We start from the raw sequence: 144179 nt of genomic DNA, 5'->3' as shown, positions 1-144179 counted from the left end.
AAATACATCGTCAGATTGTGTGATGTCATAGCGATATATTGATGCTTCCAATCAAAGCTACTGTGTTTGTAGAACAGCACTACAAAATATGCCTCTGGAGAGGTGAGCAGTATCTGCAACAAACCTACCTAATGAACAGCACATCACCTGCAGGATGGTCCTCCACTCAGAGACCCAAGGAAACTGAGTTTTGTCATTTAATACTAACATGGCATTCTGAGTCATATGTTTCGTCATTTCAAGTATTTCCAGGTGGATCATCCTTTTGATATTCTTTACAGAATGTAAAATCTTACAATCAACATAATTTGAGCGATTAGTTTTCTGTTATCAGATAATTAGCAAAGGTTTAACTTTTCTTTCTTAATCTGTAGTTTCTCTCATGTTCAGATAACCTAAGTTATTGGTCTGCCGCTGTGGTTGCCCCGGTTGCCGCCCGCAGTGGCGCTGAGCCCTCGCCTGTGGTTGATTGGGAGGTCGTTCCAAGGCCTGGCAGGCAGCGAAAGGCGTCCCCGGAGGCTGATCAGAAAGCCTCCCCGGTGTGTCTGACAAACCGGTTTCAGGCACTGTCTCTGGCTGAGCCAGATGCAGCTGCCTGCCCTATTTCAGAGGATCATTGTCAGCCTTCAAGGTCCGGGCAATCGCAGAGGGTAGGCTTACTGGTAGTTGGGAGATCCAATGTTAGGCGCGTAATGGGGCCCCATAGGGATACGGCGGCTGAGGAGGGGAAGAAATCCAGTGTGCACTCCGTGTGCATTCCGGGAGGAGTCATTCCTGATGTGGAAAGGGTCCTTCCGGATGCCATGAAGAGCACAGGGTGCAGCCAGCTGCAGGTGGTGGCACATGTCGGCACTAATGACGTGTGTCGTTTTGGATCTGAGGAAATTCTCTCTGGATTCCAGCGGCTATCTGATTTGGTGAAGGCTGCCGGTCTTGCTTACGAGATGAAGGCAGAGCTCACCATCTGCAGCATCGTTGACAGAACCGACTGCGGACCTTTGGTGCAGAGCCGGGTGGAGGGTCTGAATCAAAGGCTCAGACGGTTTGGCGACCGTATTGGCTGCAGATTCCTTGACTTGCGCCATAGGTTGGTGGGGTTTCGGGTTCCGCTGAATAGGTCAGGAGTTCACTACACTCATCTGGCGGCTACATGGGTAGCAGAGGCTGTGTGGCGTGGACTGGGCGGTTTTTTAGGTTAGATGGCCTCGGGAAAGTGCGGGATGGGCTGCAATGCCAAAGGGTGCTTGGCAAATACAGAACGTGCTTGGATCAAGGAACAGTCGGAATTATAGTTGTAAATTGTTGTAGTTGCGCTGGAAAAGTCCCTGAGCTTCAAGCGCTAATAGAAAGCAGAGAAGCTGATATCGTTATAGGTACAGAAAGCTGGCTAAAGCCTGAAATAAGTTCCGCAGAAATTTTTACGAAGTCTCAGACGGTATTCAGGAAAGATAGATCAGGCAGAATTGGTGGTGGAGTGTTTGTGTCTGTCAGTTGTGGTTTATCTTGTAGTGAAGTCGAAGTAGATACTCCGTGCGAATTGGTGTCTGTGGAGGTTATACTTAACAGCCGAATTAAGTTAATAACTGGCTCCTTCTACCGACCCCAAGACTCCGATGATACAGTTGCAGAACAGTTCAGAGAAAGTTTGAGTCTCGTAACAAATAAATACCCCAGTCATACGGTTATAGTTGGTATGTTGGCAAAAATACTTGTTCAAAACCGGTGGTAGGCAGAAAACGTCTGCGGAGATTGTCCTAAATGCTTTCTCCGAAAATTATTTCGAGCAGTTAGTCCACGAACCCACGCGAATTGTAAATGGTTGCGAAAACATACTTGACCTCTTAGCCACAAACAATCCAGAGCTGATAGAGAACATCATGACTGATACAGGGATTAGTGATCACAAGGTCATTGTAGCTAGGCTCAATACCATTTCTTCCAAATCCATCAGAAACAAACGCAAAATAATTTTATTTAAAAAAGCGGATAAAGTGCCACTAGAAGCCTTCCTAACAGACAATTTCCATTCCTTCCGAACTGACTATGCGAATGTAGACGAGATGTGGCTCAAATTCAAAGATATAGTAGCAACAGCAATTGAGATATTTATACCTCATAAATTGGTAAGAGATGGAACGGATCCCCTTTGGTACACAAAAAAGGTCCGAACGCTGTTGCAGAGGCAACGGAAAAATCATGCGAAGTTCAGAAGAACGCGAAATCCCGAAGGTGGTCTAATATTTACAGACGCGCGAAATTTGGCACGTACTTCGATGCGAGATGCCTTTAATAGTTTCCACAACGAAACTTTGTCTCGAAATTTGGTAGAAAATCCGAAGAAATTCTGGTCGATGTAAAGTACACAAGCCGCAAGACGCAGTCAATACCTTCGCTGCGCAGTGCCGATGGTACTGTTATCGACGACTGTGCCGCTAAAGCGGAGTTATTGAACGCAGTTTTCCGAAATTCCTTCACCAAGGAAGACGAATGGGATATTCCAGAATTTGAAACACGAACATCTGCTAGCATGAGTCTCTTAGAAGTAGATACCTTAGGGGTTGCAAAGCAACTCTAATCGCTTGATACGGGCAAGTCTTCAGGTCCAGATTGTATACCGATTAGGTTCCTTTCAGATTACGCTGATACTATAGCTCCCTACTTAGCACTCATATACAACCGCTCGCTCACCGATAGATCTGTACCTACAGATTGGAAAATTGCGCAGGTCGCACCAGTGTTCAAGAAGGGTAGTAGGAGTAATCCATTTAACTACAGATCTATATCATTGACGTCGGTTTGCAGTAGGGTTTTGGAGCATATACTGTATTCAAACATTATGAATCACCTCGAAGGGAACGATCTATTGACACGTAATCAGCATGGCTTCAGAAAACATCGCTCTTGTGCAACGCAGCTAGCTCTTTATTCGCACGAAGTAATGGCCGCTATCGACAGGGGATCTCAAGTTGATTCCGTATTTCTAGATTTATGGAAAGCTTTTGACACCGTTCCTCAAAAGCGACTTCTAATCAAGCTGCGGAGCTATGGGGTATCGTCTCAGTTGTGCGACTGGATTCGTGATTTCCTGTCAGGAAGGTCGCAGTTCGTAGTAATAGACGGCAAATCATCGAGTAAAACTGAAGTGATATCAGGTGTTCCCCAGGGAAGCGTCCTGGGACCTCTACTGTTCCTGATCTATATAAATGACCTGGGTGACAATCTGAGCAGTCCTCTTAGACTGTTCGCAGATGATGCTGTAATTTACCGTCTAGTAAGGTCATCCGAAGACCAGTATCAGTTGCAAAGCGATTTAGAAAAGATTGCTGTATGGTATGTAAGGTGGCAGTTGACGCTAAATAACGAAAAGTGTGAGATGATCCACATGAGTTCCAAAAGAAATCCGTTGGAATTCGATTACTCGATAAATAGTACAATTCTCAAGGCTGTCAATTCAACTAAGTACCTGGGTGTTAAAATTACGAACAACTTCAGTTGGAAGGACCACATAGATAATATTGTCGGGAAGGCGAGCCAAAGGTTGCGTTTCATTGGCAGGACACTTAGAAGATGCAACAAGTCCACTAAAGAGACAGCTTACACTACACTCGTTCGTCCTCTGTTAGAATATTGCTGCGCGGTGTGGGATCCTTACCAGGTGGGATTGACGGAGGACATCGAAAGGGTGCAAAAAAGGGCAGCTCGTTTTGTATTATCACGTTATAGGGGAGAGAGTGTGGCAGATATGATACACGAGTTGGGATGGAAGTCATTACAGCACAGACGTTTTTCGTCGCGGCGAGACCTTTTTACGAAATTTCAGTCAACAACTTTCTCTTCCGAATGCGAAAATATTTTGTTGAGCCCAACCTACATAGGTAGGAATGATCATCAAAATAAAATAAGAGAAATCAGAGCTCGAACAGAAAGGTTTAGGTGTTCGTTTTTCCCGCTCGCTGTTCGCGAGTGGAACAGTAGAGAGATAGTATGATTGTGGTTCGATGAACCCTCTGCCAAGCACTTAAATGTGAATTGCAGAGTAGTCATGTAGATGTAGATGTACCACAGATCTACCTGACTCACAAGCAGTACTGTGGAGAAGTATAAGTTAGTCACTCTATACACAACACTCATTGCCAGTATTTCTCGGTGACATAAGCAAAGTGATACTTTCCTATGTAAACAATCTACATCTCATTATCTTTGGATCTTATGCATTTATAACATCCACGAACTCAGTTTGAATTACCTTTGGCAATAAGACCGGAGCTCATTAAGGCGATTAAAGGGCAATCACCACGCAGCATTGCAAGAGAAGATCTTAATGAATTCTCGGTTCCACAAAACCAATTACAGCAAAATAAGCATCTCCGGTTTAAAGACTATGAGACTAGCCGACAGAGATTTTCCAAGCCCTTTATAGCTCCTAGGTCTCCGTGAGACACCCTATTGTAGTGCAGAAATGAAGCAGTTGCTGAAGTGAAGCACATCCTGTTCATCAAAGAGAACTACTGACGGATGTGTTATGGAAAAATGTTCTTCTCCCCGTGTCCAGTGCAACTCTGTTGCGATCATGAGTAGTTGCCATCTACGATCACTGTTTGTAGGTAATGTCTAGTAAAGTCATTAGAAGATCGAAATCGGTTGCAAAACGATTTAGTAAAGATATCTGTATGGTTCGAAAGTTGGCAGTTGGCAATTAGCGCAAAGTTAAGAAAAGTGTGGGGTTATCCGCAAGAGTGCTAATAGAAATCCGTTAAACATCGGCTACACGATAAATCAAATCTAAAAGCCGTAATTTTAAATTAATACCTAAGAATTACAGTTACGAACTACTTAAGTGGAAAGAAGAGAGAGAAAATGATGCGGAGAAGACAAACCAAAGACTGCGTTTTTTTGGCGGAACAGTTAGAATATGTAACAGATCTACTGATGAGTCTAGCTACACTGTGCTTGTCCGTCTCCTTTCGAAGTACTGCTGCGCGGTGTGGGATTGTTACCAGATGGAATTAACGGAGTACATCGAGAAACTTCAAAGAAGCGCTGGTCGTTTTGTATTAATATGGAATAGGGGAGAGAGTGTCACTGCATGATACACAGTTAGGGGAGGACGTCATCAAAACGAAGGCGTTTTTCGTTGCGGCGGAATCTTCTCACGGAATTTCAGTCATTAACTTTCTTCTCCGAACGTGAAAATATTTTGTTAACGCTGACCTACATAGGGAGAAACGATCATCATAATAAAATAAGGGAAATAAGAGCACGCACTGACAGATATACGTGTTAGTTATCCCACCACGCTGTTCGAGATTGGAATAATAGAGAATTATTGTGAAGGTGGTTCGATAAACCCTCTGCCAGGCACTTAAGTGTGATTTGCAGTCTACCCATGTAGATATAGATGTAGACAGTGGACGCTCATATCAATAAAAGTACCCCGTAACTCCACAGGAGAAAACGCAAAAATCACTGCATGAAGGATAATAATTAGTGTGTTTATGATATGTTGAAATGTCTGTGTAGAGTCGCTTCATAAGACTGTTGCCCTGTTTGATTCTGTTTGTCTGCAGTTGGTTCTACTAACCCTCCCAGAAGGACTGAGAAGTTTCAGTGATAATCTGACGTTAAGTCAGACCAGGTCTTTTTATGTGTCTTTTCAGGTTTGTCTTGGGTTTGGTACTTGAGCTGCTTTTCGTCTGCTAGAAGCACAGGATAACCAATTTTGTACCTCTTACGTGGGCAAAGAGGTCTATCGGTGCTGTTCGACAGCTTCGTGGTTGTCAAGTTGGTATTGTCCGTTTCCCGTGTGGGCTTTCCATGCGCTCCGAGCCGAGCGGTGGCTGTCGGTGGATGTATGGCTCTGAGCGCTATGGGACGTAACATCTGAGGTCATCAGTCCCCAAGAACTTAGAACTACTTAAACCTAACTAACCTAAGGACATCACACACATCCATGTCCGAGGCAGGATTCGAACCTGCAACCGTAGCAGTCGCGCGGTACCGTACTGAACTCGGTGGATGTAGCTGTGCTCTTAAGTGAGCCCTCTCCTGCCAGTGATGAGATAGGTCGTAGCTTCAAACGCGGTCTTCATGCGTGGAGCCGTTCGGAAAAGCTCTTGGCCTGAATGAAGTGTTTCGATTACTTCTTGCTTTATATTGCTCTTGATAGGCAATGCTTGAGTCTATGATTTTGTCAGTGTCCGGAGTTTGCTTTGTTCCTTTCTACTATTGTGGTGTCAATGCGCTCTACGGGATATGGTTAGCCTGAGTTAATGTGCTTTAAAGCTTTGTGAATATGACAGAACTTGTGTTTTCGTGTATGTGCGATATTTCTTTTTATGTATTGTAGTTTATCACATGTTCTATTTTCTGCTGTGATCTCGAGTTGTCTTTATTCTGTGAGCGTTGCGCTCTATTACTGAATCTCAATAGTTGGTCCGTGTTATTTTAACTGATAAGTGATGGGTGAATATTTGCGTTACTGCATTTCCGTGTTTTGTGGGAACGTGTAGCAGCTGCCTTTGTTTAATGGGGGCCATATGTTTCTCGAATCATTGGGGCCTTCCGCCTTGATGGTTTTATTATGAATTCGGTGTGATTCATGATCTATTCGTTCTTACAGTGGTGTACTCTCATTGATTTATACATTTAGCGATTTTCACTCACATCTGTTTGAAACAGATGGATGTGCAACTCAGGTGACTTCTTTCCATGATGCTTGCGTGAATTCTCAGGTGGTGTATTTGCTGTAACAAGATGTTTCAATCGGTGTAAACCCCTTTGATGTTAGTGCATGCACGCAATGCAGGTAATGTTCCTCTGAATTTCGTCGTTTTCGTGTGAAGCTTGATTGGATAACTGAAGTCATATGTTTCTGTTCCCTTTCCTCTCTTTTCCCTCACGTATGCATAGTTAAATTGCGCTATGTAATTTCTTCTTGCCAGATCAGATTAGTTTATTTCGTGTTCAGGCACAACTTAAGTATATATACAGAATGTCCACCCATAATTCTTTGTGGCTATTTTTGAATAAATGTGTTTCATGAAAACTCAAATCGTGTGTCCTCTAACTACTTCAGAACGCACCAAATAGCTGCCAGACTTTCAACTCGATGCTCTTAACGGCTTCTTTCTTTGATATATTAGCCTGATTTTTATATGCTGCACAAAAAGACAGTGATAACGAAGTACCCAGAGAGAGGAATGAGTAGAACTAATGTGCCAAATTCACAATCCATTGATTAATTATACAGGTTCATTTAACGATGTTATGTACTATGGTTAGATTTAGTATTGCATTAACTGCATGCAAATTTTTTTTCCACTATGCTCAAACAACCTCTGTGCCGGTTGGTGAACTCACGAAGGGACTGAAGAGAAATTTAATGAGCCGAGGAAAGTGAATGAAAAGCTATTTGATGACTTAGAAGCTGCGAATCTTAAGCTCGAACGGAACGTGGAAAGTAAAGCGAATGACTTTAGAAGATGCTACGGGATGAAATAGTGATCGAGTTAGCGAAAACGTCGAGGGTCGTCGAGAAGCGTCTGTGAAGCTGAAAGCGAGCAGTTGCCGCTAAACAGAGTGCTCGAAGAACAGGAGAGCAAGGTTATGGCGACGTTCGTGGCTGTCCCAAAGTGAACGCGTAGAGCTACTGTTCCGAGCTGAGAGAGCGGCTGCCGGGCGTTTGGAAGCCACGAAGGGTCAGGCAGAGCAGAGAATCAGCGCGATACGTACTCTGTCTTTTGCTGCGCCCGAGTTCCTGTTCCTAAGAGCTGCCGAGAGCCGGGAGTTAACGTCGCAGAGACAGCGAGCACCAGTTCGGCCGCAGGCGGTGGCGATAAAGCAACAGACTGCCGGCTACTGTGAGCAACACCCAGGTTTGGTCCAGAGGGGACGATACGTAGCTCGTGACTTGAAGAAACGTGTGGCTCACCTCAAAGCAGGTTGTCCCGAAATTGAAGTAGACAGTTCCTGCGAATTAGTATGCACAGAGGACATTCTTGGCAACCGGAATCAAATAATAACTGGATCCTTTTACCGACCTCCCAATTCAGATGATACAGTAGGTGAAAGGTTCAAAGACGAGTTGAGTTTAATTTCAAACGCGTACCCGACTCATACAAATATAGTTCGTGGTGCCTTTAATCTATCCTCGATATGTTAGTGAAAATACATGTTTAATTCCGGAGGTACGCATAAAACATCATCCGAAATTTTGCTAAACGCTTTCTCCGACAACTATTTCGAGCAGTTACTTCATGAATAGTAAAAGGTTGTGAAAACCGCGCTTTACCTGTTAACAAGGAATAATCCTGAACTAGTAACGAGGATTAAAACGCGTCAAAACACTGTTGCAGAAACAACGAAACAAACCTGCCAAATTTAAACGGAAACAAAATCTCCAACATTGGCGATCTTTTAAAGAGACTGGAAATTTAGCGCTGACTTCAATGCGACATGCTTATAATAGTTTCTACAACGAAACTTTATCTCCAAACCTGGCAGAAAATTCAGAGAGATTCTGTTCGTATGTGAAGTATGCTAGCGGCAAGACACAATCAATGCCTTCTCTGCGCGATAGCAATGGAGATACTATCGAAGACAGTGCTGCCAAAACAGAGCAACTAAACACAGTTATCCGAAATGCCTTCACAAAGGAACACGAAGTAAATATTCAAGAATTCGAAACAAGATCAGGTGTCAACATGAGTAACGTCGAAGTAGATATCCTTGGAGTAGAGAAGCAACTTGAATTACTTAATAAACGCATGTCTTCTGGCCCAGAGTGTATACCAATTAGTTTCCTATCAGAGTTTGGAGGTGCAAGTCATCGAGTAAAACAGAAGTGATTCCTGGCGTTCTCCAGGGTCCTTTGCTGTTCCTCATCTCTATAAACGATTTGGGAGACAATCTGAGCATCCGTCTTTGATTGTTTGCAGATGACCCTGTCGTTTATCGGCTAATAAAGTCATCAGAAGATCAAAACAAATTGCAAAGCCATTTAGAGAAGGTATCTGGATGGTGCGAAAATTGGCAATTGACCCTAAATAACGGAAAGTGTGAGGTCATCCACATGAGTGCTAAACGTAATCCGTTAAACTTCGGTTACACAAAAAATCAGAAAAATCTAAAGGTCGTAAATACCTAGGAATTATTATTACGAACAACTTAAATTGTAAGTCACACACAGAGTATGTTCTGGGGAAGGCTAACCCAAGACTGCATTTTACTGGCAGGAGACTTAGGAAGTGTAATACATCTGCTAAGGAGACTGCTTACACTATGCTTGTCCGTTATCTTTTAGAATACTGCTGTGCGGTGTGGGATCCTTACCACATAGGACTGACGGGGTGCATCGAAAAAGTGTATTATCACGATATAGGGGAGAGAGTGTGACTGAAATGTTGGAGGCTTTGGGATGGAGATCATTAAAACAAAGGCGTTTTTCGTTGCAGAGGAAGCTTCCTACGAAATTTCAATCACCAACGTTCTCCTCCGAATGCTAAAACATTCTGCTGACGGAGACCAACATAGGAAGAAACGACCAGCATAATAAAATAAGGGAAACCAGACCTAGCATTGAAAGATATATATGTTCGTTTCTTCTGCGCTCTATACGAGATTGGAATAATAGGGAATTGTGAAGGTTGTTCGATGAAATGGCTCAAACGGCTCTGAGCACTATGGGACTCAACATCTGAGGTCATCAGTCCCCTAGAACTTAGAACTACTTAAACCTAACTAACCTAAGGACATCGCACACATCCATGCCCGAGGCAGGATTCGAACCTGCAACCGTAACGGTCGCGCGGTGTTCGATGAACCCTCTGCCAGCCACTTAAATATAATTTGCAGAGTATCCATGTAAATGTAGATGTATAGGGGCTGATGGAGTTGGAGCCTCAGGGAATAAAGTGCAAAGAGGGTCTCGGAAAGAGAGGATAAGTGCGATTACAGGGAAAGCAATGTTGCGGGAGGTTCTCGCGGCGGAGGACAGACCTTCGCGAGAGAAAAGCAAAGCTTCTGTTTTAAGCATTTCCTTTCACTACGTGAGTTTGAGTTGTTCCTGAACTCGGTTAACTGAATTCACCCTATGCCTGGTCGGAACTGTTCGAATTTGTGCTTTCCCCAGTGTGGCCCAGCACACACTACTGGATTCGTGCGTTGTTTCTTAGCAGGGGAACCTGCCATGCCAATGAGGACCAGATCGCGGCGTTGTGCGACAGTAAGGGAATTTCGGCAGGCTTTCCTTTCAGCGCCGGTCGGAGTAGACACGAGGTTTGAGGCGCATTTCACGGATTGAGAGTCCTTCCTGCCGGAGATTCGAGTCCTGTCTCTTGCATGGGTTGTGTGTTGTTCTTAGTTGGGGTTAGTGTAAGTGATGATCTCAGCAGTTTGGTACTTTAGGAATTCACTCACACGCATTCCTTTCAGCCTACTGGTCGGAGGCTGCACGAGCCCACACAACACTATCGTAATACTCTTCCTTAAATATTCTGGATTTACGAGCGCCGCCCGTTTGCTCGAACACATGGTACAGGCTAATCAATTTTTATTTTATACGTTCGGAGCAGCAGAGCTGATCAGTATTTGCCTGACTATAATGCCAACCCACATGTGTCACATCATCCCAGCTGCCAAATGCAGCCGGCCGGTGTGGCCATGAGGTTCTAGGCGCTTCAGTGTGATGTCATTTGGTTAGTTAGGTTTAAGTAGTTCTAAGTTATAGGGGACTGATACCTCATCGTTTTGCAAAATGAAAGGATGATGTGGAAGCATTTAAAGCGGTGCAATAAGAGTTCGAGTACGATTTGGGGGAGTATCTGTCTAAGTATACGATCTAGTCACGCGGTGCGCAAACGCACGATTCCAGTTGCGGGCGCAGTCGAAAACCTAGACCAGAGTGACTGACTGTACGCGGCCACCCTAGTTCCTTTGGGAACAACTGGGGAATAGAAAAACGTAGGGTAAATCAGTACACGAATGAAGGGGCACACGTACGCGGTCACGAGAACCCTGGAAGCAGTGGGATCAAAAACCATTTATATGCATTTCTGTCTGTAAAATATCGGAGTGTGCGTGCGGAACGATTTGAAGTGGAATGATCATATAAAATTAATTTTTGGTAAGGCGGTCACCAGGTTGAGATTCATTGGGAGAGTCCTTAGAAAATGTAGTCCATCAACAAAGGAGGTGGCTTACAAAACACTCGTTCGACCTATACTTGAGTATTGCTCATCAGTGTGGGATCCGTACCAGATTGGGTTGACGGAGGAGATAGAGAAGATCCGAAGAAGAGCGTCGCGTTTCGTCACAGGGTTATTAAGCGTGATAGCGTTACGGAGATGTTTAGCAAACTCAAGTGGCAGAGTCTGCAAGAGAGGCGCTGTGCATCACGGTGTAGCTTGCTGTCCAGGTTTTGAGAGGGTGCGTTTCTGGATGAGGTATCGAATATATTGCTTCCCCCCGCTTATACCTCCCGAGGAGATCACGAATGTAAAATTAGAGAGATTCGAGCGCGCACGGAGGCTTTCCGGCAGTCGTTCTTCCTGCGAACCATACGCGACTGGAACAGAAAAGGGAGGTAATGAGAGTGGCACGTAAAGTGCCCTCCGCCACACACCGTTGGGTGGCTTGATCAGTATAAATGTAGATGTAGTAGCGACAACAACGGGCGGTCGTAGTGAGTTCGATTACGGGGCTGGAATCAGCTGAGTGGTGATAGCAATAACGGGTGGCGGTGATTTGGGAACATCTGGGGAATAGAAAAAGATAGGGCAAATCAGTACAGGAATGAAGAGACACGCGAACGCAATCACAAAACCCTGGAAGCAGTGGGATCAGAAACCACTTTAATGCCTTTCTGTCTGTTTTAATTATTCGGGAGCTGACCGTTTGGTTTTAAACTTTGTTTTCTGGGTTTAATTTGATTGGGAAACCGTTGAGATTAAACTTAACATATACGTGGATGGACATGAGAAATGAAAGGTGTAAGTAGGCTGTTTAGGTTTTTATGTTGGTAACGCCACATAGCGCTCTGTATGAAAATCACTGATTGTGCTATGTGCAGTCTGTGGCTGGTTGGCATTGTTGAAATATTCGCTATTGTAGTGTTGGGCAGTTGGATGTGAACAGCGCTTAGCGTAGCGCAGTTGGAGGTGAGCCGCCAGCAGTGTTGGATGTGGGGAGAGAGATGACAGAGTTTTGAGAGCGGATGATCTGGACGTGTGTCCATCAGAGTAAATTTGTAGGACTGGATTTCTACTTAGTGCCTTCAATAGTTAGAATCTTTTATGTAGCTGGCAGTACTGGCGCTCGCTATATTGCAGTAGTTCGAGTAACGAAGATTTTTATGAGGTTAGTGATTCGTGAAAGGTATAGGTTATTGTTAGTCGGGGACATTCTTTTGTGGGGATTATATAAGTCAGATTGCGTTGCGCTAAAATATTGTGAGTCCGTTTAGTGATGATCAGAGTAAGTGAAGAGAAATGTCTGAGTACGTTGAGTTTTGCTCAGCTGTTTGAAAATCAAATAACGTAAAGGAGATTATCAGCACAATCATTAATAAATTTTTCTAAAGGGAGGTTTCAAAGGTTGCAATAAATTTTTCATCTATGATTATTACTTTACATATGAAATATTCTTTTGCAGATTAATAAAAACGAATTTCTTTGAATGTTCCCAAAATAATGTTCAAGTTTTATTTTTATTCAAGGACTACAGCTGTTTGTACAAGAATGAAAATATTATTTTCCATCGAACTTAGCAAAGATTTTCACGTTGCACTGGATTTTTGTTTACTGGATATAGCCCGACTAGCTTTGAAGCATAAGACTATCTTTACTTTATGAATTCTTTTTTATATTTCTAAGCTCTCCTGAAGAATTATCCACTTTTAAATACACTTCACGTTATGTTCAGAATTTATCACTTTTTGAATGAAAATTTAAAAGAGCTGCAGCTTGTATCCACCTGTGAATGCACAAGATAAAATCTACTATCTCTTTGTATTCTGCCTATGGAATGCTGTGAAAAGAAACACGTTTTTATTTTCGTTCACCTCTACCTGTACCCTTTTTAGGATGTGGTCGTTATTGCGATGGTATATTTTAATCTGCCGCTGTTCCAGAACGCTCGCTCACGGTGCAGCTCCGTACTGCCAGCGATATCCAATAAAATGCTGGAAATTCTAAAATAAAATGGGTAATGTCCGGTGCGAACTTTGCAGTAATTGTGACAAACAGATTTTACTAGATAAATATATTTTAACAGAAACAATTAAAATCTTTACACACCGTTTACAATCCCAGCTACAAATGGCGTCGATCATCGACTTACGACAAATGAAGACTACGTAAGAGCCTAATGCAACGTTACGGGTTCCTCTCCCATTCAGTCTGTGCAGAAGGCAAGCGATTCTACTACAATATATTGCCAATTTATATCTTACCTAATTTTTGTACAGTCTTTGTCGTTTCTGATAACATATCCTTTCTTCTGTAGCGGTTTTCACATCCTCCGCCACAGATAGTATTTAACAGTCTTTGAATAATCATTTATAATAGCAAAATTCATAATTATCTTTTAAATGTCCTTTTGAAATACAATTAACAGAAATACATATAAATTATTTGTTGCAATGAACATTATACATCGAAATGTTCTTTTAACTTTCACTTTGGATGCATGCTGCCAGAGAACGTTACACCACGAAAGCAGAGACTGCTCATGAGGGGACCGTGAGCAGAATAGGAATGCCTTGGCGGGACCACCACAGTTGGAGAAAATCGAACCCGCTGATCCACAACATAATCCACTTAACGACAATGAGTAGCTGGAACTCTCGCGACAGAATGGTGCGGAACAGGACGGATCTCTGAGCAAGGTAAGTGCGAATGTTCTACACGTGGAAAAATCCAGCACACGGGACGATTTGTTACAGGAGGCTGCAGGCAGTAAGGTTTCAGCTTTTATGCCAGATATCACCACCTCTATTAGAGTATCAGTACCCAGAACGCACTTGAGCTGCATCTGCCTGTGTTCTATTACAGGTGAGGCAGTGTTTCGTAACTATGTGTGGCTACAGAGGCAGCGTGCAATATTTCTGCAAGGGACTTCTATCGACTTTTTGAGTACACGCCACACGGAGATGATGCTCTGTACTGGGTGAAACGAGGTCCGACACGATGCTACGACGTGCTCCGTGACTTTTGCTACTTCAGTGTATAAATGTACCGGATGTCTCTCTTAAAAGTCTTCAGGCACATTTCTTCTGGTTTTTCAGTAGATATTTTAAATGTGTAGATGCAGTCAGTCCAAACGTGTACTGGTCATCACGTCGACGGAAAGCTTCGGTTTGTTTCCGTTACACGCGAAATGCTGTTTGAAGCGGAATTTTACATTCTCATTCGTTAGAGCGGCCCGAGATTAGTCCAGCTTGGTATTCGTTTTAGCGATACGTATTAGCAGGAAAACTGGAAAACGGAGAGTGGCGGTAGCTATCAATTTGGGCCAGGGCCTTGTTGTCGCTGTTAGAGTATCGGTTATTCTTAGAGTTTTCCCGCTCCTGTTAATACAAATGGATGAAGCGAATGACGTAGACTAGTTTGTGGCCCGTCCATCCGAATGGGTACGTGAAATTCCGCTTTGAAAATAAATTATTTTTTTTTAACGGGGAACAAACCGACGCTTTGCGGCGACAGTGGCACATCATTACAGGCGTAATGAACAGTATTAATTTCGACTGACTCCACCTACACATTCCAAACACGAAAATTGAAAATATCTGTCGGAACACCAGAGCAAATGCGCCTGAAGACTCTTGGGTGGAATACCTACACAGGATATTGGAGAAATAGTGGCAAATATTTTGATAGGTGATACCAACCACAAGAACAAGAAAAAAAATACCTTGAACGTGGGTCTGGAAATGCATACTTTGTGAGATCTCTACACTTGTCCATAGTGGCTGAAGACGTTCGGGTGTGAATATGTCCGCCTGACACACAAGGTAGATATTAAATAAACAAGTGATGTATGGCCACAGGTGCTGCCCCCATGATCCGTGAACCGAGCGAGGTGACGCAGTGGCTTGCACACTGGACTCGCATTCGGGAGGACGACGGTTCAATCCCGCGTCCGTCCATCCTGATTTAGGTTTTCCGTGGTTTCCCTAAATCACTCCAGGCAAATGCCGGGATGGTTCCTTTGAAAGGGCACGGCCGACTTTCTTCCCCGTTCTTCCCTAATCCGATGAGACCGATGACCTCACTGTCAGCTCTCCTTCCCCAAACAACCGAACCCCAACCCATGATCCGTCAATAGCGTTCACTACTGTACGTGTCTTTCCGTATTGACGTACTCCAGTGTACACAAGTCTGAGCACTGGGTAATCTACAGGCAGTTGTGTTGCATGTACTATAGTTTTAGCGTTGTTAGTGTGTGTTATTTTGTAGTAAATTGCTTGCAACTATGGGTATGTATCGCATTTATTTATTCGGAGTATGGCATTTAAGTACATTTCAGAATTGCATCACGTTATTCTATATTACATGCTTTCACAGACAAACATCTAGTCCCTGTAAGTCATATCGCAATGTTTACTGTCACTGTGATATTTGTACTGCACTGTGTACGAATAGGTTGGTAAATTTTCCATTTCTCTTCTGCTTGTTAACAATGGAAGCGTACTACTCCTAAAGTGACATGACGGATATAATTATCTCCAATGGGTTAGCAATTGGAAATAGGCCGTAAGCACGTTCCCACTACGCAGAAAAATACCCACGTTGCAGAGTACCATGCGATAAGTTGTTGACCCAAAGTTTTCGGCTTCTTAAGGACACGGATTTTCTAGCTTCCAAAAGACGAATGGTGGACCGAATGAGTCAGTTCACACACCTCAGATGCAGGAGGACATACCAGATTTGCTGGACGAAAGACGTGCAACAGCAGTGTGGGGATTTGGCGATTGACACCAACAGAAGGCATAAGTCATCCTGTTGTTCGGCTGGTACTGCTTGAGCTATTGCTGTATCCGTAACACCTTCAACACATCGAGGCACTAATGCCAGAGGACCACGATAGCCTATCATAGTTGTGTCATTGGCCCATACAGAAGCGTGCTGCAGGTCCACTGTTTTCGACGAAGAATTTATTTCTCTGATCCTTTGCGGTTCACAAAGGGTCGTGCTGTGAACTTCCATACTCAGCACGTGTGGGCTTATGAAAACCCGTATGCTGGTGTACAAAGAGTACATCAACCTCATTTCTCCGTCAACTAATGGATAGACATTCTTGGTGATAAGTTACTAGGGCCATATATCCTACTCCAAACATTTAATGGAGCTCATTATCGTCAACTTCTTGTTAACATTTTGCTTACCTTGTCTGAGGAGGTACCACATCAGTAAAGACTACCGATGTGGTTTATGCATTATGTCACATTTCATCTGCAATGTGTGTGAATATCGGATGCTGACGCTTCATGTCTTTTGGAATGGTTGGGGCGGAGGGGGCACACCTTGGTCCCCTGTTCCCTCGACTTCAGTCCCCTGTAGTTTTGGTTATGGGAACAGTTCAAGGCGTTAGTCTTGCAGTATCACATGTATGTGAAATTAGAAATCGTTACCAGAGTCGGAGACTATTTAGACTCTGACAAATCCCTTTAGATACAGTTTTGATATACATAATACAATGGAAATATGCTACTTGATATTTGGCCCTTACATGAGGTCCTAGGGTGAACAATTTGTATAAAATTACTTAATAACTGTATTTTAAAAACAATTAATAATGCAAATCGAATGAAAGGAACACTAAATTCTTTAAATGAAATTCAAGTAAAAAATGAACTGGTGATTTATTGCAAAAAGTCTTCTTCATACACAAGAAAACCAATAGACTAACTGTCTATCATGTTAGACTAATACTGACAATCAGCAAAAGCATAATGTCCAGGGAAGGATAATGTGTTCATGCTGCACATTCCCTCCACGATGTTGAGGCGAAATAAATAAAAAAAATTAAATTTCTTGGTTTTTTGTAAACAGGAAAAATTGTGGACATGGAATTGTAACTTCAGAATTTTTGAAAGGCGTTTGTTTTTTTACGGGCTGTATTAACCAGCTTGAATGTGGACAAATTCAGTGCTGCGTGAAATATGCCTGTAATATAATTTACCATTCCGATTAATTACATTTTTGAATTCTACGTCACTGTTGATTTAATCAGAGTTCTCACCTTAGACGTAGAATTAGTCCTTCTGCCACAATATTAATTCTTTAGTCGCCCTCGATGTTCTTCTCTTTGTTGACCGTGTGTACCTTCCTAAGTCGGCATCGGTTCACTTCACGTAGACGGTGGAAACCAAGGAAATACAATGCTACGTCACTTTAAAAAATAGTGAGAAGTATCGAAGTGTTACGAAAATTATTTATTCACAAGACAATAAGACTTGCTCTGCTCGTCGCACAAATCATGATTACTAACAACATGGCTGCCTTTCCGCACAGTCCGAAATTACGTCCGTCCTCCACAAGGCAACAATCGAAAGTGTCTCTCAGCTCCTTCTTGGAGTATGAAACAAAAGGGAATCCAATTTGAACATTACAGAGATTATATCCTACATCCCTCTCAATTTGATCTTTGGCGCAGCCTTTAAGGTGTTGTATGTCTCGGCGTCGGAATGTGTCATTACAATGTGAATAAACCCTACGAATCTGAATTTTACTATGTAGTGATTCCTTGTCGGGACTAAAATGAAAAGAACCTCTCTTCGTATCCGTAATCTTACGGTACTGCGGTGGTGTACAACTACAAAATGGTAATCTCCCAGACAAATTGGTGCCGCTACAATGTGCTCACCAATTACTAGCCATCTCGATCTACATCCACATCTACATCGATACTCTGCTAATTACGTTGAAGTGCCTTGCAGAGGGTTCTTCGAACCACCTTCAAAATTCTCTATTCTCCAAATGTCGTATAGCGCGCGGAAATAACAAACACCTACATCTTTTTCGTACGACCTCTTCAAATGGTTCAAATGGCTCTAAGCTCTATGGGACTTAACATCTGAGGTCATCATTCCTCTGGACTTAGAATTACTTAAACATTAACGAACCTAACCACACACACATCCATGCCCGCGGCAGGATTCGAACCTGCGACCGTAGCAGAAGCGCCGTTCCAGACCGAAGCGCCTAGAACCGGTTGGCCACAGAGACCGGCTGTACGAGCTCTGACTTCCCTTATTTTATCATAGTGATCGTTTCTTCCTATCTAGATCGGCGTCAACAAAATATTTTCGCATTCAGAGGAGAAAGCTGGTGACTGGAATTTCGTGAGAAGATTGCTCCGCAACGAAAAATGCCTTTGTTTTAATAATCTCCATCACAAATCCTCCATCATTTCAGTGACACTCTCCCCCCTATTTCGCGTTGATGCAAAACATGCTACCATCTTTGCACTTTTTCGATGTACCTGCTAAAAACGCAGTGTTGGGTTAGCCTTCCCCACATGATTTTCTGTGTGTTCCTTACAATTTAAGTTGTTCAGAATTGTAATTACTAGGTATTTAGTTGAACGTATGGCCTTTAGATTTGACTGATTTATCGTGTGACGGGAGTTGAACGGATTACTTTTAGCACTCATGTGGATGACCTCACACGTTTCGTTACTTATGGTCGTTGCAATTTGTTTGCCGGCCGGTGTGGCCGAGCAGTTCTAGGCGCTGCAGTCTGGAACCACGTGACCGCTACGATCTCAGGTTCGAATCCTGCCTCGGGCATGGATATGTGTGATGTCCCTAAGATAGTTAGGTTTAAGTAGTTCTAAGTTCTAGGGGACTGATGACCACAGATGTTAAGTCCAATAGTGCTCAGAGCCACTTATCTATTTCTTTGCAATGTGTTTTGATCTTCTGATGACTTTATTAGTCGATAACCGACAGCGTCATCAGCAAACAACCTAAGCGACTGCTCAGATTGTCTCACAAATCGTTTATACGGATAAGGAACAGCAAAGGGCCTGCAACACTAAGATGTGTGCGTCAACACGAGATCTGCGCCCCCATGGAACTTGTGGACCGAGCTAAGTTGTCGGGACGACTTCCTAGTGCAGAACACCAGAATGTTCGCCCCCCCTCAGCGATCGAGCACGAGAAGTCTTCTCTACGACGATCGACCCAAGAGTGTTCGATCATCCACATTCAACTCCTCAGTTTGGGCCGTCATGGCAACAAGCATGTCATTTAAAACGTTATGTACTTCTGTCCAATGACAGCAGACGAATCAGAGCCTTGTATAAACAACTCAGAATTTCCAACAAGCCAAGCAAACGCCGCTGGAACCCCACCAGGTCAGGTTCACACAGCAGCAGGCCGCTCCTCGTCAAGAACTGGTCAGTTCTCTCCAGATGTTACCGGGTAAGACACTCAGCGTCAAATTCTGAGCTTCCTGGTGTCGTGACTCGTGACGTCACTATGTGTGCCACTGGATGTCAGACTCGGAAAAACTTTCTTCTTCAAGGCGTGAAAATGACTGTAATGCGTGAGTTATTGCCGGATTTGTTATGCGCTCTGTATGTGCTTTCACCCTGCTCAGACAGCAGCTGGTATAGATTTTACGCTTGTGAGCGTATATATACGTTGTTATGTGGCTAGAGGAGCTTGTGGACTGGCCGTTCGATTTCCTTTACGTACATTTATGTAATTCGAAAATCTGTGCCCAGACATCAGTTTACTAAAACAACGTGACAATTTTGTAAAACTCAAAATTGTTAATTCTAAAAAAGGGAGATATTTTTCCGGCTCACTTAAATACAAATCTATTCGTAAGTATTTGAGTTTCATATTGAAACAGTCTCGAGGTTAGAACCTCATTTTCAGCAGTTTCTTTAATTGTATTAATATTGTATTTTTTTGTCAACTGGAAATACTGAATTATAATATTCTAATGAAAATACGATTTTATTTGAGTCAAATCAAATAAATTAAAATTTGATTCAGACATGTGAAATGACTTGTCTATACTAATAAAACTCCCAGAAAGAATATCACTCTGCAGCAGAGAGTGCGCTGCGATGAGACGTCCTCTCAGAACTAGAATAATCTGCCAGAAGGTTCCATCAGTAATACTGGTGCGCTTTATATGTTCGTTTCTCCATGTAATGGAGAAAAAAGAATTACTCGACATTCACAGTGACTAGAGTATGTACAAAAAGGGCAATCAATACACATTTGCAGTTGACCAGCAGATCGTTCTGCAGATACAGTCTATCCTTTTGAATTTTTAAGTACTATAATCTATTTCTGTGAAGGATGCTTATCACGATATTTATTTGCTCTTTCACTTTAATCACATGAACTCTGAGAGTTTTATGTGACTATATTATTTTGTTTCTGCAAACATAATTCGTTCCACCAAAATAGCTGGAAATCCCACAGCAGATCAGTTCCAGTCATTCCACGAGTAAGGAGGTACACGGCTCGTCTTATCTGTAATTCAACCATGCCTAGACGGTCAATACCGTATTCTATCGCGTCCGCACTGTTACTTTGTGCCAACAAGGTCTCTCAACAAGGGAGGGGTCAGGCGTCTCGGAGTGAACCAAAGCTATGTTGTTCGGGTATGGAGGAGATACACACAGAGAGAGGAAATGTCGATGACATGCCTCGTTCAGACCGTCCAAGGACTACTACTGCAGTGGATGACCGTATCCTACGGATTATGGCTCGGAGGAACTCTGACAGCAACGCCACCATGTTGAATAATGCTTTTCGTGCAGCCACAGGACGTCTTGTTACGACTCAAACTTTGCGCTACAGGCTGCATGATGCGCAACTTCACTTCCGACGTCCATGGCGAAGTCGATCTTTGCAACCACGACATTTTGCAGCTCGGTACAGGTGGGCCCAACAACACGCAGAATGGACCGCTGAGGATTGGCATCACGTTCTATCCACCGATGAGTGTCGCATATGCCTTCAACCAGACAATCGTCGGAGACGTGTTTGGAGGCAACCCGGTCAGGATGAACGCCTCAAGATACACTGTCCAGCGAGTGCAGCAAGGTGGAGGTTCCCTTCTCTTTTGGGATGGCATTATGGAGGGCGGACGTACGCCGCTGGTGGTCATGGAAGGCGCCGTAACGGCTGTACGATACGTGAATACCACCTTCCGACCGATAGTACAACCATGTCGGCAGCATATTGGCGAGGCATTCGTCTTCATGGACGACAGTTCGCACCCCCATCGTGCACATCCTTTGAATGACTTCCTTCAGGATAACGACATCGCTCGACTAGGGTGGCCAGCATCTTCTCCTGACATGAACGCTATAGAACATGTCTGGGATAGATTGAAAAGGGCTGTTTATGGAAGACGTGACGCACCAACCCTCTCAGGGATCTACGCCCAATCGCCGTTGAGAAGTGGGACAATCTCGACCAACAGTGCCTTGATGAACTTATGGCTAAAATGCCACTACGAATACAGGCACGAATCAATGCAATAGGACGTGCTACTGGCTATTAGAGGGAGAGGTGTGTACAGCAATGTTGACCACCACCTCCGAAGGTGTCCCTGTATGGTGGTACAAGATGCAATGCCTGACTTTCATTAGCAATAAAAAGGGTGCAAAGGATATTCATGTTGATCTCAATTCCAATCTTGTGTACAGGTTCCGGAGCTCTTGGAGCCGAGGTGATGCGAAACTTTTTTGATGTATGTACATTTTTACTTTGTCTGTACAGAACTGTATACACTGTTAGCGTAAATAGCGCTAGGGAGGTGCATTATAGATTCAGTAAGCGTACAATACTTCAAAACTCGTTTACTACCTCATTTTCCGCAATTTGATCTTACGTTCTTGCCTCAGTGTCAGAGGTACAACAACAGAGTTTGCGCTTGAATGTCATCCATTCGTATGTTCCGCTACATTTTTGGAGAGAAACCCGGTTGCCGCACAGTCGCGGCGTTGGCCTCTCTCTCTCTCTCTCTCTCTCTCTCTCTCTCTCTCTGTCTCTCTCTCTCCGTCTCTGGTGCCGACTCGCTGAGTGTGACACCTAGCGGCAGCACTGGGTACCTTTGGCGCGACGTCGCGAGTCACAATCCCAGAAAGCTAAGGAATTAACGCCGGGTCTTGAGACTCAGACTTGCTAGCCGCCAGTAGCGCACGCAACACCAAAGATCCCACCCTCCTCCAAACGGCGCGTGACCCCTGCGGGCCCCAATGTAGCTGCCCTGCCGGACTTATAACCGGGGACTCAATGCTCTGAGCGGTGAGCAGGCTGTCCCTCCCTTATTCCCATTGTTGTGTGCCTCTGACGTTCTACAACTCTTGGGGAAACGAACTCCGAGGTTCCCACGAATTCTCTCAGCTGAAGTGATGTAAGTTAAGACACACAACCTCTGGAATTTTTATCAGGCACAATAGTGAAAATCAAGTATATTAATGAGAGTTTAATAAAGTGATGAGAATCGTCTTCCAGCATTTCTCCGTCATAAGGAGTGGGTGGTGTTAGTTTATCAATGGATGGAGCAACCCAGATTGCTTGTAACATTTCAGCCGACGCCACGCCGGTCAATGATACCCAGACACTACAGGATCGCGTCTTCGACGCAACTACGAGCAAGCGTATTTCGGAGAGTGCGTGATCTCTTAAGCTGAGGATCAGAGCGATACATTTCCATTGGAGGAACGTCACGTTGAGCACCTCATATGAGAAATGTCATTAACGGATATCAGGATGGACGGCTCGTATGGACAAGTGTACAGATCACAGAAAGTATGCATTTCCCGATCCACGTTATAACATCCCAGCTTCCTCAACCAAATTATAACGTCCCAGGACTTTCTGCACCAAATTATAACATTTCAGCTCCTCAACACCAAGTTAAAACGTTGCATTAGGAGGTGTCTGCTTCGTGCAAAAGGTCTTGAGTTCATATTGACGACAACAAGTAATTCTTCATTACAGACGTTTATTTACAAACAGAACTGACAGACTTCACACATTCAATAACTGGATCTCCGAGCTAACCGCACTGCATATCCGAACTGGCAACTGACAACTCCTAGGTGTATTAATATCTTTCCAAACAATGAGAGTCTTTGACAATGTTTTGTTTACAATACGATAGCAATTCACGACTTAAAACTAAATTAGACATTACAGAATTTTAGTACAGATTAAAGTAAGTAAAAGGATCAGTACATATAAATTCTTACAAGCATAATTTCCAAATAGATTTTATAACATTTTTCTACCAGCTTCTGGATAACCTTCACCAGATTTGTACCGGTGTTTCCAGAAATATCTTGACATTTGATTCTGGATATTTCTTGAGTGATTTAGAACAACTATTTATATGTAAAATGATTTAAATCGTGTTTCAGAACGTAAATAAATCTTTTTAGCAATATTTCTTGATACAAATCGTCTTTCGAAATCAGGTTATGAAACAGTTTTCACAAGTTTTCGTATTTTTGCGATCATAATATAGAATTTCTCTTTAGCTGGTGAGTTTTTAAATGTATCTTGTCCATATTATACGAAATAATTTAGCTCAAAACTGATAATTTATACAATTAATCAGAGCTACAGCAAACAGTGAGTCTTTCTTTTACAAAATGAAATATAATTACAAAATTGAATGAAAATAGGTTACTAACACTAATATATATTTACATTAATTCTATTTTTGTTCTTTCTGTGCAAAATGTCCTAATATTGACACAGTACAATATTTAAACATCACCAAGGTTTCCCTTTACATATTGCATATCTGTATCGACATCCCCTAAAAGTCTACAGTATCGAATACTTCAATATGTCCCAATATGTCCTGTAATGTTACACAACCCCCCCATCAGCACTTCCACGTGAAACACGGAAGGGTTGATGTCCTTACATTACAAAACAGAAAAGTTTTACACATATCTTTGGTGTCTTCTTTCTTGAAGACCGGTGATCTTCTTTCTTGAAGGTCAGTGATCTTCTTCGTTAAAGGTCGGTATACCTCAATGCCGCACACTGTATTTCAGTCTCATCTTCACAGTCCGTATGGTTTCCATATACACTGCATGCAATCACAGGCTGCAATAGCACAGTCCGCTATGAATATACAGCACACAGTGGTCAAACCCAGTTAAACATTAGCAAAAGCATTTAATAGTCGGTGCACCGGTTTTTAAGGACACAGAAATTTGAATTCTCTAAAGTCTAATTACTCAAGAAAATTTACTCTAAATAATTTCTTAAAGCTAAGAGAGGATAGACTGACAGGTGGAGAAAATTGATTATACAGGATCACAGAATAAGTGTAAGATGCAATGCCAGAATACTAACATGAAATATGACAATTGCATAGCTAGGGGACCTAGTGCTCGCCAAACACTTAGCACACAAAGAATGTATGCTCCCCTGAGGAATCAGATAAATACAACATAACAAAGTATACAAAAATATCCTGGTAAGATTACATATAAAAGTCTATAAACATCTATTATCTAAAACACTTTTTTACATTTTTTTATACAATTTCAGTTCGGTCACGTTTTGTAGGTCAAACAGTCTCCAAGAATTTGGGTAGACTAGATGGTAAGCATTTGGATGAGGATTGTCCTGAATCTTGAAAGGTCCAATGTATATGTCAAAAAACTTTTTTAATTCACCACTGATGGCTTTAGACTTCTCTTGTGTTTTAACAAGGACCAAGTCTTCAATTTTAAATTGAGTAGGCTCCAATCTTTTGTCACGTCTACATTTCCTCTTATCACCTTGAGATTTCATGGTCTTTCTCACTATTTCCTCTCTCTCTCTTGAGTACTTAATGGTTTGCAGACTGGAAAATCAATGAAATCACTAATTGGATGTGGTGGTTTGCTATTATACTGTATTTCATACGGCGAAAACACTAATGCTGTAGGCTGTTCACAACATCTTCGAATTTCTCAACATAGTCAATCCAACTAGCATGATCAGTATTGCAGTAGGTTCTAAAGAATCGCCCAATTTCCCTCATGTATCTCTCCGAAGGGTTTCCTGACAGATGATAAGCTGAAATAAGAATGTGACTTATATTTTCATCTTCAACAAAAGCTTTCCATACTCCAGAAGTAAATTGAGTCCCATTGTCTGATAATATTTTCTGAGGTTTTCCAACCCTGCCAAAATAGTCTCCTCTGATTTTTGAAATAATGCTCTTACTGTTTGCCTTGCGAAGAGGGTATGACTTAATGAATTTTGAAAAAACATCAACCATAACAAAAATGTTGCAATAGCCTCCTCTGGTCTTCGGTAATGGTCCATATAATTTGACAGCGTCAAACTCGTGTTGTTCTTTCGGTAAGATGTTTTGCATCAATCCTCGACAAGTTTGGTTGGATACTTTTACTCTTTGGCACCTGTCACAACCCGTTAAAATTTTTCTAACCCTCCTGGCTATGTTGTTAAAGTACACATTTTCTTGGATTTTCTGGATACACTTTTGAATCCCACAATGACCAAAACTTTCATGAATGTACTTGATGAGTACATTGATGTACTGTTCAGACCAACATAATTTCCATACATCGCTATCTACACTGTTTCTCTTGAATAGAATCCCTTTGTAGATTTTGTAATAATCTCCCACTTTTTCATGTCCCTATTTCCCTAAATAACTTTTGACCAGTTTACAGTTCTCATCGTGGTTCTGATTCCGTCGGATGTCATTACAAATGTCTCTGATTTCTTGTTCATTGTCCACCCCTCTTAAATACATAATTTTGAATTCTTTTTCACATTCCCCACTGTCATCTTCAAAGTCACCCCCCACAGGTAGTCTATATAAAGCATCAGCAACTACATTATCGGGTCCTCTAAGATATTTTATTGAGTAATTAATTTGTTGTAACAAGAGTGCCCACCTGGTAATCCTTCCATGATGCAACCTACATTCTTGAATATAAATTAATGCCTTATGGTGTGTGTAGACAACTACCTGGTTTCCCAATAAACAATTTCTGAATTTAGAAAATGCCCAGTAAATGGCCAAAAGCTCTTTCTCAGTAACAGTGTATTGCCTCTCATGTTTTTTCAAGGTTTGACTAGCAAAAGCAATAGACCTGTGTTCTATTTTCCCATTTATATTTACTTCTTGGAAAAGGTGAGCACCTAGGCCATAATCACTACTATCTGCCATAATGCAAAAAGGTAAACTTAAATCAGGATGGTACAAAATTTTACTGTTACATAACTGTGTTTTTATTTCTTCAAAAGCAGCTTCACATTCCTGATCCCAAACCCACATTGCGTTTTCTTCAGCAATCTGTTAAGACTTGGAGCAATTAGAGCTTGGGTACTAATGAACTTTCTGTAGTAACCGCACATCCCGAAAATTGACTTGAGTTGTTTCTTGGTTTTTGGAATTGGGAATTTTGCAATTGCCTTGAGTTTTTCAGGATCTGGCAAAATACCATCCTCAGAAATACTGTGCCCCAGAAACTTCAATTTTTTCATACCAAACTTACATTTAGATAATTTAAGTGACATTCCCCCTTTCCTTAATCTATTGCAAACCTCCCTCAAAGTATTAACATGTTCTTCCCAAGTTTCTCCAGTGATCAAAATGTCATCTACATACACAGTTAATTTTGATAAAAGATCTTTTCCCAAAACAAAGTCAAGTGCTCTAATGAATTCGGCTACTGAGACATTCAGCCCAAATGGTACCACACAATACTGGTAACATCTTCCCCCATACAAAAAGGCAGTATACTTTTTGGAATCATTTTCTAATTGTACTTGGTGAAATCCTGGTGTGAGATCTAAACTGGTCATGTATTTCATTCTTTCAAATTTATGAAGTAGTTCGTCCATATTCTCGAGATTATCGGTCTCTCTTTCCACATACTTATTTAGGTGTCTTGAATCTAGTACAAGCCTGACACTGCCATCACGTTTTGCAACCACTACCAAAGGATTATTGTATTGGCTCTTACTTCTCTCAATGATGCCCAACTCTTCCATCTTTTGAAGTTCCTTTTCTACATCTTTTCTCTTTGCAATGGGTACACTATAAGGTTTTATAAAGAATGCCTCATGTGGTTTTAACCTGAGTTTACATTGGTAATTCTTTACTCTGCCAGGTCTATCATCAAAAACATCACAGTAATTCCACAATAATCTTTATAACTCTACCTTCTGTTCTTGGTTCAAATTATCTGATTCCCGTAATTTTTCTTGAACTATATCCCCATATTCTCCATCATCATACTCCTCAGTAATTTCCTCTACACAATAACAACTGTCTTTAGAAAATGTAACGTCCCTAATTTCAATTCCCTTATGAGCACAGTTTTGAACCGACATGTCAGTACTGGAACATACTCTCGTCTTAGGATCAATAAAGGTAAACAAACTCTTTTCCCAATCAAATGCTGCATTAGCTTTTAATATCCAGTCCATACCCAACAGTACATTCTCATTTAGGTCACTTATTACAGGACATCCTTGAGTAAACTGTACATCATTTATACTGAAGGACAACAACATCTGTCTATTAACAACTTTGCTCAGTTTGCCAGTAATGCCTCTAATTTTTATTCCAACAACAGGTAATTCAACAAAGTCAGGATCATGGTTAATTATATCTCTTAATTTGCTTGAAATGGCACTAATTGGACTCCATGTGTCAATCAAACAATACCCTTCCCAACCTGCAGCTTTAATTTTTATGTATGGACAACCCATAGTGGTGTTTTCCCTTTCTTCCTGTTCTTCATACAAAAGATCTTCTGCTATCTCATCATACCTCTGTTCCATATTAAGGTTTCCTTTATTAGGCAATACTTTCTTCAAACTTCTAGGTCTACTGGAATTTACTGGAATGTCTGGATTACTATTTACCTCACTCACATCCTGACTAGTACCCCGTTTGATGATTTCATTAGGCTTAAAAGCAGAAACTGGTTCACAAATTTCCCTTAATTTGATCTTAACATCATTGTCATCACTGTAATCTTTAAATTTGTCCCAAACAGATTTCAAAATAATCACAGATGCATCAGCACAATCAACCCCCCTGTCTCCTGATGTATTACTAAGCTGAACTGGCACAATCTGATTCTCATGTGGAATGTAGTTAGAGTTCCTGGCACAACTATGCTCAACACTATTGCTTATAACATCCTCCTTAACCTCAACATAAACTATTCCATCCAATTCACCATCAAAATCTTCTAGTACATAATCACCATTAGCCTTAACATCAACATTATCATCATCATTGCCTGAGCTTACACTACAAACACTACTAGTATCACCAACATTACTCACAACACCATCTTCACCAACCACATCCACATGAATATCAGACTTTCCAGAAACTTCAGTACGAACATCATTATGACAACTTACATCTAAAACATCACCACACATAAGTTTGTACAATCCAAAATTATCAAAGTTATCCTTACCTCTCATTTCAGCATTAGGTGCTTCTTCTTGATTATATAAATTTGCAATTATATCATCTTCTAGGCCTACTTCATAAACGGTAGCCTGGTTCCTATTACAGTTGTTTCTAGTATTTTCTCTGATGACATTCCAAAATTTCCTGTCAAATTTAATTTTTTCATTACCTCTATCTACAGATCGATCATAGCATACTGTCTATACCGGTTAGGTCTCTGATTATAGTGCTGTCTGTTCCGGGTGAAATTAGCCTGATTTTGAAAATTCCTTGCCCCAAACTGACAGACTCCCAGTGGAGCATTTAGTCGTTTAAAGGCCTATGTCTGTCGTTTCCCTGCCTCGGGTTACCTTCTCTCATGTCATTACCCCAGGACCTGTTTCGATTTTCCCATTCTCTGTTTGAATTAAAGTGCTGATCATTCCTACCAAAATTTCTTCTGTCATTGCTATTATAATTATCCCTGTTGTTGTTAAAGTTTCTTCGTTCACTATTACTGTTATTATTTGCACGGTTCGGTTCCCACCCTCTGTGTGATGAACTTACAAAGTCGTTGAATGTGTTGTTTTGTTCAAAGGCTCTATCAAGTTTGTCCACATATTTCAAGAATTGTTCTATGGACTCATCTGGACCATATACTAAACCCCATTGTACTCTTTTCGGAAGTCTCCGGTTTAGAGCATCAATTTGAGTTAGCTCATCAAATGGCTTATCCAGATGCACTAATTTTTGCAACTGTTTCTCACAATAGGCTTTCATTGACCCATCAGATTCTCTGTAACTAGGACCATTCAAGAATTCACTTTTGATTCGAGCTTGCTCAGTTTCAGACCAAAATTTGGTTAGAAAACATTTTTCGAAATCTTCAAAGGACATTTCCGTATAACAATTCTGATTGGCCCACGAAAGCGCCTCACCATCAAGTAATTTCTTTACAAATTTTATCTTAACACTATCTGTCATTATGGACGTGAACTGCTCCTTGCAGAATTGCATGAAGTCTTTTGGGTGTATATTCTTGTCACCGGGATAAGTTTTAATTGGAAAATTTCCCCATATCCCATTACAACTATTACTAAAACCTTTTTGAAACATAGTTTCTTGTATTTCTACAAATTTTCCGTCTACAGTTTTTTCGACATTACCTACTCTACTACAAATTTCTGTGACCTTTTTGTCCGTATCAGATTCCGTATCAGATTTGAAAGATTCAATTTCGTTTTCAAAAAATCGTTTTGTCTGGTCAAATTCATTTCTCAATTGAGAATTTTCCTCATTTACAAAATCAACAACTTTTTTAAGTTTTGACTGGTTATTTGAAATTTCGTAACTTAAATCAGTTTCAAGGACAGGAATTTTGCTCTCAACCGTGTCCACACGACAACTAAGTTCTTTTTGGTTTGACTCAAAAGTAATTCGCCATTCTTCGAGAACCTGATTAGTGTGAGCAATCTGTTCTGTATTTGAGTTTATTTCTGATTTTAAATCACACACAGCCTTCGAAATCGACCTGTCCATCTGTTGTTGTGTCTGTTCAATTTGTTGACGTAATTCGGCACGAGAATCGTCCATCTTCGAGTTTAACTCTGAAAACATTTGTTTTAACATTTCCAACATTCCTACACTGTCAGAAGCACTTTCCCTAATAGGTGTACTCGCTACACCGCTGTCAATACTGAAATCTGCGTCTTTTTCCATTATTTTAGGAAGCAGTTACTTATCTTAGTGTCTGTCGGCGGTCGTTGGTGTCCGTGTTTTGCGAAATTTCTTCAATTCCAGGATGGTTTCACTCGGTTGATTCACTTCTCTTCTTGTGACCCCAGAATCGACGTATTTACTTCTTGTGATCCGAGAAGAGACGTATTTTATTTTGAAGAATCACTGGGTGGTCGTCAAATCGTCTGCTTCCTCCACCAAATTAAAATATCCCAGCTCCAGCGCCTCCACCAAATTATGACATCCCAGCTTCCTCAACAAATTATAACGTCCCAGGACTTTCTGCACCAAATTATAACATTTCAGCTCCTCAACACCAAGTTAAAACGTTGCATTAGGAGGTGTCTGCTTCGTGCAAAAGGTCTTGAGTTCATACTGACGACAACAAGTAATTCTTCGTTACAGACGTTTATATACAAACAGAACTGACAGACTTCACAGACTCAACAACTGACTCTCCGAGCTAACCGCACTGCATATCCGAACTGGCAACTGACAACTCCTAGGTGTATTAATATCTTTCCAAACAATGAGAGTCTTTGACAATGTTTTGTTTACAATACGATAGCAATTCACGACTTAAAACTAAATTAGACATCACAGAATTTTAGTACAGATTAAAGTAAGTAAGAGGATCAGTACATATAAATTCTTACAAGCATAATTTCCAAATAGATTTTATAACATTTTTCTACCAGCTTCTGGATAACCTTCACCAGATTTGTAACGGTGTTTCCAGAAATATCTTGACATTTGATTCTGGATATTTCTTGAGTGATTTAGAACAACTATTTATATGTAAAATGATTTAAATCGTGTTTCAAAACGTAAATAAATCTTTTTAGCAATAGTTCTTGATACAAATCGTCTCTCGAAATTAGGTTATGAAACAGTTTTCACAAGTTTTCCTATTTTTGCGATCATAATATACAATTTCTCCATTGAAAGTTCCAGAAGTGTGCATTAAACGTTCATTTCCAGACTTTCTCTTTAGCTGGTGAGTTTTTAAAAGTATCTTGTCCATATTATACGAAATAATTTAGCTCAAAACTGATAATTTATACAATTAATCAGAGCTACAGCAAACAGTGAGTCTTTCTTTTACAAAATGAAATATAATTACAAAATTGAATGAAAATAGGTTACTAACACTAATATATATTTACATTAATTCTATTTTTGTTCTTTCTGTGCAAAAGTCCTAATATTGACACAGTACAATATTTAAACATCACCAAAGTTTCCCTTTACATTTTGCATATCTGTATCGACATCCCCTAAAAGCCTACAGTATCGAATACTTCAATATGTCCCAATATGTCCTGTAATGTTACAACGTGTAATGGATTTTTTTTCTTGTTTTGGGGGACAGTCCCACCTCTCGAAATATTCGACACTTTGCACTACAGGTTAAAAGAAGAGTGACGAACATAAGATGCCTTCAATATTTATTAACGTTGTGGGTGGTTCTCTTGATTTATGCTAACTTTTTTCCACCCTACGTCTAGATCTGGTTTTGTTCCCTGCATATAAAATTATATGCAAGCGTTTCTATCGCACCAGAAAGGATGGAGGGGGTTTGATGTAAGATCTATTCGTGGTTTCTCCCTTATCGAAATCGTTTCCCATATGAATCCAAGCTACATCGTTAGCCTCGTGGCTATTGAGGTTGATCCTCAAAAAAACGTAGTACTAATAGTTCAATCCAGAACGGTTTAGGTAGCCTTTACGGTACTTGGGTATAGCTGTGTGGTTGGTATCCGAACAGACATCCGAAGTAGTGTGGCGGTAATGCTTCAATCTGTCCGAAGAACAGTTCCAGCTTTATAAATGTAGCCAGAAGTGTATCGTGGCTAATGGAGTTGATCATGAAGACCGATTAAAGTATTTTCCTAATATATTTTGTTGCCCTTATTTTATAAAACCATTCGGTGGCTTTCTAAGAGGTACTTTGTGTTAGGAGTACGAAACGTAAATAAAATTACATTTTCACACGTTTTACTTCAGGCAGAATGAGGTAATAAAGCCAGTCGATACCTATCGTATAGTGCAACGACATAGTTGCTTACTGGCTGAGTATTTTTCAAGAGATCCTCTCACACAGACTGGTAATTTACACTGTTTTTAAGAGACACTCCGAGTGCGCCGTATCAGTCACTCTTTAACCTGTTACGTAAGGCGATTCGTTCCTGCTGTTATCTTTTGCGTGTATTCAGTCCCGCAACCTATAACCGTGCATTCGGGCGGTAATCAGTTATCGGTGCGTTATTGTAGTCTAAAAACTGAATCCGTTATAGTAACTCTTTTGTTTACTCACTCGGGGTCCCACCGTTTTGTACACAACTGAGGTGAGAAGTAGTTGTGACGTTCTCTACGGCGACATCAAAAACCCATTCTGAGGTGGTGCCGTCGAAAGCGTAAACCGAAGCAATCGGTCTGGATTCGAATACATCTTTCGAAAGCGAGTACAAAAGAATATTATCACAGGACTTTACAAACAGGTTTTTCAGAAATTCCTACCAGTTCACTTACTTAAATTATTTAATATTGCAACGCGTTTCGAGCTATCACCTCTTTATCAGGCAAAATGTGACAAAACAAAAAACATTCAAACAGAATGGACATAGACCTTAATGCAAGTATTTTTTCAGTCTTGTCGTTTGTTGTGGCTTTCCTGCAGAGAAAGTCAAATAGAAGCCGTATGAGAGAGCGTTTACTTCGTTTTCTTGTCTGTAGATGAATACTGGAGCACTCCGTTCATCAGAAAAGGCTGCCGTCTTGTGGCCACTGTGGCTTTAAATTGTAAGCACACCACGTAGCTCACTCGGAAAACATGAATAACTGATCTGGCTACTTCAGTATTATGGGCTTAATTTGTATTATTAGTTCACTTTTCTCGGACATGAGCAGACATCCACAAGTAGCAAATAATGTGACCGTGGCTTCCAAGTTAAGGTTCTTCGGTTAATCACAAGGCGTCTACTTCGGTAATAATCTTGCTGGCATTTCGATGATCTTTCTTGGGATTTCTTCATGATTCATTACATTCTTGCACGTGCTACCTTTTTATAGTTTTATGCACTGTGAGATATAATATCTAGCGATTTTAAAAAGCGAGTGAATCAAGCTGCGTCGGATAGAGGTGGAGGGGATAGCTTCAGTTACGTTTGACGCGAAATAGCATTTAGTCATAATGGAGCGTATACTGTCAAAGCATTTTATCAAAACGGTAGTTCGTACCAGCTAGCACGACGTGCAATCCGCAACCACTTCAGCGTTAATCGAAATTGGCCGCTGCACCTGCCTGGGCGATTAAAATGTGGCTGGGGAACATTGAGGAGACGGCGCCAACTGGGAGACCAAAAACTGTGCGCTCGCCTGAAAAACATCGAACGTGTACGCCAAATGAAACGCGTATAGCACGTGTGATTTGACACGACACTACAGCGCGACACGCACGTGCCGCACGAGTCGCGCGGCTGCAGTGCATATTGCGACACGTACACCGTACTTAGCACGCGCCGACTGGCGACGCTCTGCGCTGACAGAACCGTAGGGCGCGCACCTTTTTATCTTTCTCTAATAATTTACAGAAACTATTCACTGAAAATATTTGATTTTTTTCCGTACTTGTGGCTTTACGTGTGAACTTCTTGGCCAAGTGCCTATCATCTGGCTAATAGTCATGCTTACTGTGATCTACACATTTTAGTAAGTCACTACGCAAAACTCAAAAAGTTTGCAATGAAAAATAGGGGGCGCTATGATTTTGCGTTTGGTGAGTATTACACCATATGTTTATGAGTATGAAATTCAGCTAACATATTAAATTTTTGTTTAGACTTAGGAGGAGGTCTCCATCTGTCTTCGATTTCGAGAAAATGGATCCCATGTAGAGCATTCACTCCCAATCTTACGCCACGGGAATGAAATATTCCTACATCACTGGTATTTCCTAAACCACTCGAGACATCGAAACAAGATTTTGGTGAATGATGACACAAGGAAGAGAGTACTTTGCCACGCCGGCCGGTGTGGCCAAGTGGTTCTAGGCGCTTCAGTCTGGAACCGCGCGACCGCTACGATCGCAGGTTCGAATCCTGCCTCGGGAATGGATGTGTGTCATGCCCCTAGGTTAGTTAGGTTTAAGTAGTTCTAAGTTCTATGGGACTGATGACCTCAGATTTTAAGTCCCATAGTGTTCAGAGCCATTTGAACCATACTTTGCCACGTCGTAAACACACTGAGCTTTCTTATCTATCACGGTATATCAGTAGTTACACTTCCCTATTTATTTTTTTTTCATTCCACTGTCTATTTTTTTTAGAGTTATCGACAGCTAGTGAGACAAGAGTGTCCTAATAAGAAAGTAAACATGAAATTTCTTCTCTTATGTTGCCACAAACCGTCACAATGAGTTTTTTGGTAAGATATTCGGCTCTCTGGTCGCCAATTACTTGTTTAATGAGACAGATTTCTAAAACAGTGTGTCACAATAACTGCTGCAAAAATGAGTTTATGCAAATCATATTGTGTTTTGGCAAAAGAAGTGCTCTCAAACCCTTCAACAAGAGAAGTGTGGCCGTTACTCGCAAATGGTATTGCATCTTCGAATGAGACGAGGTTAACAACTCACACGAAAATAAATCGCTAATTCTGTTGGAATTTTTGTTGAATCTCACAACCCATTTTATTTTTAACACCGAGCGACTGAAATGGAAACTTACCAAAGAGTTTTATTCCTTTCCTTCATCTGAGCAATAGCAAAGTAATGAAGAGCGTGGTCTTCAGGCGGGATACCACGCACACTACTGATGCCGGTTCCTCACCAACGCCTTGCCAAACTGACAGACCGTGGTTCGCGAATAAAATAGTTGTTACTGAGAAAAGTAAACAACTGATACGTGGCACAACACAATGGCCAGTGTATCGTCAGCAGCTGCGAATAAATCGCGCGACAGGAATGCGGAAGCCAGCAAGTGTGCTTTGTGAGAGGAAGAGTTCACATCGTTCCGAAAACATTGTCACCATTACATTTCTACATATCACCACACTCTTTCAGGATATTCCTACTTTTATAATAGTACCGACCACTAATTCCTTTGTGTAGCCTGTTGTGTAATTAGTTTATTAATGCTGATAGCGTGTATGCAACCACTGAAATACTTTTCCTCGTCACGAAGAGCCGATTAAAACATCGTTATTTACGAGGGCTTCTCGACTATTTCGGGCTTGCAATGGAAATGTCACGTCCACATGTACGAAGTATAACGTCTCTTATTAGACCCATATCCACATGATGATATGAAGTACTTAAGTTTTACTATCTCGGACGCTTTTTACCAGGAGCGCAAAGGGGTCATACCTGTGGAAATTATGCCTTTCCGACTTTTTGTAATGGATCGCAGAGATACTTCAGCATAAGAGGCAGCAAGTAGGTAACCTTGTTTTACTTTCCTGTCTTGCTTCTAGATGACACGATTTTATAATATTCCTTACTTCCTTATTCACTACCCTCACGGTAAATCGTCTGTCCCTTCTTACGTTCTGAAATAATTGTGGAGGCAGACGATATACTTTCAGTGGCTAATGGCTCACCGGTTATTGAACTGTGCATTGGGTTTTTTGACAAAGAATATACAAAACAAAAGAACTGTACATATGTATGTAAATGAAAACTATTACGTGCTAACGAAAATGGACGGAGCGCTTAAACAGCGAAAAAAAGAACACTGCTCAGTGATAGAAAACTTCAGTTTACATTACAGGCCGTACTCTTCGGATGGACAATACTTCCACTGCCCGTATGCGCCATGCCGAAGTGAGTATATGGCAGAACTGCCCTCCCGCTCCCCGCCTCACACATCCGTCAGTACCCGCGTGACGCGCGGCGCGAGAAACTGCGCCGCTACCACAAAGCCGCGCGACCTGGCGCAGGCGCGTGTCGCGTCCCAGTCGCGTCGCGTCGCAGTTTGCGCTGTCCCATTTGAACCTGTGAAGTTGCAAAAACGCGCGCTGCGCTGCGCCTAGCCTTTAGAGTTGCCATTGAGAGACACACACGTCGCTCAGTTCGCCGGCACAGCGCTACACTTGGGATTTCAAAGAGAACGGTAGGAAGGATTTTACCCCAGGATTTGCACTTTCACCCCTACAAAATCTAAACGGTACAGGTCCTTAAGGGAATAGATTATGTGATCCGCAGCCGCTTCTAATTAAAAGTTTTGGTCATGATTATTCGGGACCAGGACATTGTAAACCGTTTGTGGATGAGGGATGAAGCTCACTTCCGTCTCTCCAGTTATGTGAACAAGCAGAACTTTCGATTTTGCAGTGACGTTAATACTAGAGAACTGCATCAGCAACCACTGCACTGGGCAAAAGTTACTGTGTGGTTCGTAATGTCTTCAATTAGGGATCATAAGGCCAAACGATTTTTAAGTTGTAACAGTGACTTCGCAGAGATACGCTAGTAAGCATGAATATTGTCAGTCGTTTGTTTCCAAAGATATGGCCTCCCGAAATGGGTACATTGCATGGCCCTCTTGTTCACTGGACGTCACATGTTTGTGACTTTTTCTTTGGGGTTATCTGAAGCGGAAAGTTTAGCAAGATAACCCACCTCGAACAACTGAAGCCCTGAAAGAGTGGACGCGACAGGAAGTGTGATGAGTCAGTACAAGGTCTGGCTGGAGGAATGCGTGCTTCTAAGCGGACGCCATAATAAGACAGTTATCTTGAAAAAGTAACTGAGGAGGAGGAGGAGGACATTAGTGTTTAACGTCCGGTCGACAACGAGGTCATTAGAGACGGAGCGCCAGCTCGGGTGAGGGAAGGATGGAGAAGGAAATCGGCCGTGCCCTTCAAAGGAACCATCCCGACATTTGCCTGAAGCGATTTAGGGAAATCAGGGAAAACCTAAATCAGGACGGCCGGAGAGGGGATTGAACCGTCGTCCTCCCGAATGCGAGTCCAGTGTGCTAACCACTGCGCCACCTCACTCGGTGAAAAAGTAACTGACGTTTTACTGTTACAGAAAACACTTTTTCGTATATTATAAGATTATGAAATAGAAAAAGTGTCTTTATTTAACAGCTTTTCAAAAATCGCTCTTTATTATGCCTCACCCTGTAGTTCAAACTCTCTTCTTCATTTAGCTCATGAGGCCCTCAGCTTTAAAAGAATTTATAGTGTCGTAAACACAGTTCAATATGCTATACGAGCTTATTTTAGGAAAGACACACGGGAAATATATAGTGGTAAATGCGAAAAACAAATACAGAACTAGTTCTCTCACAAATGTTATGACTACTCTTATTTTTTATTTGGGGGACTTATGAAATCTGAATATTTTCGTAGTCTCCATGAAATAGCTGTGTTAATCTTAGATAACGGTGGGTGTGATTAACGTCTCTGACTGGTGGTGTGGGACTGTCTCAAGTGAAGGACAGCAGTAATTGGGTTATTCAGATACACACAGTAGACGATTGTAACTGCACTGTTTACGTGGAAAGAACCCACACATATTACAAAAAATTGATGTATGTACGTATGTGGCACATCTCCCCCTAGACCACTGGACTGATATGGACCAAAGTTTGTGCACATACCACTTACTGACAGGTAACAATCATATTTCAGGAGGTGCGGCATCATAAACGATGAGATGCATGAAAATCAGCCGCACCATGCCTGATGTTGAAATTTGCTTCTGTACTACTAACTCTATTCGTAACAAATTTCGCAGACATTCGCAGCGAAAGGCACATACAAAACTATATCATGATGCCACACATGATTCGGGAGATCTGACGTCATGAACACCAAGATGTGTGAAGAACTGCCGGAGTGTGCCTAGTGTTTATATTTATCCTTGCTGCTCACTCTGTTAGCAACATATTTTGCTGACGGTATCGACATACGCCGCTGAATGCGCCTACATGAATGCATCGTTGTAGGACTCTTTACTGCCGAGCCACTCGTGCAGTCGAGTGAAGTGACTCCAGGCAGCGCTTTTGGCAGCTTTCAACTATGAGGCGCAAACGGTTGTAGGCCTCGCCACAGAGGCGTGCAGATACTCGAAGCAGCTGTGCCAAGCGCATCATCCCACGCCGAGCCTACTGGCAGGTGTGCGTGCAAGGTTCCTCGTTGTGGAAAACTAGCAAAGTGAACACCCCGACCGACAGTGCCGGCTGTCAGCTAGTGTACAATAAAAACATTATGACAGGTGACAGACTTACGTCATTCAACAGTCTCTGGTCAATGAATTAGTTCTTTCTTATGATCTTAATGAATTATTGTCAATGTAAACAACAAGACACCAACAGAGATAGTGATAAATGGTTCAAATGGCTCTGAGTACTATGGGACTTAACATCTGAGGTCATCAGTCCCCTATACCTAGGGTAGTTAGGTTTAAGTAGTTATAAGGACAGCACACACATCCATGCCCGAGGCAGGATTCGAACCTGCAACCGTAGCAGCAGCGCGGTTCCGGACTGAAGCGCCTAGAAACGATCGGCCACAACGGCCGGCAAAAGCGATAAATGAGGTATTAGTGAAAGATACTGGCTTATTAACATGGCTTGCTTCAAATTTTCAGAAAATGTAACTGATTCGAATATTTGACTAACGTAAAGCCTACCAAAATCGGCTGTATAGTTACGTTCACAGTCTGCACATAACTTTGCGGTGCACGGCCGTTGCCCCTGATAACAAAGTGCGAGTGCACCGCCCTCGTGGATAACATTGCGCCCCCTAGAGTGTGCAGCTGGAACACTGATAGAGGCAGAACATTCCCAATTCGTCTGGTGCGCTATCAAGTGTCATTGATACCTTCTCTGACAATGATCTCTTACCTTCGCCATCAAAATGGCCTACCTCACTGGGAACGCATTTCTGGCCATATGTCCGCATGACCTTTTTTGCTCCTTTTGCTGCGGAAGCTGTGATCTCTGTATCTTGAAACAATACAAACCAAGGGAAAATCGAAATCACTATCTCTCGCCAATAAATAAACGATCTATATAATCATACAACACGAGCGAATTGTGTTAAGTAACTGATCGTTCATTTTGGCCGCTGTGCACAACGAAAATACCGTCTCCTTGCGATGAACAGCTTACGAATAGAAGAGGTTATAGTTATTATTTGCGGGTCGTCTTGCCCCTCAAAAACTGGAGGGCAGTAAGTGATCTTGAAATTCGGCGACGTTCCTGGGTGCATTACGTGCTCCCACTTCTGGCCATATGAGGGTACGACGAGAATTGTCCATACAATCGTTCCGATGCGCTCACGTGTTATGTTTTGGAGAGGCATACCGTTGGTTGGGCAAATTGATCATGGTACACTCGCAGGTCAGCGGCATTGTGACACTGCATTCGTTTCCCATGCGTATCTTTTCAGGCTGTATGCGACCCTCACTGTACTTTTAAGGACGACAATGCGTGATCGCATCGAAAGCACTGGTGTAGGAGGTCTTTGAATGAGTGGATGTTCGGCAAACTTAAACACCGTGGGCCACGTCGTTATGCATTGGGGATGCATACCGCAGCTCGCCTACATGTTCCAGCGACCATCCAGAGTTCTCAGTCAAACTTGTTGAGGAATGAAACGCTCTACCACATTTCCTTACCAACCTCGTGCCCAGCTTGGGAGCTGGTTACAGAGCACGCACAGCTGTGTTTGGTGATCACATGCTTTATGGAGAACACGTTCCGCCTTTTGCAATGTGACTACTGTCTTTGAACAAAAACGTCAGTTATGTTCGTATCATTGCATGTTTCTTTGTTACCATCTGTACCATGCAGCAGCAATTATTTCTATTTTGCTTGACAGTGACACAACATGTGAAAGTTACTTTGGCCCGGAGTTTCGCAAAGCACTATAATCGAAAACGAAAAAGGTCTGACGGGGTCTATTGGGGTGAAGTGAGACCACGGGGGCTGATTCCATACCACTGTGGCGGCTCCTTTATTGTATGAAGGACTGAATTTAGTTGAAAGTACTTGATCTTCATTTGTCGAGTATATGCTGAAGATTAAAGTTAATCGCATGTGAACCGGTACTTTCAGAGACTAAAATAAAGAGCTCCTGCAAACGCTATTTACTATTCTAAAGAAATGTGACTGGGATCCTAGAATACGAAACTGACTACAACTGTATGTAAGCAATATCGGTTTCTGGTGCTCCATTTATGACAATATGAGAATAGGGGGGGGGGGGGGGGGCATAGGATAGTGTACCTACAAACACATCTTCTTTCTTGGTCGGTGTTTCAGTTAGTCACCGATTTTAGAACTATATGAAGCAACGCGTACTATAGGACGCGGTAAGTAGTTCCTGGCATTTTCGACTGCTGCTGTTGTGGGGCCTGAGGTTTTGTTTTCTGCAGGGTTTGCAAATATAACGAGTTCTACATATTTAGTGTTGTGTAATATATTAAAGATATTTGGAGGATACTGTCTGTTCTATGGTTAAAGAATTTTGTGGTGAATAAAATATTGTTTAATTTTGACTAGTTACATAACGTGTGGATGAATAAGTTATAGTTCGTGGGTCACAAACCATCTCGTACCTTCAAACGGAAGACCTTGCACCATGGAGTATATGAGATTTGCAAAAGAAGTATGTTTATGTAATGTATTAACGAAGTTACCAGTCTCGAAAAGGGAAATTTGTGATAGCTGCAACAGCTTCTATTTCAGATCGTTGTTAACTTCTAACTGGTTTTTGATAAAACGATTGATTTCGCTTGCTGATTATTCTTGTGTAGTAGAGTAATAACGTAAGACATTTCTCATAGAGAAATAGACTACTGACAAAATTTTTTCTCGATTGCAACGATTTGAACTGATATTTGTACCTAGGTACACGACCATGTTGTATCTTGGAACAGTCTCTCATTTGTCAAAAATCTTACTTTTCCGGAGTAATTGTAATTTCAGAAAGAAAGTGCACCACTCCTAAAGTGAATGCTGTCATTTCAAAATAGAATAACAAAATGGAGTAAAGGTCTATTAAAGTGTGAAAGTCTGAAGTGTGTTCCACGGTAAAACACTTTTCGCTAATAATTGTCAAAACTAAGAACAAACACAAAACGCTGTCCAAGCATATAAACGATCGATAGTCGAACTAAAAATCTGAATGCCGGGTGTTCGGACAAACTTCTAGGACTTGTAGAAGGGAGACAGGAAAGAATATTTTTAGTACAAACCCATGCCCAGGAATGTACCGTTTCAGTTCTACAATGGTTTCAACTTCGATTTTTAACTCATCCACTTCTGTTTGAGGGATTAAATTACGCATAAGGCAATACAAAACAATTCGAAATGAAACATAACGGAACACCTGTTTATCACTTAAGCACATTTGTTTGTGTTAAGACTCCTCGCCCTGTCCATCTGTCACCATATCGTTTGTTCAGATGTCTGCGAACTGTACGATACAAGGGAATTGGTGCATCATCATGCTGAAACCACATTTCCTGATGGGCAATCAGTGGCACAGCTTTCAAGAACGGCCCCAATATCTTTTGTAGAGACATAAGAGATGCAAGACCAGTTAGAGTGGAAGGAGGTACGGCCCAGTTACACGACAGTCTGGAATGCCTGCCAACAAACAAATATCCAACAGGCACCGAAGCCTCGGAATGTGCTTTGCATGGGGCTTTTTGGCTGCCAGACATGGCTGTTTAGCGAATTCAGAACACAATCCCTCCCCAGTGAACTCACATTTGTCTGTGAACAGGAGTAGTTGGGTAAGGAAAGGATCAGCACATTTTGTTAGCGCAGGTTGCCTACATCAGGAGCAAGCATACATTCAGTGGAAAACCTATTGGTCTCTTTTGATTGACAAGTCCTTAACTTACTATTTTGCTAAGTGGATTATGTCCACCTGAGGATAATCCGTCATTCCAAGAAACCCTCCACACTCCTCCCTTCCCTCTCCTTCTCCCCACTTCTCCTCCTTCTCCACCACCCCTCTGGAAATTGTCTCGCAATACAAGCACACTTATGATATGGACCCATTTGACTAATTAATTAAATCGACCAATTAATTAACCCCTCCCTATTTGGGACACCCCCAGCAGTTCCCCTCCCCTCCCCTCCCCTCCCCCTCCAGGAATTTGTCAGGAAAAGACCCAATTGATTGGCTAGCAGGTGGAAAATTGATTGCAGTGTATGGAATATTGTTTAACCCTTTATTTGGCAGTGTTGCTTTCAAGCAACATCACATTTACCTTGGCCTTATGGGACAACAAACTCTTCCCAGTGCATTTTACTGGCATTACTGCCTCCAGGCAACATTCCTTTACACACTGCTAACGCCAGTTTTTGTAATAGCTTAAGGTTTTCCACACGAGATAGCAGTTTGTGCAGTGGTGTTACAGAGATCTCCTCGTGTGAGCAACAGAGGTGTCTTATTTTGGTTCTAAAAGAGTGGATTTAAATAGATTGAAGAAAAACTGCTAAGATTACTGGCAAGATATACCCAGAGGTAAGTTTACAGCAGAAATATTTCAATCTTTGTTTGGAAATACGTAAGTAGTATAAAACTTTTATGTTGCCTGTGAGCAACATTGCCTATAGTTGGGACATGTGCCATTAGTATATTACACATGTTTACGGTGTGACAGAGAAGATATTTTTATTTTTAGGGGCTTTTTAGCAATGGATTCCAGAATATTTTATGGAATTGAAAAAGCGAGAGGAATAGTAGTTCCACTAGAAAATCCGGCTTTGTCTGATCTAAGTGAATCTGATGACACTGAACTCGAAGCTTTGGCAGGCTGTAGTGATTCCAGAGCGTCAATCTCAGTTCCATAACCAAGTTATACCAGACACTGATTCTGATTTAGGAAGTGAAATCTCAGAAGCTGAACATGTGCAAGGACCTTCTGCAGTGAATCCTTCTAGTGCAAGTGGCAGTCAAGTGAAAAAGTAAATTACAAAAGCAGTCACTTACATGTGGGTAAAGGAAGATACAACTGCTAGGGCAGAAAGTCTCTCTCCTGTGTTTTCTGATGAAGGCAATACACCACTGGGTTATTTCAGAAGATTCTTTGATTCAGAACTAATTGACAAAATTGTGCATGAAACGAACTTAAACTCTGACCAACGAAGTACACGTCAGTAAACAGCAATATAAATTAAATAGAACAATTTTTCGGTGTTCTGATATACATGGGTCTTGTTTCTATGTCTTAGTAGACTGACTATTGGTCTCAGTCAATGAACTGTGAAAAATTCACCAGCATTTTCAGTTTGAAGCGCTTTCAGAAACTCCGCCGATACCTGCATTTTACGAGCAATGAGAATGCTGTGAACTGTTCTGAAAGACTTTTGAAAATAAGACCTGTTCTTGAGTCAATTGTATAGAACTGCCGTGAGCAGAAACAAGAGTCGGCATTTTCTACAGATGAGAAGATGGTTGCATATAAAGGTACAAGAGCAGGTAATTTGCGCCAATATATTCAAATAAGCCACACAAGTGGCGTTTTAAGATTTTTGTTCGTGCTGGTGTGTCTAGAGTTGTCTATGATTTTCTTCCCTATACTGGCAAGGGGATGATAACTGATCTTGCTGATGACATGAAAATAATGGAATTGGAATACTTTTATTTTGACAATTTATTTTGCAGCCTTGAACTTAAAACATACTTAAAAAACATCAAAACATTGAGTCCATGGGCACCATAAGGAAGAACTGAATAAAGAACTGTCCTCTACATGACGAGAAGCGGTTACTGAATGACGAGTCAGCTATGACTACAGGAAGGACAGTCACTCCGACCTCATTTTAGTAAGGTGGGCAGGCTATAAAATCGTGACACTTGCAAGCTCGTTTTTTGGTGTCCAACCACTCTCAACAGGAAAACGATGGGACAGCAATCAAAAAAGAATTGATGTGCCCTGTCCCAGTAATGTACGTCAGTACAACAAGCACATGGAAGGAGTTGATCTTGCTGGTATGCTGACAGAGCTCTACAGAGTACCAATGAAAACTAGGCGATGGTACATGAGATGGTTTGGATTTATTCTAGATCTGAGTGTTTTAAATGCTTTCCTGCATTTTTCGAAGAGAATCTCTGGACAAGACGACCTCATCAAAGTCATTTAGGGCAGATACTGCCAATGGTTTGATATTTTCAGGTAAAAGTAAAGTAGGAAGACCTTCAACAGACAAACCACCACCATAAAAGAAGAGGAGGAAGGCAACAGCTCCGACTGTTACACAAGATGTCCGATTTGATAATATGGAGCATTGGCCTGTATACGGTCCCAAAGGTCGTTGTCGTTATTGTCCGTCTGAATATTCTACAGTCATGTGTTCCAATTGCAATCTAGTATTGTACTTCGATCCAAAGAGGAACTGTTTCCTAAAATTCCATTGCAAGAAGAACAAGAAGGGAAAATGAAACAGTTCTATTACACAGCAGGAATGCATAAATGTGTTTATAAATTAAATTATTCACGTACGGCAAACATTTTGCTTGAGGTTATCGGCAAACTCCTTTTTCCTATAATATGTATAAGTGTGATCTACTGCTGGCAATGTTGCTTGTAAGCAACGTTTCATAATTTTCATAATTTTTGTCAAAAATTTCTAAAACTGACTGAATTGTATTTCTTTAAGTATAATAAATAGATATAAGCACTTATTTTTTTTTTATTTTCACCATTTGCCAAATAAAGGGTTAAAAAGTTTCTCATACACAAGACAATGTGTGAAAGATTCTTTATTTAAACAATTTAAGGGATACAAGGCAGTGTATATCATATAGTTCATTTATTTACTTTAAATATTTAAATACACAAAATTCCATTCCCTACAAATTCTTTGAGGGTGAGAAGATACTTGGTATATTAAACAACTTCGAAATTTTTTTTTAGCCCACACGCCCAAACACTTCACTGGGCTTGTCATTCCACGTATTACTATATGTGGAGGCCACGCTACCCCTGCTCAGGTCCGTGACTGGCCACTATGAGAGCAGACGTTGCAGTAATCCCCAAACAAAAGAGCTTCTGATGGTGGCTGTCCTTTATTATTTGATTGCTGAGAAATTCCTGTTCAAGCACATGCGCTCTCTCTCTTTCCCCTATCACCCTCTCTGTCCCTCCACCCCCCCTCCTCACAACCGGTCATGTCCTGTAGTGTAACCCTGCTAGGACTGCATTCACCATTGGCCATGGTCGGATCGAATCACACACAAAGCAGCATTTACCTAGTAAACCCCACCTGTGCATTTCTTAGAGTGAGGTAATATCTCCATCAGATTGATTGTCTAATTAATTAAATCGATGCCCTTCGTGTGGGACAGTTTTCCGTTGCTTTCTATTGGTGGATTACTAGGATTATAATATTTGATGGGATTCGATCCTACAGCTTCCCAATTTCCGAACCCTACTGTTATTTTTTCCCGTTGCCTCCTATTGGTGTATACTGATACAGTTAAGTCATTTATAGAAAGTCCATTAACCTGGAGGTAGCTGAAAATTTCAAATTTCAGCTCAGCTGCATGCTGTGTCCATAGAAATTCTGTGGAGATTTCGGACTGGTATGTGTGCTCGCAATAAAGCAACAACAATAAATTGATTAAACGGGGATTGGATATTGCGATTGGATTTTTAAATCTTTGTAGAATTCCTAAATTGGTTCTCTCCACTACATTCGGAAGGAGGAGGAGGAGGAGGAGGAGAAAGGGTGTGTTAGGGGGTAGGACAAAGACACAGAAAATACCACAATCCAGGCCGTAGCAGTAGTTGTCATGGCCAGATGTTGGATATCGCTGAAATACATCCTGAATGCACATGCCCAGTGTCCACACGTCACTCGCCAATCTCCTCATGAGCAACCAGCGCCAACGCTCAGAGGTCGGACGGCCGTAGCCAGTTTGGTGGACGCGTGTGTCCGCCAGAGTGCACCACCCTGACGTGGAGGGCGTCTGGAAGTGATTGGAGTGGTAGGAATTAGGATGTTATCAACACGTTCATTGCCAACACTTGGCAGTTATCGATGACTCAATTTTCCAAGGGGAATACATGCAACACATGCGATCACAGAGACAGCCCAATGCACACTGTGTATTAGTTTGCTGTTTAGCTATCGAAAGGGCACTGTGGCTGGGACTTACTCCTGTAGCTGTGTGCAATAACCGACTAGCTGGCCTACTGGAACTTTTCGTTGTAACCACGGATTGCCAGAAAAGCACATTTGTTCTGGCCACATGCCTCCTCTGGCACACGCCTCACATTCGAAACCGCGTCGTCCTAGGAAACCAGCAAAATTTGTTTATCGCTGTAATTAGAATTAAATATTACACTTGCAGCCCTAATCTCATAACATTGGACACCGACTCTGGAAATATCGCCCTTATAATTGGGTACAGTTTAACACATAAAATGCTTCATCCTCCTTGGGGGTATTGGTGCATTAGTACAATGGACATCCAGCTCACAAAATAGTTTGATTGGGGTGATCATGTGCAATCACTGTGGGTTTTTCAGTGTATAAAAGGAGGTGTGATTTGAGCAATCGTACACCTTGCATGTTTATTATTACTAGAGAATCTAGACAATATTGGTTGTTGTTTTGGTCTTCAGTCCTGAGACTGGTCTGATGCAGCTCTCTTTGCTACTCTATCCTGTGCAAGCTTCATCATCTGCCAGTACCTACTGCAACCTACATCCTTCTGAATTTGCTTAGTGTATTCATCTATTGGTCTCCCTCGCCGTTTTTTACCCTCAAAGCTGCCCTCCGATACTAAATTGGTGATCCCTCGGTGTCTCAGAACATGTCCTACCAACCGATCCCTTCTTCTAGTCAAGTTGTGCCACAAGCTCCTCTTCTCCCCAATTCTATTCAATACCTCCTCATTAAGTATGTGATCTACCCATCTAATCTTCAGCACTCTTCTGTAGAACCACATTTCGAAAGCTTCTATTCTCTTCTTGTCTAAGCTATTTATCGTCCATGTTTCACTTCCATACATGGCTACACTCCAATACAAATATTTTCAGAAACCACTTCCTGACATTTAAATCTATACTCGATGTTAACAAAATTTTCTTCTTCACAAACGCTTTCCTTGCCATTGCCATTCTATATTTTATATCCTCTCTACTTCGGCCATCATCAGTTATTTTGCTCCCCAAATAGCAAAACTCCTTTACAACTTTAAGTGTCTCATTTCCTAATCAAAATCCCTCAGCATCAGCCTCGTTTTGCTTTTGTTGATGTTCATCTTATACCCTCCTTTCAAGACACTGTCCATTTTGTTCAACTGCTATTCCAAGTCCTTTGCTGTCTCTGACGTTCGCCGATGACATTGTAATTCTGTCAGAGTTTTTATTTCTTCTCCATGGATTTTAATACCTACTCCGAACTTTTCTTTTGTTTCCTTCATTGCTTGCTCAATATACAGATTGAATAACAACGGGGACAGGCTACAACCTTGTCTCACTCCCTTCCCAACCACTGCATGCCTTTCATACCCCCCGACTCTTATAACTGCCATCTGCTTTCTGTACAGATTGTAAATAGCCTTTCGCTCCCTGTATTTTACCCCTGCCACCTTCAGAATTTGAAAGATAGTATTACAACCAACATTGTCAAAACCTTTCTCTAAGTCTACAAATGCTAGAATCGTAGATTTGCCTTTCCTTAATCTTTCTTCTAAGATACGTCTTAGGGTAGGTATTGCCTCACGTGTTCCAACATTACTATGGAATCCAAGGTGATCTTCCCCGAGGACGGCTTCTATAAGTTTTTCCATTCGTCTGTAAAGAATGCACGTTAGTATTTTACAGCTGTGACTTATTAAACTGATAGGTAATTTTCACATCTGTCCACGCCTGCTTTCTTTGTGATTGGAATTATTATATTCTTCTTGAAGTATGAGGGTATTTCACCTGTCTCATACCAAATGGTAGAATTTTGTCAGAACTGACTCTCCCAAGGCTGTCAGTAGTTCTAATGGAATCTTGTCTACTCCCGGGGCCTTGTTTCGACTCAGGTCTTTCAGTGCTCTGTCAAGCTCTACACGCAGTATCATATCTCCTATTTCATCTTCACCTACATCCTCTTCGATTTCGATAATATTATCCTCAAGTACATTGTCCTTGTATAGACCCTCTATATACTCCTTCCACCTTTCTGCTTTCCCTTCTATGCTTAGAACTGGGTTTCCATCTGAGCTCTTGATATCCATGCAAATGGTTCTCCTTTCTCCAAAGGTCTCTTTAATCTTCCTGTAGGCAGTATCTATCATACCCCTTGTGTGATAAGCCTCTATATCCTTACATTTATAGTCTAGCCATCCCTGCTTAGTCATTTTCCACTTGCTGTCGATCTCATTTTTGAGACGTTTGTATTCCTTTTTGCCTGTTTCATTTATTGCATTTTTATATTTTCTCCTTTCATCAGTTAAATTGAGTATTTCTTCTGTTACCCAAGGATTTCTACTAGCCCTCGTGTTTTAACCTACTTGATCCTCTGCTGCCTTGACTATTTCATCCCTCAAAGCTACCCATTCTTCTTCGACTGTATTTCATTCCCCCATTCCTGTCAATTGTTCTGTTATGCTCTCCCTGAAACTCTGTACAACCTCTGGTTCTTTCAGTTTATCCAGGTCTCATGTCCTTAAATTCCCTCCTTTTTGCAATTTCTTCAGCTTTAATCTTCATTTCATAACCAATAGATTGTGGCCAGAGTCCAAATCTGCCCCTGGAAATGTCTTGCACAAATATTGGTAATATAAGTTATATCGAAATAGGTATGATCTTTAGCAGCACGAATTTAAATGTTGTGGTGTCCTAACAGAGGATGGAGGGAAGACAGGGGTTTAAGGTCAGTCTACAAGTTCTGAATGGTGAGAAGTAAATGCCGGCAGACAAATATCCAGTGAAGGGAGGTTGATGATTTGGATCAGCGTCAAACGGTGTCACAGGGCATCTACAAGAGATGCAGATGTTGAGACTCGATACTTGCAGCAGGGGTCTGATTAGCACATTTGATTTGTGTTCAGACTATCTATTACACTGAATGCTAATTCTAAACATTAGAAAAAGCAAAGGAGGCGATTTGTTGCACAACACAAGTCAATATCTAAAGCCACGGGAGCTGCACTACATGAGTCTGCAGACAGCCTCTCTCATGGATCATATCAGCACATGGAATTGTTTTTCAACGGCTGGCGCGGATGATGGATGTAGTGGAGTCTCATACAGGTACTAATCGACTGCTACTATATTTTTAATGATCGGCCTATCCAAAATTCATGCATGTGGACCATAAGGGAAAGGGCAAGTCTTGGGATTTTTAATAGTTTGGTGTACAATAAACGCAAATATTCTTGTAGAATATCAGACAGTACATGGGATGTCAGCATTACGACCACACCTATGGGAAACTTTGACGAAAAATTGAATAACACATTATACGAGGTTTTTCTCGAATTTTACCGATTTCATCACGAAATACTGATGTGAAATACGTTGAAATTGAGGGAAATGCGATAAAATATGTAAAATCACGAAAAACTAGTTAAATATACAAAATTAGAGAAGAATGCCATGAGATATGAAGCTAGCGAAATGAATAGGACTGCATATTCTGGAGGAGGGTGGTAGAATGGCGCTACATAAAGACACCTTAATAGCGGAGATGGCAATATTATCGTGCACATGAGCAATACAACCTAAAATCGAACCATGACATCTGTGTGCAAGAGGAAGGTTACAAGGGGCTATGGTAAACTGTAGGACTGTTACACATTCTCTGGCACTGCCTGTAGTGCTTATTTCCTTGTAAGCTGTCGCTGTTCCTTCGTATGCATTTTTGCCTGCTGACGACCATTTTATGGGACTGTTGTGAAAAGATCACAATTTCTGAACTGTAATTGGCCTTCATACTTTTAGAGAGGTGTATGACACCAGGTGTTTACAAAGTTGGAGTGTTTGTTTTACAAAGAATTAATGCCTTCTTTGGCGTGATAAGTAGTAGTTTTATCACCTTACAGTGCGTCACCATAGTTCACCATAAAGAAACTCACAGGAAGAATGTATATCATGCGCTTTATTGCACTGGAATATTAACAGCGTTATATTCCACACGACTCAGAAGTCACAAGCAGCACAGCTCTAGCAATATAGCGTGTTTAGTGCAGGACCATGTAGCCCTTGGAATGTGTTTATGTTCCACGATCATTTCTCTCTTTCTGATACCTTACTTGTATGGGCGCCAAACACAGGACCAATAATTTGGAATATTTTATATGAATCTACTGTGCTACCAGTTCTAAACTACATTCGTCTGGAGCTCAATCATGCACAAATTTCTTCTTTACGATCATCTGTTATATCATCACAACACTTTCATATCTACCATACACCGATAAGGGGTGCTAACCTCTTCCACATGTCTGCATCTGGAGATGCGCTGTGAGTACGATTGGTGTAGAATAGTCTCCCTGAACACCTGTTACGGATTCAGCTCTCTCTGTTCCTTCACGAGACCTGGGGTTTAATGGGTATAATAACCTCCTACTTCTAGTCAGTTGAAAATTAAATAGGAGCCAGTTTTTAGGGAGGGTTGGTTAAAGACAGTGCAAGGAGACCTTTCAATATCCAACTTTATCTAATCAATGCAAGAATAGTCTGTGACCCACATCCACGAAGGGAAAGATGGGCAATCGTAATACTAAATTACGCAGTATGATCAAACTGCTAGAAATATGTAGGTAACCTAACTTCATGAGTAGAGATGCTGTCTGGTCTACTTTGTGCAGTACATCCATTCATCGATAATTCTTGTACATATGCACCAGTCATCTATCTACATTCGCAATGGTACTCGAAAAGTAGAGGGGGGGCAGTTTAGTGATGATGCAGAACCTGGGAAACATGCTACCATGTCACTGGTCCGCGTTGACATTATGGAAAAACTGATAATATTGCTGAAATTGATAGCACCACCAACTGTGGTGCTTATTACAGTGCATCGGTGGCATCTTTTCCATCTACTGGTACATGGTTGATTACCACATAATGATTGACCGACTCCACCTGTTTGAGGGGGAGAGAGTCTTTATGAGAGCAACACGTTCCAGGGATGACCAGCACTGATTCCTTATATTGCAGCTATGTACGTGATATCTGTTTCAATCATAATGGAACACCAAGACGTCTGCTACCCCCATCACTATTGAAGATGAGATTAAATGTACAGGTCATCACCTCTGTATAGCTGTTTGGAAACGCTCCACAATGCCGCACACTCTTCCAGTTTCCACATGTTGTGATGTTTTCCACATTTTTGTCAGTAAGAAACACCGCCTCTCTCTTATTTCAACCATCCTGTGTGCTGTGAGAACAGCATCATAGTTTACACCATGCAATGTCCAGCTTTCTGTGAGAGCCAATGGATCGAAATGTGTTTATGTCGGTTTAACACCTGACACAGACCTTGAAGTCATGGTGGATAAAAAAAAAAAAAAAATGTATGGCGGTGTACAAAGCTGCAGACATATACTACTTCGATGTGTTACAGCGGAAAGCAACATATCAAACAAAGGCCCAATGACACTCTATTTTAATTGATAATCTGTGGGATATGGTGGTCCTACAGTGCAGGTCCTGAAGCGACTTCGATCACTGGTTACCTGCTCCAGTCGAGCAGTACCTGTATATTTTCAGTAGGATCTCCACATAGCACACAGACGGTACTTGTTTTGACATATCGGAAGAGAGGAACACAGTAACACCTTATCAAATTCTCTATTGGGTGAGAGTGAAGATTTTATAGCTCATAGTTTCTTTCTATTGGATGGTACAAAATAACGAAGATAGAGATAATGTTTTGGTGACAGATAGAAATGCACCCTGAGGGATACTGTGCGCTAAGTCCGCCGCTGGCGGCCGGAGTGGCCGTGCGGTTCTAGGCGCTACAGTCTGGAGCCGAGAGACCGCTACGGTCGCAAGTTAGAATCCTGTCTCGGGCATGGATGTGTGTGTGATGTCCTTAGAACTAATTAAACCTAACTAACCTAAGTTCTAGGCGACTGATGAGCTCAGAAGTTAAGTCGCATAGTGCTCAGAGCCATTTGAACCATTTGTAGTTTGAAAACATCCCTCAAAGCTGTAGCAAAATCATTGTCCATCTTCTAGTTGACATATTATGTGGAGTCTACCTAACTTTCCTCATAAACACTACTGTAAATGCTGGTACTGTCTTTCCTACTAGCTTGTGTCGCAGGAGAAAGCTTTGTTTGGCACTGGCTTTACACATTGCACCCGGTTAGCAGAGCTACGACAAAATGTTCCCATTTCCACCAGACGGTAAAAAGATGGTCCCGTTGCATTAACTCAGCTCTCCGTGTTTCTCTCTCCAACTTCGGCTCAGTTACGACTCAAACTGTGATGACCACATGGACAAGGCTGCAGTGAGATCGTGGCAGAGACCGAGGGAGAGTTACAAGGTGCAGAGGGACTGATTAAAATCACGATGGAGTTTTGCCGTACAGGGTCCTTAGCAGACAGGATCGAAAGAGGTAACTAGTTTTGAGATAGGAGAGTGCCGTGAATATAATCTACCAGTGGCTGTAATCATGAAAATGTGAATCTCGTGTCACTATGGCCTCCCGTCGGGTAGAGTGTTCGCCGGGTGGAAGTCTTTCTACATCTACATTCATACTCCGCAAGCCACCTGACGGTGTGTGGAGGAGGGTACCCTGAGTACCTCTATCGGTTCTCCCTTCTACTCCAGTCTTGTATTGTTCGTAGAAAGAAGGGTTGTCGGTATGCTTCTGTGGGGGTTCTAATCTCTCTGATTTTATCCTCATGGTCTCTTCGCGAGATATACGTAGGAGGGAGCAATATACTGCTTGACACTTCGGTGAAGGTATGTTCTCGAAACTTTAACAAAAGCCCGTACCGAGCTACTGAGCGTCTCTCCTGCAGAGTCTTCCACTGGAGTTTATCTTTCATCCCGTAACGCTTTCGCGATTACTAAATGATCCTGTAACGAAGCGCGCTGCTCTCCGTTGGATCTTCTCTGTCTCTTCTATCAAACCTATCTGGTGCGGATCCCACACTGCTGAGCAGTATTCAAGCAGTGGGCGAAAAAGCGTACTGCAGCCTACTTCCTTTTTTTTCGGATTGCATTTCCTTGGGATTCTTCCAACGTATCTCAGTCTGGCATCTGCTTTACCGACGATCAACTTTATATGATCATTCCATTTTAAATCACTCCTAATGCGTACTCCCAGATAATTTATGCAATTAACTGCTTCCAGTCGCTGACCTATTTTGTAGATAAATAAGGGATCTATCTTTCTATGTATTCGCAGCACATTACACTTGTCTACATTGAGATTCAATTGCCATTCCTTGCACCATGCGTCAATTCGCTGCAGATCCTCCTGCATTTCAGTACAATTTTCCATTGTTGCAACCTCTCGATACACCACAGTATCACCTGCAAAAAGCCTCAGTGAACTTCCGATGTCATCCACCAGGTCATTTATTGTGAAAAGCAACGGTCCTATGACACTCCCCAGCGGCACACCTGAAATCACTCTTACTTCGGAACACTTCTCTCCATTGAGAATGACATGTTGCGTTCTGTTATCTAGGAACTCCTAAATCCAATCACACAATTGGTCTGATAGTCCGTATGCTCTTACTTTGTTCGTTAAACGACTGTGGGGAACTGTGTCAAACGCCTTGCGGAAGTCAAGAAACAGGGCATCTGCCTGTGAACCAGTGTCTGTGGCCCTCTGAGTCTCGTGGACGAATAGCGCGAGCTGGGTTTCAAACGACCGTCTTTTTCGAAACCATTGCTGATTCCCACAGAGTAGATTTCTAGTCTCCAGAAAATACATTGTACTCGAACATAATACGTGTTTCAATATTCTACAACTGATCGACGTTAGAGATATAGGTCTATAGTTCTGCACATCTGTTTGATGTCCCTTCTTGAAAACGGGGAGGACCTGTGCCCTTTTCCAATCCTTTGGAACGCTTCGCTCTTCTAGAGACCTACGGTACACTGCTGCAAGAAGGGGGGCAAGTTCCTTCGCGTACTCTGTGTAAAATCAAACTGGTATCCCATCAGGTCCAGCGGCCTTTCCCCTTTTGAGCAATTTTAATTGTTTCTCTATCCCTCTGTCGTCTATTTCGATATCTACCATTTTGTCAACTGTGCGACAATCTAGAGAAGGAAGTACAGTGCAGTCTTCCTCTGTGAAACAGCTTTGGAAGAAGACATTTAGTATTTCGGCCTTTAGTCTGTCATCCTCTGTTTCAGTACCATTTTGATCACAGAGTGGACATTTTGTTTTGATCCACCTACCGCTTTGACATAGGACCAACATTTCTTAGGATTTCTGCCAAGTCAGTACATAGAACTTTACTTTCGAATTCATTGAACGCCTCTCGCATAGCCCTCCTCACACTACCTTTCGCTTCGCGTAATTTTTGTTTGTCTGCAAGGCTTTGGCTATGTTTATGTTTGCTGTGAAGTTCCCTTTGCTTCCGCAGCAGTTTTCTAACTCGGTTGTTGTACCACGGTGGCTCTTTTCCATCGCTTACGATCTTGCTTGGCACATACTCATCTAACGCATAGTGTACGATGGTTTTGAACTTTGTCCACTGATTCTCAACACTATCTGTATTTGAGACAAAACTTTTATGTTGAGCCATCAGGTACTTTGTAATCTGCTTTTCGTCACTTTTGCTAAACAGAAAAATCTTCCTACCTTTTTTTAATATTTCTATTTACGGCTGAAATCATCGATGCAGTAACCGCTTTATGATCGCTGATTCCCTGTTCTGCATTAACTGATTCAAATAGTTCGGGTCTGTTTGTCACCAGAAGGTCTAATATGTTATCGCCACGAGTCGGTTCTCTGTTTAACTGCTCAAGGTAGTTTTCAGATAAAGCACTTAAAAAAATTTCACTGGATTCTTTGTCCCTGCCACCCGTTATGAACGTTTGAGTCACCCAGTCTGTATCCGGCAAATTAAAATCTCCACCCAGAACTCTAACATGGTGGGGAAATGTACTCGAAATGTTTTCCAAATTATTCTTCATGTGCTGAGCCCGGGGTCCTATAGAGACATCCAATTACGATGTCTGAGCCTGCTTTATCCTTGACCCTCACCCAAATCATTTGACAATTCGGATCTCCGTCAATTTCCTTCGATACTATTGCACTTCTTATCGCTATAAACACGCCTCCCCGTTCACTGTCCAGCCTGTCTCTGCGGTATACATTCCAGTCTGAGTTTAGGATTTCATTACTGTTTACGTCTGGTTTCAGCCAACTTTCTGTCCCTAGTACTATATGGGCGCTGTGACCGTTTATTAATGAGAGCAGTTCTGGGACCTTTCTATAGACGCTCTTGCAGTTTACTATTAGCACATTAATATTGTTATTCCCTGTTGCATTTTGCCTACTCCTACCTTGCCGCGTCTCAGGAGGCGTCTTGTCGGGCCTAGGGAGGGAATTCTCTAACCTAAAAACCCCCATGTGCACTCCACACGTACTCCGCTACCATTGTAGCCGCTTCCGGCCTGTAGTGCACGCCTGACCTATTCAGGGGGACCCTACATTTCTGCATCCGATAGCGGAGGTCAAGAAATTTGCACCCCAGCTCTCCGCAGAATCGTCTGAGCCTCTGGTTTAAGCCTTCCACTCGGCTCCAAACCAGAGGACCGCGATCGGTTCTGGGAACGATACTACAAATAGTTAGCTCAGATTCCACCCCGCGAGCGAGGCTTTCCGCCTTCACCAATTCCGCCAACCGCCTGTACGAACTGAGGATGACCTCTCAACCCAGACGGCAGGAGTCATTCGTGCCGACATGAGCAACAATTTGCAGTCAGGTGCACCCAGTGCTCTCTATCGCCGCCGGTAGGGCCTCCTTCACATCTCGGATGAGACCCCCCGGCAAGCAGACAGAGTGAACACTGGCCTTCTTCCCTGACCTTTCCGCTATTTTCCTAAGGGGCTCCATCACCCTCCTAACGTTGGAGCTCCCAATAACTAATAAACCCCTCCCCCCGTGTGCCTGCTCGGACCTTGCTGAAGGAGCAGCCACATGTCCACTCACAGACAGAGCGGGTGATGCCACACGGCCAGCCTCCACATTCACCCTCCGCCTCGTGCGCCGCGAACGCCACTGAACCCGCCACTCCCCTTGCGGAGAGGGTGGCCCAACCGCGCCCGGTACCCGAGAAGATATCTTGACAGCAGGGACAGTGGGTGAAGCATGTAACACCTGGGGTGTACCTTGAGACGCTCCAGACTCCCCACTGCCGCTACACTCCGAGGTAGCAGCCTGAAGTCGGATGACCGCGGCCATCAACACGCTCAGCTGTTCGCGAAGAGTGGCCAGCTCCTCGTGCGTCCGTACACAGCAGTCACACATCCTATCCATCCTAAGGAATTAATTTACTGAAGAGACTTAATAAACTTTAAACTAGACTGCTAATTCACTAAAGGCGGCTGATTATTGACTAAACTGTGATTGCTAGCCACTTCTTGTAGAAAACAATGAAAATAGCACTACCCGTCTCTGGACTGTATTGAAAACAAACACTAGCACTACTGGCACTATGGCTCACTAAAGGGACTCTCTCTGACTGTATTCAAAACTAACACGAAATCTATGGAACACTATTAATAGCAGTCGACTATTAAAGCTTCCTAAAAGAAAAAACACACGGTAAAAGAAGTGACAAGTAAGAAAAATACAGTTAATACTTAAATAACGTAACTCGCTGCACAGCAGACGTGAAGCAGACGGCGGTTAGGACGACATTTTCGGTTTGACGCCACTTCGACGAGTTGCGCGTCGATGGGGGATGAAATGATGATGGTTAGAACAACACAACATCCAGTCACTGAGCGGAAAAAATCTCCAGTCCAGCCGGGAATCGAACCCTGTCGCTTAGGATTGACATTCTGTCGAGCTGACCACTCAGCTACCGGGACTGGACGGTGTAATCATTAAGACAACGCGATAGGATGCACCCAAAATATGTGGCTGAATGGTACTAAATTCCAGACAGCATTTCTGGCTGAAAGCTTGACACTAAAGACCTGAGAAGTCATGGGATTTTATACATATTTTATGAGGTCCATCTAGTGATGCATTTTTAAGTGATTGCTCATATAACATACCATCCACTGTATGTGATCATTCTCAATCAACCATCAACCTCCCCTATAACCACGTGGATATATCGCAGAACCTCTGTTACACTGTCTACATACTATCGATATAGAAGACGCTACAAATACTGTTTGTTAGTGTGACAAATACGTAGCAGCTGCAAGAAGCAGTTGCAAATATTGGACTAGTACCATGTTTCTTAGCTGCATCACTTTCTAAATTCGGTGATAGTGTTGATTTTATTACGGGCTTACATCGCTAGCAATGTGCACCTACACTTTCGGTCTGTTAATACAGAAACCGCAATCACTATCCACGTTCAATATCTTGGTATTTGTGCGGAAGACTACTTTATTCAGAAGCACTAGCATACCTCGATTTATAAGGAAGGTATACTTTTCAGCATGGATATCGTTGTTGATACTTGGGTGTCTGTAGAACGAAGACCGATTTTTATGCGGGGTTACAATAACACGATCTTTGCAATCGTGTTTTTAATATCTGGTAGCTCATAGGACGATTATGCCTCTCTTCCTAAGACACACATGCAAGGTAAACAAATGAGGCATGTCGATCCATCGCGGTTTTCCACTGAATATTGCTTGGAGCCAACAGCATTCAGTTACTGGCGAAGTATTGTACTTAGTAGGCGGTGTGAATGGCAGGTTTATAAAGCTAGTTTTGGGGGTGTGAAGTGACTGTGGTTATTGTTTCAACATGTACAAAGAAAACGGCTGTGTCCAGTCATAAGGGAGATATGGGTTTGACATGGGGGATTGCAGTTTCAAGGCATCGATAGCCATAAGGAGGTGCCCAGTCATAAGAGGGTTATTGATATTTCCAGAGCCACAGTCTTCAGGAGGAGGTGTTTCTGTTACTTCGATCTCTTTTTAATGTTATCAGGTTGGGGCTGCAATCGAACTATGTGATTGTAATTACAGTGATAAATACGTCGCTGGTTTCCTAGGACGACAAAGTTCGTCATGAGGAGCACGTGGCAGAGGTAGACTGTGGCCAGAACAAATGGGTTTGCTGGCTAAAAGCTCTTGCGAGTGGTAGAGACAAGGAAAAGTTCAGGCCAGCGGACTAGTCGTTTTTTGCGCACAGCTGCAGGACAACTCCCGGCGATTATGCCCTCTGGATAGCTGAATAGCGAACTGATACTCAGTACGAGTTGAGCTGTCTTTTCGATCGCGTGTGTTGCATGTATTCTCCATGGACAATTGAACAATTCAGTATTGATCACTGCCAAGTGTTGGTCCTGAACGCATTGATGAAATCCGAAGTCCTACCACTCCAATTATCCCTGGACGCCGCCCATGGCTTGGATGGTGCATTCTGGTATACACGCACATCCATGGCTGCTACAGTTTTCTCTGGCCTCTGAGCGTTGGCAATGGCGGTGTACGAGGGGACAGGTGCGCTGTGTGTGGACGATCAGGAGGTGGTTTAAGTGTGTCAGGTTTAGTGCTTCTCAATACATCACAGTGATCTCTGTCTTTCAGTGGTATTTGCTGTTGTCTCTATCATATCAGGCAGTAGACCCTTCCTTCTCGTTCTCCTCCATCTCCATCTCATTGTAGCACCAGTACAAACCCTCCACAGATTGTTTATAGACATAGCGTGCAACTGAACTGAACTTCGAAATTTTCAGTTACCTTCAACTTCATGGACTTTCTACCAAATGACGTAACTGTACTAGTCTCGACCGATAGGAGGCAAGTGAAAAAAAATAACAGTAGGGTTTGCATACTGGGAGGTTGTAAAAATGGCTGTGAGCACTATGGGACTTAACAGCTCAGGACATCAGTCCCCTAGAACTTAGAACTACTTAAACCTAACTAACCTAAGGACATCACACACATCCATGCTCGAGGCCGGATTCGAACCTGCGGCCGTAGCAGTCGCGCGGTTCCAGACTGAAGCGCCTAGAAACGCTCGGTCACTCCGGCCGGCTGGGAGGTTGTAGGATAACATCCCATCAAATATTCCAGTTCTATTATCCACCAATAGGAAGCAAGGAAAAACTGTCCACAAAAAGGGTATCGATGTAATTAATTACTCAATCAGTCAGATAGAGTGCGGGAATATTTCCAAGACATCCACACCTGGGGTTTACCAGGTAAATGCTGCTTTGTTTGTGGTTTAAACCAACAATGACCAACGGTGCGTACAGTCCTGGCAGTGGCACACTACATGACGTGAGTGCTTGAGAGAGAGAGAGAGAGAGAGAGAGAGAGAGAGAGAGAGAGAGAGAGAGAGAGAGCATGTGCTTCAACAGGAATTTCTCAGGTATCAAATATCGAAACTTTGCCACCAGCTGAAGCTTTTGTTTAGGGATTAGTGCAACTTCCGCTCTGCCAGTAGCCAGTCATGGACCTGAGTGGGAGTAGTGCAGCCTCCGTATGAAGAAATAGGCGAAATGGCCAGCCTCGCGAAGTGGTAGGAGGTGTGGTCGCACAGTGCTATGAGGTTGATGAAAAGGATTTTCAACAGTGTAATAACGCTTGGTGAGTTATGTTGATGGAATTCCTTGCACAATTGGGATAATAAAGCGCCACAATTGTTTAAATATTCCGAACTACATTGTCACCATCAAAATTTTCCAAGCTCTCGTAAACGACCGCGAGAACTATTTACAGAAAATCTAAATAATTCTAATCATTCTAATATTTCAAATATTTCCCCCTATGAGTGAATATAAATTGGTTCAAGAATCATGAAAGAAGGTTGTATACATGGAAGAAGCTTAGAGATACTAGAAGGTATCAGATAGATTATATAATGGTAAGACAGAGATTTAGGAACCAGGTTTTAAATTTTAATGACAAAAAAAAAAGTTCAAATGGCTCTGAGCACAATGGGACTTAAAATCTGAGGTCATCAGTCCCCTAGAAATCCGAAATAAATAAACCTAACTAACCTAAGGACATCACACACATCCATGCCCGAGCCAAAATTCGAAACTGCGACAGTAGCGGTCGCGCGGTTCCAGACTGTAGCACCTAGAACCGCTCGGCCACTCAGGCCGACAAATTGTAAGGCATTTTCAGGGGTAGATGTGGACTCTGACCACAATCTATTGGTTATGAATTGCAGATTAAAACTGAAGAAACTGCGAAAAGGGGAGAATTTAAGGAGATGGGACCGTGGATAAACTGACTAAACCAGAGATTGTACAGAGTTTTAGGGAGAGCATAGGGGCACAATTGACAAGAATGGGGGAAAAGAAATACAGCAGAAGAATAATGGGTAGCTCTGAGGGATGAAGTAGTCAAGGCAGCAGAGGATCAGGTAGGTAAAAAGACGAGAGATGCTAGAAATCTTTGGGTAACAGAAGAAATATTGAATTTAATTGATGAAAGGAGAAAATATAAAAATGCAGTAAATGAAGCGGGCAAAAAGGAATAGAAACGTCTCAAAAATGAGATCGGCAGGAAGTGCAAAATGGCTAAGCAGGGATGGCTAGACGACAAATGTAAGAATGTAGAGGGCTCATCTCACTAGGGGTAAGATAGATACTGCCTACAGGAAGAAAGGAGAAAGGAGAACCACTTGCATGGATATCAAGAGCTCAGATGGAAACCCAGTTCTAAGCAAAGAAGGGAAAGCAGAAAGGTGGAAGGAGTATATAGAGAGTCTATACAAGGGCAATGTAATTGAGGACAATGTTATGGAAATGAAAGAGGATGTAGATGAAGGTGAAATGGGAGATATGATACTGCATGAAGAGTTTGAAAGAGCACTGAAAGACCTGAGTCGAAACAAAGACCCGAGAGTGGACAACATTCCATTAGAACTACTGACAGCCTTGGGAGAGCCAGTCCTGACAAAACTCTACCATCTGGTCAGTAAGATATATGAGACAGGCGAAATACCCTCATACTTCAAGAAGAATATAATAATTCCAATTCCAAAGGAAGCAAGTGTTGACAGATGTGAAAATTACCGAACTATCAGTTTAATAAGTCACGGCTGTAAAATACTAGCACGAATTCTTAACAGAAGAATTGAAATACTGGTAGAAGTCGAACTCAAGAAAGATCAGTTTGGATTCCGTAGAAATGCTGGAACACGTGAGGCAATACTGACCCTACGGCTTATCTTAGAAGAAAGATTAAGGAAAGGCAAACCTACATTCCTAGCATTTGTAGACTTAGAGAAAGCTTTTGACAGTGTTGGCTGGAATACTCTCTTTCAAATTCTGAAGGGGGCAGGGGTAAAATACAGGGAGCGAAAGTCTATTTTCAATTTTAACAGAAACCAGATGGCAGTTATAAGAGTCAAGGGGCACGAAAGAGAAGCAGTGGTTGGAAAGGGATTGAGACGGGATTGTAGCCTCTCCCCGATGCTGTTGAATCTGTATATTGAGCAAGTAGTAAAGAAAACCAAATATAAATTCGGAGTAGGTATTAAAATTCATGGAGAAGAAATAAAAACTTTGACAGAGTTACAATGTCATTCGCGAACCTCAGAGACAGCAAAGGACTTGGAAGAGCAGTTGAACGGAATGGACAGTGTCTTGAAAGGAGGATATAAGATGAACATCAACAAAAGCAAAACGAGGATAATGGATGTAGTCGAATTAAGGCCTGTGATGCTGAGGGAATTGGATTAGGAAATGAGACGTTTAATGTAGTAAAGGAGTTTTGCTACTTGGGGAAAAAAATAACTGATGATGTTCTAATTAGAGAGGATATAAAATGTAGACCGAGAATGGCAAGGAAAGCGTTTCTGAAGAAGAGAAATTTGTTAAAACCGAGTATAGATTTAGAAGTATTTGTATGGAGTACGTGGACGATAAATAGTTTGGACAAGAAGAGAATAGAAGCTTTCGCAATGTGGTGCTATACAAAGATGCTGAAGATTAGTTGGGTGGATCACATAACTAATGAGAAGGTATTGAATAGAATTGGGGAGAAGAGGAGTTTGTGGCACAACTTGACTAGAAGTAGGAATCGGTTGGTAGGACATGTTCTGAGGCATCAAGGAATCACCAATTTAGTACTGGAGGGCAGTGTGGAGGGTAAAAATCGTAGAGGGAGACCAAGAGATGACTACACTAAGCAGATTCAGAAGGATGTAGGTTGGGGTAGGTGCTGGGAGATGAAGCAGCTTGCACAGGATAGAGTAGCATGGAGAGCTGCATCAAACCAGTCTCAGGACTGAAGACCAAAACAACAACAACAATGACTACTGTTAACCCGCTGCCCCACACTTTGTATAGACCCTCTACATACTCCTTCGACCTCCCACCTTTCCCATCTTTGCTGAAGACTGGTTCTCCATCTGAGATCTTTATATTCGTACAGCTGCTTCTCTTTGTTTCCCGAATACCTCCTTAACTTTCCTGTAGCCTAATTCACAGAACAATTTCGGTCGAGTGGTAAAAAGTGAAACAAATGCCTGAAATGGCATCGGCTTTTATTGAAATGGAAAAAGACAGTAAAACTGGGCAACAGACGGGCAACTTTGCAAACTGTCAGCGTGGCGGGTGCGAGGTAGGTCGATGTTACTAAATCGCATCGTCCCATGTCTGGCTAATAAACACTCTCCGAAAGGTACGACTTTTATCCAGGACGGCGCCCCACTCCGCACTGCTACACGTGTGCAAGATGTCTCGCGCACATTATTTAGTGAGGATCACGAGCTGAGCAGCCACTCCCGGCTCCCCAGACCTCAGTACGTGTGATTATTGGCTGTGGGCTTAGCTGAAGTCTCAAGTCACCCGCGATCGTCCGATCGCATTAACGATGCTAAAAGACAACACTCGACGGCAGTTTTTCACCATACCTACTGGTGAGTTGTACAGAGCATTTCACAACGTTGTCGCCTGACTACAGGCACTGTGGGTGAATGACGGCCGACATACTGAGCATTTGTTATAAGTAACATCTTCAAAACTCCATTGCTATGCTAAATATTGCTTTTGTATCATATAAAGAGCCATCTGTTGGTGTACATCTACATCTACATCTACATGGATACTCTGCAAATTACATTTAAGTGCCTGGCAGAGGGTTCATAGAAACACCTTCACAATTCTCTATTATTCCAATTTCGTATAGCGCGGGGAAAGAATGGAAACCTGTATCTTTCCGTACGAGCTCTGATTTCCCTTATTTTATGGTGGTGATCGTGCCTCCCTATATAGTTCGGTGTCAACAAAACATTTTCGCACCCGGAGGAGAAAGTTGGTGATTGGAATTTCGTGAGAAGATTCCGTCACTACGAAAAACGCCTTAAATGATGGCTAACCCACATCCGGTATCATTTCGGTGACACTCTCTCCCATATTTCGCGATAAAACAAAATGTGCTGCCTTTCTTTGAACTTTTTCGATGTACTCCGTCAGTCCTATCTGGTAGGTATCCCATACCGCGCAGCAGTATTCTAAAAGAGGACGGACAAGTGTAGTGTAGGCAGTCTCCTTAGAAAATATAACCGACCTACTAAGTGTCCTGAAAATAAAACGCAGCCTTTGGTGAGCCTTTCCCACAACATTTTCTATGTGTTCTGTCCAATTTAACTTGTTCGTAATTGTAATACCTAGATATATAGTTGAATTTACGGCTTTTCGATTATACCTATTTATCGTGTAACCGAAGTTTAAAGAGTTCCTTTCAGTACTCTTGTGGATGATCTCACACTTTTCGTTATTTTGGGTCAGCAGCCACTTTTCGCACAATCAGATATCTTTTCTAAATCATTTTGCAGTTTATTTTGATCTTTTGATCTAGGCGCGCAGTCCGGAACCGTGCGACTGCTACTGTCGCAGGTTCTAATCCTGTGTGTGATGTCCTTAGGTTAGTTAGGTTTAAGTAGTTCTAAGTTCTAGGGGACTAGTGACCGCAGCAGTTGATTCCCATAGTGCTCAGAGTAATTTAAATTTGATCTTTTGATGACTTTATTAGTCGATAAACGGAAGCGTCATCTGCAAACAACCGAAGACAGCTGCTCAGATTGTCTCCCAAATCGTTTATATGGATAAGGAACAGAAAAGGGCCTATAGCACTACCTTGGGGAACGCCGGAAATCACTTCTGCTTTACTCGATGACGTTCCGTCAATTACTAAGAATTGTGACCTCCGTGACAGGAAATGGCCAATCCAGTCACAAAACTGAGACGATATTCCATAATCACGCATTTTCACTACGAGCCGCTTGTGCAGTACAGTGTCAAAGGCCTTCCGGAAATACGGAATCGATCTCAAATCCCTTGTCAATAGCACTCAACAAGAGCTAGTTGTGTTTCACAGGAACAATCATTACTAAACCCATGTTGACTGCGTGTCAGTGTTATAGCGCAGAGGAGGCATTGATTGTAAATTGCCACTAGCATACTTCATATACGACCAGAATATCTTGGATTTGTCTGCCAGGTTTCAAGACAAAGTTTCGTCGTGGAAACTGTTATAGGCATCTCGCATTGAACTCTGGCTATCCTTTAGAGAAGCCCGGAATTTAAGCAATCTTAGGGATTTTGCGTCTGTTTAAATTTGGCATGTTTGTTTCGTTGTTTCTGCAACAGTGTTCTAACCCGTTTTGTGTACCACGGAGGATCAGCTCCGCCGTTTGTTAGTTTATTTCGTATAAATCTCTCAATTGCTGCCGATACTATTTTTTGAATGCAAACCACTTCTGGTCTACACTTATATTATTAATTTGGAATGAGTCGAGATTGTCTCTCAGGAAGGCGTCAAGTGAATTTTTATCAACATTTTTGAATAGGTATAATTTTTATTTGTTTTTCGAGGATTTCGGGATTACAATATACAGTCTCGCTACGACAACCCTGTGTTCACTAATCCCTATAACGGTTTTGATGCTCGTTATTAACTCAGGATTATTTGTCATTTGCACTTTCTTTAGTTTCAGTAAAAACCTAAATTTGGGAAATTTGTGGTAAGTTCCTATGGGACCAAACAGCTGAGACCATCGGTCCCTAACTTAAACTGACTTACATTACGGACAAAACACACACCCGTGCCCGAGGAAGGGCTCGAACCTCCGAGGGGAGCCGTGCGAACCGTGGCAAGGCGCCCAAGACAACTCGGCTACCGCGTGCGGCTATCTCTACCTGCATTATTCCGTGAAATATTGACTTTTGAAATAATATGGACTTTAGCATATCCCTGCACAATATCAACAGCAAGGCTTCCAAGACACTTCCCTCGGGCACAATCTAAGTTACTTTGATACTTAATGATGACTCTTCATCCAAGATTACAAGCTACATTCTCCTTATCAAATATCCTCAACTGACGCAAATTTTCATTGATTCCTCATAGTGCCTTACTATTGATAATAGTATAGCATTGGTACTGAATCAAATACTTTTCGAAAATCGAAAAATACTGCATTTATCTGCCTTCGTCCATTACCTTTAGCAGTCATCTGATAAAATAGCGATTTGGGTTTCACGTGATCATTGTTTTCGGAAACCATACAGGTTGCCATAGGGAGGTCATTCTGTCAGACATACCTCGTTATTTTTTTAATTTAGAATATATTCTAAGATTCTATAACAAATCGATATCAAGGATACCGGACGGAAGTTTTGAGGATCACGTGTACTGCCCTTCTTGTAAACGGGTGCGATCTGTGACTTCTTCCAACTACTGGGCAGGGCTTTTTGTTCGTGCGATGGACGATGGATTATAGTTCACAGAACTGCTAACGCAGCCGCAAATACCATGCACCGTGTTAAGGGATCGGCCGAGCCATGGAGCTTCATTCAATTTGAGAGATTTCAGCTGTTCTCAATGTTCGATGATCTATTGGAATTTGCCGGACGCTGTGGCCGAGCGGTTCTAGGCCCTTCAGTCCGGGAATGCACTGCTGCTACGGTCGCAGGTTCGAATCCTGCCTCGGGCATGGATGTGTGTGATGTCGTTAGGTTAGTTAGGCTTAAGTAGTTCCAGGTCTAGGGGACTGATGACTTCAGATGTTAAGTCCCATAGAGCTCAGAGCAATTTGAACCATCTATTGAAACTGATTAAAGGTAAACACACTATATGAGCAGAAGCGTTCTCTTCTGCAAATGCTTTGCAAAAAAGGGATGACAGTCCTTTTTGAACAGCAATCTGTTGTAGACTAATTATTATTGGTTTTCCCATTTTAAGGATACTGCAAATACACTCCTGGAAATGGAAAAAAGAACACATTGACAAGGGTGTGTCAGACCCACCATACTTGCTCCGGACACTGCGAGAGGGCTGTGCAAGCAATGATCACACGCACGGCACAGCGGACACACTAGGAACCGCGGTGTTGCCCGTCGAATGGCGCTGGCTGCGCAGCATTTGTGCACCGCCGCCGTCAGTGTCAGCCAGTTTGACGTGGCATACGGAGCTCCATCGCAGTCTTCAACACTGGTAGCATGCCGCGACAGCGTGGACGTGAAACGTATGTGCAGTTGACGGACTTTGAGCGAGGGCGTATAGTGGGCATGCGGGAGGTCGGGTGGACGTACCGCCGAATTGCTCAACACGTGGGGCGTGAGGTCTCCACAGAACATCGATGTTGTCGCCAGTGGTCGGCGGAAGGTACACGTGCCCGTCGAACTGGGACTGGACCGCAGCGACGCACGGATGCACGCCAAGACCGTAGGATCCTACGCAGTGCCGTAGGGGACCGCCCCGCGAATTTCCATCAAATTAGGGACACTGTTGCTCCTGGGGTATCGGCGAGGACCATTCGCAACCGTCTCCATGAAGCTGGGCTACGGTCCCGCACACCGTCTTCCGCTCACGCCCCAACATCGTGCAGCCCGCCTCCAGTGGTGTCGCGACAGGCGTGAATGGAGGGACGAATGGAGACGTGTCGTCTTCAGCGATGACAGTCGCTTCTGCCTTGGTGCCAATGATGGTCGTATGCGTGTTTGGCGCCGTGCAGGTGAGCTCCACAATCAGGACTGCATACGACCGAGGCACACAGGGCCAACACCCGGCATCATGGTGTGGGGAGCGATCTCCTACACTGGCCGTATACCTCTGGTGATCGTCGAGGGGACACTGAACAGTGCATGGTACATCCAAACCGTCATCGAACCCATCGTTCTACCATTCCTAGAACGGCAAGGGAACTTGCTGTTCCAACAGGACAATGCACGTCCGCATGTATCCCGTGCCACCCAACGTGCTCTAGAAGGTGTAAGTCAACTACCCTGGCCAGCAAGATCTCCGGATCTGTCCCCCATTGAGCATGTTTGGGACTGGATGAAGCGTCGTCTCACGCGGTCTGCACGTCCAGCACGAAGGCTGGTCCAACTGAGGCGCCAGGTGGAAATGGCATGGCAAGCCGTTCCTCAGGACTTCATCCAGCATCTCTACGATCGTCTCCATGGGAGAATAGCAGCCTGCATTGCTGCGAAAGGTGGATATACACTGTACTAGTGCCGACATTGTGCATGCTCTGTTGCCTGTGTCTATGTGCCTGTGGTTCTGTCAGTGTGATCATGTGATGTATCTGAGCCCAGGAATGTGTCAATAAAGTTTCCCCTTCCTGGGACAATGAATTCGCGGAGTTCTTATTTCAATTTCCAGGAGTGTATTTCATACCTGCCACAGAAAATTTGTGTACGTGGGGTTTGTATTCTAATTCGAACGTTTGATTTACGCTATACGTATTCGTTTCGGAATATCGTTTCTACGTCTTCCGTTAACTATACTTGGTTAACATTATGAAGACAATTAATAACATTAATGAAATACAGCTTTGTTTTCGGAAAACATAATGATGTTCGAAGTTGCCAGTTTTTCCACGACAAACTACTTTCAACAACTTATTATATGCATAATTGTTGCAACTGATTGCTGGGAATTATATATATATATATATATATATATATATATATATATATATATATATATATATATATATATATTGTGTGTATGTACACAAATTTGAATTACAAAAAACAAATACTAAAAAAAAATGGTTGCATGGCGCGAGATTCGATCCGGCGAACTTCGGAATTACCAACCCGAACCCGAGAGTTTACCGCTGCGCCACGACGCTGTAGAATAATATCAATCGTAGTGAGTATTTCACCGCAACGGTTTCTTTTAACTGTCAATTTTCTCGACAACGGCTGAGAAGTACATCTTGGTGCTTTCCCACATAGCACCTCTGGCCATGAGCTTTTATTATGCGCAGTATGAATTGAATCTGAATTTCACAATTGGCGGCCTCCCCTTGTAAGAGTGCTTCGAATTCCTCACGAGGGATCACAGACAGCCAACCGCGCGACGCTTGTTTACAGCGAGGCACGGGACAGAATGCACGCGGGGAGAGTTATGTTGTCCCGGTTGCCTCTTCGTCATATCATAGTTTTGAATCTGGAAGAGAGAAGGTGTCCAGCACGAGCCTTATAGACGTAAATCGGAAAGAGTTGTTTTCCGTCATTAGGCTGCCGCGATCATGGCGGATACAGTAGTGATTTTTCCATCATTAATGTGCCGAATGAAATAAGTTTCGTGAATGAATACAGTGTTATTCTGTAAGTAACATATGACGAGTGCTGTCTGTAGTTTGTAGAAATTAGCTCGTCTGTTTATGCCGTAGTAACTAGTTATTATTTGTTGTCATATCTTTCAGGTGCATAATCTGAGTAACGGAGGATGTACACCCTTCGACTAGCGTTGTAATATATAGTTGGGAGCCTGTCACAGACGATGGCAAGCGGGAAGTTACTGTCACTGTGTTTTGGTTTGCAAAATACAGATGCATTATCAACGCACTACCGGAAGCAGCCAGGTCTGTTTCTCGGCGTTCCAGGTTGATAGGAACGGCTATGGTCGAGAGATTTTTGGTGGTGACAAACGAAATGACTTTTCTTGATACTGAGGTACTATACCATGAAGACGAAGCAGAAGGTGATTCAGTGGAAGATATCCCGACTAGTGAATCGCTAAATTGTCATAACACTTCAGAAATCTCCACATCACTGGGAATATGTGCTTCATCTGTTCCCGATAAGTATCACGAACCGGTTACTAAACGACTTAACTACAGCTCTATACCCCTTGAAGTAAAAGTTAAGGCGGTAGCGCTAGCCAGGAATCATCCAAATTTGAACTTACAAACACTGCAAAGGAATGGAGCAACAACAGCCCTGGAACAGAAGAAGGACTTGAAATTGTGTGAAAGTGATATCGTTAAAGGAGGGACAAGATACGACAAATACCAGGCGATAAATATGTGGACATACGACCGATTTGTCGAATCTTGTTGACGTAACTAGAATGTAACAGCGAGAATACTTCAGGAGTGGGCTGCAGGTGCAGCGCTTCAATATACGGCCATAAGGATTCTACGTCTGCTGCATCATTATCTTGGGCAAAAAATTTCAGATCGGGGTATAAAATTCGTCAACGGCGCGTCACTAAATACGTCTCTCATAAGGAGGTACAAAATATAGAAGATATACAGGAAGTGGGAGCTCTTTTCAACAGGCAAACGGCGTCACTTATGACCGGTTTTAATAGTGATTACGTGATCAACACCGGCATACAGGATGCGAGTATTGGGTGAACATTCGACGCACGTTATCGCATAAGGGAGAAAAAAGGAATCCTTGTCGCAGTTGGTAGTAAAAACCTACTAACACATTCGTACACGGCGCAACATGCCACTACAGCCTCTGGAAAACTGTTACGTAAGGTTTTCCTATGTTTACAAGAAACGAATGTTACATTTGGTCCTCAGGTTATAGAAGAGGTCAACCGTTTAACCGACTCGTTGAAAAATGTTTACATTACCTTCTCCAAACTGACGAATGTGATTTACAGAACATTTCTTGAGAATGTTTTAAGACCATACGTTTCTGATAGCAAGTTTTTTCTAGTAGTGGATTCCTGGAGTGGACAAAGTAATGCTATATTATATGACACAATGATTATAGATGGCGAGGGTCAGCCGACGTACACGGTAAAAGTAATACCGCCCAACTGTACACCTGTGTACCAGCCGTGTGATGTTGATTTCTGTCGCCAGGTTAAAAACTTTATTTCCAGGCTTCAGGATTGCAGTGTGCTTCTGGAAGCCCAGCGGGAATTGGACGACCGCACGGATACAATAACTATTTACAACATAATTCATAACCAACTTTCAGCACCGATTTTTCACGCAATGATATCGTATGCGTGGTACGCATCAAAATTAATTCCCGAAAAAGACATTTTTAAATGTAAACCAAGTTTGTTTTCCGCCTACTCTTGGGAAGGAACAGTGTAGCTATCGAAAGATTGCATTCATTAGATGTTCTTGGTGCCGTGAGTATATTTGCTTCAAATTTTTATGTGACAAGTACCAGCCATCTCGTTGTTCGACGAAAAATGAGGACACGTAACAGTGACTGGAAGAGCCATTCTAAAGTGACCTGGAGTAACATTTTAGTTGTTTACTACCCCAAGAAGTTTCAGAAATTTATTTGCCTACCTTATTTTTATCGTTCCTTATAGATTTACTTACCTTATTAACCCTCCTATTCCTATGAATTGAGATATGGAAAAATACAAACGAAAATAATAACATCCACTGGGTTTCCTCGCGATTCGAACCCGGGTTCTTAGATTCCCAGCCAGTTACCTTGGCTGTTGCGCTATCAGTGCTGTCGGCAAAAACCGTTTAAAAAGTAGGAACAGAAGCGACAGTTGTAAAACTTTCTTTCCTCGGTTTCTGGAATAGTATGCGTTTTCGGATACCATAGCTGATATTGAAAAATGCTCTATTTACAATTATCTATCGATCCCACCAATTTTGAGTCGATTGCTCTTCATAACTTTTAGGGGTGATTTTTTCAATAACGCGGCGGTGTTGACCTAAAATATCTTAGATTCCTCCGTTTTAGGTTGTACACAAGCGACCTGCCAAATTTTAGCCGAATCGGTTGGCCGTGTCTGAGGCCTTCCATTTGTAAGGAGTTACATGTCAAGCTCAAGGAACAAACGCGCCGTCTCAGTGCGACGTCAAACATTATTTGTGAATATTTGAATGTTGTTGAAAGAGAAGGAACAATTACTTATTCATTCTTTCTCTTACTTTTGTAAGGTCCAGACGGTTGTCTTGTTAAATTTTGTGAGATTTGTACACTGTATTTATGGAAAAATGAATGTGATAGTTTCTGACGGACCAGAAGGTTCCGAGCTTGCGAAAAATGTTTTGTTGTTGTTGTTGTTGTGGTCTTCAGTCCTGAGATTGGTTTGCTGCAGCTCTCCATGCTACTCTGTCCTGTGCAAGCTTCTTCATCTCCCAGATCCTACTGCAACCTACATCCTTCTGAATCTGCTTAGTGTATTCAGCTCTTGGTCTCCCTCTACGATTTTTACCTTCCACGCTGCCCTCCAATGCTAAATTTGTGATCCCTTGATGCCTCAAAACATGTCCTACCAACGGATCCCTTCTTCTAGTCAAGTTGTGCTACAAATTGCTCTTCTCCCCAATTCTATTCAATACCTCCTTATTAGTTACGTGATCTATCCACCTTATTTTCAGCATTCTTCTGTAGCACCACATTTCGAAAGCTTCTATTCTATTCTTGTCCAAACTATTTATCCTACATGTTTCACTTCCATACATGACTACACTCCATACTTTTAGAAACGATTTACTGATACATAAATCTATACTCGATGTTAACAAATTTCTCTTCTTCAGAAATGGTTACCTTTCCATTGCCAGTCTACATTAATAGGATGTATACATCCCGCTCTCTCGAGGATGCAGTCAAGGCAGCCGAGTTGTGGCCAGCTGCATTTACTGATCACACTGCTTACGCCTGTACCATCAAGCTTTGGCGACAACTACTATGGCGTAGCCGCTGCCCGCTTACCTGATCTCACCGGAATGTCAACCGTCAGTTGGAGACACGTGTAGACTGTGCCTACTTAAACCTAACTAACCTAAGGACTTTACACAACACTCGGTCATCACGTGGCAGAAAAATGCCTGACCCCCCCCCCCCCCCATCCGGGAATCGCAGACTTTTACTACGCCATCCTCAGGTAGTGTTCCGTTATGCCACAAACACGGACTCGACAGATGACTGTCAACCGAGCACATCAACACTGTGAAGGGACCATCATTTGTACTCGTCAAATGGTGGGAATCATCAACGACAGCCCTCCATATCCCACGTTGTTGTTGTTGGAGTGTTCAGTCTTGAGACTGGTTTGAAGCAGCTCCTTATGCTTCTCTGTCCCTCTGAATCTGCTTAGTGTATTCATCTCTTGGTCTCCCTCTACGATTTTTACTTTCCACGCTGCCCTCCAATACTAAATTGGTGATCCCTTGATCCTACCAACCGATCCCTTCTTCTAGCCAAGTTGTGCCACAAACTTCTCCCCAATTTTATTCAATACCTCCTAATTAGTTATGTGATCTACCCATCTAATCTTCAGCAATCTTCTATAGCACCATATTTCGAAAGCTTCTCTTCTCTTATTGCCCAAACTATTTATCGTCCATGTCTCACTTCCATACATGGCTACACTCCGTACAAATACTTTCAGAAAAGACTTCCTGACACTTAAATCTATATTTGATGTTAACAAATTTCTCTTCTTCAAAAACGCTTTCCTTGCAATTGCCAGTCTACATCTTATATCCTCTCTACTTGGACCATCATCAGTTATTTTGCTCCCCAAATAGCAAAACTCCTTTACTACTTTAAGTGTCTCATTTCCTATTTTAATTCCCTCAGCGTTACCCGACGTAATTCGACTACATTCCATTATCATCGTTTTGCTTTTGTTGGTGTTCATCTTATATCTTCCTTTCAAGACACTATCTATTCCTTTCAATTGCTCTTCCAAGTCCTTTGCCCTCTCTGACAGAATTACAATGTCATCGCCGAACCTCAAAAGAAAAATTCGGAGTAGGTATTAAAATCCATGGAGAAGAAATAAAAACTTTGTTTACTTCATTGCTTACTCAATATACAGATTGAATAACATCGGGGAGAGGCTACAAACCTGTCTCACTCCCTTCCCAACCACTGATTCCCTTTCATGCCACTCGACTCTTATAAATGCCATCTTGTTTCTGTACAAATTGTAAATAGCCTTTCACTCCCTGTATATTACCCATGCCACCTTCAGAAATTCAAAGAGAGAAAACTTTTGACAGTGTTGACTGGAATACTCTAAGGAAAGGCAAACCTACGTTTCTAGCTTTTGTAGACATAATCTATTTTCTAAGATAAGTCGTGGGGTCAGTATTGCCTCACGTATTCCAATATTTCCTAACTGATCTTCCCTGAGGTCGACTTCTACCAGTTTTTCCATTCGTCTGTAAAGAATTCGCGTTAGTATTTTGCAGCCATGACTTACTAAACTGATAGTTCGGTAATTTTCACATCTGCCAACACCTGCTTTCTTTGGGATTGGAATTATTATATTCTTCTTGAAGTCTGAGGGTAATTTTTCTGTCTCATGCATTTTGGTCACCAGATGGTAGTTTTGTTAGGCGTGGCTGTCCCAAGGCTGTCAGTAGTTCTAATTGAATGTTGTCTACTCCCGGGGCCTTATTTCGACTTAGGTCTTTCAGTGCTTTGTCAAACTCTTGATGCAGTATCATATCTCCTATATCAACTTCATCTACATTTTCCTCCGGTTGTATGATATTGTCCTCAAGAGCACCGCCCTTGTATAGACCCTCTATATACTCCTTCCACCTTTCAGGTTTCCCTTCTTTGCTTAGAACTGCGTTTCCATCTCAAATCTTGAAATTCATGCAAGTGGTTCTCTTTTCTCCAAAGGTCTCCTTAATTTTCCTGTAGGCAGTGTCTATCTTTCCCCTAGTGACTATCACGACAGCTGTCCCGCAGAAATATGTGGACGGCAATCAGCGCAAAGCGTGTGGCACGTGGTGTCCACTCACAAGCAAATATTCTGTTAGGCCAAATTATGGCAATGGTATGATGCACACAGGAGTAAAAAACAAACCAGTTTGAGATGGGCTATAGTACCGAGTATACACGTATTCTGGGTCTGGTGCACGAGCCATGGACTACTTGGGTTGAGCTTAACGTGAGCTACTGATGTGTTTGGCTTTATTTAGGGCTGTCCACATGTTTCGCTTTCGTTCATAAGTACAGTGTGCCTGGTGGTTCATAAAGAAAGTTTGCTTCACTCCAGACTTACGTCCATTGTTATTCCGTGGTCACGTGATAGGACGACATGCTCATATCACTGAGGCCTGTATGCCCTCAACGTGCACTCCTGTGAGAACATCATTTACCGCATTCACCAGCTAGTAGACATTGTAAATAGATTTCATTTGCCGGTTACTTGTTTACTCTTTTGTGCAGAGTCAATGTATCTATTTCAAACAAACCTCATCAAGTTCCATCGCCACGCCATCACTTTATCCTTGTCCTTCAACACAGTACAAGTGTACAGCAATAAAGCTAGTTCACTGCGCAACTGGCATGTGAGCAACAATATTAGCCTGTTCCGTCTTCACTGGTGAACCAGATGTGATCTGTGCATAACACTTGGTGAAGAACTTTCGCTGATGTCTGTGACATGGAACCATGAGGTGACAAACCATCGAGTTTTTTGTAATAAGCCTCTACATCCTTACATTTGTCCTATAGCCATCCCTGCTTAGCCATTTTGCACTTCCTGTCGATCTCATTTTTGAGACGGTTATATTCCTTTTTGCCCGCTTCATTTACTGCATTTTTATATTTTCTCCTTTCATCAATTAAATTCAATATATCTTCTGTTACCCAAGGACTTTTACTAGCCCTCGTGTTTTTACTTACTTGATCCACTGCTGCCTTCACTACTTCATCCCTCAAACCTACTCATTTTTCTTCTACTGTATTTGTTTGCCCTATTCCTCTCAATTGTTCTCTTATGCTCTCCTTGAAACTCCTTACAACCTCTGGTTCTTTCAGTTCATCCAGATCCCATCTCCTTAAATTCCCACCTTTTTGCAGTTTATTGAGTTTTAATCTACAGTTCATAACCAATAGATTGTGGTCACAGTCCACATCTGCCCCTGGAAATGTCATACAATTTAAAAGCTGGTTCCTAAATCTCTGTCTTATAATTATATAATCTATCTGAAACCTGTCAGTATCTCCAGGCCTCTTCCATGTATACAACCTTCTTTTATGGTTCTTGAACCATGTGTTAGCTATGATTAAGTTGTGCTCTGTACAAAATTCTACCAGGCGGCTTCCTCTTTCATTTATTACCCCCAATCCATCTTCACCTACTACGTTACATTCTCTCCCTTTTCCTACTGTCGAATTCCTGTCACCCATGACTATTAAATTTTAGTCTCTCTTCACTATCTGAATAATTTCTTTTATTTCATCAATTTCTTCGTCATCTGCAGAGCTGGTTGGCATATAAACTTGTACTACTGTAATAGGCGTGGGCTTCGAATCTATCTTGGCCACAATAATGCGTTCACTATGCTGTTTGTAGTAGCTTACCCGAACTCCTATTTTTTATTCATTATTAAGCGTACTCTTGCTTTATCCCTATTTGATTTTGTGTTTATAACCCTGTATTCACCTGACCGGAAATCTTGTTCCTCCTGCCACCGAACTTCACTAATTCCCACTATCTCCAACTTTAACCTATCCATTTCCCTTTTTAAATTTTCTAACCTACCTGCGCGATTAATGGGTCTGACATTCCACGCTCCGATTCGTAGAATGCCAGTTTTCTTTCTCCTGATAACGATATCCCCTTGAGTAGCCCCGCCCAGAGATCCAAATGGGTGACTATTTTTCCACCGGAATATTTTACCCAAGAGGACGCCATCATCATTAAGCATACAGTAAAGGTGTATGCCCTCGGGAAAAATTACGGCTGTAGTTTCCCCTTGCTTTCAACCGTTCGCAGTACCAGCACAGCAACGCCGTTTTGATTAGTGTTACAGGGTTAGATCAGTCAATCATCCAGACTGTTGCCCCTGCAACTACTGAAGAGGCTGCTGCATCTCTTCAGGGACCACACATTTGCCTGGTCTCTCTACTGATACCCTCCATTGTGGTTGCACAAACGGAACGGCTATCTGTATCGCTGAGGCACGCAAGCCTCCCTACCAACGGCAAGGTCCATGGTTCATGTGGGAGATTTATATTGTATCTGTAGTTATTTGTTTTGCCAGCGAAACTTACTTTGCTGTAAGTAGCTTCTGTTAAGCAATACAACAATGTAGTTACTAAGGCAGAAAATTTAGACTGAAACTGGTCAGTATGAAGTACACGAAACTAGCAGTAAATATTTAATCAGTTTTGATATTCTTATGACACTCGACGATTGCATGGAAAGGAAAGGGACCCCTGCATGGTAATAATGTATGAGGACAATGCAACACAGGTGTCCTAGAAATTTTAACTTTTGCAAGTTATTATTCAAGTTATTCACACTCTGTGAATGAAATGTTGCTGGTTGAAGCCTCTCTACACTACAATGTTTGTCAATTAACAGTCCTTCGATATTGTAGCTGTGCGGATGACAAGTATGTAGCCGACGACAATAGCGGAGCTGCTGTTGCTGCTGCTGCTTGATGAGAGGAACCCCGAGTCGTCTCCAGAGCCACGGATACTTCCGGGACAGGCAACAGTTGAAACTGCAGCTTCCCCCGTCGGTCCACTCCTACCGTGCTCTCCAGTAATCGCAGGTTAACGAGTTAGGGATGTCTACACTGGCGCGAGTATAGGTACACAACGGGTCGGCCGGAGCGTTCAACAAAACACTTCCGCACTCTTTCATGACACAAACTGCTCTGCCTCCCATCTGCACGCCACGCGACAGAGGCTCTCATGCACAAAGATAAACATCGGTACAGCTATTATCATTTCGTCTTTGATAGTGATACATCTCATTAAAGTTCCCTTGGCTATTACCCGGCAATTTATAATACTTCTATTATAATTACAATCAATTATATACAGTCAAATTTTTATTTAATACGTAATCGAAGTATTGATGTATTTAGTTTCTGTAGTACAGCATATAGCATCAGAATCAAGAGTATAGTGCAAGATATCAACGAAAATTAAACGGCGAAAATTTTGGATGTTGCAGACGGTACTTTGTCTGCATTTTTGGTTTTATACCCTCTATGAGACATGTGTATATTGATGATTACCCGGTACTACGCCTGATCACGTGGTACCCGTAGACATGCCAGAAAATGGAGAGACACCGAAATCCATTGCAAATAAATACATAAAAAACCACATTTAGACGTCAACTGCTAGGAGTCTCACGCGTACATCTGAAGGACTATCTCATGTATATATGTTTGAGGGAATCCCCATCATTCCCAGAGTGACAGGTAGGTATGGCAACTCGCCGGACAATGATGTGACCGCCCAACATTCACCAAGCTTTTGTATGCACAGAAAGGACCTCCACTTGCTTTGCCTGTAAGTTAGGACGATAATTGCAACACGCGATCTAGTGTAGAAGATTTACTAATCATCAGGATACAGTGGTTGCGAATGCTGAGAGATATCGTAAGCCAACCATTAACCAGGAAAGGAATCCTTTTACATTGACAATCTTTTTGTGAAATACGTCTTTTTTTATGTGTGTGGCAAAGGCATTGCCCAACCGTAAGGAAAGCTGCTAAGAAGTAATTCAGCTGACTGCTTGTAGAATCCTATCTGGCTAATCAAACGTAAAGAAACGACCACGGTGAATAAAGTGCTCGGAATACTGCTGCATCCAGTAACTGACCTGTGCTGATATTTCGTCCGAGACTTCTTCGTAGCCGTAATATTCTTCACAGATGTCAGCATCTTCCGAATTGCTGTTTTATATTTTTTATTGATGTCAGAGTATGTGTTACTCGATACATATATCTCGCTTACTAAGTGGAATGGTGCTACGAAGGTAAGTTCACCCAGAGTTTCAAGAATTCTGAAGGAATTTCGTCTACTCCAGCTGCCTTCTTTTGATTTATGTGTTTCAGTGCTCTTCGGCAGCTGCTGTTGTTATAACGTCAAAACTCAGAGATTGAAAAATATTCCCGTTACGAGCAATACTATCGCTGAAATGGGTAGTTTGAAGCCCGAGAAGTTGTCAGATACTACCCTACGCCTTGTACTGTTCATGAACGCCTGCAGTTCAGCGGGGCAACCTCATGGCTGGATGCACGTTCCCCTCACGCTGCGGCATCCCGTCACACCGGTAAGCTCTGCGGACTGCCGTGTCTCATGCAGAAAAGGTATTTGTCTGGTGCATAAGTTCTAACGTAACACAGACGTTTATCAATAATACATTCTCCTTCTCTATTTAAAACAATCTGTCAACGCTGGAGTACGTTTTATATTCCGCGACTGTGGAAATCACGTGGTTTTGAGGCGAAGAACTCGTCGAGCCATGTTCATAGAGCATCTTCATTGGAAAGGGAAGTTCCTTCAAGGTTGTATCTGTGTTTGAGGACACCAGATCAGCTGAATAACGTGGTTGCGGAAGGACTCCCCAACACAACTCCCGTATAGTGTCTTCCCTCAGCCTAGCAAAATGCGGGTGGTCATTATCGTGGAGTAGCATCACTTCACGCGGTCTTCCTCCTTGTCGTTCTTGGATTGCGTCTGCAAAACGTCTCGGTTGCTGAGAATAAACGTCAGCAGTGATGGTTACACTTCGGGGAAGCAATTCGTAGCGCACTAGATGCATAACATCATCTTTTGTAGATGATTACAGGTCGTTGTTCGGGGAGTTGCTGCTTTGCTGGGCTCAACCATTCCTTTCGTTTCCCTGTGTTAGCATTGTTGTTGTTTGCTGTCTTCAGTTCTGAGACTGGCTTGATGCAACTCTCCATGCTACTCTATCCTGTGCAAGCTTCTTCATCTCCCAGTACCTACTGCAACCTTCATCCTTTTGAATCTGCGTAGTGTATTCATCTCTTGGTTTCCGTCTAATCTCTTGGTCTCCGTCTACGATTTTTACCCTCCACGCTGTCCTCCAGTGCTAAATTTGTGATCCCTTGATGCCTCAGAACATGTCCTACCAACCGGTCCCTTCTTCTTGTCAAGTTGTGCCACAAATTCCTCTTCTGCCGAATTCTATTCAATACTTCATCGTTAGTTATGTGATCTGCCCATCTAATCTTTAGCATACTTCTGTAGCACCACATTTCGCAAGCTTCTATTCTCTTCTTGTCCAAACTATTTATCGTCATGTTTCACTTCCATACACGGCTGTCGTGCGGTAGCGTTCTCGCTTCCCACGTCCGGGTTCCCGGGTACTATTCCCGGCGGGGTCAGGGATTTTCTTTGCCTCGTGATGACTGCGTGTTGTGTGCTGTCCTTAGGCTAGTTAGGTTTAAGTAGTTCTAAGTTCTAGGGGACTGATGACCATAGATGTTAAGTCCCATAGTGCTCAGAGCCACTTGAACCAATTGAACCATACATGACTACACTCCATACAAATACTTTCAGAAACGACTTCCTGATACTGAAATCTATACTCGATGTTAACAAATTTTTCTTCTTCAGAAACGCTTTCCCTGCCATTTCCAGTCTATATTCTATATCCTCTGTTCTTCGACCATCATCAGTTATTTTGCACCCCAATAGCGGTACGGAGTAGTCATCGCCGGTGTTGTTCACGAGCCAAGCAATGATGCACATGTGGTCACCTGCTGATTTTGTGATTTTGGCTTAGGGCATGCGGCACCCGTACTCTTGATGTTTGAGCCTTTCCCATTGCACTTAAATTCGTACGGTGGTGAAATAATTGCAGTTTACCAGCTCTCGAGTACACTCGCGTGGATCATTGTGGGTTCATGAGTGTGAACGACTTCCATCAAACAGCGAAATCATTAACGTCAAAACGATCCTCCTTATCAAGAGAAAACCACTTCCTTAGAGTTCTCTGTCCAATAGTATTATCCCCACACACGGTGCAAATGTTTCTGGGTGCCTCCGCTGCTGTAGCCCCTCGAATGAACTCAGACCGTGTAAAATGTCGGAAATGTTCCGATTTATCCTGTTTGTACTCCATTTTGTAGCGTCGACAGCTCCACTCACTATCTTCAGACACAAAATTTCAACATGTAAACTCAAATAGCAACAGTGAACTAACAATAAAAACTGACAATCGTTAAATAAACCCTTAGCAACCTGAATACCAGCTGACAAAAAAAAAAAAAAAAAAAAAAGCTGTGAACTTCTGCACCAGCCTAATAGATACATATTTTCAAGTGAACCTAGGATTTCAGACTTAATTTTTTTTCTTTAAGAGCGATTATATCAGGACGCTAATTATGGACAAAGTATGGTCACAAAATATCGACATAATATTTACACATGACTTTGACATAACACAAATCAATATTTTGCACATTTTGCGCCACTTTCTGGAGCATCTATGTTCCACTACATCCGCATTATGTACAAACCAGCAGAATTTCTGAGATTTATAGTAGTGTTGCAAAACAATAACTATGATGTATAAGAAAACACAATTAGTTACTTCAGACATTTTTTGAGTACACCCTGTGGTCCATAGCATTCTACTTAAAGCTCCTAAAGCATCTCGCTAACACTAGGCAGATATGAGACATCGACGTGACAATTCTAAACACTGCGTATGACTTTAGTATGACAGCAACGAAAGATTTAAGTTTTTCTCAGTTACCCTGATTTATTTAAAGAAGTTAAATCGTTTTTCGCAAAACTAGGCCTCACGCTGGTCTATTTGCTTCCTCATTTGGTCATATCCTACTCTTTGCTTCGAACAATTTATAGAGAATCATATTTTCGTTACACTGAAAAATTTGACCAATGAAATACACAGACAGCATTCCGCTCTAGGCAAAAGCACGCCAAAAAAAGAAACTAAAGTGTAGCCTGTATAGAAACAATAACTGTTGTACGTTCTCGCTTCCCACGCCCGGGTTCCCGGGTTCGATTCCCGGCGGGGTCAGGGACTTTCTCTGCCTCGTGATGGCTGGGTGTTGTATGCTGTCCTTAGGTTAGTTAGGTTGAAGTAGTTCTAAGTTCTAGAGGACTGATGACCATAGATGTTAAGTCTCATAGGGCTCAGAGCCATTTTTTGAATAAGTGTTGTAGAATTAAGGAACATGTTTTATGTGGAAGAACTGCGATGTTTTTGGAAAATGAATATCTCTTCTATAAAAGTCAACATTGACTTATCAGGATGGCAACGTGAGAAGGCAGTATTGAATACTGAAAGGAATTGTGAGCACCATTGCTCTTTGCAACGTATGTGAGCCGTGGCTGGCTGGATGGGTGGCTTGTTTTTTTTTTTTTTTTTTTTTTTTTAATCATTTGTTGTAGCCCAGTGGTTACCGCAATAACGTTGCTGTCTTCTCTCCGTGAGCCGCAGTAGCAGTGTGTATCGATACTAGTACTGCTGTACTATGTCTGGTGTGGCGGATATGTTTTCCGGGTGTGCTGTGTGTGACAGTCGGTCCGTTGGGTCAGAGCAACGAGGAAGTCTCTGTGGCGCGTGGTCAGACCGGAGCCGCTGGCGGCGTGCACGTGCGGTTGGAGTTGTGAGGCACTTCTTGCGAGGGTTACGAAGTTCGTCAGCCACCGAAACTGGACACTAAAGTTGAGTGCTCACTTAACCTACTATCAAGCCTCAACTGCTATCACATCTCTTGGTTTGATCCTGGTTGTCACTTTTTGAGAGATCCACGCGAGCAACAACGTGTGTGCGTTCAAGTCGATTAGAATTGCAGCCGTCTTCCTGTGTGGTGTTAAACTTCATTAATGAAGGAATGACTTAAATTAAGTGTACCAGAGGTATCTCCTGTGTTGTGGCCGTTGACGTTCCAGTGACCTAAAGTGGTTGTTGACGTAGTTTCTGGCAGTGTATTTTCCACATCGTGTTGGTATTGTACAGCACAGCGTGTAGTGTGACAGCTGAGGTGTTGGTAGTTTTGGGCGTTTATTCTCATTTGGCTTGATTGGCCACCAGTATCCGGAACGTTGTGCGATTGACATCTTGTTGTCGTTTTGCTGTTCAGGTGCAGTAGAACTGATGTTGTTGGTTGGTTCCTCGGCTGGCTTTTTGTTGGGTTGCCTTTTGATTAAGAAGTTGTCGGTCTGGCTGCCTGTTTCACCTAAAAGTGCGTTAGTTACTTCCCCAGGTTGGAACCTTCTGAGCGCCGCTCCTTGTGTTTTACAGAGTGATTTCCTTTTTAGTCTTAAGTACTGTGTGTGGCCTTCAGCGGAGTTTTTGCTTATTGAAATTTCAAGGCTTTTCTTCTTAGGCCTTAAAGCGTAAAAAAGTTTCTTGACTGGTATGTGGCCTTCAGCCGAGTTTCAGCCTTTCAAAATTAAAATTGCAAATTCCTTGTGCCTAGACATTAAGCCGTAAATTGGTTTCAAGTAGGTATGTGGCCTTCAGCCGAGTTTTCAGCCTTTTCAAATCAAGAGTTGAAAATTTTGTCTAGGATTTAAGCCGGAAGAAATATTTTGTAGTTTTTATGTGGCCTTCAGCCGAGTTTTTCAGTTAAAGCCCAGACAAAGAAATTTCCAATTTTTAATTTTAAGACGTGAGATTATTTGGGTTTCATATGTGGCCTTCAGCCGAGAGTTATGTGAAGCATTTTAGGATAAAGACTTTATCCTATTTTAGTTGAAATTCAGAATCTCTTCCTTTAGGCCTTAGGTCGTAAAATTGTTTTCTCCATGATGTGTGTTTTAATCTCTATTAAATTAAAAATTCAAAATCCTTGTCTTGCCCTTAAGTCATAAGAATGTTATTTTTTAATATGAGGCCTGCAGCAGAGTTTTACACGAAGTATTTTGAGATCAGGCCTTCAGCCTTTTCAAATTGAAAGCTCTTCTTCCCATGCAAAATCCGTAAAATTGTTTTGTTGATATGCGGCCTTCAACCGAGTTTGCAGCCAATTTAAATTAAACTTTGAAAATCTTTGTCTCGGCCTTAAGCCGCGAGACTATTCTTGATTAACGTGAGGCCTTCAGCCGCGTTATATGGGATAACATTAAATCTAAGGCTTTCAGCCTATTTATATTGAAGATAAAAAATTCTGAAGAAGTGAAACCGCCAGAAGAACTCCTGTACCTTGCTTAGGCCTTGTGCCTTGGATTTTCGATGTGGCCTTCAGCCGATCTAAATTAAATCAAAGGAGGTCTTTCGTTAAAACCTTGAGAGTTTTGATTCTTGCTTGTCTGATTGTGTGTTTTAAGAAATAAATTTTGTATGATGGTGTGCAACTGACAGTAACATATTTTGACCTCTTTCCACAAATATAACCGCATACGCTCCGTCCTGCTAGCCCAGGGATTTCACTGGTAGCAGAGCGTGGTTACGTTTGTGTTCTTGCCATTTCAGTTACTGTTAGTTTCAATTTTATTTCTGTTCTGTGACACCACATTGTTTTGGGTGTTGATTGTTTCAGGTGTATTGTAATGGCGGTCAGTCAGAGTCCGGGGATCGGCCTGCTCAGGAACATCTTGTTTACGAGTTGGAAATAAGGCGCCAAGCTACTGAGAGCAGTGATCCGGATTTAGTGGCCCGTTTAGGTGCTGCCGTTTTTCAGCCGGTTGACGTCACGCCGGCGGTGTTGGGTGAGACAGGAGCGGCCACTGAATTTTTGTTGAAGGCTGTTAGGGGCCTTGAGGACACTATTTGCGTTTTGGAAGGCACTCAACCTAGTGCCAGTCTATTGGATAGGGTGTAGGCCCAGTTAATGTATTTAACAAATCGGAAAGCGGATTTGGGCATGTTAGCTTTGGAAGATCACCATAAAAAATTATCCGCCGAATTGGGCTCTTTGGTTAGTGCATTGCAGTTTAATGTTACGTGTTTAGATTTGGTGAGAAGAGGATTGAGGAGCGGGACTTGCTGTGTTCGGGAGAGGGCGAGAGCCTGCCCGGGATGGTACTGTTACGTCCTCGGTGAAGTTAGACGCAATGTTTGCCAAGTTGCCTAATCCTCTCGTGATATTACTGAATTAGTCGTGGAGTGGCTTGAACAGGTCGAAAAATTATTACGGTTGTCGGTTCGTCTTGAACTTTATGCTTCTCCCTTTCGTGGTTCCACACCAAGTAATTTTGTCACTGCCGTACCTGTTAGCTAGAAGTGAGTTGCAGAACCTCCTCTTCCGAGCCATGACTGAAGTGTTCTCCTTACAGCAATTGAGGGAGCTCGTCATTAGGCAGAGATTGACCACCGGAGTTCGAAAACAGCTTGAATGTCGTTACATTTGGGAGATGCAGCGGGATAAAGAGCAGTTACATCAGTATGTGGACAGAGTTCAGACGGCGTCCTTGGCTTTGTTAATCGATTTGCCTGAACAACAGCCGGTGTCTATTGTTCTTAGGGGAATGCGCGTTGCGGATAAGTAGCACTATGTCTTCCGTAATCAGCCTTCAGCTTGGGAAGAACTCCGTGCCGCGGTTGTAGCGATATGGGTGTTGCCACTTGGATACGATGTATGTCACGAAGTTAAGGGGCAGGCCACCGGCGCTGGCAAGGGAAATTCCGAAGTGTCTGCATCCGCTGAAGCCGTAAAACTGGAACCCCGGGGTTGTTTCAGGTGCGGCAGCACGGCTCACTTGGAGCGCTCTCGGATTCAGCCTCGCGCTCTCAGAGCCAATAAATGACGCCGGACTGGGCAGCTATCTCGTGATCGAGCCTTTAGACGCTGGCGTACCCGTGTTGTCGCTCCCTCTTCACCGCCCTCGCCTTACGTTTGTTCTCGAGTAGGTGGCGAACCGATCTGTGCTCTTTCCGATTCTGGTAGCTCATTTTCATTATTGTGCTTCGAGTGGTTTTTGGAAGTTGGTCATTTTACGAAACTTCGGTCGGTGCTTTCTCCGGTGCAGAGATGTCGGGTGGCCAATGACCAGGTGTTGCCTCTGCATGATTGGGTCCGAGGGAGTATATCGATGGGGGATTTTTCCTGGCCCTTGTCATTAGCCTCGGTCAAGGAGCTGCCGGTCGATCTAATTTTGGGATGTGATTTCAGTAAATACTGGGTTATTCTTGGATTATTCTGGGCACACCTTTTTCTTTAAGTTAGGTCCTGTGGAGAAGTTTCTACATCTACATCCATACTCCGCAAGCCACCTTATGTTTCGTTTTATAAGTGCGCTAAACGTATTGTGCATCGAAATGCAGATGCATTGGCCGTTCAGGATGTGGCTAATGAGTTTGATCTTACCCATCTCTCGCCGCATCACGCTTCTCAATTACGGGATTTGTTACAGAGTTTTCCTGAGCTTCTTAGTGATAACTTGAGTGTCACTAATGTTCTTAATTACCATATCCTTCTATCCGACGATAGTCCTGTCAGGCAGCCCCCACGTCGCCTCTCACCTCCTAAGGTGAAGATACTGAAGGCGAGAATATCACAAATGCTCCAACAAGGAGTTATTACGCCTTCTACATCTACTTATGCTTCCCCCATATGCCATGTTCCCAAGGATCAGGAGCACTATTTCAGACCTGTGGTTAACTACCGGGTGCTTGAACACTAAGGTTGTCTTCGAATGTACCTCTGCCTCTGATCTGCATAACTTTTACCTGGTTTGCCGGTACTAATTGGTTTACTGTTCTTGGTTTGAACCAAGCCTGTTGTCAGATTCCATTAGCTGAAGAATGTAAACATGTTACCGCATTTTGTACTCATTGGAATCTGTTTGACAGAGTTCCTTTTGGTTTGGCAAGTCGTTTGCTGGATAATATCCTTAGGAACTTGAAATTAGTGTTTGCCTATAATTATTTGGACGATTTAGTCATCTATAGCTGTTCGTTTCAGTCCATTTGGATCATATCCAGAAAGTTCTTTCGAGGTTTCAGGGAGCCGGGCAGACTGTTAAACCCAGTAAGATGACATTAGAAAGGCAGCAGGTGTTCTTCTTAGGTCACCTAGTGTCAGGTCAGAGTATTCGCATCGAACAAGAGCGAACTAAGACCATACGGGCGTTGCCTCCGCCTACTGATAAACTCGGAATTGCTAGGTTCATAGGCATGTTGAACTATTTTAGGCGTTTTGTCCCTAATTTTGCTTAGTTGGCCGCGACCTCAAACGAACAGTGCCGGAAGAGAGTGCGTTTTGAATAAGGACCTGTCCAGGAGCCCGCGTTTGAGTATATTAAGGCAGCTGTAGCCAATCGTCCATTTCTAGGAGTACCATACTTTAATAAAAGGTTTATTGTCCAAAATGACACATCTAATGCTGGTATTTTAGCCGTAAAACTGGCCGTAGTGCCAGATGAGAGGTACGCATTTAATTTGAATTTAAACACGTGAGAGACACTGAAAATATCCTTGCGGATGTCCTCAGCCGGTAGTTCGCCGAATCTACACCTAGTGAGGGAACCCGGGAGACAGATGGAGGCAGGATTGGGAGAAATTCCTCTTTAGTTTGATGTCGCTCAGCGTCGGGATCAGGACCCTATTTGGCTGGGGAACTGTCGCATGAGTATATTATTAACAGTTGCATTCTGCGTAAAAGGGTCGGGCATGCGAAGCAGTTAAAGAAGTTTGCCAGTAGCTCTGGTGCGCCCGGTTTTTCGGTACTTTCATGATTCGTTGGTGGGTAGCCACTTATAAGTTCCTAAGACTCTGAAAAAAGTCAAGGAGCATTTGACTTGGCCCACCATGGAGCGAAATGTCAGAGAGATGGTATAGCAATATCGGATGTATAATGTAGTCAAACCCAAGAATGCTCTTCAACAGGGTTTGCTGAGCTCTGAGCGCGAGTCCTGTCCTACGCACAAGCTCTATATCGATTATCTAGGACCCTTTCTTCGTACTAAGAAAGGTCATCGATACGTGTTAGTTATTATTGATGCGTTCTCCGGATTCACTTGGCTCCTTCCGAGCCGTAACGTCACTGCTACCACCACTATTTCTCATTTAACTAAAGTTTTCATTGTTTTTGGCCCCCCTAAGAAAATTGTTAGCGATAATGCGCCGGCCTTCCTTTCGGCTCCTTTCAAGGCGTCCTATTTTCAGAACGGTGTCAAGCATATCACGACTGCGTCGTATTATCCGCAGGCATGCTTTACGGAGAGGGTTAACCGAAATCGTAAATCCGCTTTGATTTCAGAAAACGCCTAGTAAGTGGGACTCTAGTCTTCCTTGGCTTAGTTTTGCTTTTAATACCACCAATCATGAAGCCTTGGGAGCCACTCCCGCCTCTTTGATCCTTTCCTATCCTGTTAATTCCCCTTTTTAGAACTTGTGGGGAATTCAAGATCTAGTTCCTCAAGTCATCAATGAAAACTGGAACCGTGCCAGACGTAATATACTCAGGGTCCATAATAATCAAGGTGAGCGTTACAATCGTAATCGGCGAACCTTTAGAGGGAGGCTAGGAGATCAGGTCTATGTCCGTAGTTTCCCCAGTAGGCAGCTGCGTGTCGGAAATATGAGTAAATTTACTCCTCATTTTCTGGGGCCTAGCACCAATTTGCGCATTTTAGGCCCGGTGAATCTGCTGGTTAAGGATAACCATTCCGGTAACCAGTACTGGGTTCACCTTAGCCAGGTTAAATCCAGTTAGTTAGTCTGATGGTTAAGTAGCCCCCCCCCCCCTTCCAGCATCGTGTTTGTTTGAGGGCGGGAGGTTGAGCCGTGGCTGGCTCGTGTTATGCTTCCCATTAAATCTTGGTCTTGGTTGATATTCTGTGATTAGTCTCTCGCGGTTATGCTGTTATCCTCTGTCTCCGTGAGTCGCAGCAGCAGCGCGTATCGATATTAGTACCCTTGTACTATCTATGGCATCGCGGTTATAGTTTTCCGACTGCAGCGCGTGCGGGTAATGCTCCCGTCCTTTTGCCTCAGAAAGTCTACAAGGAAGAGCTATGTGGTCTACTTAGTTCTGGTGCATAACGGAAGATTAACAAAGATCCTACTATCAAGGTGACAGTATGGACTGCTGCCTTGCTGAACACTTCATCACTACCAAAGGAAGTCAAAAGAAGTACCACCGAGATATTATGGTCTTCCTAAAGTTCACAAAATGTCTAAGTATGAGAGTGTAGAGGTCTATGAGACCTATAACGAGCGCTATTGGTTCACCGACGTATTTTTCTGCCAAACACTTGACTTCCTAATTAAAACAATTGGTAGGAAAATGGAGTCACCACATTCGTAATTCTATGGATTTTATTCAGAGACTTAACACGTCAAAACTAACTAGCACATCATTATTATTTAGCCTGACGTTGCTGTCATTATGCACCGGTACCTTTAAAGGACTCTTTCTCTTATCAGCCAACATCTTGATACGAACATTACGGCCTTATTTGATCATGTGCTTTTATCATCTTATTTCCAGTTTAATGGTGAATTTTATGAGAAGATTGATAGTTAATAAAAATTTGCGGGTTTCCAGCCGCGTCGGGTGGTTAAAATCCCACGGGCTTTCGACCGAGCTCTCCCCGGTCATTCTCAAGTGGTAAGACTGACTGCTGTGTCGTCGTGGCCGCGTCGTTATACAGCCGCACTGCTGGCTGTGACGTCACTGGTGCTCTCTTCCACGCCATATATGATCATGTTTTCATACCGCGTTCATCGCGCCCGTTTTAACATCGCGATAGCCGGGTCCCAGGCTGTGCTGAGTTGCAAACATCCGCCCTTGTTGATGGTGTTTTCAGCGGTTTTTATTTCAATAGCTTCTTTTATGACGCTATCGCAAAATCCCTCCGCTTTCATAACGACAGATGTTTCGTCGAATAGAATTCGGTGTCCATTTTCTAAGGCGTGTTTTTCCACGGCTGATTTTTCTGGATAGCGTAGGTGTAAGCACCTCTCGGGTTCCTTTCCGACGTTGCTCTACCATGCGTACTGTTTGGCCGACGTAGTAACAGCCACACTGACATGGTATCTTGTACACTCCAGGCGTTCTTAGCCCTAGGTAGTCCTTCACAGGCCTTATGAGCTGACGAATTTTTGCTGGGGGCCTGAACACCGATGAAATGTTATATCTCTTCAGGAGTCGGCTAATCTTTCCCGACACTGTACCACAGAAAGGCTAAAACACAAGTTTCTTGCTTTCTTCTTCGGTGGTGTTCTCTTCTCTGTTGGTGTGTTTCTTGCGTGTCACGCCAGATATAGCCTGGACACCTGTCCGTGGCTGTACCCGTTTTCCCGGAAGACGTTTCGGAGGTGGCTCAGTTCTAGTGGCAGACTTGCTGCGCCTGGGACGACTTTAGCACGATGGACGAGGGTATTCAGAACGCCACGTTTTTGTGCCGGATGGTGGTGGCTGAGAGCGTGCAGATACTGATCTGTGTGTGTGTGTGTGTGTGTGTGTGTGTGTGTGTGTGTGTGTGTGTGTGTGTGTGTGTCTCCGTTTTCTGTAGACACTGTGGCTGAGGGGCCCCTTGGTTTTCCGTCGAATGAGGACGTGAAGCAAGGGCAATGTACCCTCTGTCTCGACTTCCATCTTACACTTGATGTGGCCGTGAATGCTGTTCAGGTGTTCCAAAAATTCACGACCATGGGGCTACATGATGAAAGTGTCATCGACGTAACGCTAAAAGCAACTTGGTTTAGCTGGAGCCGTGTCCAAGGCGAAGTCTTCAAATTTTGCCATAAAAAGTTTGGCTATGGATGGAGCCAGAGGGCTTCCCATAGCCACGCCGTCCAACTGGTCGAAATACTGGCCGCCATGTAGGAAGTACGACTATGTCACTGTGTGCTTAAACAGTCCCACAATTGTGCTATCAGATAATTGGGAGAGGAGATCTATACAGTCTTTGACCGGAACACGTGTAAACAGGGAGACCACACCAAAACTAACCATCATATCTCCTTGACTAAGACGCAGTTGTTTAATTCTGTTGAGAAAGTCGACGGTGTTCTTGATGTGATGCACACAACGACCGACATGCGGTGCAAGGAGGCTGGTCAGGTGTTCTGACAGTCTATAAGTGGGTGACCCAATGGTGTTCACAATGGGACGAAGAGGAGAATCCGGTTGTGGATTTCTGGTAGTCCAGAAAGCGTAGGTGGTCTCGGCGCCTGAGGGAGGAGAGTCTTAATAACGCCCTCTTCCAGCATTGACTGTTTTAGAAGCTCTGTTGTCTTCCTAATTATTCTTGACGTCGGGTCCCGTGGCAGTTAACGCTATATATCCTCTTCAAGCATTAACTGAATTTTGGCATCGTAGTCAGCTTTATTTACAATGATGGATGCATTGCCCTTGTCGACTGGCAGAACCACGATGAGTGCGTCGTTGCGGAGTGCGTGAAGACCATTGCGTTTAGCCCTAGTCAAGTTAGACCTCGGTGGTTTAGATTTTGAAATGATGCGACACGTTTCGCGATGAATTTCGTCAGCATTCTCACTAGGCATCTTACGGATTGTTTGTTCAACCCCACTTATATCATCACAGACAGGGATGCTCTGAAGCGCTGGTGCGAAGTTAATACCTTTCTTAAGCGCCGAAATGGCACCCGCATCGACCTCTTTCTCCGTCATATTGATGACAGTTCCTTCTGTTGATTTCCGTTCTGCACCGTGTTGTTGTTAAGAAATCCGCGCGAACTACACTTTCTGTTTCTCTGTGGCCTTCTTTTGCTGTGGTGGCCGCGTCGACCCACTCAAAATCTAATTGTGAGAGTACCTCTGTCAACTGCAGATGTATAGCCAGCAGTTCGCGACCTTTTAAATCCAGCTGCCTCCTAGTGAAGTGTATCGTTTCCCGCAACAGGGCAGAGCTGGCTGAACGGTAGATTCACCTGGCTGCCGAGGTAAATCGTGGAATCGCGTTCTCATCTCGACAGCGTAGCAGGAAGGCTAGAGAGCTTAACAGGTTAGCCTTCTTCCCAAGCAGGTTCCCTAGGCGCCACGTTTCCCCCCCGTAGAGGTACGCCATGTATGAATGCGTGGTTTCGTGGCGATATGAATTAATAAGATTTTCTCGGGCTTCCAGCCGCGTCAGGTGGTTATAATCCAACGAACTTTCGACCGAGCTCTCCTCGGCCACATCAAGTTTACGATGGAAGTCGAGACAGATGATGCACTGCCCTTGCTTGACGTACTCGTTCGACGGAAAACCAACGGTCACCTCAGCCACAGTGCCCGCAGGAAACCTACACGCACAGATCGGTAACTCAGCCACCACCATCCGGCACAAAAAGTGGCCTTCTGAATACCCTCGTTCATTGTGCTAAAGTCGTCCCAGACGCAGCAAGTCTGCCACTAGAACTGAGCCACCTCCGAAACGTCTTCCTGGAAAACGGTTACAGCCACGGACAGGTATCACAGGCTATATCTGGCGCGACACGCAAAAAAACAAACTAAGAGAGGTGAGAACACCACCGAAGAAGCAAACAAGAAACTTGTGTTTTAGCCTTTCTGTGGTACAGTGTCGGGAAAGATTAGCCGGCTCCTGAAGAGATATAACATTTCATCGGTGTTCAGGTCCCCAGCAAAAGTTCGTCAGCTCATGAGGCCTGTGAAGGACGATCTAGATCTTAGAACGCTTCGAGTGTACAAGATACCATGTCAGTGTGGCTGTTACTACGTCAGCCAAACAGTACGCATGGTAGAGCAACGTCGGGAAGGAACACGAGAGGTGCTTACACCTACGCTATCCAGAAAATTCAGCCGTGGAAGAACACGCCTTAGAAAGTGGACATCGAATTCTATTCGACGAAACATGTCGATATGAAGGAGGGATTTTGCGATAGCGTCATAAAAGAAGCTATTGAAATAAAAACCGCTGAAAACACCATCAACAAGGACGGAACCCGACTATCGCGATGTTAAAACGGGCGCGACGGACGCGGAATGAAAACATGACTATATACAGTGTGTTACAAAAAGGGACGGCCAAATTTCAGGAAATATTCCTCACACACAAATAAAGAAAAGATGTTATGTGGAGATGTGTCCGGAAACGCTGAATTTCCGTGTTAGAGCTCATTTTAGTTACGTCAGTATGTACCCTACTTCCTCTATTCACCTCCAGTTGGCAAAATAGAAGGAAGGTAATGTTGACTTCGATGTTTGTGTTGACATGCGACTCATTGCTCTACAGTACTAGCATCAAGCACATTAGTACGTAGCATCAACAGGTTAGTGTTCATCACGAACGTGGTTTTGCAGTCAGTGCAATGTTTACAAATGCGGAGTTGGCAGATGCCCATTTGATGTATGGATTAGCACGGGGTAATAACCGTGGCGAGGTATGTTTGTATCGAGACAGATTTCCAGAACGAAGGTGTCCCGACAGGATGACGTTCGAAGCAATTGATCGGCGTCTTAGGGAGCACGGAACATTCCAGCCTATGACTCGCGACTGGCGAACACCGAGAACGACGAGGACACCTGCAATGGACGAGACAATTCTTCGTGCAGTTGACGATAACCCTAATGTCAGCGTCAGAGAAGTTGCTGCTGTACAAGGTAACGTTGACCACGTCACTGTATGGAGGGTGCTGCGGGAGAACCAGTTGATTCCATACCATATACAGCGTGTGCAGGCACTATCAGCAGCTGATTGGCCTCTACGGGTACACTTCTGCGAATGGTTCATCCAACAATGTGTCAATCCTCATTTTAGTGCAGATGTTCTCTTTACGGATGAGGCTTCATTCCAACGTGATCAAATTGTAAATTTTCAGAATCAACATGTGTGGGCTGATGAGAATCCGCACACATTTGTGCAATCACGTCATCACCACAGATTTTCTGTGAACGTTTGGGCAGGCATTATTTGTCGGTGATGTCTTGATTGGGCCCCATGTTCTTCCACCAACGCTCAATGGAGCACGTAAATATGATTTCATACGGGATACCCTACCTGTGCTGCTAGAACATGTGCCTTTACAAGTACGACACAACATGTGGTTCATGCACGATGTAGCTCCTATACATTTCAGTCGAAGGGTTCGTATGCTTCTCAACAACAGATTCGGTGACCGATGGACTGGTAGAGGCGGACCAATTCCATGACCTCCACTCTCTACTGACCTCAACCCTCTTGACTTTCATTTATGGGGGCATTTGGAAGCTCTTGTCTACGCAACCCCGGTACCAAACGTAGAGACTCTTCGTGCTCGTATTGTGGACGGCTGTGATACAATACACCATCCTCCAGGGCTGCATTAGCGCATCAGGGATTCCATGCGACGGACGGTGGATGCATGTATCCTCGCTAACGGAGGACATTTTGAACATTTCCCGTAACAAAGTGTTTGAAGTCACGCTGGTACGTTCTGTTGATGTGTGTTTCCATTCCATGATTAATGTGATTTGAAGAGAAGTAATAAAATGAGCTCTAACATGGAGTTAAGCGTTTCCGGACACATGTCCACATAACATCTTTTCTTTATTTGTGTGAGGAATGTTTCCTGAAAGTTTGCCGTACCTTTTTGCAACACCCTGTTTGTCGAGGAAGAGAGCACCAGTGACGTCACAGCTAGCAGTGCGGCTGTATAACGACGCGGCCACGTCGACACAGCAGTCAGTCTTACCACTTGACAATGACCGGGGAGAGCTCGGTCGGAAGCTCGTGCGATTTTAACCGCTGGAAGCCTGAGAATATTTTATTAATTCATATCGCCGAGAAACCATGCATTCATACAAGATCGATGGTGTTGTCATGGGACGCCCCCTCTACCCTCTGGTAGCTAATTTATTCATGGAAGACTTCGAGGACAAGGCACTGGACTCAGCAAGTTTTAAACCAACGGTCTTCTGGAGGTACGTGGACGACACATTTGTGGTATCGACGCACGGGATGAATGAATTACATCGATTTCTTGAGCATTAGAATTCCATCCATTCTAGTATCAAATTTACTATGGAAATATAAAAAAACGTCTACCTCCAATTTTTGGATGTTGTCGCTCGCCGTAAAGTTGATGGCACATTAGGACACGCCGTATACCGGAAACCAACGTATACAAATCTAAATGTTCATGCCAGTAGCTGCCATCACCCTTCACAGACCGTATGTGTTCTTAATACCTTAGTGCATAGGGCACACTGTATTTCCGATAAAGACAATTTGCAACAAGAGCTCACGTACCTTAAGAGCATTTTTAAATCGAATGGATTTTCTCCGCAACAAATTTGTAGAGCATTCAATGTAAAACCTAGGAAGAAGATAGTAATTCTTTCAAATCTAGTACTTTTTTGCCGATGTGGGTGTATTCCTGAGAAATTCTGTGTTGTGGTGGTCTTTCACCCCCCCCCCCCCCATCCCCCCCAACGAAGACTGCTGCAGCTTTACTCTGTGAAGGACGATTTACAGCTTCGAAAAGCGGGTGTGTATCAGATTTATAGCGGAAATTGTGAGAAATCGTACAGAGATCAAACAACACGCACCGTTCATGAGAGATGTGTAGAGCATCGAAGATACAAACGCTTATTACAGCCAGACAAGTCAGCTGTGGCCGAACATTGTCTTGGTACAGGTCATTCCATGAATTACAGTGATGTGAATATTTTAACATCCACGTCTTCCTTTTGGGAATCTGCCGTCAAGGTATAGAGATTAGAGCAGCTAATAATTTAATAAACAGAGATAATTTTTTTTTTAATTTGGACAAAGCATGGCATCCGGCTCTTGGGGTAATTGAACTGCAGAGAAGTCGTCACGGTGTCACCGCCGCCGATCATACATCGATAAGCGAATCAAATGTCTGTACGCCTTCGCCACAGGCGGTGCATGTATAAGCGTATTTCTTTGCCGCCGACCAACATCTGTCAATCGCATGCGCAGTACCGCTTCGGTGGAGCATCTAAGGCCGCGCTTGGCATCTTGTCGTCAGTCTTATGACTCACTCTGAGGATGGCCGGACGATACGCGGCCGAAATATCAGCGGAGGAAATTTTATTTGCGCGGCTGCGTGCCCAAAATTTAATGGACTGTTCATTACGCGGCGAGAAATTGAAAATGGACAGTGGTTATGAAGTTTTTTAAGTGAGAAACTGAGGAAAAATAGGGAGGAAACGTTTATGAAAAAGCACATCGCCGATTCAAAAATGAGCTTGTAATGTCTTCACTTACGTTGTACTATATCCCACAGTATGTCTCGTTTCACCAGCTATCGATGCCCCTTAATAATTACATTGTTTCATCGTATAATGCGGTCAATAATTAAGTTTTGCATGTTAACCATACGGCAAAGCACTCTTCTCTTTGCGTGCTGTCATTTGCGAAAATCTTGTTTCCATATCTCAAACCGTTTGAGATGTGAGGAATGTTGAGAATATCTCATTCTGGCTCTTTCGCTGGCTCGGACGGTTGCAGATGAGTGCGCTACATCAGATTAATTTTTCCGTCATTGGTGACTGAGACTTCCACCAAAGTCTAAAGAAAAATTCATTATCTCAGCTGAATTTTATACGCGGCAACATATTATGTAATGTGTACCAAACGCAAAATCTTAGCAACCCCTATTTTCTATTTTAAACTTTTTCATATTTCATGCAGTGTCTTACTTAAATCGAAGTACCATAATAAATGTCACCATTAACGAAATGATGGGCACGTCACACGAAGCTGGCATATAAAGCTATAAGTAGGGAAAAAAGATTTTTTTTACGGAATAGTATCTGTAAAATCGTTTGAGGAAGAACGCAGGGCGTGTGGCTCGCTTCTGCCATCGCAGTGTGTCGCCAGCCGGCTGGAAGTGGCCAGACAAGGTCGGCCCCGCCTAAAGAAACAAATGAAATCGCTCAGTAACTGTTCCCTGCGCATCGGCCACTGTATCCAGCACGGATTCCACCATCTGCCACAGCATATTACACGGCTTGCAAGGTATAGGGTAGATGTGGACCAGTGATTTTCCACAGCTGCCACTATGCTCTGTATGTAAGTAAAGATTTTACAGCGGGTTTGTCGTTCAGAAATCGCATTTGAGTGTTGTTTGTTTGTGGGAAGACTGTGTGACACCTTGTGTACGAAGGGGAAACGTCTACCAGCACTTACCAAAGTCCGAGACTGCAGTTTGTCGTTACGCTGCTCGCGCTGTCACGTGAATACGGTGCCCATCGGTTCGCGAGGGTCACGTAGGCTGTTAATGGCCCTACGTGACTAGCGCCTGAGAGGCTCGACGTGCTGTTTGGTTGGCTGTGCAGGACCACACAGACACACCAGGTTCCCTGTGTCATGGAACGCAGCGATCTCACTGGTGGCCAGAAGAGCGCCCTCACGGACAGTGCGGCGACGTCCTGCGACAACTGCTGTCGAAGCCCACATCGACGCGGCAGGAGACCGAGGCGGCCGACAGTGGAACTCCCAACAAGGAGACTGGACATACCAGAGTGGCACTATGTCGTCTTTGCAGACGAGTCCCAGTCCTGTGTACAACATCACATTGGACGTATCCATGCATGCAAGCTCTGAGGAGGACGAACGTTGCCAGGCTGCTTTCGTCATCTTCTCATGGGCTCATCATCTGACTTGTTGGTATGGGGTACCACTGGGTAAATAAGATGATCGCGTCTTGTCCACACAGATGGTAATTTGGACTGTACCTATCACATTTCTGGCGCCTTAAGGACGGTGGCTATGACCCTTCTCCGAGATCTTCGTGACATTTTCTTTCAACACATTACACCAACATCGCATGTTGCCCATGCTGTGCTGACCTGTGCCGCACACCGGAGTATATTTACCGAAATTATGGCCAAAATGGCAAAAATGGACGTTTGGTCAACTATTGTAGCAAGTACATGAAAGGTTCTCGGTTCACTTGCCTCGTCAAATTTTCAGAAAATTCCACGCTTTCGATGATACCCTCCACCATCGTCGTCAGGGACTAAAACTGACTGTCGTGAACTGGCAAGGTTCCCTCTTTCATACTCATAGGAAGGCATCTGATTTGCTGGATTACGTCACGGTGGAGCATACAGATATGTTGCCCCCCTACGTAGATAGATTTTGCTTGCAATCTAGCGATGCATGCAGCACCATCTATCGCATCAGGCTGTGAACTGCGAGAAGTAAGAAAATAAACCAACGTGCAATTGAAAAGAACTTTGCGAGAGGCCTGGGACAATCACCTGCTGTGATCGGTAACATTAGACAAGTCAACGTAGCAGAACCAACCTAGATTACACACACTAACATTCACTTCTCAATACGCACATATATAACACAGTACATAGCTATAATTAGTTTGAAGGCGCATTTAAAAATTGCGAGAAAAGTATGGCAAACTAACTACATATGGAACAATCACACACGTGACGAGCAATTCGGTGCCCTAGTAGAAGCAGTCCTGTCATCACGTCACCAGTAAAATTGGTACAGCAAATTAAGGGTATCACACGAATCTACTTTGAAATTTTCAAGTACAAAAGGTTAAGAACTAGTGGAAAGTGGCATGGTACAAACTGAAAGACAGGCAGACAAACTAACAAATGCATGCCGAGTCATCCCAGGCCAATCTCTATGGACGGCAGTGGAGTAGTTTAGGGGTATTCACAACTACAGTTAACCTAGTAGTGAAAGGGAGTGCCCAAAAATAATTTTGGCCAGGATTTCGGTACATGTAATCCACTGTTGGTTGGTTGAATTGTTGGAAGGCACCAAACAGCAAGGCCATCGGTCCCTCACATTATGGAAGGATGGGGAAGGAAGGTGGCTATGCCCTTTCAGAGGAACCATCCCGGCATTTGCCTGAAGCGATTTGGGGAAATCACCGAAAACCTAAATCAGGATGGCGGAATGGGTTTGAACCGTCGTTCTCCCTAACTAGAGTCCAGTGTGGTAACCACTGCGCCACCATGCTCAGTATATAATCCTCTTTGCGTCGATACAGAGCGTTCCAGACTGTTGCTTTAAACAGACACCAGAAACACTGGCTACGAACTGTGCAGAGACAGCCACAACAGGGGGTGAAACCCGTGTAGGGGCTACACGTAACACGACTTCGGTTCGCTGTCAGGCCACTTGCAGTGCTGCAAGTTTATTAATGCATCATGTCGCTTTCTTATTGGATGATCGTTAGGTTCTGTGTTTGTTTTCGTTCCGTAGTGAACGGAACTTAACAGATGCTCGTTTCAAATCATTGTGCTTCTTATTCCTTATTGTGTGCTTTGCACTCTTTGAGTTACGTTGTAAGTATGTTGCTCATATTCTGATTGAGCTCTGTTGACATCAGTAATACTGGGTCGGGTAAATGATTCCATATTTGGTTGTTGTTCATATAAAACAGAAGTTGGTTTCTTCACATGATGTTCTGAGATTTATGATTTTTATTACCACTTACGAATCTGTGTTAACTACGCGATTTAGAGAATTGTTAAGAACGCCGCTTTTATTATACTTTATGTGGTGTCACCGCCAGACACCGCACTTGCTAGGTGGTAGCCTTTAAATCGGCCGCGGTCCGGTAGTATACGTCGGACCCGCGTGTCGCCACTATCAGTGATTGCTTACCGAGCGCCGCCACACGGCAGGTATAGTCTAGAGACTCCCTAGCACTCGCCCCAGTTGTACAGCCGACTTTGCTAGCGATGGTTCACTGTCTACATACGCTCTCATTTGCAGAGGCGACAGTTTAGCATAGCCTTCAGCTACGTCATTAGCTACGACCTAGCAAGGCGCCATATTCAGTTAATATGAATGTATTCTGAACAAATAATATTGTGAATCATGTACCGTCAAGAGCGACGTTCATCATTAATGGATTAAAGTTAAGTATCAAAATAATTGCGTCCGCTTTCTGAATTCTAATTCCTTGTCATGTTCCAGATCTGACGTCAGTATAGTTCTTTCCTCCTCACGCCAGCCTGCGTGAGCTAAAACGCGTGCATTTCGGCCTCCTCTTGTAACACGGTGTTGGCTCTTCTGCCAACACAACACTTTATATCTGTTTACATACGTGTCCTGTACTTTCACGCTTTTAATGAAGAACTCCATCTTAGCGGGTGTCGACAGTATTGCTATTCCACATTATTACATCTGTTCCGGAACTTGTATCTAATTCTGCATTGAGTACTGTTGCTTCTCGTCACTGGATGCCATGCGTTTCACAATGGCTCGAAGAGTGTCGATGTAGGTGTAGATGTCTGTTTCGTAGTCTCAGTAACTAGCAAATGTTTTCACACGTTATTAACAGGCAGTGCAGATAGTGCATTTTAGCAGAAGTCAATGAAAATTTTGGTGGAGTACGAAAAACGAATGGGAACAAAAATAACAAAGGATACGAAGAGTACACTAACAATGGATTTCAATCGAGGTTCTTAAGCTGTAACAAAAATACGTGAGTCTGCAGAACACCGCGAGACAAAACCAGCGTCCTTTAGCATGCAACAAAAACAAATACAGAAGCATTTAGTTCACCCTATAATACGGATGTCAGCAAAAATTAAACAGAATACGAGCAACGTATTTGCAATGCAATTCAAAGACTGCAATACACATAGAGAGGTCCTCAAGTGGTTTGAATGGCTGTGAGCACTATGGGACTTAACATCTGAGGTCACCAGTCTCCTAAAACTACTTAAACCTAACCAACCTAAGGCCATCACACACATCCATGCCCGAGGCAGGATTCGAACCTGCCACCGTAGCGGTCGCGCGGTAGAGATGTCTTAATCGGGAACATAATTTCAACTCGATTACAGCCAAACGGTAGAAATTGCATTATTGGGTTTTAAAATAAATGCACTTTGGCACCAGACCCACTCATATAAATGAAAAATATTATCATATAGTACTCGCATTTTGCAGAGCAAGAATACAGATTATCACGTCATATTTCCCCGAATTCAATGTTCACCGCCAGGCCATTTGGAGCGCTAGTGTCGGTCTCTGCGACCGTACCTTAACATAGTCGCTACTCTTGTGATATTTTGGTATTCTGTGTGGCGGATCACCACCCTCCATTCAGTACGATACAGAGTCGTATCAGCGTGGAATGCCTCGCGGCACCCCTGTCTGTCACACGAGCTTAGTTCGACTCGATGTGCTGCCGCTTGTCACTGCCTGATGTAGCTTCACTGTCTATTAATTTTCGAAGCCTGAATGAACAAAAAATTAAGTACTCTAACTAGAAGAGAAACCAGGCATTGAGCAAGTATTTATTTCTTCTAGTCTTCCGTTATTCCATCTCTTCCTCCCGCTTCACTCTGTCCACCTTCTTCCCCCCTTTCTCTAGCCATCCTCTCTCTCTCTTTGTCCACTCTTATCCCCCGTCCCTCCTTTATCCACGGCCTCCACACCTCCCCTGTCTCTTGCCATCTCGTCCCCTCCCCTCTCTCTGTCCATTTCCTCTCTTCTGCTGTACATGTCCTCCTCCTCCTCCCCTCGTCTCTCTCCACGCTATCACGCTCACCCCAGCAGGAAGCTGGTGGTTTTTAGCTCTTCATTCTAGACAGCGACTAATATGTGTGCCAAATATGACTGAAGTCGTTCCAAGGATTAGGATGAGCATTTTACCGCTAGTTTGCTCGTATACGTACACGTCACCTAATTTCAGACAAATTTCGATCATATTTGTATACATATTTCACCTGTATGCCTAGCGAATTTTCACCCTGCTGTTGTGTTTTCATATAGCTAAATGTTTATGACGTCGTATATCCTGAAATATGTGTTGTACAAAAAGATAATTTTCCAGGTAGATCCAGCAGTATACGTGGCCACTATCTGCGAAATGCGTTGTGAACACAGTTGGCAGTAAAGAAGTAACAAATTAAAACGTCACACACCATCTGACAGTTTCTCGCGCATCTCACTGTTTATGACGTAATATCTCTTGAACTATTTGTTATAAAATTATATATTTTTGTAGGTACGTTGAGCGGCATATATGGATGATGTTTGCGACTAGAGTTGGTTTCAAATAAGTGATAAATTAAAACGTCATGCATAATCTGAACGTTTTTCACTCATGGTTCAGGAGACATGTCAAATACTGAGATGAGCTGTAGAATGATACATTGTAGGTACATTCAGCGACAAATGTGGATATTGTCAGCAAAAAATGTTGCAAATAGAATAAGTAGCAACTAAGTAATAGATTTAAACGTCTTGCATGATATGGTAGTTTTCCACGCAGTCAGTGTTTATGAAGTCTTGTCGCCTAAACTACACTCCTGGAAATGGAAAAAAGAACACATTGACACCGGTGTGTCACACCCACCATACTTGCTCCGGACACTGCGAGAGGGCTGTACAAGCAATGATCACACGCACGGCACAGCGGACACACCAGGAACCGCGGTGTTGGCCGTCGAATGGCGCTAGCTGCGCAGCATTTGTGCACCGCCGCCGTCAGTGTCAGCCATTTTGCCGTGGCATACGGAGCTCCTTCGCAGTCTTTAACACTGGTAGCATGCCGCGACAGCGTGGACGTGAACCGTATGTGCAGTTGACGGACTTTGGGCGAGGGCATATAGTGGGCATGCGGGAGGCCGGGTGGACGTACCGCCGAATTGCTCAACACGTGGGGCGTGAGGTCTCCACGGTACATCGATGTTGTTGCCAGTGGTCGGCGGAAGGTGCACGTACCCGTCGACATGGGACCGGACCGCAGCGACGCACGGATGCACGCCAAGACCGTAGGATCCTACGCAGTGCCATAGGGGACCGCACCGCCACTTCCAAGCAAATTAGGGACACTGTTGCTCCTGGGGTATCGGCGAGGACCATTTTCAACCGTCTCCACGAAGCTGGGCTACGGTCCCGCACACTGTTAGGCCGTCTTCCGCTCACGCCCCAACATCGTGCAGCCCGCCTCCAGTGGTGTCACGACAGGCGTGAATGGAGGGACGAATGGAGACGTGTCGTCTTCAGCGATGACAGTCGCTTCTGCCTTGGTGCCAATGATGGTCGTATGCGTGTTTGGCGCCGTACAGGTGAGCGCCACAATCAGGACTGCATACGACCGAGGCACACAGGGCCAACAGCCGGCATCATGGTGTGGGGAGCGATCTCCTACACTGGCCGTACACCTCTGGTGATCGTCGAGGGGACACTGAATATTGCACAGTACATCCAAACCGTCATCGAACCCATCGTTCTGCCATTCCTAGACCGGCAAGGGAACTTGCTGTTCCAACAGGACAATGCTCGTCCGCATGTATCCCGATCCACCCAACGTACTCTAGGAGGTGTACGTCAACTACCCTGGCCAGCAAGATCTCCGGATCTGTTCCCCATTGAGCATGTTTGGGACTGGATGAAGCGTCGTCTCACGCGGTCTGCACGTCCAGCACGAACGCTGGTCCAATTGAGGCGCCAGGTGGAAATGGCATGGCAAGCCGTTCCACAGGACTACATCCAGCATCTCTACGATCGTTTCCATGGGAGAATAGCAGCCTGCATTGCTGCGAAAGGTGGATATACACTGTACTAGTGCCGACATTGTGCAAGCTCTGTTGCCTGTGTCGATGTGCCTGTGGTTCTGTCAGTGTGATCATGTGATGTATCTGACCCCAGGAATGTGTCAATAAAGTTTCCCCTTCCTGGGACAATGAATTCACGGTGTTCTTATTTCAATTTCCAGGAGTGTAAATGTCGTTCCACGATGTAATTTTCTGCTACATTCAGAGCTATAGGCGAATACTGTCTGCATAAAAAATTGGCCACGAAAACGTTAGCAACAAATACCCAATTAATTAAAACGTCACTTGCCAAGTGAACAGCAACACTGTAGTAAGCGACATTTTTTTGTTTTCATCATTTTTTGGTGTTATGAGAGAGAAAAAGTTTCGTAAAGATTTGAAATTATGTGTCAAGTTTATTGCAAGTCTGTAAGTGATCTGAGCTACAAATGCTGGATGACTGAAGAGTGGGTGTTCTGGCTCGTGGGCTGCGCTGGTTTTGCACTCCCACCCCCCACCCCCAACCCTTGTGGTCCTTACCACCACAGTGCTCCTTTCCACTCAGTAAATGATACGTGCACCAAGTTTGGTTGAAATTCGTCCTGTCGTTTAGGCAGAGGTGTGGAACGAACATACATACATACACATATACATACAAACATGTATATAATTTGTGTGAAGTACACAGTGAGAAGATTTAGTTATTTACTCTCCTTCCAGTGCAGTTTTAACACTCTCAATACCAAGCCATTTTCAGTAACGTGTATTACCAAAGAGAGGGGGGCGGGGGGCTACTTTGTACCCACCGTAAAGAATTTATAAAATAAAAACGTTTCATTACTTGTTTTTAAATTGCGTTATGAACATAATCAGGATCCAGTACCTCAATATGTCTTATAAAATGCATTTTTGAAAACAGTTTTAACCTTTCACTTACTTCACTTCTAAGTTAAGTAAGTCTAATTATCTTGAGAAAAATTATTAGTAAAAGTCGTTATAATACTATTGAAGTGCACTTTACTATAATTAAAATAGTTACAAATACCTGACGTAATATAGAAATATATGTTATGTACATAACATAGTGTCGTGAGAGTAATTATTCACGACTTTCTTGGGCTTGGAACATACAACAGTTTTTTGCTGTTTTGCACATATGTACCTCTTACAATTGTGGCAGACTATTATTGTTTTGTTCACTCTGTTGTACTTTTCTGCTTTCGAAAGGCTTTCACTAACACACAAAAGACATCTGCCTTTACCTCCATGAGCTTCCTTTGCACCGTAGTCCTGCTGGATTTTCCTCTGAGAATACCCTCCATTCTTGAAACTACAGGCTTTGGCAGTCCAGAAATATTTTTAGCCCTTTCTTCAGTGTATGGTTTCGCGAGCTGTAGTCCAAGTTCTTGAAGAATAAGTCGTCACTTACTAGGTTCTTCTTATCCCAGTCCGGCAAGTTCAACAAAAATAGTGTAGACCTATTCACCACTGCTATGTACACAAGAGTACAGAAAAGAGATAGCGCCCACCTTCTTGTAGCCCTCTTAGTTGAATATTTCCTCACCATTGGATCTATCGTGTCAACGCCACCTTTAGTCTCATTATAGTATAAATTTATGATCAGATGATAGAAATAGCAGATTTCTTTTGGGTTTTTTACGGGGGATACAATTGTGATTGGAATATTTCCAACACTAATATGTAATTCTCGTCTTGAGATGTCTCTCAGTTCTTGAGGTATGTGTTTCCAATTAGCTTGTAATGTTCCCACGAGAGTCAGCTTGTGATTCCTCTATAGATCTTCGGCCAAATCAATTGAAGTGTAATATCTATATGTGGTGACCTTTCTCACTGAATTATGTATAGGAACTTTCAGGCGTTTGACCACAGCTGCAGCGGAATTTGAGTGCTGTGTACCATTATTTCTTTTCCCAGCATAAGGCTCCGTGCAGATAACATATCTGGTTTTAGCGTCTGTGAGCATGCGTGTAAGTACACCGTATTTACCATGCTTTTCCTTCACGAAGACCTTGACGGGACACCTGCCACGGAACAATGGAAACTTTTTATCAATAACAGTGTGCATCCCAACAGAATAATATTTTGGACAAAATTCATTCTTTTTATCAAAAACTTCTTGTATTGCAGCAAACTTATCACGTTTATTGCGATCGCTTCGTGACTCTCTGTGATCAAATCTTATTACTTTAGTAAGCTGCTCGAATCTGGTACGACTTGTAGCAGTATAAACAAACGTTCCTTAAGTAAAGAACCATAAATCTGTAAATGATGACTTACTGTCGTTTTCCTTCCCCATTATAATAAATAGTCCTATATACGCCATGAACGCAGGTCTGTCTGTCTGTCTGTCTGTCTGTCTGTCTGTCTTGGGTATTTTCTGCCTCAATGCTTCTTGATTGGTATGCTTTATTATGATGTTGACAATTTCTGGAGACAAAAACTCTTCAAATATGTCTGTTATTGTTCCTAGTTTACCTTCGTCTCTTATGCCTTCTCTTTCTTTCACTGTGTTTTCTGCTACTCGTCTTCTAATTTGAGGTGGTTTGGAGGTATAAGTTTTTCCAGTGCTTGTAATATCCTTGTCACTAACCTCGCAAACTGCGACGTCATCAGTTTCAGGTACCCAGAGTTCATCATCAGCTTCTGTAAGTGCTCTATCACTGTCCACATCCTAGCGCACAACACAATCCTCTTCTGGTCCACTCACTACAGCTTCAGTTTGATCAGATTCCATTTGAGAAGCCGTAGCTTCTTCCAAAATCTGTGGTATTTCTCCATCAGTAAGTGAATGTCGACAAGTTTTGAAGCACAGTTGTATTAAGACTGAACTAAGTGCCACTGAACAGGAAACAATAAAGAAACAAAGGGAAATGAATCATTGTTGGGACTATTGTTGCTATCAGTCCAGAGAAATATAATTTCCATGTGTTCTAAGGTCATATAATGCTGTTATTTGTGGAGTAAGACAAACATTGTGGGAAGTCTCATCTACTACCAAGGGGGTAAGACATTATGACCACCTCCCTTCAACTTAAAATTTCGGATTAATCTTAAACGAAAAATGTAAAACAATCATAAAATCTGTAAGAAGATTTCATCAAAGACAACAAACATTTTTTACAAAACTTAAGAAAATAAAGTACCCGAGTACATTTCAATATTTTCAAAAGGTGGGTACAAAGTACCCCCCCCCCCCCCCTGGTAATGCGAGTATTGCGAGGGTTACTGGTCAAGACTGTAAGTGATTAGGATTTCCATTACTATATTTGACCGATATACTACTAACTCGCAAAAAAGAAACGATATTGCTCGCATTACTAACAATTTTTTTTAACGAACATTTTCTGAGTGTGTCGTTTTTGACCTGCGATAGCGCCACTACGCCATCACAAAAATTGCATCAAAACTGATAAAGTGGACCAACAATTTCCTGCAAACGTGTTCTTACGCTCTATAGAGAAATTTCAAGTAGCGCTTCTGACACGAAAGAAACGACAATGATGTCCCGATACCGGATACGCTCCGTTGCTGTAACCTGCTCTGAGGCAGACGAGAGGACCTTGCTGAATTGCCCTCTGCCACTTCCTTCATACCTACCGCAGTTCAAGGTCAGTGTCGCACGTGTACTTCCTTGCGTACGTATAGTACGACACAGTTCTCAAAAAAGGTTGAAATATCGCCTTTGCTTAATATACTCGGAAGTTCTGTAACCTTCACAGAACTCTTATAGTTATCTTCTTAATATATTCCTCCGCAAGTGAGTGTGCAGCGAAATGATTGGCCCGTGTCACGCACACGGCGCCTTCAACCATACCGCTAGAAAATAGACTGAAGCACCAAAGAAACTGGTATAGGCATGCGTATTCAAACAGAGAGGTATGTAAACAGGGAGAATACGGCGCTGCGGTCGGCAACGCCTACGTAAGACAAGTGTTTCGCGCAGTCGTTAGACCTGTCAAGGCTGCTACAATAGGTCATGATTGTGAGTTTGAACGGGATGTTACTGTCCACGCACGAGCGATGGGACACAGCATCTCCGAGGTAGCGAAGAATTGGGGATTTTCCCGTACGAGGATTTCACGAGGGTACCGTGAATATCAGAAATCCGGCAAAACATATAATTCCCGACATCGCTGTGGCCGGAAAAATATTCGGCAAGAACGGGACCAACGACGACCGAAGAGAATCGTTCAATGTGACAGAAGTGCAGTCCTTTCGAAAATTGCTGCTAATTTCAATGCAGTTGGAGTGATATGGGGCCCCTGATACGTCTAGATACTACTCTGACTCGTTCCTAAGCATCCTGTCTGATCACCTGCATCCGTTCACTTTCATTGTGCTTTCCGACGGACGTGGGCAATTTCAGCAGGACAGTGCGACACCCTACACGTCCAGAATTGCCTCAGAGTGGCTCCAGGAACACTTTTCTGAATTTAAACACTTACGTTGGCCACCAAGGTGCGCAGCCACGAAAATTATTGAGCATATCTGGGATGCCTTGCTACGTGCTGTTCAGAAGAGATCTCCACCCCCTCGTATTCTTATGGATTTATGGACAGCCCTGCAGGATTCACAGCGTCAGTTCTGTACGGCATTACTTCAGACGTTAGTCGAGTCCATGCCACGTCGTGTTGCGGCACTTGTGTGTTCGTGGGGGACCTACACGATATTAGGCAGGTGTACCAGTTTCTTTGGCTCTTCAGTGTATATTACCATCGGATTGGCAGTTCTAACATAACATTTGCGTGTGGTACGTGACTCACATTGTCCCTTACATACTCACTTCAATGAGAGACACAACGGGCGTTAGTGACTACTTAAATATGCAACAGTAGTTTTAATAACCAACTTACAACAGAAATAGAAATAATTTTCCTGCAATTGTCTAGAAATTTCTCCCAGTAAAATAGATTAATAGCCGCTGTACATGTATTTTGATTGTTTTTTTAAGAAGAGTTGTTATTGCTTGTTTTTCCTGTGAAGAGGAGCCTTTTTCTTGTTGTCTTCCAGAGTAATTTGTTATAACTTCCTTTCTTCGCGTGACGATGTTTAACAATTTTGCGAAGAGGAGTGTTACTTCACAGTTTATTCCATTCTTTTGTATGAAGAAGTTGTTTCTCTGCTTTTCACGAAGCAGCTCACCTTGTACAAAGACCAGGTTATAGTTTTGAGAGGGTTACTTAAGCATTCTGGAAGAGGAATCAGGTCGAATCCTGTGAGGAAAATACCGTTACGAGCTACAAGCCTCCATCAACTTAGGAATTCTTTTATGGTGAGCGTAAGACGGAGCTAAATGGGAAAAGTAAAAAGGAGCGTAGTTGTGATTCGAATCTTGCTAGTAACAATGTCTATTTTTAGTATTTATGTTTCACATTTATTAACAAATGAAAATGTTATTAACTGACATTATCTCATAGTCTTTAATGATAATAAAATCTCTCCATTTCGAATTACTGACCGCGTAAAAATTTGATATAGAGAGGCGAAATGCGTTTATTAAATAAGAAAGTTGTACATCAGCAACGTAGTTCAATCTCTAGAAATGAAAATAGGGTTTATTTTGTATCTGATGTTTCGCATTTTTGTACCCAATAAATTTTAAAAAGGACGTTATTTTTATTAAAAAATGTGATTCGATACTTGATAAGAAACGTTTCCATATCATCACAAATTCGGTATTTAAATAAAAGTAAAAGTGGATGCTAATAGCGAAATTCGAACTAACGATTTTACGCTTACAGGCCTCTACGAAATGGCTCTGAGCACTGTGGGACTTAACATCTGAGGTCATCAGTCCCTTAGAACTTGTGTTAGTTGGGTTTAAGTAGTTCTATGGACATTACACACATACATGGACAAGGCCTTTACACTATGCATTTCAATGCCAGTGAATACGTTAATGGTAATAAATTTTTTGTACGGTACTCAATAATGAAGAGAATTCTTATGATATTCAAGAGCGACATATTCGAGGTGTTTCTTATTTAATTGTGTCGTATTTCGTTAGAAAGTTGCTATCCCAACACAAACCTGCTGGGAGACGCGTGGGAAGAGAGTCGCTGAGGTTCTGGAAGGTACCGGCAGGGATGTGGAGCCGTGCCAAGTCTACAGTCGTGGCCAGCCTGGCTACTTGTCTCAGCTGAGCAAGCATGGAACGAGCAGCCCCATCCAGCCACTCTTTGAAACCACTCGTACACTGTGAGCTGTGTGACTCGTTGCATTGTCCTGTTGGTAGATGCCATCGCGCTTAGGAAAAACAAACTGCATGTAGAGGTTGACATCGACGCATATTTGTGTTGATCCACTGTGGTTTCCAGAATGACAAGATCATTCAAGGAATTTTGTGTCGTCTTGTTGTCACTGTAGACTTGTATTGTGCGAAGCAAGGAGAGCATGTTGTTTGGTGGCCAGTATCCTCTTCTATAACAAAAAGTGCATGGGTGTATTAACAGGGTTCTTTACTTATAAGAACAAGAAGTTACTTAAGATGGCCGACTTTTACTTCACACAAGACCTGGACTATGCACACTATTCTGATGGCTAGGTACTGACTGTGAGCTAGAGGCTGAGCTAACTGCGATTTCGACTCCCATTAGGCTGTGACTGATGACTCAGTTCGTTGACTCACTGGACGCCTGCTGACTACCCCCCTCTCCACCCCAAATCTGCGGCGGCGATCTAAATACTAGAGGTCGAGAGGGCGCTGGCGGCGCATTGTTTGCGAGTGCGTCTTTGGCCTCTCTCCCGATAGGCTCGCTTGCTCCGGTGACTACAATCAATCTTCTCACAACCTCTGTGTCACCTGCTGTGCTGGCGAGATCTTATGCCAGCACATTACCTCCCCCCCCCTCCTCCCCCCGAAATGGCACACCGTTGCCGTGTAGTGAGGCAGTTAATGACAATGGGGAGGGAGGCAGGATGCTGGACGTAGAGATGAGCGAGGAGCCGTAGCTGTGGAGAATGGCGTGCTTCTGGCTGTACCCTGCCTTCTGGCTTGTGAGGCAACAGCAACGCACTCCAGAAAACTGCTGCCAGGCCACACATTCAGGCCTAAGGGCGTGTCCTGGGGCGATGAGGGCGACGGCGATGCAGATGCCATGTCCACCTCCATTGGGTCGGCGAGCGGGTACGGTCAGGGCGAGGGCGTATTGTCCATCTGTTCCTTGGTGGCACCAGCGGGCATCTGCGAAGGCTGTGCGCCCCTGTGAGGCAGTGAACATGGGGGAAGGAAAGCAGCAGAATGGTGGAGAGATGACACGCACGAATTTGGTTCTGATGGCGGCGGTGCAAACCATTCGGAGCCGCAATCATATATGTAAAGAGCCAATGCGTTCCTGAACCACGCCTCTTGCACCAGCGCTCACTGTTGCCATAAACAGTACAAAAAAAAAAAAAAAACAAGATTACGCGGCACGAAGCGGTACCTGCGGCCCATTCGCGGCACCGGCACCGGGTGCTGTGGTGGGTGTAGCAAGTGAAGCACTGACCTATGGCTGCGGCCGTGCAGAAGTTCCGGCAGTGATGGTCCGTCTCGTGGGTGTGAGCGATAGGAGGCGGAAAAGAGTTGCAGCGCCTGTTCCGAATTAGAATCTTAATAATTTTACAATAAAACACCATTCCGAGGTTTTTAATTTAAACTATTAATCAGATTTTATTCTGTATTATAGTAAATGTGTAGGTGGTGAGAAGCTTGGCCACTGTTGTTTGCAAGTCCGTATGAAGCGATCTGCTTGTCCGCTGGTCTGCGGGTGAAACGGAGCACTTGTTAGATGACGAATGCCGTTTCGTTCACAAAACTGTTCAGGGTTTGCCATGAAAACGTTCCCAATACCACAACGCTCCCGCCTCTGGCCTGGACTCTTCTGACGACTGTTGCCGGGTGTTTTCTTTTAGATGTTTCTAGCCATAAACGCCAGCAGCCGTCAGTCTAGTGGACCATAAAAACGGGAACCACGTGATGAGGCCATCTGTTGCCACTGGGTGGACGTCCAATTACGGTACTGGGCTGCGAATTCCAGCCTCTGTCGACGACGAACAGCGGTCAGCATGCTGACCTGAAGCGGGCGCCTGCTGTAGAGGTTCAGACACAACAACGTGTGGTGAACGGCCGCTGAGGAGACGCAGTCGGCAGCCCCTCGGCTAAGATGGGCGGCCAGCTGCTCAACAGCTGCTCGTCTCTTCGGCCGTACACGTCTCCACAGCCATCATTCACTCCTGTCATCTGTGGGGCGCGCTGCACTACACTTCCACTGGCGCCAGGTTTCGTTAGCGCCGTCTTACCGTTGACTTCATGCTTCAGCCACGGTGACAGCGAACAATTTTTAAACTTAGCCCTTTCTATCCCTGGCTCGAAAAACAATTGTCGTGCCCTTTTGGTCGCCAATTCAGTTTCTCCTTTTCCTATCAACGACTGCACCGTTTACCGCGTCCCCTGACACGCTATGCGTACACCCTCCACTGCTAGAGCTGCACTTGGTGTCTGTGAGTGGTTACTGCATGTGTGACGCTATTTCAGTGATTACATAATACTGTCAAGTTACAAAGAACTTGACAGTATGAGCCCATTTATCAGTTTGACGTTGCGCTCCTTCTCTCCTAGCTGCTATGCACTGTTTCGGTTGAGGAAGATGCCATAAGGTCAGTTTACCCCGGAGCCACTGCGCTGAAACAGTTTATTTGGCGTCTTCAGTCCCCAATACTCGGTCTATGTGCAATCTTGAGATGCAGATCTCCAATCTAAATGTACATGTGCACCACTGCAAACATTCTATTTTCAGTTGGTCATCCTGCTAAGATGCAGATGTGCTAATGCCGTCTACATTATTTAATGGGACCCACATAGCAAGTCTTTCTGTTCAGTACGGGACGTTGGCCAGCAGAGATGTCTATTGAGGCAATGGAGGACTGCAGGACAGGTGTGTTGAATCTGCAAATATCTTACATTAGGTGTCAGGTTACCAACTTGGGAATGCTTGGTAAACTCCCCCCCCCCCCCTCCCTATTCCCCGAGAACCAGTGAGAATTGATTAAAGTCCCCAGAGTAGTCATCGAGGCAACTTTGTCATGTGACAAAGGTGACGACAACCGGCTCACTTACTCTCCCCTCTAAGCAATGAGGATCAAGCATTACCTCCTCCCCTCTTTTATAACTGGGACACTTGAGTGCGAGGGGCTACTCCAGAGCTGTAAAGCACGGGGGGGGGGGGGGGGGGGGGCATCAGCCAATGGCTATTTGTTTGTAACGAATTACATTAAGTCATGTCACTTGAGTTATATTTGTTAATACCAGTATTATATAATTAGAGGCACCAGCGGATGCCGCATCCAGGAAGTACTCTCATTATTCCATATTTTTTTTGTAGTTTTCACCCATTTTCATATTTTTTTGTGTATTCCTCAGTTTTATGTATTTTTCTTTCTTTTTCTTATTGCTACCAGATTTTCCACAATTTTACGTATTTTCCACCACACTTTTCCCGGCGTCACGTCGCCATTGTGACTCTATCTGCCAATCACAGTCCAGCGTGGTTCCGATTTACGGATCACTGCTAAGCCACCACTCCATTACTAGTGTGTGTGTTACGTCATAGTGTTAGAAATGAAGAAATTGGTAGAAATAGTGACGTCTCGTCTAATACATAATAAAGAATTTCTAACCAAAGATATTCTATATATAACAAATACTACACTGTGATACATAAATACCAAATACATCGTCAGATTGTGTGATGTCATAGCGATATTTTGATGCTTCCAATCAAAGCTACTGTGTTTGTACAACAGCACTACAAAATATGCCTCTGGAGAGGTGAGCAGTATCTGCAACAAACCTACCTAATGAACAGCACATCACCTGCAGGATGGTCCTCCACTCAGAGACCCAAGGAAACTGAGTTTTGTCATTTAATACTAACATGGCATTCTGAGTCATATGTTTCTTCATTTCAAGTATTTCCAGGTGGATCATCCTTTTGATATTCTTTACAGAATGTAAAATCTTACAATCAACATACTTTGAGCGATTAGTTTTCTGTTATCAGATAATTAGCAAAGGTTTAACCTTTCTTTCTTAATCTGTAGTTTCTCTCATGTTCAGATAACCTAAGTTATTGGTCTGCCGCTGTGGTTGCCCCGGTTGCTGCCCGCAGTGGGGCTGAGCCCTCGCCTGTGGTTGATTGGGAGGTCGTTCCAAGGCCTGGCAGGCAGCGAAAGGCGTCCCCGGAGGCTGATCAGAAAGCCTCCCCGGTGTGTCTGACAAACCGGTTTCAGGCACTGTCTCTGGCTGAGCCAGATGCAGCTGCCTGCCCTATTTCAGAGGATCATTGTCAGCCTTCAAGGTCCAGGCAATCGCAGAGGGTGGGCTTACTGGTAGTTGGGAGCTCCAATGTTAGGCGCGTAACGGGGCCCCTTAGGGATACGGCGGCTAAGGAGGGGAAGAAATCCAGTGTGCACTCCGTGTGCATTCCGGGAGGAGTCATTCCTGATGTGGAAAGGGTCCTTCCGGATGCCATGAAGAGCACAGGGTGCAGCCAGCTGCAGGTGGTGGCACATGTCGGCACTAATGACGTGTGTCGCTCTGGATCTGAGGAAATTCTCTCTGGATTCCAGCGGCTATCTGATTTGGTGAATGCTGCCGGTCTTGCTTACGAGATGAAGGCAGAGCTCACCATCTGCATCATCGTTGACAGAAACGACTGCGGACCTTTGGTGCAGAGCCGGGTGGAGGGTCTGAATCAGAGGCTCAGATGGTTTGGCGACCGTATTGGCTGCAGATTCCTTGACTTGCGCCATAGGTTGGTGGGGTTTCGGGTTCCGCTGAATAGGTCAGGAGTTCACTACACTCATCTGGCGGCTACATGGGTAGCAGAGGCTGTGTGGCGTGGACTGGGCGTTTTTTAGGTTAGATGGCCTCGGGAAAGTGCGGGATGGGCTGCAATGTCAAAGGGTGCTTGGCAAATACAGGACTTGCTTGGATCAAGGAACAGTCGGAATTATCGTTGTAAATTGTTGTAGTTGCGCTGGAAAAGTCCCTGAGCTTCAAGCGCTAATATAAAGCAGAGAAGCTGATATCGTTATAGGTACAGAAAGCTGGCTAAAGCCTGAAATAAGTTCCGCAGAAATTTTTACGAAGTCTCAGACGGTGTTCAGGAAAGATAGATCAGGCAGAATTGGTGGTGGACTGTTTGTGTCTGTCAGTAGTGGTTTATCTTGTAGTGAAGTCGAAGTAGATACTCCGTGCGAATTGGTGTCTGTGGAGGTTATACATAACAGCCGAATTAAGTTAATAACTGGCTCCTTCTACCGACCCCCAGACTCCGATGATACAGTTGCGGAACAGTTGAGAGAAAGTTTGAGTCTCGTAACAAATAAATACCCGACTCATACGGTTATAGTTGGTATGTTGGCAAAAATACTTGTTCAAAACCGGTGGTAGGCAGAAAACGTCTGCCGAGATTGTCCTAAATGCTTTCTCCGAAAATTATTTCGAGCAGTTAGTCCACGAACCCACGCGAATTGTAAATGGTTGCGAAAACACACTTGACCTCTTAGCCACAAACAATCCAGAGCTGATAGAGAACATCATGACTGATACAGGGATTAGTGATCACAAGGTCATTGTAGCTAGGCTCAATACCATTTCTTCCAAATCCATCAGAAACAAACGCAAAATAATTTTATTTAAAAAAGCGGATAAAGTGCCACTAGAAGCCTTCCTAACAGACAATTTCCATTCCTTCCGAACTGACTATGCGAATGTAGACGAGATGTGGCTCATATTCAAAGATATAGTAGCAACAGCAATTGAGATATTTATACCTCATAAATTGGTAAGAGATGGAACGGATCCCCCGTGGTACACAAAAAAGGTCCGAACGCTGTTGCAGAGGCAACGGAAAAAGCATGCGAAGTTCAGAAGAACGCGAAATCCCGAAGATGGGCTAATATTTACAGACACTCGAAATTTGGCACGTACTTCGATGCGAGATGCCTTTAATAGGTTCCACAACGAAACTTTGTCTCGAAATTTGGTAGAAAATCCGAAGAAATTCTGGTCGTATGTTAAGTACACAAGCCGCAAGACGCAGTCAATACCTTCGCTGCGCAGTGCCGATGGTACTGTTATCGACGACTGTGCCGCTAAAGCGGAGTTATTGAACGCAGTTTTCCGATCTTCCTTCACCAAGGAAGACGAATGGGGTATTCCAGAATTTGAAACACGAACATCTGCTAGCATGAGTCTCTTAGAAGTAGATACCTTAGGGGTTGCAAAGCTACTCAAATCGCTTGATACGGGCAAGTCTTCAGGTCCAGATTGTATACCGATTAGGTTCCTTTCAGATTACGCTGATACTATAGCTCCCTACTTAGCACTCATATACAACCGCTCGCTCACCGATAGATCTGTACCTACAGATTGGAAAATTGCGCAGGTCGCACCAGTGTTCAAGAAGGGTAGTAGGAGTAATCCATTTAACTACAGACCTATATCATTGACGTCGGTTTGCAGTAGGGTTTTGGAGCATATATTGTATTCAAACATTATGAATCACCTCGAAGGGAACGATCTATTGACACGTAATCAGCATGGCTTCAGAAAACATCGCTCTTGTGCAACGCAGCTAGCTCTTTATTCGCACGAAGTAATGGCCGCTATCGACAGGGGATCTCAAGTTGATTCCGTATTTCTAGATTTCCGGAAAGCTTTTGACACCGTTCCTCACAAGCGACTTCTAATCAAGCTGCGGAGCTATGGGGTATCGTCTCAGTTGTGCGACTGGATTCGTGATTTCCTGTCAGGAAGGTCGCAGTTCTTAGTAATAGACGGCAAATCATCGAGTAAAACTGAAGTGATATCAGGTGTTCCCCAGGGAAGCGTCCTGGGACCTCTACTGTTCCTGATCTATATAAATGACCTGGGTGACAATCTGAGCAGTCCTCTTAGACTGTTCGCAGATGATGCTGTAATTTACCGTCTAGTAAGGTCATCCGAAGACCAGTATCAGTTGCAAAGCGATTTAGAAAAGATTGCTGTATGGTGTGTCAGGTCGCAGTTGACGCTAAATAACGAAAAGTGTGAGATGATCCACATGAGTTCCAAAAGAAATCCGTTGGAATTCGATTACTCGATAAATAGTACAATTCTCAAGGCTGTCAATTCAACTAAGTACCTGGGTGTTAAAATTACGAACAACTTCAGTTGGAAGGACCACATAGATAATATTGTCGGGAAGGCGAGCCAAAGGTTGCGTTTCATTGGCAGGACACTTAGAAGATGCAACAAGTCCACTAAAGAGACAGCTTACACTACACTCGTTCGTCCTCTGTTAGAATATTGCTGCGCGGTGTCGGATCCTTACCAGGTGGGATTGACGGAGGACATCGAAAGGGTGCAAAAAAGGGCAGCTCGTTTTGTATTATCACGTTATAGGGGAGAGTGTGTGGCAGATATTATACACGAGTTGGGATGGAAGTCATTACAGCACAGACGTTTTTCGTCGCGGCGAGACCTTTTTACGAAATTCAGTCAACAACTTTCTCTTCCGAATGCGAAAATATTTTGTTGAGCCCAACCTACATAGGTAGGAATGATCATCAAAATAAAATAAGAGAAATCAGAGCTCAAACAGAAAGGTTTAGGTGTTCGTTTTTCCCGCTCGCTGTTCGCGAGTGGAATAGTAGAGAGATAGTATGATTGTGGTTTGATGAACCCTCTGCCAAGCACTTAAATGTGAATTGCAGAGTAGTCATGTAGATGTAGATGTAGATGTAGATGTACCACAGATCTACCTGACTCACAAGCAGTACTGTGGAGAAGTATAAGTTAGTCACTCTATACACAACACTCATTGCCAGTATTTCTCGGTGACATAAGCAAAGTGATACTTTCCTATGTAAACAATCTACATCTCATTATCTTTGGATCTTATGCATTTATAACATCCTCGAACTCAGTTTGAATTACCTTTGGCAATAAGACCTGAGCTCATTAAGGCGATTAAAGGGCAATCACCACGCAGCATTGCAAGAGAAGATCTCAATGAATTCTCGGTTCCACAAAACCAATTACAGCAAAATAAGCATCTCCGGTTTAAAGACTATGAGACTAGCCGACAGAGATTTTCCAAGCTCTTTATAGCTCCTAGGTCTCCGTGAGACACCCTATTGTAGTGCAGAAATGAAGCAGTTGCTGAAGTGAAGCACATCCTGTTCATCAAAGAGAACTACTGACGGATGTGTTATGGAAAAATGTTCTTCTCCCCGTGTCCAGTGAAACTCTGTTGCGATCATGAGTAGTTGCCATCTACGATCACTGTTTGTAGGTAATGTCTAGTAAAGTCATTAGAAGATCGAAATCGGTTGCAAAACGATTTAGTAAAGATATCTGTATGGTTCGAAAGTTGGCAGTTGGCAATTAGCGCAAAGTTATGAAAAGTGTGGGGTTATCCGCAAGAGTGCTACTAGGAATCTGTTAAACATCGGCTACACGATAAATCAAATCTAAAAGCCGTAATTTTAAATTAATACCTAAAAATTACAGTTACGAACTACTTAAGTGGAAAGAAGAGAGAGAAAATGATGCGGGGAAGACAAACCAAAGACTGCGTTTTTTTGGCGGAACAGTTAGAACATGTAACAGATCTACTGATGAGTCTAGCTACACTGTGCTTGTCCGTCTCCTTTCGAAGTACTGCTGCGCGGTGTGGGATTGTTACCAGATGGAATTAACGGAGTACATCGAGAAACTTCAAAGAAGCGCTGCTCGTTTTGTATTAATATAGAATAGGGGAGAGAGTGTCACTGCATGATACACAGTTAGGGGAGGACGTCATCAAAACGAAGGCGTTTTTCGTTGCGGCGGAATCTTCTCACGGAATTTCAGTCATTAACTTTCTTCTCCGAACGTGAAAATATTTTGTTAACGCTGACCTACATAGGGAGAAACGATCATCATAATAAGATAAGGGAAATAAGAACACGCACTGACAGATATACGTGTTAGTTATTCCACCACGCTGTTCGAGATTGGAATAATAGAGAATTATTGTGAAGGTGGTTCGATAAACCCTCTGCCAGGCACTTAAGTGTGATTTGCAGTCTACCCATGTAGATATAGATGTAGACAGTGGACGCTCATATCAATAAAAGTACCCCGTAACTCCACAGGAGAAAACGCAAAAATCACTGCATGAAGGATTATAATTAGTGTGTTTATGATATGTTGAAATGTCTGTGTAGAGTCGCTTTATAAGACTGTTGCCCTGTTTGATTCTGTTTGTCTGCAGTTGGTTCTACTAACCCTCCCAGAAGGACTGAGAAGTTTCAGTGATAATCTGACGTTAAGTGCAAGCAACTCGTTCTGCGCATCAGTATGTCAGTACTTTAAGTGATCCATTAATATTCCATGTGTAATCTAGCCCCATATTTATAAAGTTCGTCCATTAGCCTACCTTGTGTGACCAGGTCTTTTTATGTGTCTTTTCAGGTTTGTCTTGGGTTTGGTACTTGAGCTGCTTTTCGTCTGCTAGAAGCACAGGATAACCAATTTTGTACCTCTTACGTGGGCAAAGAGGTCTATCGGTGCTGTTCGACAGCTTCGTGGTTGTCAAGTTGGTATTGTCCGTTTCCCGTGTGGGCTTTCCATGCGCTCCGAGCCGAGCGGTGGCTGTCGGTGGATGTATGGCTCTGAGCGCTATGGGACGTAACATCTGAGGTCATCAGTCCCCAAGAACTTAGAACTACTTAAACCTAACTAACCTAAGGACATCACACACATCCATGTCCGAGGCAGGATTCGAACCTGCAACCGTAGCAGTCGCGCGGTTCCGTACTGAACTCGGTGGATGTAGCTGTGCTCTTAAGTGAGCCCTCTCCTGCCAGTGATGAGATAGGTCGTAGCTTCAAACGCGGTCTTCATGCGTGGAGCCGTTCGGAAAAGCTCTTGGCCTGAATGAAGTGTTTCGATTACTTCTTGCTTTATATTGCTCTTGATAGGCAATGCTTGAGTCTATGATTTTGTCAGTGTCCGGAGTTTGCTTTGTTCCTTTCTACTATTGTGGTGTCAATGCGCTCTACGGGATATGGTTAGCCTGAGTTAATGTGCTTTAAAGCTTTGTGAATATGACAGAACTTGTGTTTTCGTGTATGTGCGATATTTCTTTTTATGTATTGTAGTTTATCACATGTTCTATTTTCTGCTGTGATCTCGAGTTGTCTTTATTCTGTGAGCGTTGCGCTCTATTACTGAATCTCAATAGTTGGTCCGTGTTATTTTAACTGATAAGTGATGGGTGAATATTTGCGTTACTGCATTTCCGTGTTTTGTGGGAACGTGTAGCAGCTGCCTTTGTTTAATGGGGGCCATATGTTTCTCGAATCATTGGGGCCTTCCGCCTTGATGGTTTTATTATGAATTCGGTGTGATTCATGATCTATTCGTTCTTACAGTGGTGTACTCTCATTGATTTATACATTTAGCGATTTTCACTCACATCTGTTTGAAACAGATGGATGTGCAACTCAGGTGACTTCTTTCCATGATGCTTGCGTGAATTCTCAGGTGGTGTATTTGCTGTAACAAGATGTTTCAATCGGTGTAAACCCCTTTGATGTTAGTGCATGCACGCAATGCAGGTAATGTTCCTCTGAATTTCGTCGTTTTCGTGTGAAGCTTGATTGGATAACTGAAGTCATATGTTTCTGTTCCCTTTCCTCTCTTTTCCCTCACGTATGCATAGTTAAATTGCGCTATGTAATTTCTTCTTGCCAGATCAGATTAGTTTATTTCGTGTTCAGGCACAACCTAAGTATATCTACAGAATGTCCACCCATAATTCTTTGTGGCTATTTTTGAATAAATGTGTTTCATGAAAACTCAAATCGTGTGTCCTCTAACTACTTCAGAACGCACCAAATAGCTGCCAGACTTTCAACTCGATGCTCTTAACGGCTTCTTTCTTTGATATATTAGCCTGATTTTTATATGCTGCACAAAAAGACAGTGATAACGAAGTACCCAGAGAGAGGAATGAGTAGAACTAATGTGCCAAATTCACAATCCATTGATTAATTATACAGGTTCATTTAACGATGTTATGTACTATGGTTAGATTTAGTATTGCATTAACTGCATGCAAATTTTTTTTCCACTATGCTCAAACAACCTCTGTGCCGGTTGGTGAACTCACGAAGGGACTGAAGAGAAATTTAATGAGCCGAGGAAAGTGAATGAAAAGCTATTTGATGACTTAGAAGCTGCGAATCTTAAGCTCGAACGGAACGTGGAAAGTAAAGCGAATGACTTTAGAAGATGCTACGGGATGAAATAGTGATCGAGTTAGCGAAAACGTCGAGGGTCGTCGAGAAGCGTCTGTGAAGCTGAAAGCGAGCAGTTGCCGCTAAACAGAGTGCTCGAAGAACAGGAGAGCAAGGTTATGGCGACGTTCGTGGCTGTCCCAAAGTGAACGCGTAGAGCTACTGTCCCGAGCTGAGAGAGCGGCTGCCGGGCGTTTGGAAGCCACGAAGGGTCAGGCAGAGCAGAGAATCAGCGCGATACGTACTCTGTCTTTTGCTGCGCCCGAGTTCCTGTTCCTAAGAGCTGCCGAGAGCCGGGAGTTAACGTCGCAGAGACAGCGAGCACCAGTTCGGCCGCAGGCGGTGGCGATAAAGCAACAGACTGCCGGCTACTGTGAGCAACACCCAGGTTTGGTCCGGAGGAGACGATACGTAGCTCGTGACTTGAAGAAACGTGTGGCTCACCTCAAAGCAGGTTGTCCCGAAATTGAAGTAGACAGTTCCTGCGAATTAGTATGCACAGAGGACATTCTTGGCAACCGGAATCAAATAATAACTGGATCCTTTTACCGACCTCCCAATTTAGATGATACAGTAGCTGAAAGGTTCAAAGACGAGTTGAGTTTAATTTCAAACGCGTACCCGACTCATACAAATATAGTTCGTGGTGCCTGTAATCTATCCTCGATATGTTAGTGAAAATACATGTTTAATTCCGGAGGTACGCATAAAACATCATCCGAAATTTTGCTAAACGCTTTCTCCGACAACTATTTCGAGCAGTTACTTCATGAATAGTAAAAGGTTGTGAAAACCGCGCTTTACCTGTTAACAAGGAATAATCCTGAACTAGTAACGAGGATTAAAACGTATACTGGTATTATTGAACGTACCCAGATCCCCAAGTCCTCCACAAATAAACGAAATATATACCTGTTCAAAAAAGCACATAAAAATTCACATAACACCTTCCTCCACTCCTTCCACATTAATAATGTCACTGCAGACCAGATGAAACTTGAATGCAAAGAAATAGTATCGGCGGCAATTCAGAGATTTACACCAAATAAATTAACAAACGACGCAGTTCATCCTCATTGGTACGCCAAACGCGTCAAAACACTGTTGCAGAAACAACGAAACAAACATGCCAAATTTAAACGGAAACAAAATCTCCAACATTGGCGATCTTTTAAAGAGACTCGAAATTTAGCGCTGACTTCAATGCGACATGCTTATAATAGTTTTCACAACGAAACTTTATCTCCAAACCTGGCAGAAAATTCAGACAGATTCTGTTCGTATGTGAAGTATGCTAGCAGCAAGACACAATCAATGCCTTCTCTGCGCAATAGCAATGGAGATACTATCGAAGACAGTGCTGCCAAAACAGAGCTACTAAACACAGTTATCCGAAATGCCTTCACAAAGGAACACGAAGTAAATATTCAAGAATTCGAAACAAGATCAGGTGCCAACATGAGTAACGTCGAAGTTGATATCCTTGGAGTAGTGAAGCAACATGAATTACTTAATAAAGGCAAGTCTTCTGGCCCAGAGTGTATACCAATTAGGTTCCTATCAGAGTTTGGTGGTGCAAGTCATCGAGTAAAACAGAAGTGATTCCTGGCGTTCTCTAGGGTCCTTTGCTGTTCCTCATCTCTATAAACGAGTTGGGAGACAATCTGAGCATCCGTCTTTGATTGTTTGCAGATGACACTGTCGTTTATGGGCTAATAAAGTCATCAGAAGATCAAAACATATTGCAAAGCCATTTAGAAAAGGTATCTGGATGGTGCGAAAATTGGCAATCGACCCTAAATAACGGAAAGTGTGAGGTAATCCACATGAGTGCTAAACGTAATCCGTTAAACTTCGGTTACACGATAAATCAGAAAAATCTAAAGGCCGTAAATACCTAGGAATTATTATTACGAACAACTTAAATTGTAAGTAACACACAGAGTATGTTCTGGGGAAGGCTAACCCAAGACTGCATTTTACTGGCAGGAGACTTAGGAAGTGTAATACATTTGCTAAGGAGACTGCCTACACTATGCTTGTCCGTTATCTTTTAGAATACTGCTGTGCGGTGTGGGATCCTTACCACATAGGACTGACGGGGTGCATCGAAAAAGTGTATTATCACGATATAGGGGAGAGAGTGTCACTGAAATGTTGGAGGCTTTGGGATGGACATCATTAAAACAAAGGCGTTTTTCGTTGCAGAGGAAGCTTCCTACGAAATTTCAATCACCAACGTTCTCCTCCGAATGCTAAAACATTCTGCTGACGGAGACCAACATAGGAAGAAACGACCAGCATAATAAAATAAGGGAAACCAGACCTAGCATTGAAAGATATATATGTTAGTTTCTTCTGCGCTCTATACGAGATTGGAATAATAGGGAATTGTGAAGGTTGTTCGACGAAATGGCTCAAATGGCTCTGAGCACTATGGGACTCAACATCTGAGGTCATCAGTCCCCTAGAACTTAGAACTACTTAAACCTAACTAACCTAAGGACATCGCACACATCCATGCCCGAGGCAGGATTCGAACCTGCAACCGTAACGGTCACGCGATGTTCGATGAACCCTCTGCCAGCCACTTAAATATAATTTGCAGAGTATCCATGTAAATGTAGATGTATAGGGGCTGATGGAGTTGGAGCCTCAGGGAATAAAGTGCAAAGAGGGACTCGGAACGCGAGGATAAGTGCGATTACAGGGAAAGCAATGTTGCGGGAGGTTCTCGCGGCGGAGGACAGACCTTCGGGAGAGAAAAGCAAAGCTTCTGTTTTAAGCATTTCCTTTCACTACGTGAGTTTGAGTTGTTCCTGAACTCGGTTAACTGAATTCACCCTATGCCTGGTCGGAACTGTTCGAATTTGTGCTTTCCCCAGTGTGGCCCAGCACACACAACTGAATTCGTGCGTTGTTTCTTAGCAGGGGAACCTGCCATGCCAATGAGGACCAGATCGCGGCGTTGTGAGACAGTAAGGGAATTTCGGCAGGCTTTCCTTTCAGCGCCGGGCGGAGTAGCCACGAGGTTTGAGGCGCCATGTCACGGATTGAGAGCCCTTCCTGCCGGAGGTTCGAGTCCTGCCTCTTGCATGGGTTGTGTGTTGTTCTTAGGTGGGGTTATTGTAAGTGATGATCTCAGCAGTTTGGTACTTTAGGAATTCACTCACACACATTCCTTTCAGCCTACTAGTCGGAGGCTGCACGAGCCCACACAACACTATCGTAATACTCTTCCTTAAATATTCTGGATTTACGAGCGCCGCCCGTTTGCTCGAACACATGGTACAGGCTAATTAATTTTTATTTTATACGTTCGGAGCAGCAGAGCTGATCAGTATCTGGCTGACTATAATGCCAACCCACATGTGTCACATCATCCCAGCTGCCAAATGCAGCCGGCCGGTGTGGCCATGAGGTTCTAGGCGCTTCAGTGTGATGTCATTTGGTTAGTTAGGTTTAAGTAGTTCTAAGTTATAGGGGACTGATACCTCATCTTTTTGCAAAATGAAAGGGTGATGTGGAAGCATTTAAAGCGGCGCAATAAGAGTTCGAGTACGATTTGGGGGACTATGTGTCTAAGTATACGATCTAGTCACGCGGTGCGCAAACGCACGATTCCAGTTGCGGGCGCAGTCGAAAACCTAGACCAGAGTGACTGACCGTACGCGGCCACCCTAGTTCCTTTGGGAAGAACTGGGGAATAGAAAAACGTAGGGTAAATCAGTACAGGAATGAAGGGGCACACGTACGCGGTCACGAGAACCCTGGAAGCAGTGGGATGAAAAACCATTTTTATGCATTTCTGTCTGTAAAATATCTGGGAGTGTGCGTGCGGAACGATTTGAAGTGGAATGATCATATAAAATTAATTTTTGGTAAGGCGGTCACCAGGTTGAGATTCGTTGGGAGAGTCCTTAGAAAATGTAGTCCATCAACAAAGGAGGTGGCTTACAAAACACTCGTTCGACCTATATTTGAATATTGCTCATCAGTGTGGGATCCGTACCAGATTGGGTTGACGGAGGAGATAGAGAAGATCCGAAGAAGAGCGGCGCGTTTCGTCACAGGGTTATTAAGCGTGATAGCGTTACGGAGATGTTTAGCAAACTCAAGTGGCAGACTCTACAAGAGAGGCGCTGTGCATCACTGTGTAGCTTGCTGTCCAGGTTTTGAGAGGGTGCGTTTCTGGATGAGGTATCGAATATATTGCTTCCCCCCGCTTATACCTCCCGAGGAGATCACGAATGTAAAATTAGAGAGATTCGATCGCGCACGGAGGCTTTCCGGCAATCGTTCTTCCTGCGAACCATACGCGACTGGAACAGAAAAGGGAGGTAATGAGAGTGGCACGTAAAGTGCCCTCCGCCTCACACCGTTGGGTGGCTTGCGCAGTATAAATGTAGATGTAGTAGCGACAACAACGGGCGGTCGTAGTGAGTTCGATTACGGGGCTGGAATCAGCTGAGCGGTGATAGCAATAACGGGTGGCGGTGATTTGGGAACAACTGGGGAATAGAAAAAGATAGGGCAAATCAGTACAGGAATGAAGAGACACGCGAACGCAATCACAAAACCCTGGAAGCAGTGGGATCAGAAACCACTTTAAGGCCTTTCTGTCTATTTAATTATTCGGGAGCTGACCGTTTGGTTTTAAACTTTGTTTTCTGCGTTTAATTTGATTGGGAAACCGTTGAGATTAAACTTAACATATACATGGATGGACATGAGAAATGAAAGGTGTAAGTAGGCTGTTTAGGTTTTTATGTTGGTAACGCCACATAGCACTCTGTATGAAAATCACTGATTGTGCTGTGTGCAGTCTGTGGCTGGTTGGCATTGTTGAAATATTCTCTATTGTAGTGTTGGGCAGTTGGATGTGAACAGCCCTTAGCGTAGCGCAGTTGGAGGTGAGCCGCCAGCAGTGTTGGATGTGGGGAGAGAGATGACAAGAGTTTTGAGAGCGGATGATCTGGACGTGTGTCCATCAGAGTAAATTTGTAGGACTGGATTTCTAGTTAGTGCCTTCAATAGTTAGAATCTTTTATGTAGCTGGCAGTACTGGCGCTCGCTATATTGCAGTAGTTCGAGTAAGGAAGATTTTTATGAGGTTAGTGATTCGTGAAAGGTATAGGTTATTGTTAGTCGGGGCCATTCTTTTGTGGGGATTATATAAGTCAGATTGCGTTGCGCTAAAATATTGTGAGTCCGTTTAGTGATGATCAGAGTAAGTAAAGAGAAATGTCTGAGTACGTTGAGTTTTGCTCAGCTGTTTGAAAATCAAATAACGTAAAGGAGATTATCAGCACAATCATTCATAAATTTTTCTAAAGGGAGGTTTCAAAGGTTGCAATAAATTTTTCATCTATGATTATTACTTTACATATGAAATATTCTATTGCAGATTAATAAAAACGAATTTCTTTAATTGTTCCCAAAATAATGTTCAAGTTATATTTTTATTCAAGGACTGCAGCTGTTTGTACAAGAATGAAAATATAATTTTTCATCGAACTTAGCAAAGATTTTCACGTTGCACTGGATTTTTGTTTACTGGATATAGCCCGACTAGCTTTGAAGCGTAAGACTATCTTTACTTTATGAATTCTTTTTTATATTTCTAAGCTCTCCTGAAGAATTATCCACTTTTAAATACACTTCACGTTATGTTCAGAATTTATCACTTTTTGAATGAAAATTTAAAAGAGCTGCAGCTTGTATCCACCTGTGAATGCACAAGATAAAATCTACTATCTCTTTGTATTCTGCCTATGGAATGCTGTGAAAAGAAACACGTTTTTATTTTCGTTCACCTCTACCTGTACCCTTTTTAGGATGTGGTCGTTATTGCGATGGTATATTTTAATCTGCCGCTGTTCCAGAATGCTCGCTCACGGTGCAGCTCCGTACTGCCAGCGATATACAATAAAATGCTGGAAATTCTAAAATAAAATGGGTAATGTCCGGTGCGAACTTTGCAGTAATTGTGACAAACAGATTTTACTAGATAAATATATTTTAACAGAAACAATTAAAATCTTTACACACCGTTTACAATCCCAGCTACAAATGGCGTCGATCATCGACTTATGACAAATGAAGACTACGTAAGAGCCTAATGCAACGTTACGGGTTCCTCTCCCATTCAGTCTGTGCAGAAGGCAAGCGATTCTACTACAATATATTGCCAATTTATATCTTACCTAATTTTTGTACAGTCTTTGTCGTTTCTGATAACATATCCTTTCTTCTGTAGCGGTTTTCACATCCTCCGCCACAGATAGTATTTAACAGTCTTTGAATAATCATTTATAATAGCAAAATTCATAATTATCTTTTAAATGTCCTTTTGAAATACAATTAACAGAAACACATATAAATTATTTGTTGCAATGAACATTATACATCGAAATGTTCTTTTAACTTTCACTTTGGATGCATGCTGCCAGAGAACGTTACACCACGAAAGCAGAGACTGCTCATGAGGGGACCGTGAGCAGTATAGGAATGCCTTGGCGGGACCACCACAGTTGGAGAAAATCGAACCCGCTGATCCACAACATAATCCACTTAACGACAATGAGTGGCGGGAACTCTCGCGACAGAATGGTGCGGAACAGGACGGATCTCTGAGCAAGGTAAGTGCGAATGTTCTACACGTGGAAAAATCCAGCACACGGGACGATTTGTTACAGGAGGCTGCAGGCAGTAAGGTTTCAGCTTTTATGCCAGATATCACCACCTCTATTAGAGTATCAGTACCCAGAACGCACTTGAGCTGCATCTGCCTGTGTTCTATTACAGGTGAGGCAGTGTTTCGTAACTATGTGTGGCTACAGAGGCAGCGTGCAATATTTCTGCAAGGGACTTCTATCGACTTTTTGAGTACACGCCACACGGAGATGATGCTCTGTACTGGGTGAAACGAGGTCCGACACGATGAAACGACGTGCTCCGTGACTTTTGCTACTTCAGTGTATAAATGTACCGGATGTCTCTCTTAAAAGTCTTCAGGCACATTTCTTCTGGTTTTTCAGTAGATATTTTAAATGTGTAGATGCAGTCAGTCCAAACGTGTACTGGTCATCACGTCGACGGAAAGCTTCGGTTTGTTTCCGTTACACGCGAAATGCTGTTTGAAGCGGAATTTTACATTTTCATTCGTTAGAGCGGCCCGAGATTAGTCCAGCTTGGTATTCGTTTTAGCGATACGTATTAGCAGGAAAACTGGAAAACGGAGAGTGGCGGTAGCTATCAATTTGGGCCAGGGCCTTGTTGTCGCTGTTAGAGTATCGGTTATTCTTAGAGTTTTCCCGCTCCTGTTAATACAAATGGATGAAGCGAATGACGTTGTAGACTAGTTTGTGGCCCGTCCATCCGAATGGGTACGTGAAATTCCGCTTTGAAAATAAATTATTTTTTTTTTAACGGGGAACAAACCGACGCTTTGCGGCGACAGTGGCACATCATGACAGGCGTAATGAACAGTATTAATTTCGACTGACTCCACCTACAAATTCCAAACACGAAATCGAAAATATCTGTCGGAACACCAGAGCAAATGCGACTGAAGACTCTTGGGTGGAATACCTACACAGGATATTGGAGAAATAGTGGCAAATATTTTGATAGGTGATACCAACCACAAGAACAAGAAAAAAAATACCTTGAACGTGGGTCTGGAAATGCATACTTTGTGAGATCTCTACACTTGTCCATAGTGGCTGAAGACGTTCGGGTGTGAATATGTCCGCCTGACACGCAAGGTAGATATTAAATAAACAAGTGACGTATGGCCACAGGTGCTGCCCCCATGATCCGTGAACCGAGCGAGGTGACGCAGTGGCTTGCACACTGGACTCGCATTCGGGAGGACGACGGTTCAATCCCGCGTCCGTCCATCCTAATTTAGGTTTTCCGTGGTTTCCCTAAATCGTTCCAGGCAAATGCCGGGATGGTTCCTTTGAAAGGGCACGGCCGACTTTCTTCCCCGTTCTTCCCTAATCCGATGAGACCGATGACCTCACTGTCAGCTCTCCTTCCCCAAACAACCGAACCCCAACCCATGATCCGTCAATAGCGTTCACTACTGTACGTGTCTTTCCGTATTGACGTACTCCAGTGTACACAAGTCTGAGCACTGGGTAATCTACAGGCAGTTGTGTTGCATGTACTATAGTTTTAGCGTTGTTAGTGTGTGTTATTTTGTAGTAAATTGCCTGCAACTATGGGTATGTATCGCATTTATTTATTCGGAGTATGGCATTTAAGTACATTTCAGAATTGCATCACGTTATTCTATATTACATGTGTTCACAGACAAACATCTAGTCCCTGTAAGTCATATCGCAATGTTTACTGTCACTGTGATATTTGTAATGCACTGTGCACGAATGGGTTGGTAAATTTTCCATTTCTCTTCTGCTTGTTAACAATGGAAGCGTACTACTCCTAAAGTGACATGACGGATATAATTATCTGCTATGGGTTAGCAATTGGAAATAGCCCGTAAGCACGTTCCCACTACGCAGAAAAATACCCACGTTGCAGAGTACCATTCGATAAGTTGTTGACCCAAAGTTTTCTGCTTCTTAAGGACACGGATTTTCTAGCTTCCAAAAGACGAGTAGTGGATGGCATGAGTCAGTTCACACACCTAAGATGCAGGAGGACATACCAGATTTGCTGGACGAAAAACGTGCAACAGCAGTGTGGGGATTTGGCGATTGACACCAACAGAAGGCATAAGTCATCCTGTTGTTCGGCTGGTACTGCTTGAGCTATTGCTGTATCCGTAACACCTTCAAAACATCGAGGCACTAATGCCAGAGGACCACGATAGCCTATCATAGTTGTGTCATTGGCCCATACAGAAGCGTGCTGCAGGTCCACTGTTTTCGACGAAGAATTTATTTCTCTGATCCTTTGCGGTTCACAAAGGGTCGTGCTGTGAACTTCCATACTCAGCACGTGTGGGCTTATGAAAACCCGTATGCTGGTGTACAAAGAGTACATCAACCTCATTTCTCCGTCAACTAATGGATAGACATTCTTGGTGATAAGTTACTAGGGCCATATATCCTACTCCAAACATTTAATGGAGCTCATTATCGTCAACTTCTTGTTAACATTTTGCTTACCTTGTCTGAGGAGGTACCACATCAGTAAAGACTACCGATGTGGTTTATGCATTATGTCACATTTCATCTGCAATGTGTGTGAATATCGGATGCTGACGCTTCATGTCTTTTGGAATGGTTGGGGCGGAGGGGGCACACCTTGGTCCCCTGTTCCCTCGACTTCAGTCCCCTGTAGTTTTGGTTATGGGAACAGTTCAAGGCGTTAGTCTTGCAGTATCACATGTATGTGAAATTAGAAATCGTTACCAGAGTCGGAGACTATTTAGACTCTGACAAATCCCTTTAGATACAGTTTTGATATACATAATACAATGGAAATATGCTACTTGATATTTGGCCCTTACATGAGGTCCTAGGGTGAACAATTTGTATAAAATTACTTAATAACTGTATTTTAAAAACAATTAATAATGCAAATCGAATGAAAGGAACACTAAATTCTTTAAATGAAATTCAAGTAAAAAATGAACTGGTGATTTATTGCAAAAAGTCTTCTTCATACACAAGAAAACCAATAGACTAACTGTCTATCATGTTAGACTAATACTGACAATCAGCAAAAGCATAATGTCCAGGGAAGGATAATGTGTTCATGCTGCACATTCCCTCCACGATGTTGAGGCGAAATAAATAAAAAAAATTAAATTTCTTGGTTTTTTGTAAACAGGAAAAATTGTGGACATGGAATTGTAACTTCAGAATTTTTGAAAGGCGTTTGTTTTTTTACGGGCTGTATTAACCAGCTTGAATGCGGACAAATTCAGTGCTGCGTGAAATATGCCTGTAATATAATTTACCATTCCGATTAATTACATTTTTGAATTCTACGTCACTGTTGATTTAATCAGAGTTCTCACCTTAGACGTAGAATTAGTCCTTCTGCCACAATATTAATTCTTTAGTCGCCCTCGATGTTCTTCTCTTTGTTGACCGTGTGTACCTTCCTAAGTCGGCATCGGTTCACTTCACGTAGACGGTGGAAACCAAGGAAATACAATGCTACGTCACTTTAAAAAATAGTGAGAAGTATCGAAGTGTTACGAAAATTATTTATTCACAAGACAATAAGACTTGCTCTGCTCGTCGCACAAATCATGATTACTAACAACATGGCTGCCTTTCCGCACAGTCCGAAATTACGTCCGTCCTCCACAAGGCAACAATCGAAAGTGTCTCTCAGCTCCTTCTTGGAGTATGAAACAAAAGGGAATCCAATTTGAACATTACAGAGATTATATCCTACATCCCTCTCAATTTGATCTTTGGCGCAGCCTTTAAGGTGTTGTATGTCTCGGCGTCGGAATGTGTCATTACAATGTGAATAAACCCTACGAATCTGAATTTTACTATGTAGTGATTCCTTATCGGGACTAAAATGAAAAGAACCTCTCTTCGTATCCGTAATCTTACGGTACTGCGGTGGTGTACAACTACAAAATGGTAATCTCCCAGACAAATTGGTGCCGCTACAATGTGCTCACCAATTACTAGCCATCTCGATCTACATCCACATCTACATCGATACTCTGCTAATTACGTTGAAGTGCCTTGCAGAGGGTTCTTCGAACCACCTTCAAAATTCTCTATTCTCCAAATGTCGTATAGCGCGCGGAAATAACAAACACCTACATCTTTTTCGTACGAGCTCTTCAAATGGTTCAAATGGCTCTAAGCTCTATGGGACTTAACATCTGAGGTCATCATTCCTCTGGACTTAGAATTACTTAAACATTAACGAACCTAACCACACACACATCCATGCCCGCGGCAGGATTCGAACCTGCGACCGTAGCAGAAGCGCCGTTCCAGACCGAAGCGCCTAGAACCGGTTGGCCACAGAGACCGGCTGTACGAGCTCTGACTTCCCTTATTTTATCATAGTGATCGTTTCTTCCTATCTAGATCGGCGTCAACAAAATATTTTCGCATTCAGAGGAGAAAGCTGGTGACTGGAATTTCGTGAGAAGATTGCTCCGCAACGAAAAATGCCTTTGTTTTAATAATCTCCATCACAAATCCTCCATCATTTCAGTGACACTCTCCCCCCTATTTCGCGTTGATGCAAAACATGCTACCATCTTTGCACTTTTTCGATGTACCTGCTAAAAACGCAGTGTTGGGTTAGCCTTCCCCACATGATTTTCTGTGTGTTCCTTACAATTTAAGTTGTTCATAATTGTAATTACTAGGTATTTAGTTGAACGTATGGCCTTTAGATTTGACTGATTTATCGTGTGACGGGAGTTGAACGGATTACTTTTAGCACTCATGTGGATGACCTCACACTTTTCGTTACTTATGGTCGTTGCAATTTGTTTGCCGGCCGGTGTGGCCGAGCAGTTCTAGGCGCTACAGTCTGGAACCACGTGACCGCTACGATCTCAGGTTCGAATCCTGCCTCGGGCATGGATATGTGTGATGTCCCTAAGATAGTTAGGTTTAAGTAGTTCTAAGTTCTAGGGGACTGATGACCACAGATGTTAAGTCCAATAGTGCTCAGAGCCATTTATCTATTTCTTTGCAATGTGTTTTGATCTTCTGATGACTTTATTAGTCGATAACCGACAGCGTCATCAGCAAACAACCTAAGCGACTGCTCAGATTGTCTCACAAATCGTTTATACGGATAAGGAACAGCAAAGGGCCTGCAACACTAAGATGTGTGCGTCAACACGAGATCTGCGCCCCCATGGAACTTGTGGACCGAGCTAAGTTGTCGGGACGACTTCCTAGTGCAGAACACCAGAATGTTCGCCCCCCCTCAGCGATCGAGCACGAGAAGTCTCCTCTACGACGATCGACCCAAGAGTGTTCGATCATCCACATTCAACTCCTCAGTTTGGGCCGTCATGGCAACAAGCATGTCATTTAAAACGTTATGTACTTCTGTCCAATGACAGCAGACGAATCAGAGCCTTGTATAAACAACTCAGAATTTCCAACAAGCCAAGCAAACGCCGCTGGAACCCCACCAGGTCAGGTTCACACAGCAGCAGGCCGCTCCTCGTCAAGAACTGGTCAGTTCTCTCCAGATGTTACCGGGTAAGACACTCAGCGTCAAATTCTGAGCTTCCTGGTGTCGTGACTCGTGACGTCACTATGTGTGCCACTGGATGTCAGACTCGGAAAAACTTTCTTCTTCAAGGCGTGAAAATGACTGTAATGCGTGAGTTATTGCCGGATTTGTTATGCGCTCTGTATGTGCTTTCACCCTGCTCAGACAGCAGCTGGTATAGATTTTACACTTGTGAGCGTATATATACGTTGTTATGTGGCTAGAGGAGCTTGTGGACTGGCCGTTCGATTTCCTTTACGTACATTTATGTAATTCGAAAATCTGTGCCCAGACATCAGTTTACTAAAACAACGTGACAATTTTGTAAAACTCAAAATTGTTAATTCTAAAAAAGGGAGATATTTTTCCGGCTCACTTAAATACAAATCTATTCGTAAGTATTTGAGTTTCATATTGAAACAGTCTCGAGGTTAGAACCTCATTTTCAGCAGTTTCTTTAATTGTATTAATATTGTATTTTTTTGTCAACTGGAAATACTGAATTATAATATTCTAATGAAAATACGATTTTATTTGAGTCAAATCAAATAAATTAAAATTTGATTCAGACATGTGAAATGACTTGTCTATACTAATAAAACTCCCAGAAAGAATATCACTCTGCAGCAGAGAGTGCGCTGCGATGAGACGTCCTCTCAGAACTAGAATAATCTGCCAGAAGGTTCCATCAGTAATACTGGTGCGCTTTATATGTTCGTTTCTCCATGTAATGGAGAAAAAAGAATTACTCGACATTCACAGTGACTAGAGTATATACAAAAAGGGCAATCAATACACATTTGCAGTTGACCAGCAGATCGTTCTGCAGATACAGTCTATCCTTTTGAATTTTTAAGTACTATAATCTATTTCTGTGAAGGATGCTTATCACGATATTTATTTGCTCTTTCACTTTAATCACATGAACTCTGAGAGTTTTATGTAACTATATTATTTTGTTTCTGCAAACATAATTCGTTCCACCAAAATAGCTGGAAATCCCACAGCAGATCAGTTCCAGTCATTCCACGAGTAAGGAGGTACACGGCTCGTCTTATCTGTAATTCAACCATGCCTAGACGGTCAATACCGTATTCTATCGCGTCCGCACTGTTACTTTGTGCCAACAAGGTCTCTCAACAAGGGAGGGGTCAGGCGTCTCGGAGTGAACCAAAGCTATGTTGTTCGGGTATGGAGGAGATACACACAGAGAGAGGAAATGTCGATGACATGCCTCGTTCAGACCGTCCAAGGACTACTACTGCAGTGGATGACCGTATCCTACGGATTATGGCTCGGAGGAACTCTGACAGCAACGCCACCATGTTGAATAATGCTTTTCGTGCAGCCACAGGACGTCTTGTTACGACTCAAACTTTGCGCTACAGGCTGCATGATGCGCAACTTCACTTCCGACGTCCATGGCGAAGTCGATCTTTGCAACCACGACATTTTGCAGCTCGGTACAGGTGGGCCCAACAACACGCAGAATGGACCGCTGAGGATTGGCATCACGTTCTATCCACCGATGAGTGTCGCATATGCCTTCAACCAGACAATCGTCGGAGACGTGTTTGGAGGCAACCCGGTCAGGATGAACGCCTCAAGATACACTGTCCAGCGAGTGCAGCAAGGTGGAGGTTCCCTTCTCTTTTGGGATGGCATTATGGAGGGCGGACGTACGCCGCTGGTGGTCATGGAAGGCGCCGTAACGGCTGTACGATACGTGAATACCACCTTCCGACCGATAGTACAACCATGTCGGCAGCATATTGGTGAGGCATTCGTCTTCATGGACGACAGTTCGCGCCCCCATCGTGCACATCCTTTGAATGACTTCCTTCAGGATAACGACATCGCTCGACTAGGGTGGCCAGCATCTTCTCCTGACATGAACGCTATAGAACATGTCTGGGATAGATTGAAAAGGGCTGTTTATGGAAGACGTGACGCACCAACCCTCTCAGGGATCTACGCCCAATCGCCGTTGAGAAGTGGGACAATCTCGACCAACAGTGCCTTGATGAACTTATGGCTAAAATGCCACTACGAATACAGGCACGAATCAATGCAATAGGACGTGCTACTGGCTATTAGAGGGAGAGGTGTGTACAGCAATGTTGACCACCACCTCCGAAGGTGTCCCTGTATGGTGGTACAAGATGCAATGCCTGACTTTCATTAGCAATAAAAAGGGTGCAAAGGATATTCATGTTGATCTCAATTCCAATTTTGTGTACAGGTTCCGGAGCTCTTGGAGCCGAGGTGATGCGAAACTTTTTTGATGTATGTACATTTTTACTTTGTCTGTACAGAACTGTATACACTGTTAGCGTAAATAGCGCTAGGGAGGTGCATTATAGATTCAGTAAGCGTACAATACTTCAAAACTCGTTTACTACCTCATTTTCCGCAATTTGATCTTACGTTCTTGCCTCAGTGTCAGAGGTACAACAACAGAGTTTGCGCTTGGCTGTCATCCATTCGTATGTTCCGCTACATTTTTGGAGAGAAACCCGGTTGCCGCACAGTCGCGGCGTTGGCCTCCCTCTCTCTCTCTCTCTCTCTCTCTCTCTCTCTCTCTCTCTCTCTGTCTCTCTCTCTCCGTCTCTGGTGCCGACTCGCTGAGTGTGACACCTAGCGGCAGCACTGGGTACCTTTGGCGCGACGTCGCGAGTCACAATCCCAGAAAGCTAAGGAATTAACGCCGGGTCTTGAGACTCAGACCTGCTAGCCGCCAGTAGCGCACGCAACACCAAAGATCCCACCCTCCTCCAAACGGCGCGTGACCCCTGCGGGCCCCAATGTAGCTGCCCTGCCGGACTTATAACCGGGGACTCAATGCTCTGAGCGGTGAGCAGGCTGTCCCTCCCTTATTCCCATTGTTGTGTGCCTCTGACGTTCTACAACTCTTGGGGAAACGAACTCCGAGGTTCCCACGAATTCTCTCAGCTGAAGTGATGTAAGTTAAGACACACAACCTCTGGAATTTTTATCAGGCACAATAGTGAAAATCAAGTATATTAATGAGAGTTTAATAAAGTGATGAGAATCGTCTTCCAGCATTTCTCCGTCATAAGGAGTGGGTGGTGTTAGTTTATCAATGGATGGAGCAACCCAGATTGCTTGTAACATTTCAGCCGACGCCACGCCGGTCAATGATACCCAGACACTACAGTATCGCGTCTTCGACGCAACTACGAGCAAGCGTATTTCGGAGAGTGCGTGATCTCTTAAGCTGAGGATCAGAGCGATACATTTCCATTGGAGGAACGTCACGTTGAGCACCTCATATGAGAAATGTCATTAACGGATATCAGGATGGACGGCTCGTATGGACAAGTGTACAGATCACAGAAAGTATGCATTTCCCGATCCACGTTATAACATCCCAGCTTCCTCAACCAAATTATAACGTCCCAGGACTTTCTGCACCAAATTATAACATTTCAGCTCCTCAACACCAAGTTAAAACGTTGCATTAGGAGGTGTCTGCTTCGTGCAAAAGGTCTTGAGTTCATACTGACGACAACAAGTAATTCTTCGTTACAGACGTTTATATACAAACAGAACTGACAGACTTCACAGACTCAACAACTGACTCTCCGAGCTAACCGCACTGCATATCCGAACTGGCAACTGACAACTCCTAGGTGTATTAATATCTTTCCAAACAATGAGAGTCTTTGACAATGTTTTGTTTACAATACGATAGCAATTCACGACTTAAAACTAAATTAGACATTACAGAATTTTAGTACAGATTAAAGTAAGTAAAAGGATCAGTACATATAAATTCTTACAAGCATAATTTCCAAATAGATTTTATAACATTTTTCTACCAGCTTCTGGATAACCTTCACCAGATTTGTACCGGTGTTTCCAGAAATATCTTGACATTTGATTCTGGATATTTCTTGAGTGATTTAGAACAACTATTTATATGTAAAATGATTTAAATCGTGTTTCAAAACGTAAATAAATCTTTTTAGCAATATTTCTTGATACAAATCGTCTTTCGAAATCAGGTTATGAAACAGTTTTCACAAGTTTTCGTATTTTTGCGATCATAATATAGAATTTCTCTTTAGCTGGTGAGTTTTTAAATGTATCTTGTCCATATTATACGAAATAATTTAGCTCAAAACTGATAATTTATACAATTAATCAGAGCTACAGCAAACAGTGAGTCTTTCTTTTACAAAATGAAATATAATTACAAAATTGAATGAAAATAGGTTACTAACACTAATATATATTTACATTAATTCTATTTTTGTTCTTTCTGTGCAAAATGTCCTAATATTGACACAGTACAATATTTAAACATCACCAAGGTTTCCCTTTACATATTGCATATCTGTATCGACATCCCCTAAAAGTCTACAGTATCGAATACTTCAATATGTCCCAATATGTCCTGTAATGTTACACAACCCCCCCATCAGCACTTCCACGTGAAACACGGAAGGGTTGATGTCCTTACATTACAAAACAGAAAAGTTTTACACATATCTTTGGTGTCTTCTTTCTTGAAGACCGGTGATCTTCTTTCTTGAAGGTCGGTGATCTTCTTCGTTAAAGGTCGGTATACCTCAATGCCGCACACTGTATTTCAGTCTCATCTTCACAGTCCGTATGGTTTCCATATACACTGCATGCAATCACAGGCTGCAATAGCACAGTCCGCTATGAATATACAGCACACAGTGGTCAAACCCAGTTAAACATTAGCAAAAGCATTTAATAGTCGGTGCACCGGTTTTTAAGGACACAGAAATTTGAATTCTCTAAAGTCTAATTACTCAAGAAAATTTACTCTAAATAATTTCTTAAAGCTAAGAGAGGATAGACTGACAGGTGGAGAAAATTGATTATACAGGATCACAGAATAAGTGTAAGATGCAATGCCAGAATACTAACATGAAATATGACAATTGCATAGCTAGGGGACCTAGTGCTCGCCAAACACTTAGCACACAAAGAATGTATGCTCCCCTGAGGAATCAGATAAATACAACATAACAAAGTATACAAAAATATCCTGGTAAGATTACATATAAAAGTCTATAAACATCTATTATCTAAAACACTTTTTTACATTTTTTTATACAATTTCAGTTCGGTCACGTTTTGTAGGTCAAACAGTCTCCAAGAATTTGGGTAGACTAGATGGTAAGCATTTGGATGAGGATTGTCCTGAATCTTGAAAGGTCCAATGTATATGTCAAAAAACTTTTTTAATTCACCACTGATGGCTTTAGACTTCTCTTGTGTTTTAACAAGGACCAAGTCTTCAATTTTAAATTGAGTAGGCTCCAATCTTTTGTCACGTCTACATTTCCTCTTATCACCTTGAGATTTCATGGTCTTTCTCACTATTTCCTCTCTCTCTCTTGAGTACTTAATGGTTTGCAGACTGGAAAATCAATGAAATCACTAATTGGATGTGGTGGTTTGCTATTATACTGTATTTCATACGGCGAAAACACTAATGCTGTAGGCTGTTCACAACATCTTCGAATTTCTCAACATAGTCAATCCAACTAGCATGATCAGTATTGCAGTAGGTTCTAAAGAATCGCCCAATTTCCCTCATGTATCTCTCCGAAGGGTTTCCTGACAGATGATAAGCTGAAATAAGAATGTGACTTATATTTTCATCTTCAACAAAAGCTTTCCATACTCCAGAAGTAAATTGAGTCCCATTGTCTGATAATATTTTCTGAGGTTTTCCAACCCTGCCAAAATAGTCTCCTCTGATTTTTGAAATAATGCTCTTACTGTTTGCCTTGCGAAGAGGGTATGACTTAATGAATTTTGAAAAAACATCAACCATAACAAAAATGTTGCAATAGCCTCCTCTGGTCTTCGGTAATGGTCCATATAATTTGACAGCGTCAAACTCGTGTTGTTCTTTCGGTAAGATGTTTTGCATCAATCCTCGACAAGTTTGGTTGGATACTTTTACTCTTTGGCACCTGTCACAACCCGTTAAAATTTTTCTAACCCTCCTGGCTATGTTGTTAAAGTACACATTTTCTTGGATTTTCTGGATACACTTTTGAATCCCACAATGACCAAAACTTTCATGAATGTACTTGATGAGTACATTGATGTACTGTTCAGACCAACATAATTTCCATACATCGCTATCTACACTGTTTCTCTTGAATAGAATCCCTTTGTAGATTTTGTAATAATCTCCCACTTTTTCATGTCCCTATTTCCCTAAATAACTTTTGACCAGTTTACAGTTCTCATCGTGGTTCTGATTCCGTCGGATGTCATTACAAATGTCTCTGATTTCTTGTTCATTGTCCACCCCTCTTAAATACATAATTTTGAATTCTTTTTCACATTCCCCACTGTCATCTTCAAAGTCACCCCCCACAGGTAGTCTAGATAAAGCATCAGCAACTACATTATCGGGTCCTCTAAGATATTTTATTGAGTAATTAATTTGTTGTAACAAGAGTGCCCACCTGGTAATCCTTCCATGATGCAACCTACATTCTTGAATATAAATTAATGCCTTATGGTGTGTGTAGACAACTACCTGGTTTCCCAATAAACAATTTCTGAATTTAGAAAATGCCCAGTAAATGGCCAAAAGCTCTTTCTCAGTAACAGTGTATTGCCTCTCATGTTTTTTCAAGGTTTGACTAGCAAAAGCAATAGGCCTGTGTTCTATTTTCCCATTTATATTTACTTCTTGGAAAAGGTGAGCACCTAGGCCATAATCACTACTATCTGCCATAATGCAAAAAGGTAAACTTAAATCAGGATGGTACAAAATTTTACTGTTACATAACTGTGTTTTTATTTCTTCAAAAGCAGCTTCACATTCCTGATCCCAAACCCACATTGCGTTTTCTTCAGCAATCTGTTAAGACTTGGAGCAATTAGAGCTTGGGTACTAATGAACTTTCTGTACTAACCGCACATCCCGAAAATTGACTTGAGTTGTTTCTTGGTTTTTGGAATTGGGAATTTTGCAATTGCCTTGAGTTTTTCAGGATCTGGCAAAATACCATCCTCAGAAATACTGTGCCCCAGAAACTTCAATTTTTTCATACCAAACTTACATTTAGATAATTTAAGTGACATTCCCCCTTTCCTTAATCTATTGCAAACCTCCCTCAAAGTATTAACATGTTCTTCCCAAGTTTCTCCAGTGATCATAATGTCATCTACATACACAGTTAATTTTGATAAAAGATCTTTTCCCAAAACAAAGTCAAGTGCTCTAATGAATTCGGCTACTGAGACATTCAGCCCAAATGGTACCACACAATACTGGTAACATCTTCCCCCATACAAAAAGGCAGTATACTTTTTGGAATCATTTTCTAATTCTACTTGGTGAAATCCTGGTGTGAGATCTAAACTGGTCATATATTTCATTCTTTCAAATTTATGAAGTAGTTCGTCTATATTCTCGAGATGATCGGTCTCTCTTTCCACATACTTATTTAGGTGTCTTGAATCTAGTACAAGCCTGACACTGCCATCACGTTTTGCAACCACTACCAAAGGATTATTGTATTGGCTCTTACTTCTCTCAATGATGCCCCACTCTTCCATCTTTTGAAGTTCCTTTTCTACATCTTTTCTCTTTGCAATGGGTACACTATAAGGTTTTATAAAGAATGGCTCATGTGGTTTTAACCTGAGTTTACATTGGTAATTCTTTTCTCTGCCAGGTCTATCATCAAAAACATCACAGTAATTCCACAATAATCTTTCTAACTCTACCTTCTGTTCTTGGTTCAAATTATCTGATTCCCGTAATTTTTCTTGAACTATATCCCCATATTCTCCATCATCATAATCCTCAGTAATTTCATCTACACAATAACCACTGTCTTTAGAAAATGTAACGTCCCTAATTTCAATTCCCTTATCAGCACAGTTTTGAACCGACATGTCAGTACTGGAACATACTCTCGTCTTAGGATCAATAAAGGTAAACAAACTCTTTTCCCAATCAAATGCTGCATTAGCTTTTAATATCCAGTCCATACCCAACAGTATATTCTCATTTAGGTCACTTATTACAGGACATCCTTGGGTAAACTGTACATCATTTATACTGAAGGACAACAACATCTGTCTATTAACAATTTTGCTCAGTTTGCCAGTAATGCCTCTAATTTTTATTCCAACAACAGGTAATTCAACAAAGTCAGGATCATGGTTAATTATATCTCTTAATTTGCTTGAAATGGCACTAATTGGACTCCATGTGTCAATCAAACAATACCCTTCCCAACCTGCAGCTTTAATTTTTATGTATGGACAACCCATAGTGGTGTTTTCCCTTTCTTCCTGTTCTTCATACAAAAGATCTTCTGCTATCTCATCATACCTCTGTTCCATATTTAGGTTTCCTTTATTAGGCAATACTTTCTTCAAACTTCTAGGTCTACTGGAATTTACTGGAATGTCTGGATTACTATTTACCTCACTCACATCCTGACTAGTACCCCGTTTGATGATTTCATTAGGCTTAAAAGCAGAAACTGGTTCACAAATTTCCCTTAATTTGATCTTAACATCATTGTCATCACTGTAATCTTTAAATTTGTCCCAAACAGATTTCAAAATAATCACAGATGCATCAGCACAATCAACCCCCCTGTCTCCTGATGTATTACTAAGCTGAACTGGCACAATCTGATTCTCATGTGGAATGTAGTTAGAGTTCCTGGCACAACTATTCTCAACACTATTGCTTATAACATCCTCCTTAATCTCAACATAAACTATTCCATCCAATTCACCATCAAAATCTTCTAGTACATAATCACCATTAGCCTTAACATCAACATTATCATCATCATTGCCTGAGCTTACACTACAAACACTACTAGTATCACCAACATTACTCACAACACCATCTTCACCAACCACATCCACATGAATATCAGACTCTCCAGAAACTTCAGTACGAACATCATTATGACAACTTACATCTAAAACATCACCACACATACGTTTGTACAATCCAAAATTATCAAAGTTATTCTTACCTTTCATTTCAGCATTAGGTGCTTCTTCTTGATTATATAAATTTGCAATTATATCATCTTCTAGGCCTACTTCATAAACGGTAGCCTGGTTCCTATTACAGTTGTTTCTAGTATTTTCTCTGATGACATTCCAAAATTTCCTGTCAAATTTAATTTTTTCATTACCTCTATCTACAGATCGATCATAGCATACTGTCTATACTGGTTAGGTCTCTGATTATAGTGCTGTCTGTTCCGAGTGAAATTAGCCTGATTTTGAAAATTCCTTGCCTCAAACTGACAGACTCCCAGTGGAGCATTTAGTCGTTTAAAGGCCTATGTCTGTCGTTTCCCTGCCTCGGGTTACCTTCTCTCATGTCATTACCCCAGGACCTGTTTCGATTTTCCCATTCTCTGTTTGAATTAAAGTGCTGATCATTCCTACCAAAATTTCTTCTGTCATTGCTATTATAATTATCCCTGTTGTTAAAGTTTCTTCATTCACTATTACTGTTATTATTTGCACGGTTCGGTTCCCACCCTCTGTGTGCTGAACCTACAAAGTCGTTGAATGTGTTGTTTTGTTCAAAGGCTCTATCAAGTTTGTCCACATATTTCAAGAATTGTTGTATGGACTCATCTGGACCATATACTAAACCCCATTGTACTCTTTTCGGAAGTCTCCGGTTTAGTGCATCAATTTGAGTTAGCTCATCAAATGGCTTATCCAGATGCACTAATTTTTGCAACTGTTTCTCACAATAGGCTTTCATTGACCCATCAGATTCTCTGTAACTAGGACCATTCAAGAATTCACTTTTGATTCGAGCTTGCTCAGTTTCAGACCAAAATTTGGTTAGAAAACATTTTTTCGAAATCTTCAAAGGACATTTCCACATAACAATTCTGATTGGCCCACGAAAGCGCCTCACCATCAAGTAATTTCTTTACAAATTTTATCTTAACACTATCTGTCATTATGGACGTGAACTGCTCCTTGCAGAATTGCATGAAGTCTTTTGGGTGTATATTCTTGTCACCGGGATAAGTTTTAATTGGAAAATTTCCCCATATCCCATTACAACTATTACTAAAACCTTTTTGAAACATAGTTTCTTGTATTTCTACAAATTTTCCGTCTACAGTTTTTTCGACATTACCTACTCTACTACAAATTTCTGTGACCTTTTTGTCCGTATCAGATTCCGTATCAGATTTGAAAGATTCAATTTCGTTTCAAAAAATCGTTTTGTCTGGTCAAATTCATTTCTCAATTGAGAATTTTCCTCATTTACAAAATCAACAACTTTTTTAAGTTTTGACTGGTTATTTGAAATTTCGTTACTTAAATCAGTTTCAAGGACAGAAATTTTGAACTCAACCGTGTCCACACGACAACTAACTTCTTTTTGGTTTGACTCAAAAGTAATTCGCCATTCTTCGAGAACCTGATTAGTGTGAGCAATCTGTTCTGTATTTGAGTTTATTTCTGATTTTAAATCACACACAGCCTTCGAAATCGACCTGTCCATCTGTTGTGTCTGTTCAATTTGTTGACGTAATTCGGCACGAGAATCGTCCATCTTCGAGTTTAACTCTGAAAACATTTGTTTTAACATTTCCAACATTCCTACACTGTCAGAAGCACTTTCCCTAATAGGTGTACTCGCTACACCGCTGTCAGTACTGAAATCTGCGTCTTTTTCCATTATTTTAGGAGGCAGTTACTTATCTTAGTGTCCGTCGGCGGTCGTTGGTGTCCGTGTTTTGCGAAATTTCTTCAATTCCAGGATGGTTTCACTCGGTTGATTCACTCCTCTTCTAGTGACCCCAGAATCGACGTATTTACTTCTTGTGATCCCAGAAGAGACGTATTTTATTTAGAAGAATCACTGGGTGGTCGTCAAATAGTCTGCTTCCTCCACCAAATTAAAATATCCCAGCTCCAGCGCCTCCACCAAATTATGACATCCCAGCTTCCTCAACCAAATTATAACGTCCCAGGACTTTCTGCACCAAATTATAACATTTCAGCTCCTCAACACCAAGTTAAAACGTTGCATTAGGAGGTGTCTGCTTCGTGCAAAAGGTCTTGAGTTCATATTGACGACAACAAGTAATTCTTCGTTACAGACGTTTATATACAAACAGAACTGACAGACTTCACAGACTCAACAACTGACTCTCCGAGCTAACCGCACTGCATATCCGAACTGGCAACTGATAACTCCTAGGTGTATTAATATCTTTCCAAACAATGAGAGTCTTTGACAATGTTTTGTTTAGAACACGATAGCAATTCACGACTTAAAACTAAATTAGACATTACAGAATTTTAGTACAGATTAAAGTAAGTAAGAGGATCAGTACATATAAATTCTTACAAGCATTATTTACAAATAGATTTCATAACATTTTTCTACCAGCTTCTGGATAACCTTCACCAGATTTGTACCGGTGTTCCCAGAAATATTTTGACATTTGATTCTGGATATTTCTTGAGTGATTTAGAACAACTATTTATATGTAAAATGATTTAAATCGTGTTTCAAAACGTAAATAAATCTTTTTAGCAATAGTTCTTGATACAAATCGTCTTTCGAAATTAGGTTATGAAACAGTTTTCACAAGTTTTCCTATTTTTGCGATCATAATATAGAATTTCTCCATTGAAAGTTCCAGAAGTGTGCATTAAACGTTCATTTACAGACTTTCTCGTTAGCTGGAGAGTTTTTAAAAGTATCTTGTCCATATTATACGAAATAATTTAGCTCAAAACTGATAATTTATACAATTAATCAGAGCTACAGCAAACAGTGTGTCTTTCTTTTACAAAATGAAATATAATTACAAAATTGAATGAAAATAGATTACTAACACTAATATATATTTACATTAATTCTATTTTTGTTCTTTCTGTGCAAAAGTCCTAATATTGACACAGTACAATATTTAAACATCACCAAAGTTTCCCTTTACATTTTGCATATCTGTATCGACATCCCCTAAAAGTCTACAGTATCGAATACTTCAATATGTC

Source organism: Schistocerca gregaria, unplaced genomic scaffold (assembly GCF_023897955.1).
Source record: "Schistocerca gregaria isolate iqSchGreg1 unplaced genomic scaffold, iqSchGreg1.2 ptg000455l, whole genome shotgun sequence".
Taxonomy (NCBI): Eukaryota; Metazoa; Arthropoda; class Insecta; order Orthoptera; family Acrididae; genus Schistocerca; species Schistocerca gregaria.
The sequence above is the reverse complement of the archived record's forward strand: the minus strand, read 5'-3'. Positions refer to the sequence as shown.